This window comes from Nymphaea colorata, chromosome 2, assembly GCF_008831285.2.
Source record: "Nymphaea colorata isolate Beijing-Zhang1983 chromosome 2, ASM883128v2, whole genome shotgun sequence".
NCBI classification, from domain to species: domain Eukaryota; kingdom Viridiplantae; phylum Streptophyta; class Magnoliopsida; order Nymphaeales; family Nymphaeaceae; genus Nymphaea; species Nymphaea colorata.
The window spans coordinates 21,641,200-21,751,370 of NC_045139.1; the positions used below are offsets into that span (position 1 = coordinate 21,641,200).

General features: G+C 37.0%; 3 protein-coding genes and 1 long non-coding RNA gene across 10 annotated transcripts; 3 read left to right on the forward strand and 1 right to left on the reverse strand.

Moving 5' to 3' along the window:
* Positions 1 to 11,850: 11,850 nt before the first annotated feature.
* On the reverse strand, positions 11,851 to 28,492 carry LOC116247660 (monothiol glutaredoxin-S7, chloroplastic). 2 transcript variants are annotated; one of them, XM_031619898.2, is made up of 4 exons: positions 28,230 to 28,492; positions 27,949 to 28,140; positions 22,403 to 22,672; positions 11,851 to 12,195 (listed from the first exon to the last, which is right to left on the reverse strand). In XM_031619898.2, the coding sequence occupies exons 1-4, from the start codon at positions 28,249 to 28,251 to the stop codon at positions 12,140 to 12,142; spliced, it is 540 nt and encodes a 179-aa protein (XP_031475758.1). In that variant the 5' UTR covers positions 28,252 to 28,492; the 3' UTR covers positions 11,851 to 12,139. The 2 variants fall into 2 exon arrangements, with proteins under 2 accessions (XP_031475758.1, XP_031475759.1); XM_031619899.2 differs by having other exon boundaries at positions 27,696 to 28,437.
* A 733-nt stretch (positions 28,493 to 29,225) lies between these two features.
* Positions 29,226 to 43,661, forward strand: LOC116246865 (uncharacterized). 4 transcript variants are annotated; one of them, XR_004170758.2, is made up of 8 exons: positions 29,226 to 29,407; positions 29,536 to 29,653; positions 29,741 to 29,867; positions 29,969 to 30,013; positions 31,508 to 31,553; positions 31,649 to 31,730; positions 39,930 to 39,993; positions 43,438 to 43,661. It is a non-coding gene; the product is annotated as an uncharacterized LOC116246865 (long non-coding RNA). The 4 variants fall into 4 exon arrangements; XR_004170757.2 differs by lacking the exon at positions 39,930 to 39,993; XR_007572694.1 differs by lacking the exons at positions 39,930 to 39,993; positions 43,438 to 43,661 and adding an exon at positions 38,443 to 38,461.
* Positions 32,095 to 34,475, forward strand: LOC116246864 (putative pentatricopeptide repeat-containing protein At1g77010, mitochondrial). 2 transcript variants are annotated; one of them, XM_050076472.1, is made up of 3 exons: positions 32,095 to 33,740; positions 33,818 to 33,968; positions 34,098 to 34,475. In XM_050076472.1, the coding sequence occupies exons 1-3, from the start codon at positions 33,294 to 33,296 to the stop codon at positions 34,337 to 34,339; spliced, it is 840 nt and encodes a 279-aa protein (XP_049932429.1). In that variant the 5' UTR covers positions 32,095 to 33,293; the 3' UTR covers positions 34,340 to 34,475. The 2 variants fall into 2 exon arrangements, with proteins under 2 accessions (XP_049932429.1, XP_049932430.1); XM_050076473.1 differs by having other exon boundaries at positions 32,097 to 33,740; positions 34,068 to 34,475.
* A 1,223-nt stretch (positions 43,662 to 44,884) lies between the features above and the next one.
* Positions 44,885 to 72,380, forward strand: LOC116247707 (golgin candidate 4-like). Of its 2 annotated transcripts, XM_031619967.2 has the most exons (14): positions 44,885 to 45,392; positions 49,988 to 50,086; positions 54,506 to 54,634; positions 55,059 to 55,193; positions 55,564 to 55,711; positions 55,796 to 55,860; positions 56,113 to 56,280; positions 57,443 to 57,586; positions 57,936 to 58,232; positions 58,319 to 58,384; positions 64,881 to 65,083; positions 70,343 to 70,397; positions 70,474 to 70,653; positions 71,809 to 72,380. In XM_031619967.2, the coding sequence occupies exons 1-14, from the start codon at positions 45,192 to 45,194 to the stop codon at positions 71,956 to 71,958; spliced, it is 2,040 nt and encodes a 679-aa protein (XP_031475827.1). In that variant the 5' UTR covers positions 44,885 to 45,191; the 3' UTR covers positions 71,959 to 72,380. The 2 variants fall into 2 exon arrangements, with proteins under 2 accessions (XP_031475827.1, XP_031475828.1); XM_031619968.2 differs by lacking the exon at positions 54,506 to 54,634.
* The last annotated feature ends 37,791 nt before the right edge of the window (positions 72,381 to 110,171 follow it).

The following is a 110,171-nucleotide window of genomic DNA, read 5'->3' on the forward strand; positions in this document are numbered from 1 at the left end:
ACAAAATGATAAATCACATGGGAAAAATAAATTTCTTTTTCTATAAAAAGAAAAAGCATAAATATTTAAGGATCCAGAGACTTGATCCTACTGTTTCGCTGCCAAATACGCTTACTAACCTCGCATCAGGATATGACCTAGAAAGTAGTCATAATACAGTTCTTCCTGCAAAAAGTAAAACCCTTGTTAGTACAGGTTTAGCCATAGCTGTCCCAAACAGAACATATGGCCAAATTTCTTCCAGAAGCGGTATTGGGCTTAATTACTCGATCACAAAAGGTGCAGGAGTAATTGATGCAGATTACACAGGTGAAGTAAAAATTCTCTTCTTCAATCATTTTGATAAAGATTTCTTTATCAGGAAAATGGATAGAATGGCACAATTAATCCTACATAAAATCACTACTGCTAAAATTTTGGAAGTAGAAAAATTTAATGCCACTACTAGAAGACACACAAGAGGATTTGGTTCATCAGGTATCTAAAACATACAAAGTTTATTTGTATACTTTTAGAAAGTAAGAAAGGTTATACTCTTACTAAACCAATAAAATCCAAATTACAACTTGGATTAAAAACAGAGAAGTTGGAATGAGGCACCAAAACTTGGTAACCTCATCCCAGACCAAATAATGAAAAAAATTGATTAGTTGGATCTAAGTTTAACTCACAACTCCAAACATGTAGGAAATAATCGAAGTAACATTTCTTATAAGTGTTATTTTGAAACCACTTTTTATCATGAGTTCCATGGTAATGAACCTCATCTAAATACAATAGTCGACCTGATAATCTCCTTAGGCAAAATCCTAAAAGATAAAGAAAAATTAGATACAAGAATATTCTTCTCTTTCATTCCCCCCGTCAGAGCCATATCACAACCAATGAGGTCTGCTAGTTTCACACGTAATACCGATCAGATAGTTGACGAATATATCGGTAGTTGTCCGGTCGTACCCGAACAATAAGATTCCAGAGGGAAATGCACCTAAGATCAAATATTTCGAGCCGACTTCCGTGGAAAATTCAGACTTTCTTTTTGATGTTGCGATCACATAAAAACATAAACTTTGAGGCTCAATAGCTAAATACATAGTAATGGCATCATGAGCCAGGATCATAAAGAGCATACTGCGAGTAGGAAGTGGAATTGATACAATGGATTCAGAAGCATCAAACCTCTCTTTTTCGGAAGAATCGAAACACATCGAAATGGTACCAGCCGTACTTAATAATGGAAGGATTTGGCAGAAATATGTAGAATTGTCCCTCCTAAAAGGATTATTCCGGAATAAATGGGCAATAGTTAGGAGAGGTGTGCCAGCGGCGAGCAGAAGCATGGTTATTATTGATACTATAGTTGGTTTTTTGCAGAATAAGAACATACTATTAAAAGATTTGTCTGAGAATATGGATTATCAGAAATCTCAAATTAATGATTAAATAAAATCATTAAATAAAGGTCCTAGGTGTCAATATAAACAACAAGTGGAACAACAAACCCTTAATCTTTGGGAAAGATTAGAGTTTGTAGGAAACAATTTTAATCACAAGATTAATGAACTAAACATTAAACTTGAAAAAATAGAAAACATGATAACTAACTTAGAAAAATTAATTCTAAGCTAATGAAAGACGAAGCAATAATTAAACCCATTGCTATCAAAATCAAAACTGATGGCTTTAATGTTGTAGAAGGATTTTCTGCCTATTCTGGCCCAGAAGTATCTGATAAAGAATATCCAAAATTATTCAACTTCATCATTGGGATACTATGTCACGTTTTGAAACGACAAGAAGATCTTGAGACAAAATACAACAGGATCCTAGAAGAACTAGAAAAGCCTAGGTCTAGTCCAAAACTTGAGGATCTCATTAAAAAATTTGGTAAGATTAAGATAGACTCTAGTTCATCTAGAAAAACAGCAGTAAGCCGTAGATACTTAGTAATGAAAAGAAAACCTACAAATGAAAAATCTGTAGAAACTAAAACAATCCTTGATAAAGGAAAAGCCAAGATAAATGGAAATTTATCAACAAACAAATCTGGATAAAATTCTCTATCCTAAAGAATTAGGATTTAGGATTAAGTCAATTCTTCAAGTAATGGAACTTGAAAACCAATTTAAAATCTCTTGGACAGATCCAAGAGAACCAAAACATCTATACTAACGAAGAAGATAACATTAGAATAAGATATAAAGGCATGTTAGATATAGAAAATCTGGATACTATAGACGAAGAATCTATAGCAAAAAGCTTCTTGACAAATAAAAGTGTGAAGAATTTTATGGATTTAGTCATGGATGAAACAAGAGAATCCGAAGTAGTCCAAACTGGAACCTTAATAGGTTATCCTCCTAGAGAACCGTTTTCAAGTATAGGAGAATGTCTGGAAAAATTTAAACCTAAGGGAAAGAGATTCCCTCTAGAAATCACTGATCATAAGAAAGTTGTTGATCTAGGAAAGATTATAGACCTGACAGTCCATGACCCACAACTTTGGCCTCAGGTTATTGACCAATGGGGTGCAATCTTAATAAAAGATTACCTCAAAGCAAATGTAGGCTATAAGGATTCTAGAAAAATGATTGCCTCTTTGGAAACATATTTAGGTGAATCTGCTAGAGTGTTGGAAGCCTACAAACATAACCACCCTACAAAGTACGAAAAGGATTTATCTTTAGGAATTAACCCTTACAATTTCGTGTTTAGAATTCAAGTTATTCTGATAGGAGCTAGCCCTAATATGGGAACTATAGAACTTCAATATGATGCCCTTAACAGGTTATAGCAACTTACTCTAACAAGTTGGAGTCATATTAAGCAACTCCTGAAAGATTACTACTATTACACATCCATATCAAGGAATGCAAATGATAATAATATAGGAGATAAGCTCTTTAGAAAATTGCCTGGAACCTTGGGCAAGGACATAGTTGATAACTGGACCACTTATCTCCAAGATATAAAAGCACCTGCCTTTATGCAAAATATTGCATTCAGGATTGGATATATCTATAGATTTCTAGAGAAGAAATGTACAGAAATTAAAATCCAAAAACAGCTAAAAGGAGACAATCCCTTTTGCAAAAATATTTACACATCTCGGAATTATGGAAGTAATTCTGAGAAGAGAAAGCCTACTAGAAGAAAGGGCAAAAAGATAGTAAAGTCTAAACCCAGAATGCCAAATAAGAAATATTTTTTGAAGGAATCAAAAAGTAAAGCACCATATTTCAATAAGGACAAGCATGTTCGAAAATATAATAAGAAATGAAATTATAAAAATAAATTAAGTTGCATCATGTGCAAAAATAATGATCATTTAGGCAGTCACTATCCTAAATTAATGAATACATATTCCAGGGAAGCTGTATTAATAAATACCACCAATCAAGAGCTCGTTAACATAGATGATCATGGTAGTGACTCAGAGTCTATTTACTCAATTGTCTCTATAGAAGACTTTGGCTTTACTAAAGATCTAACTTAACATGAAGAGGATTACCCTTTAGTAAAAAGTTTTGTACAAGACGATTCTGACGTAACTCATGAGATCGACACATTAGATGAATTTGAGAAATTGGCAAGCTCCAAAGTACGTGAACATAATTGCAATTTTAGAGATGGCAATCTAAATAGACATTGTTTTGTTTGTTGCCAATACCCTAGTATTGAACACAAGTGGAAATGCATCATGCCGCTACTTTTTTGGATGGTATTGTATCCTGGTGCCACTTGTTTGATTCGAAGGATTTTTATCTTATCACTTTCAGACTCTGCTTTCATGGCTTTTTCTCAACCGCACACGTAGCATGTCTTCTTTTCATGCTTCATAAGATTACAATAAAATTTTGCAGTTTCCTGCGAACATGTATGGTCTCCTAAATCAGTTCTTTTTTGGAATGTCTGTAGATGGGCCAAAGAAGAGGGATCCTTTCTTTTAGCTGTACTGATTAAGGCACAACGGCTACTGGATGCATTATGCCACCAAATATCCATATAAGCTTTTCTTGCTTTGACTACAGCCTTGAGACCTATTGCTTTTCTATAATGGATTATTTCCATTATATTTTTATTGCAAGGGTAGGCCTTTTTCTCCTAGGTCGTATCAAAGGTAAACTCATAATTTTTTTCCCACAATTCCAATATGAATCAGATGTAGGATAGACTTTTCTCTTAGGGGGTAATTTTATTTTTTAATTATTTCAGGGCCTCTTGAGAAGAATTTTAAGGAAATAATAGTTTCATTAGAAACTGCTGGGTTATTGATAGCAAATTATTTTATCACCATCATGACTTCAAGAGGTAAAGATTTTATTTCTTCAAAAGAAGGGAATATATAAATATTGCTAATTGATCCAAAAGTGAACCATTTTGCAATAAATTCAGGGGAAGTACCTTGAAGACAAATAATTCTTGGATAGATTCCTGAAAAATCTGTTAGAAAATTTCCTTGTGGGTCTTCCACAGGGAGTTTATATAATTCAAAAAGATTTTGAAAATATAAATCCACTATTCCAAGATTTTTGGGAGTTTTTTCCATTAAAACAACTACGAGGATTTAAATTCTCACAGTTTGGGGTTCTAAAACTAGGTCAGCCCTTGTAAATACGGAGGACTGTCCTTTATCTTTCTCGATTTCCCGAACCAGATACAACTTTCTTCAGCCACTGGAATCTTAGGAGGACTGTCCTTTATCTTAATCTCATTTACCCATTTGGTCCTAATTTTTGCATAAAGACCTGATACCAGGTTATGCATTTGTGGAATGTATGGTCATGCATAATTCAAGATTCCTCAAAATTGTTGAAGCATTTTTTTATCTTCGATTTTGTTGGGGAAATCTTTTATGATTTTCTCAATTATATGTGGCTGGAGTTTTATATATCCATTACCAATTTCTGTTCCTAGGACTTTTATGTGAGTTTTCATAACTCCATTTTTTTCTTAGAAATGATAATTTCATTTTTCTCAAAAGCTTTGAATACCTTTTTGAGATAAATAATATGATCACTTTTAGTTTTTGAAAAAACTAAGGTATCATCAATATATACTATGGAGAAGTCTTTACAACTGTCCATAGCAAGGGTCTATCTTTCTTTGAAAAACATTGGGAGCATTTTGCAAGCCAAAGGGCATTGCAATCCATTCGTAATGTCCTTGGAGACATGAACGTTGTCCATTGTATTGAATTGTCTTCCATTCTAACTTACCAAAATTTGCTTTTGTAGTCAAATTTTGAGAATTATTTTTGATCCTGAATCTGCTGGATCAAAGAGTTTTTGTCTGGAATGTTATACCAATCATCTTGGGTATTATCATTCAATCACCTATAGTTAATAACTATTCTCAATTTTCCTCTCACCTATTCAGAATGTTTATTTACTATAAATGCTATTGATCTATGAGGGCTAGAACTCATCTTGATAACTTTTAAGTTAAGCAGGTCTTTTATATGGTTTGCCATATCCTTTTTCTCTTCTAAAGAAAGATTAATATTAGCTGTCTTTATCCTTAAGTTTGGATTGATCATGTCAAGTTACTTGATTTTTCTCTCAATACTTTTGAGCATTATCTCCCATAATTTCAAGCTTTAATGACTTGGATATTAAGTCATCTATTTCTTGGTTGCTTGAGTTGATTTCACCCTGCTCGAAACTGTTAAGAATCTTTTTTGTATCTACAACATAGTCAGTTGTTTCAAATTTTCAAGATTAATATCAACTAATCCTTCATATTTCAGGATTAGGTTATATTTTGTTTCATGTTCTAGAAAAGTAGAGATATATTCTCTATCTGTAATGGTTTGACACATCATGGCTTGCTTTTTGCATTGTCCTTCTATGGGACAGGTACACCCATTGTGTAGTGGAGAATTATTGGGGGAGTGTTCCACCACACTTCTCTCGCACTTTTGTTGGGTCATCAAACCAACTAGGAGGTTCATGGAACATTTGTAGCTGTGTTTTAGTTGGTAACATTCTATGATGAACGCCAATAAGAAAACTCAAACCTATGACAAAATGTATAGGTATACAATGAAGGTTGCCAATATAAATTTTTGGACAACTAAACTGATTAGTAAAAGTTCTATTTTCATTGACGAGTTGGAGTTTTGTCGTTTCTTTTGGAATATATGTTGTGTATTCCAAATTATGGCTGGACATATTGTTTGATACTATGGGTTTACCCAAAGGTTTGGTGTACTTCGGATCGAATAAAGATTCATTCAGGATTGTAATGGTACATCTTGTATCTATAAGTGCTTGGACATCAATAAAAGTTTCGTCAAGAACTAGCCTACATTTTATCATTAATTGGTAAAACTGCGGATCATTTGAGTTCTTTTGGTGAATAAAGCTTATAAAACTTTGTGGTTTTTCAACGTTTATTATATTATTGCCATATTCTATGATCAAAGGCTCTTTTCCCTTCTTTAAAGCCTTTTGAAGATGATCAATTTGTTCCTGACATTCAAGAATCTGTTTTTGAATTAGTGTTTTGAATTCTACAACATTATCCCTGAAATTTTCATGTCTTTTAATTCTTTTTTCAAGATGAGATTCTTCAAATTTGTGTTTAGGCTTGTTATCTTCTACAACAGGAAAGTCTAGGTTTGGTTTAAGTTCTTTTAAACATAATCTACAAATTTCATTGTAGCACAAGGTGCATTTCCACTTGTGTTCAATACTAGGGTATCGACATCAAGCGAAATAATGTCTGTTTAGATTGCCATCTCTAAAGTTCCAATTATGTTCACATACTTTGGATTTTTTATTCATCTGTGAAGCTTCCCAATTCTTCAAATTCATCTAATGTGTCGATCTAATGAGCTATGCCAGAATTGGCTTGTACAAAACTTTTTACTAAAGGGTAATCCTCTTCATCAGAAGATAGATTCTTAGTAAAGTCATAGTCTTCTATTGAGACAATTGAGTAAATAGACTCTGACTCACTTACATATTCATCTATGTTAATGAGCTCTTGATTAATGGTATTTATTAGTTCTGCTTCCCTGGAATATGAATTCATTAATTTAGGACCGTGGCTGCCTAAATGGTGATTATTTGTGCACACGATTTAACTTAATTTAGTTTTATAATTTCATTTTTTGTCATATTTTATGACACCTTTGTCTTTATTTAAATATGGTGCTTTACTTTTTTATTTCCTCAAAAAGTATTTCTTACTCTGTTTTTTGGGTTTAGACTTTACTATCTTTTTGCCTTTCTTCTAGTAGGCTTCCTCTTCACAGGATTACTTTCATAATTCTGGGATGTGTCAATATTTTTGCAAAAGGAATGGTCTCCTTCTAGCTGTTTTTGGATTTTAATTTCTATACATTTCTCCTCTAGAAATCTACAGATGCAATATTTTGCATAAAGTTAGGCGCTTTTACATCTTGGAGATAAACAGGCCAATTACCAACTATTTCCTTGCCCAAGGCTCCAGGCAATTTTCTAAAGAGCTTATCTCCTATATTATTTTCATATGGATTCTCTAATATGGATGTGTAATAGTAGTAATCTTTCAGGAATTGCCTAATATGACTCCAACTTGTTAGAGTAAGTTGCTCTAACCTGTTAAGGGCATCATATTGAAGTTCTATAGTTCCCATATTAGGGCTAGCTCCTGTCAGAATAACTTGAATTCTAAACACGAAATTATAAGAGTTAATTCCTAAGGATAAATGCTTTTCATACTCTGTAGGGTGGTTAGGTTTGTAGGCTTCCCAGATTGCTCTAGCAGATTCACCTAAATATGTTTCCAAATAGGCAATCATTTCTATAGAATTCGTATGACCTAGATTTTCTTTGAGGTATGGCCTAGATTTGCTTTGAGGTAATCTTTTATTAAGATTGCACCTCATTGGTCAATAACTGAGGCCAAAGTTGTGGGTCATGAGCCGCCAGGTTTAAAATTCTTTCTTGATCAATAACCTTCTTATCAAGTTGAATATATTTGGATATTCTTTATCAGATGCTCCTAGGCCAGAATAGGCAGAAAATCCTTCTGCAACATTAAAGCCATCAGTTTTGATTTTGATAGCAATGGGTTTAACTATTTCTTCGTCTTCCACTAGCTTAGACTCAATTTTTCTAAGTTAGTTATCATGTTTTCTATTTTTTCAAGTTTAATGTTTAGTTCATTAATCTTGTGATTAAAATTGTTTTCTACAAACTCTAATCATTCCCAAAGAATAAGGGTTTGTTGTTCTACTTGCTGTTTATATTGACACCTAGGAACTTTACTTAATGATTTTATTAAATCATTAATTTGGGCTTCATAATAATCCATATTTTCAGACAAATCTTTTAATAGTTTGTTCTTAATTGGCAAAAAACTGGCTATAGTATCAAATATTCTCGTATTTGATTTACCATTATCTTTTAGGTTTTTGCCTAAGGAGATTATCAGGTCAATTAAAATCCCTTAGGTTACCACTTAGACCAGACCATCTAATAGTCCATACAGATGGTTCACACCTTGGTTGGGGTGCAGTTTTGTTAGCTAAGCCTTCCAAATATGATTCAAAAGCTACCGATGAAATTTGCAGATATGCATTGGAAAAATGTATGGAGAAAGGTAACATATCCTCAATTGATATTGAGCTTCTAGCTATTTCTTATACCCTAAAAGCTTTTGAATTATTTATTCTCAGAAAACAATTTTTTATTCGGACTGACTATGAAGCCATTGTAAACTTTCATGTACAATTACACGAAACAGGAAAAAAGTCTTCAGCAAGACAACGGTTAAATTTCAGAGATATTGTATCAGCTTACTAAGCACAAATCACCTTTGAACACATCAAAGGAAATGACAACAACATCACTGATATTCTTTCACGTCTTCTATCAATATAAAATGGATAGCTTGGCAGAAGAACTATCAAAGGCAATAGACATGCTAACTGGAATCTACAAAGAGCAACAAAAATTGGTGATTCAGGTATTAGACCAACATTCAGAACTTACAAAAAGGCTGGATGAAGCTCTAGATCTCCTACAAACTGTGGAGACAAAATGGGCAACAATGTCTAAAAAGGTGTATATTATGTTATGTACATTATTATTTGTAATACATTGTATACATAATACTATATATATATATATATATATATATATATATATATATATATATATATATATATATATATATATATATATATATATATATATATGTTACATATATATAACACATATATGTTGTTACGTAGTTATACATATATATTTACATATACATATATTATGTATATGTACATATATGCTATAATAATATAAATGTTACATAACATAATATGTACGTAGAACTGTATATACATTATGTTATATGTTGTAAATATAATATGTTAATATCTTATATAACTATTACACTATTAGTATAATTTATGTATATGTGTATTATATGTATGTCATATATGTGTATGTATTATGTCATACATATTACTACATATATGTATATACACATAATACGTATATGTATTATATGTAACATATGTTATATTACACGTATATCACATGTATTGTGTACGTGTAATATTATTACGAATACATGTACATATATTACATATTAGATGTTAAATATGTACGTTACATATATAACCTATATGTTATATACGTACAATATGTTATGTAACATGTTGTATAATATATATTATGTATGTACATGTTATATATAATTTATATGATATATTATATTACATATATTATGAATATATACACAATATATGTAATATAATATATCATATATATTTTACAATATATGTATATACATATGTATTACATTATAACATATATATATATATATAGATATATATGTATAAGTATATATATTTAATATACAAATATTGTATATTGCAATATATGCATTATATTGTATATATGTATTGTGTAATATTATACTTATATATGTTATATACATATATAAAATATGATTATATTATATAATTAGTTCATATATATAGTATATGTATTTATCATTACATATTATAACAATATGAAATATATTATATATAATATGTTATATACGTTTACTTAATTACAAATATATACAATATATAGTACTATATCGTGCTACACGTATACTAGACAAATTATATACATATATATTCACAAACAACGTTTACGTATATGTATATTGTACTGTGCTTATTAAACATATGTACAATATAAGTTATATAATATACAATATATTATATTTATGTTTTATATATGTAATATATAACATACATATATTACACGTATAGTATGTGCATATAATGTTATATGTTGATATATACTATATATTGTACATATGTTACATAATGTAAATAGTGTATATATGCAATATATATACTATATATTACATAGTATACATATAAATAATATATATATATATTATATGTATATATAACATATATATACACGATATATATGCATATATACTATAACATAATATGTTACATGCATATAACTGTATACATATAGAATAATATATGTATATTGTACTATATGTGCAATATAATAATGTCATACATACGTTATATGTATATACATATATATGTGTATATATCTTATATGATAACATATATATACATATATAATATATGTGTAACGTACATACGACGTATACGTTACATATACTATTGTAACATATATATACATTGTATTATATAGTATATATAATACCGTAAAGTTGGACCCTCCCCCTCAAATCTGACTTTAAATCCATACTTTTTAACATGTAGCATGGATTTCAATCTCCCAAAACATACCTTCTTATGCAGCCTCCATCATAGATCCGAAGGAATCAAACCCAACCTTAGGGTTTACCAAGAATCCTAGTCTCCAACGGGTTTACATAAGTCATACCTTGCACAGAAAGTAAACCACTAGAATCTCTTTAACTATGTTTCTTTTGAAATTTGAACGACAACATCTTGAAATGAAATACACTGAAATGAGTTTTTAAAATTTTTTTAAAAAGTAATAACGTTAGTATGTATATTTCCATCATGCCTGGTCAATAGTAATGAACCATTTGAGAAAAACTTGTGACTCGTATATCAAATACATGAACCATTCTGGCCAAATATCGTAGCATCCAAAAGTTCGTAGTCTCTAGAAGTTTTATGTAATATTCAGAAGAAATCTTATTCACCATGCATCAGTATTTTGTTTCACTGCATTGAACGTTGCATTGATGAATGATATGAAACTCAACTAGTTACTTCATTTAAAAGTCTCCACCCTCCATCAAATCATTTTTAAAACTATTTCGGATCCTACAAATTAAACTACTGTGTAAGACAAGTCAAAATATCTCTCTCCACGTTCCCTCTTCATGAGCATTCGCCGTTATCCACTATGAAAGGTACTTGCCTCTTCGGTGATACCCTATGAAAAATTTGAAATATAATTTTGAACATAAATCATATAAATTATTTAATTAAGTTGACAAGCCAATAAATGCACTTTATATATTTTTTTAATTTGGGTACATAGTTACATGATTTGAATCCTATAAACTAATGGTGAAGTCAACACAACCCTCTCTGATTTGTCTGATTTTTACTTTGTTATTCAGACGCCATCTTTTACACAAGCAGCACGCCTTTTTCCATTTGATAGGACAAGACAGGAATGAATTTTCTCGTCTGTCAAGATGAAATGTGAAGCATTCATGCAATGAACTGTCACGCTAACGAATATACCGGCTTGAACCTTCCTAACCTCACGCAATTATTAGGGCCCACATGCTAACGGAAGAAGAAACCATCTGATGCAGATAACAGGACAACGAGCAGTAGAGGAGAGACTGACGGCATTTTCTTCTGTTCAATTGTTCAGTTGCGAGGAGAAGAGAAAAAAACACACTATTTGAGGTGTGTTGCTCATTTAAAATTTTTTCATAACTTTTGAATGTTCTGTCAAAAGTTAGCTTTGTGCGACCAGCACTCACATCTCAACTAGTGAAACATATGATTGCCATATGGGACATAATTATAAGTTGGAATAAGTCCAATTGTTTATTACACCACCGGGAATAGGAAGCCGGAAGCATGACTTAGGAGACGTTTCCCTAACCATGCTGCGGCAGACATCACAATCACAATACACGTAAAAACAGAAGCAAGTTTCACTGGCTGCCATCAGGAGCACATTACTTTTTCCAATAACTCCTGCAATTCCCCCGTCTTGTATGCCTCTGCAGAAATCAGTTAAAAAGTCAAATGCTTTCCTACTAGAAAAAAAAACCTATGAGGAGAAAATGGGAAATGACCTTACATTTTCATTCTATTAGATCCTATAAAAACTTTACATTTTCATTCTTTATAGATGAACAGATAGGAAACTTGGAATCTTTTAGAGCCTTGACACGGCTATAAGGAAAACCAATTAACTGTGACCACACAACTGTCTATAAATAATCATATTTCTTGAATGGACCAAACATATTGATATGAATTGCCATTATACCATACAATAGTTGAAGAGTGCAACATCTCTGAAATCTACGACTTCTGCATCAAAATGTAAATTTTTTTACCAAAAAATTTACTAGGTCCTAATCTCCCAGATTTTACTTGGCAAACTTTCAGCCATACCATAATAAGCTTTACAAGAGTGTCAAAATTTGTGCCCTTGTGTGCCCCCAAGCTGAATGGCATATTTTTTACAACAGAGGATGGAGAGAAACAAAATAAAAAGAAAGGGAGGGATTAATGATGGAAAATAAAAGGAATGGAAAGGAAAGAAACTATTACAAAAACATGTTTGTATCATATTCACAAAAAGGCATTTTTAAAAAAAAAAAAAATGTCTTCCCACTTTCCAAGCATGATAAATAAGTCAGCCGAAAAAAGGGCAAAAACACATGTTTCGAAAAGGACACCAAAACAAAAAAAATGACAATATGTTTTTTAATGTTTTTTTCATTTTAAATGTTTTTCTCACGTTTTCTTATTTTTATATTTTCTTATTTTTTTTATATTTTTCATGTCTTTTGACATTTTTTTACTACCATGTTTTACTTTTCGCATTTTGCTTTTAAGGCATTCTTTTAATTGTTTTAAAATTTGCCGAGACTTGCTCGAGAAAAACAACTTTGTTGTCTTATACCTGAGAAAAAGTTGTTGTTTAAAACATGTAACCAATATTTGTGACTATGGCTTGTATAGGAAGGAAAGGAATATAAAGAATTTAAGTTTGTTTATAACAATGCCCTTGACACCTCTAAACAATATTATGTAAATATTTGATCTCTCTCTCTCTCTTTCATATAACTTTTTTTAGCCTAAGTAAAAACTATTTTACTAAGGTAGAACCTAAAACAGAATATTTAAATATTAAAAAAACTAATTAGTAAAACTAATTATAGCCTTAAATGAAACTAAATAAAAAGAATGATATGCAAAATTCTAATTAACAAAACAAATTACATATCTAATCAATAGACAACAAAAACAAAGAAAACTAATGATCTTAACTGAAGAAAATGCAAATCCTATCTAATCGTTAGTACAACGAAGCATCTTGCTATATCATGTCCTACACTAATTACACAAATATGCTAAAACAGCTAACGTTCAAAGTTACAGCAAATAAAAGCAGCACGAAATATCTCGTGAAGAATTTTTTGCAAAAATGCTAAAATAAGTTAATTAACTTTAAAAACACTCAGGGGGCATTTGGATGCATCATAAACATGGTTTTCTATGAATAACCTGAAAGGGATCAGGTTTTTCACTCCTTTTTATAAAATCAGGTTTTGTCAAAATTGAGTTAACCTCAAACCATTTTCATGGCATCGGAACACTCCAAAAACCTGGCTTTAGAGGCAAAACCCAGTTTTGGGGTATCATCCACACACCCCCTAGAAAGAACCCGATAGGAGGGTCGACCACCATGCAGCAACAGGAGAGAAACAGATTTTGATCTTCTAAAAAACAGTTCTTTTCTGTTATACACTCATGAAAATCAATTTTTTGTAAAGTTTAATTGAAATCGCTTGTGAATCGCACCCCAAAAAAAGGATAAATAAAAATCAATGAGAGCATTGATGGCCGCCACCTTTGGTTCTCTTCCTCCCTCTTTTATTCTAATCACTTATTGTAATTGTTGATTAAGTGAATTAAGTTCTCTCTCTCCTAGGGTTGCGGTTTTGCCCCTAGGTTAAAGCTTCCCCATGGTTTTTCACCTCGTTCCGAGGTTTTCCACGTAAATCTTGTGTTTGTTTACCTTTCTCTTCTTCCGCTGCGTGTCCTTACATGGTATCAGAGCCAAAATCGTGTTGTTTGGCTTCTTCGTTCGTGTGTGATTTAGGGTTTTTTTTGGAACCCTAAGTCTGATCTTGCTGGAGTTCTTTGTCCCACCGCCGCCGACGTAGACCGCCGTCCCACCGCCGCCGACGTCGCCCTACGTCCCGCCGCCGATATAGCCCACGGTCCCACCGCCGCCCGCTGTTGCCTGGCGTGTGCCGCTGCCGTCCGCCGGTCTGTGCCTAGTAAAACTGATCCTGGATGGGCGACTTGGGTGTTGGAAGATAGTCAAGTTAAGGTTTGGATTATTAGTTCTGTTTCTGCTGATATTCAGCCTCTTATTTTGCGAAAGTTGACCTCATATGACATGTGGACTATGCTTGCGAGGATGTATGGTCGTAAAAAGAGAGTCCTGCGTACATACCAGATTAAACGCAACATCTATTCTCTTAAACAGGTGACTTGTCTGTGGCATCCTTCTATGCAGCCCTGAAGACTAAATGGGACGAACTGGATTATCATGTGAATGATGACTGGCATTGTGGTTCTGATCATGAACCGTACTGGCAGAAAGAATGGATGGAGCGCACTTTTATTTTTCTGGGAGGTCTGCGTGATGAGTTTGAATCCATTAGGAGTCAAATTCTCAACTGTGACGAGACCCCTGGAATTGAGGAGGTGTATGCCCGGGTGGAATCTAAGGAAAAACGCCGTCACGTGATGCATATTGACTACAGTCATGGTAGTTCACCCTCTGCTTTTGTTGGCCGTGCTCCAGGGACTGGGCAGCGTCCCATTCGGCGTTGCAGTCATTGTAACAAGTTGGGACACTCAGTTGATTTTTGTTGGGACCTTTATCCTGAGAAGAGGCTCACCCGTGGTCGTCCTCCCTCTGGTAGGCGGGGTCCTCCTATGGCTGATACTAGCTCTCCCAGTGTTGAAAAACCGAAGCTTTCCTCTGACCAAATCAAGGAAATTACAAGCTTACATCAGCCGGTTATCTACTACTAAGGAAGATGCCTCCACGTCTGAGGGAGCTTAGTTAGCCCAAGCTCTTGTTGCCACAAGTGATCAAGGTAATCCCTTACTTGGTGATTGGGTAGTTGACAGTGGAGCTACTCATCATATGACAGGGAACCCTAAGATGTTTCAAGAGTACAAATTGTCTTCAGGGCAGCAACGCGTATCTATGGCTGATGGGTCCTCGATCTCTTGACTGGAAAAGGAAGTTTGTCCTTATTAAATAAATATCTTCTGCATAATGCTCTTCACGTTCCCAATATTCCTGTGAATTTGTTATCTGTCAGTAGTATCACCAAAGAACTCAATTGTAATCTAATTTTCTCTACTGATCATTGTACCCTGCAGGACTTGGTGACGGGGAAGAAGATTGGGATTGGTTCGGTTATTAATGGCCTCTAAAGGCTGCCCGTATAGGTTGCCTCTGCTCTCATCTCAGCCACTAGCAGACAGTCGACGGGCGTGGAGGACAGGTCTAGCATTATGAGATGGCATGAGCGCCTTGAACATCTCCCATTCCAGTTGATTAAGAAGTTGTTTCCTAGGTTGTTTACTTCTGTTTCCATGGACTCCTTCACATGTGAAGTGTGTCAGTTTGCTAAGCATGTTAAGGCTTCGTACCCTATTTCTCTCAATAAAACCACTCGTCCTTTTGCTTTGGTTCACTCTGATGTTTGGGGTCCTTCGGGAGTACCCACTTGTCGTGGTTTCCATTACTTTATGACTCTGATTGATGACTACTCCTGTTGTACGTTCGTGTATTTGTTGAAAGAACGCAGTGAGGTTCCTGTCGTTGTCAAAAATTTTGTTGCCTTTGTCGAAAATCAATTTCAGACCTCTGTTCAGACACTCCGTACTGATAATGCCAGGGAGAATGTCTCCCAATCCCTGGATGACTTCCTGCGGGGCAAGGGTATTGTTCATGAGATGTCCTGTAGTTATACTCCTCCTCAAAATGGCGTGGCCGAACATAAAAATCGCCATTTATTAGATGTCACCCGAGCTATTATGTTCCACTGGCACGTTCCTAAGCGCTACTGGGGCGATGCTCTCCTCACTAGTGCCCACCTCATCAACCGTATGCCCACTCGTGTGTTGAATGGCCGTACTCCTTACTTTGTGCTCAGTCCCACTCATAACCCCTGACCTCTTACTCCTCGGGTGTTCGGGTGTGTTTGCTTTGTTCATAACCATAGTCCCACCATCAAGAAACTTGACCCTCGGTCTGTCAAAGCTGTCTTCTTGGGGTATTCCTCCACTCAGAAGGGATATAAATGTATTGATCCTACTACCTCCAAAATCTATGTCTCCCGGGATGTTACCTTTCATGAACATGAGGCGTATTTTCCTGTGAATCCTCTTCAGGGGGAGTGTATAGGGGACAGTGTGGAAGAGTATTCTCCAAATCAGCTTATTCAGTTTACTTCTTGGACTACAAACTTAGTCACAGTGTGGAAGATACAGTCAGAGATGATAAAGACAGTCATGTGGAAGGGGGCCCTGTGGATGATCAGCCCACATCCCGTGATCATTTGTTTGGGCAGGTTTACACTAGAAAGGAGAAAGATGTGGTTGAGACTGTTGATGTAACCAATCCCAATCTTGTGAGTTCCCCGAATGAACCAAGTCCAATGAATGAAGAGCTTCCCATAGCCCTGCGCAAGGGGACCAGGTCATGTACTTCTCACCCTATTCAGAGATTTGTCTCATATTCAAAACTCAGTAAAGAATACAAATGTTTTATTACCACTCTGTCTATGTCTGTGATTCCCAGGTGTGTGGAAGATGCTAGAGAGGATCCTAAATGGCTATAGGCTATGACAGAGGAGATGGATGCCTTGGCAAAGAACAACACTTGGGAAGTGGTCGATATTCCCAAGGGGACTCACTTAGTTGGTTCCAAGTGGGTGTTTAGTGTGAAGTATAAACCTGATGGCACTGTGGAACAGTATAAAGCGCGTCTGGTTGCAAAGGGGTTCAGCCAAAAATACAGAATTGACTATCTTGAAACCTTTGCTCCTGTTGCAAAACTGAAGACTGTGAGGGTCATTTTGACACTTGCAGTGCAAAATAAGTGGGGCATGGACCAGCTTGATGTCAAGAACGCCTTCTTGAACGGCCATCTAGAGGAGGAGGTCTATATGAGCATGCCTCCCGGATATGCTCAAAGTGGAAAATGTTGTCATCTCAAGAAGGCCCTGTACGGCCTGAAGCAGTCCCCTAGAGCATGGTTTGAAAGACTGAGGGAGGTAATGAAGACAAATGGGTGCAAACAAGGAAATGGTGATCATACCCTGTTCATTAAGCAGAGAAGTGGCCTGGTGAGCATTCTTCTTGTGTATGTTGATGATATGATTGTCACAGGTGATGATGAAGAAGAGAAAAGGAAGATGAAGGAGAGGTTAGCTGCTGAATTTGACCTTAAAGATCTGGGAAAATTAAGGTACTTTCTGAGAATAGAGATTGCACGATCAGAGACAGGGCTAGTTATGAGCCAAAGGAAGTACACTCTGGACCTCCTGAAAGAGACAGGTAAACTGGGATGCAGGCCCTTTCTAACTCCAATGGAGTCAGGTACAAAGATAAGTATCAAAACTGGTAACATCCTGGATGAGGAAGCAAAAGGACGGTATCAGAGGCTGGTTGGTAAGCTTATTTATCTTACTCTTACTCGCCTTGATATTACTTATGCTGTAAATGTGTTGAGTCAGTTTATGCATGCTCCTGATTGTCACTGGAAGAGTGCAGAAAGAGTGTTGGGGTACCTGAAGAATAACCCAGGTAAAGGGTTACTGTATACACGGCAGGACAAACTTAATATTGAAGGATACTCTGACGCCGATTGGGCTGGTTGCACGGATACCAGGTCTACCACAGGGTACTGCATCTTTCTAGGGGGAAACCTGGTGGTATGGAGGAGTAAAAGGCAGAAGGTCTGTTCTAGATCCAGTGTTGAGGCTGAATACAGGGCTGTTGCTGGGGGTTACAGAGATGTTATGGCTAAAGATTCTTCTAGCAGATATTGGAATTGAAATTGAAGAGAAGATGAAAATGTATTGTGACAATAAGTCTGCGATTAACCTGGCAAATAATCCCGTCCTGCATGACAGAACCAAACATGTGGAGATAGATCGCCACTTCATACGGGAACGCATAGATTCAAAGGAGTTGATCCTTCCTTATATGAAGTCTGAAGATCAAATTGCAGATGTTCTAAACAAAGCCTTATGTACATCTCAATTTGAAAAGAATGTTAGCAAGCTTGGCATGTTTGACATGTATGCCAAGCTTGAGGAGGAGTGTTAGAATACCGTGTAATAGGGAACCGGGTCCGGATATGGACCCGGTACCCATGGGCGTGGGAACCGAGGACGGGCTTGGTTCCCTAAGCAGGTCTCTCTTCCTCCCTCTTTTATTCTAATCACTTATTGTAATTGTTGATTAAGTGAATTAAGTTCTCTCTCTCCTAGGGTTGCGGTTTTGCCCCTAGGTTAGAGCTTCCTCGTGGTTTTTCACCTCGTTCCGAGGTTTTCCACGTAAATCTTGTGTTTGTTTACCTTTCTCTTCTTCCGCTGCGTGTTTTTACAATAAGCATATAATGTTTTTTTATTTATATCACTTGTTTATTTAAATGTTGCTTTCTTTTTTATTTTTTTGTGTTATTTTTCAAATATACACAGACATATCCTGCCGTATCCCCATACCCACATTTTCTAAAATTGCTGTATATAAACTCATATCTCTGTACCCGTACCCATGTTACTGAGATCAAAAGGAATACCATGCGACTGAGATCAAAAGGAATAAGAAAAAGCAAATATGCATAAAAACAAAAGCATAAGAAGACGAAGGGAAAAGCTAAGCCACACGGGTGCTTTAAAAGGCACCTGCAGCCACGTCGATGTGATGCGAATGTGGTGCGAACTGCAAACATGGGTGCAGGTCCAACACGGACCCAGGCCGCACGTGCTTCTTCCCTTTTTTTTTCTCTTCTTTCTATCTCTTTTTCCCCTTTTTTCTTTTTCCCATCTCTTTTTTCTTCCCTCATTTTTCCTCCTTTCTATGTCTCTCTTTCATATTCTCAACTTCTTTTCAGTCAGGCAGACAGTCACATGCATATATATATATATATATATCTATATATATATCCTGGCCTTTAAAATTGATTGAGGACAGCAAAAGGATGACCAGTCTGTCGTCCTTTAAAAAAAATGACTAGACAAACAATATTTTAAAAACAATCTTATTCAATTTAAAATTTTAAAAGTAAACAACCTTCAATTTCCGTGCAACTTTAAAGCACACCCAGCAGAAAAAATGACCTTTGAATAAAATAAATTTCCAGTAATATATATATATATATATATATATATAGCCACATCCCCCACCCAAAGTTTTTTGAGATGTGTCAAGCACCTGCATCCACACTTGCACTGGCACCAGCACCCTACACCCTTGTGACATAGGAGAAAAGATCTCTCAAATGGAAAATGAAGAAGGAAAATAGACGAGAGAAAAAAAACTAGGTTGTCCATTTTAGAAAACCACTTTCTAATTATCAACAGGGTAAAACACCCAAACTTCTCAAAACTCAAGTATGGATACAATTCTACATCTCACATCAAGAAATCCCTTCAGCAACGAGAGAACCAGTGCACCAAGGCACTATAAACCTGCTGTCCACACAGCAGCAAGCAGCACCTAAACAAGGCACTAGAGCCTAGTACAGAAGCACACGAGAGAGTAGGAAGAGAACTTTCATTAAAGAATAAACAAGGGTTGTAAAAACAGCCTCACTAAAAATAGGCTACAAGAGGGCTTTATACATGAAAAAGTAGGAAGCTGTTGGAGGACCAACAGCTAGAAATGTGGTCGTTGGGGGTCCAAGTCCAACATCTCCTACAAAATAATAAATATAAACAGAAAATAAAATACAGAAAAACAAAAAGAAATAAGGAATACAAATAAATCCTATGTACAGGTATATGTCAGTTTATAATTTATATACACATATATATGTAATATACAAATGAAGTATATACAAGTACTCACAAGTATATTCTAACACCCCCTCAAACATATGGTGCCATCACCAGAAGTTTGCAAAGAAGCAATCAAGAAGGGTCTTCCATTCTAGATTCCAGGCTAACCATATAATAACACAGAAGATCTTCCAAAATTAGGCTTGTAGACTGTAGTGCAGCTTTCATTACAAATATGCTTCAAAGAAATATTGTGTCAAATACCAGACTGACTTCAACATTTTACAGCAGATAAAGCTGAATCCAAAGAAACCAATTCAATCATTCACAAGAGCAACACAATAGGAACCTCAGACTCCAAACTGGTAGTGGCTGATTACAGACAAAATGCATTCTATATCTGTTTCATAAACAACACCTTCACAAAAATTAAATAGGCTGCATACTAGAGGAATCGAGAAAAAATCCTCAATTGCACACAACTAGATCTTGTTAAAGGCTTCAAAAATGTTTCACAACTATTAAAAATCTTAGACAAACTCTGATACAAACATTATGTGCAGAAGTCTAAAAGCTCCTTTCTTTACAATTGTGCTACTTCCAATGCAGTCTTAATGCCATGAAAACCAGATTTTGAAAGAGAATCATATGGCAAAGGTTCATAGCCTTTAGAGAAGCAGAAAGTGTCTTGATGAAGACAAATAAGACGGCTGAATATCAAAATAAAACCATTTTTAAACGATTAATTTTATACAAAGAAAGACAAAGGTTTTCGGAGAGGTCTACTTGACAAAAAATGGTACTCATCCAAATAAATTTGAGCATCCAGCATACCACTATATATGCTCATAGGCATATTTTAAACGTTTACATATTTATAATGAGACATCTGGTGTCAATATGTCTTTTTTGTGTCCTTGTGTTTTCCTTTATTTATAAATTATTTGTGCCCTAAGGGTGCTTTTGTGATAAGCCTTCTAGACATTGTGAATGTCCAACAGCTAGTTGGGCACTTCTAGTGGCTAGATGGCTGGCCTGTTGTGTATAAATAAGATAGGCTTCTCTTTTGTAGTTTCATGTACTTTATAATGCATTCAAGGATGTTATTATTATTTGAATGTGATTATATCCTTTCTCTGTGTGTGATTATGTGTTTCTGTGGGATACAGGTGATTTGTAACTTTGTGAGAAATATTTTGGAGGCCTTTTTTCATGATATATGTAAAGGACTTTCAATTTTACAATGTAATGGAATCAACTAAGAAGCAGAAAATAAATCTCCAAAAGTGTCCCCATTTTTGGGAAAAGAATACAGTTATCTACTCTTCAAGCATGCTTTCTAACCTTCATAGGAGCCTCTAGTACCTAGAGCCAAAGCTGTTTCATTTAGTAAAAGCATCAAGATTCCATATATCTTAGACAAACAACAAAAAGCAAGGTCTCATTCAATGGCACATCATAACTTGTTTGGTCAAACCCCTTGAATAAAGTGACAATAATCATTTCAAACAAAATATATGTGCGCCCACAATCACATGACCACGTGCAGCAGAGAGAAAGAAGAGAGAGATATTTAATGTTTAAAAATACGATAGATGTCGGAGAGCAATTAGACAATAGCCTTTAAACATGAGAATAGGGAAATGTAATGCACGAAGTTGGTCGGGCCATAAAAGGCTTTAATAGACCCATATAGTCAACCCCATGAAAGGTGTTACCGTGTTAGTGAACCCTGAAATAACAGAGAATTTAAGAGGTCCTTTCTGGGCTAACCCTTAAGAGAACAAGGGTGTGTGAATGTTGTTACTGCATGCTGTTGCAGGTCATCAAGAATCATAGTGCGCCGTGGAAGTGTCGGGCCCCCATAACCCACAAAAAGATTGAAACACGGTTCTGATACCAGTTAGCTACTGGCTACCTTCTGGATTACCTGCAACAGAATGCAATAACATCACCCACACACCTCGATTCTCCTCAGGTTTCTAGGAAAACAACTCTTAATTTTTTATTACTTCGGTGTTCACTAACACATCTTATATGGGAGTAACCATATGGGTCTACCAAAGCCCTTTGCGACCCGACCCACTTATTTACTATACTTACCTATTCTTATAGTTACAAAATTGCAGCTGGTTAAATGATCATCACTTACCTACTGTTATATCACAGCCACCAAAAAATTCTCCATCAATATAAAGCTGTGGAAATGTAGGCCAGTTGGAGTATTCCTTCAACCCCTGACGTAAATTCTCATTCTCCAGTATATTCAATGTTTCAAATCCCACGTTTAATGACTTCAATATCTGTACAACAGTGTGTGAAAATCCACATTGAGGAAATTCCTTGGTTCCCTTCATAAAAAGCACCACTTTGTGTGATGAAACCACTTTATCCAAAGTAGACTTCAGTTCAGGTGTCAATGCTGCCACAGTATGGTTAAACTAAGTAAGGAAACTAATTAAGTACAAACAGTCCACATATCCACAGTCTTAACATTGACAAACACAAAGTGTCATTATAGCTATCACACCTAGGCGTAGTCACAAATTTTTTCAACATTTTTCAACATTACGATACTATTTTTAGAATTTAAGGATTAGCTCTAATGAACTATGCATCTATGTTTTTATATGTACTGTCATATATCTTAAACTCCTCGTACTTTGATGTATGATTTGTATATATAAATATATGTATGTATGCATAAGTCTTTATGTATTTATTTTCTTTTTCTTTTTCTTGTATATTCTGTATATCTTTTAATATTTATTTATTTATCAAGAGAACTAGCTGTTGGCTGCTCCCAACGGCTAGAAATCTAGCCATTGGAGGTGCCCAACAGCTAGCTCCTTTTCTCCTTCCTTACTTTCTTCTATAAATAATGAACTTGGGTCTCTTGCTTTGTAGAGCTTTAGGCCTGGTTTTGTACCTTATTTGAGATTAATTAGAATTGTCACACCTCTGGTTTGAGGTTTCTCCTTGTGTGATTTCTTGAAGTGGCGGTGTCTTCTTCAAGAGTGTGACTCTTGAAGTGTTTCTAACTTTCCATTCTCAAGTTGAGGCCTGGTTGACATGGTATCAGAGCTTTGGTTTGGCTCTAATTTTACTGATTTTCAAGGCCTTGAGGAATCAGCTCTTGCTGCCTTCGTGGCTGTAACACATACCAACTGTTTGATGAAAGTGATGGTTGTTGTTTTGCATAAAGAAAAGTTATCTTCTGCTGAAATTGTTGCTCATTTTGTGGCTGGTTTCGTGGACTATTTTGGTGTCATCTCAAGCTCCTTTGTTGCTGATATCGTGGACTATTTTGCTGCTGCCTCAAGCTCTATTAATGCTGATTTTATAACTGATTTCATCTTGGTGCTGCTTCAACAGTAACTGCACTGGAATCTCCCACGATGTCCTCATAATGTCGGCCTCTAAGTCACACGGGTGCGGGTGCGATACGGGTGCAAATACGGGGACGGACACGGCAATTTTCACAATTCTCGGATACGCAAATACGGCAAATATAATATTATCAAAAATTATAAATTGAAAAAAAAAACATTAAATTAATAGTTCACTATTAAAGTCACAAACAAACAAAACATTGTTTATCACAAAACATTGTTTATCAATATCATCATTCTAGTCATTTATCAGACAAACAGAAAAAAAAAACCCCAAAGAGAAAGGGAGAAGAGCTCAACTTAACTTAAAATCTGTCTTTTTTAGTTCAGATTGGGTCTAATCCAGACCCGATCCAAAACGTATCCATGCCGTATCCGCACCCGTATCCCCGTATTGACACGGATACGTGGGCCAGATAGGCGTATCCGTGTGACTTAGGTCAGCTTGTGCCCCTCCTCCATGAGTATGTTTATGTACATTTCAGGACTTACAAACTGGGAAAATGATTGGTAGAGGTTATAAGCAAAGGGGCTCTACATCCTGTCTGATTATGCGGGTCAGCCTCCTCAACTTCTTCATTGTCCTCCACCTTCCAGTGGCATCTTAGACTAGGTCATCCATCCTTCTCCAAGCTTCGTCACCTACTTCCTCATCTATCAGTACTGGAGTTGTTCCAGTGTAAAGCCTGTCAACTTGGCACCATAGCAGTTATTCATCAAGTCTCAGTCCGTCCGGTTGTAGACTATTTGATCCTCTTTATGTTGATGTGTGGGGTCCTAGCAGAGTTGCTAGTAGGTCTAGAATTTTGTTATTTCTTTGTCATTGTTGATGATTATTCTCGAGTCACTTGAGTTTTCCTTTTGAAAGAAAGGCCTAAAGTCATATGTACTCTCAAGAACCTTATTATTGAAATAAAGACTTAGTTTGGTATTTTTGTTAAAAGCATTTGCACTGATAACGCTCTTAAGTTCAAGACATCTACGTTAATGAAATTTTACTTTGATAATGACATTTCCACTTAGTTTACTTTTCCCTATACCTTCCAACAAAATGGAGTAGCTAAGCGAAAATATCACTCTTTTAAATGTGGTACGTTCCTTAATGCTTCATACTCATTTACCTTCATGTTTGTTGGGAGATGTCATTCTCATTGCCTGTTACTTGACCAACCGTTTACCCTCACCTCTATCAACAACCAAGTTCTCATTAAACTTGTGTACCCACAGGCCACAAAGACATTTGTTTTCGATTGCTCCCAAAATATTTGGTTGCACATACATTGTTCACATCCTTGGGCCTACACGTGATAAATTGGCCGCTCAAGCAATTAAATGTATCTTTATTGGCTACTTTAGAAATCATAAAAGTTTTGACCCCTTGACTCAAAATGAGTATACCAGTGTGGATGTCACATTCTTTGAGTCTCATCCTTATTATAGTCCATCTCCCACCTCTACTGCGATGCCACGATCATCTGACCCACTACCTATCCCGCCCATTCCATTGAAGTCATTCTCACATGAGTCTCCTACTAGTGAGTCTCCTTTTGGTGTCTCCAAGTTTCTTGGTCCTCCACTGATCTACACACGTCGACAAAACCCCTTTCATGATCATTCCTCAATTTATTCTCAAGATGTAAATACATTTGAGGTGAGTACACCTAGTCCATCTGAGCCCACTATATATAGATATATACCTAGTCCATCCTAGCCCACAACCTGGTACAATACCAAAAAAAAAAAAAACAGAGAGGCATGCGACCAGTGCAGACAGCTTAGGAAGATGACGGTGGATGATGGTGGTAGACTTAGGGGCAGAGATCTTTCGGGTGCTGTTGGTCGACAATCAACGAAAAATTCAGCAAGCTGAACTGCAGTGAGTCGACGGGGGCAACGCCAGAGCTTCAAAGCAATAGTAGAGGAGAGGGACGCTAGCACCTGCAGCAGCGATAGCAGCGGCACCGAGAATTGTAGAGGAGAGGGTGACGTCAGACCTTCACGGCAGTAGCAGAGGAGAGCAACGTCGACAACAGTAAAGGAGGCGGCGCCGGGTGACAACAGGAAGGGGCGACGGGCGACAGGCAATGGCAAAAAGGGGCAATGTCAGGAAGAGGCAATAGGCGACGACAGGAATCTCGTTCAACAAGAGCTCATAAACCCATCTCTGATACTATGTTGAATAGAAATGCGACAAAGAACACAAAAATGTAACACAAAAATGTAACATGAAAAACCTCAACACGAGGAAAAAACCATGGCAGGAGGAGAGGATTCCTAGTGCTCACTAGCAGCCAGTTTCAGTCCCTCTCTTAATCTTTCATTCACACTCTTTAAATTAGGCTTTACACAAGTTGCTTAAATAGGACCCAACATGAACCGCCCCTTTAGAGCGGGTCGGATTGGGTACAAACCCGGACCCAGTCATACATAACACACCAACAGACCCCCATGTAATTGAAGTTACATGGGCTCACCAATGGTTTGCCTTTGTCTTCTGTTGAGTCACGTTTGACTGCTATATATCGAAAAATGCCACACCCTGACATGTGTGTGACATAGCATCTGATATAATTGATGAAATATATACAAGCCAATTAAAAACAACAAACTGAACAAATGCACAATGTAGCTGAGATGTTAAAAAGGATCAGAACATTCTAGTGCTTCCTCCTGTGACAAAAATAAAGTACAACTTACTGTAATGGTGCAGGGGCAGGCACAATCATGGATGGAAACACCACCAAAGAGCAGTTTCTAAGATCTCATTTATGTGCATGAGTGAATGTGTGTGTTTGAGAGATTAGGGACAAAAGCAGAATATGGAACAACTCTGAGCTTTCTGGTAATGTAGCTTAAATGGTTCACATGTTGACACCAAAGGTAACTTTTCTAATAGGTGGATGATGACTAAGGTTTGACGTTATAAAGTTACTTTGAATATGGCAATCCAGAAGTCATTCAATCAGCTTGACTGGATAACTCATTTTGGATCTCATGAGCTTGTTGTATTATCTCTAACTACAGTAAATGCATATATAAATAATAATAGTTGCTAGTTTGGTACTTGGTATTTACTGATCAATAAAATATAGCACAAGTAATGCATTAGTTGACTCCGAAAACAACATCATTTGCATTTCAAAACTAAAAATAAGTAGATATACAAGATATAGTAGTCAAAAACAAGTCAAGTGAAAAGCATCTATACTACTAAAATTTTCAAAACCAAGTTAGACGATCTATAATCACAAACATCTAATGCATGCCAAAATGGCTCAACAAGTTTTTTTTTTTTTTTTTCACTCTGTATAAAGTTGGACTAGGTCAAATTTCACGCAAACCAGTTTCAGACAAAGATAATCATGGTGTTGAGTGCACTTGGCACTGTTTTGACCATGTCCAATGTCCTGTCATACGAACACTGGTGCAGCACCATTATAGGAGTGCCACATGGGTAACACCATGACTGTTGAAATAATCCTTTCTTTTAGTGAAAATCAAGCCATCCTACTGCTAAGGAATCATCAGTGTCTACATTCTCCACACTTGTAAATGATACTAAATGAACCCAACACATATAAACCTAATCCTGAAACAGAAGATCACGGTGTAAGGTGGAATAAACAAAGATGATAACGCATGGAGTTGCAGGTGTTGTCGCATGACATTCTGAATATAAGAAGCTTAATTATCGAACTACTGCCTTATAATTCAAAGTGGCTCCACGTGACAGACAAAAATTTAGACATCCTCCCGTCCAGTGATGCAAGTCGCAGAAGTAGATTAATCATCGGTTCTTAATAGGTATTACTAAATTTCTGGCAGAACATAAATACATGTGAAATTCCGTTAAATTAGCACGTAGGACTAGCAGAAGTTTACTGGAACTAGATTGCATGAGAAACAGATGGTTCACGAAAGAAGCATATGAAAATTAGAGACGACGATAATAAAGGCACGCTGATGAAGGACACACCGTTTCTTATTGAAGGGCAAACGGATGCGACTACGGAGTACGGACTACGGTGGACGGGGATGGACGGAAATCAGTACCTGCGGAACATCGAAAAGAAGCACCTATCCCTTTCTCCCGAAGGGTCTTTGAGGAGAGCCTAAGCACCGCGTTATCAACTATTAGCGACCCATGTTGCCGGAACGAAGCAAAACTCCTGCTTCGAGCCGAGCAGGGGAGAGGGGGTCTCCATAAGGAAGAGAGCATCATAGCAGCTGCTGCCGAGGCCATTCTTTTCTCGTCTTCGACACGAACGACCCAAATATCAAAGTTTATATCGCAATAGGGGCTTACCTCCAGATGATGCTGCTGCTGCTGGGAGGGGAGGACTCCCCAGTGGTAGTAGAAAATCTGCGTTATCCTGAGGTTCTCCGTGAAGCACGGGAGAGCGACAAAGAGAGAGAAGATTAAACTCACATCCGCCTACATCTTGGTCGCCGGCCGTCACTCCTTTATTTGCTTTGTCGATATTTGTTTGCTCTTTCCCTATTTTAACCGTTTTGGCCGGTTAAAGGCAAACCAGGGAATTGATTTGAGCACACCGAATTAACAATTCAAAACTCATAATAAGTCACCTGAAAAGACTGTCTCTCTCATTCGCTATAATCTCAAAACGACAAGAAAGCAAACTAGGCAAGTGATGATGCATCATCCTTCACCAGTTAGCATCACCATCCCGGTCCACAGACTCTCCACCACCAAAAACGCTTTCCTGAATATAAAAAGCAAAAGCGAATGCAATAATAAGAGCTAATATGGTTCCCCCTGGCTTCTGGTCTTATATTATTTCAGTTCTCTCGGATATTCCCGGCTACCTTGAATATTTATATACAGTGCCCAGCTTTTCCATGCTAAAAAACACGCAGCACAAAGCCCTCATTCTTACAGGTCGTGGAATAGCGACATGCCGTGCAAAGTGGTGGACAGCCCCACGCATTGACCTCAATGCTCAATTGCTGATGCCAGACAAAAATGAAACTGGCATGCCCTAGCTCGGTTTTCCGCTGGTTGAAAAGTGCTTTTCAAGTATGTCTTTGACACTGAATTGAGATAGGTGGCCCGACAGGGGACATGGCTCCTTTGAAAATTTCAGAAAAATTATATGTAAAATTTAACAAATTTCATTTATCATACATGCAAATTATTGAAAAATTATCTTTTGGCTCTGAGGTCCACCCAACCTCCAAAACAAATTAGAGTATTAAAGATATAAGTGTATGGTTTTGGGAGTTTTATTCAGGAAGCAGTTGTTCCTAAATAAATATTTAAAACACACACACACACACTTTGAACTGATTTTTGCAAATGCTCTCATGGACCCAAACCCTTCATGTGTCTGGTGATTCTTAGCTAGAAGTCTGGGATAAAACCCAGTGATCTAACTCCAGCAATGCCTCTGAGCAGGGGCGAAGGTACGTGGAGCCCACGCTTCAGCTATTGTATTTTGTTCGGACCCAGGTTTAATCTCGTGGGCAGCTCCATGAGACCCGGGTCTACTGCCCCATGACCCACCACCGCACGGTCCGCACCACGTCTCGACTCTGTTCCTCTTCTATTTTTCGAAACAAGTGTGAGGCTTGAGTGTTGAAAAAAACATAAAACGGAAAGTTGAAGGCCTCGCCTCCTAGCCGGATCGCCAGCGCCGGCTTGGTCGGTCCTCTGCCCGCCGGGTGCCGTCCCGGAATCCGGTCACCTGTCACCGGCCGGCGGGCGACCACCTCCTCAGGTCTAAAAGCATCAGCAGCACCTACAGGTGAGCCTCTGCCCTCTTCTTTTCACCGTTTCACGATTTTTACTTCCCTCTTTCTCTTTGGCTTGATGGTCGTTGATCGTTTCCTGATGCCTCTGTCTCTCTGCTTTTTGCCTTTCTCCCTCCCTCAGCCTGAGGCCAGTGGCCAGTGGGTGACTTACAGGCTACAGGGGAGCTGCGTGATGCTGCTTTGGAGTGTGGAGGACCGACCAGAGGGGCCAGGGCCGTGAGGCGGTGCGGACTTCTGCTGTGAGTTTCTGAACTTTCTTTCTCACCCTCTCTCATTGTCAATTTGTTTTTCTTCTTTTGATTTAGGGATTTGCTCATCTGCTGTAGCATTTTGGGTTGTGCAAAACGTTGGGGGCATCGATAAATTTGTGGTTGCTCCTATGCTCTCGAGTCTGTCGAGACCGTGAGGGCTGTGAAGCAATGACCGAACCATCGGAAGTCCGGTGGTGAGCTGGTGCGCTTCTTTCTCACTTCTCCCTCTCCCATTGTCAATTTTTTTTCTTGTTTTGATTTAGGGATTTGCTGTGCAACATTGAGGGATTTGTAATTTTGTAGCTGCTGCTCCACCGGTGAGTGCAAGCAATTGTGCAACAGTGCAAGGTTCACTCCTCGGTTCCTATATTTTTTTTTCTAACATTGAAATATGCTTTCAGTGAATCCATGTCTTGGTTAATTTTCAATTTAATTTTTGAAAGAAAGGAGAAATTGATTGGAATGACTATGATCTAGTGGATTTTTCTGCTGTATCAGTGTCTCTCTTACTGAAATTTGGATATGACATAAAAAATGCGCAGTTAGTTGCATATGTGATTGTGGGTTGCTACCCTTTTTCAGTAAGTGATATGATCATTTGTATGTGGTAGGTTTTTCAAATTGGAGCTTAGGTCTATAAAATGATCATATGTGATTGTTTCATATTTATGTGAATAAGAACTCAGCCACAATCTGGAATGAGTTGATAATCAATCAAGCTCGCCTAATATGAACATAACCCTTAAGCCCCTACATTTTGAAACCCATAATTATTAAGGTGATCTGCAGGTATAGCATCTTGTACCTAAAACGTCTACTTTGAATTGAGTTGGCCAGCTGAAATATATAATAATTAGTCTTTTGAATTTAGGAAGCTATGTCTGCTTTCATTTACTTTTTGTAAAAGAGATGTAAATTCTGACTATTAATGTGTTAAAAGTGAAATTTGCAATGTTTTTTGTAACAGCTTTAGGTGTCTCTTTTGCTATATCCAAAATAAATCATCTGGAAAATTGGGTTGTTTCACTATCAAGTACTTGAAGCTAATTATCCATTGCAAAGCAAAAAGGAGGAAAGGATCACTATCAAATGTCAACCTTTAGGTGTTTCTTCAGCTAGCCTCTCGCCCATCTTGTCAACACCACCAAATGTCAATCTTGAATAATTGGATTCACTACCTACCATAACATCCGAATAATCAAATCAATATAATAAGTTGGAGCATTAGCATGCATTGAGTAATTAGAAAAATAAAGATACAACTGAGTGAATCATCTATAACACATACACATCCCTATATCTTCCCACAACCTCCTTTTAGACAAATAGAGATGCATATAACAAAGAAGATAGCTAAATTGAAAAACCAACAAAGCTTCGCTTAGCAAATGTACAAGCTTATTTCACAGAAAGCAAAAAACAAAAATATAACAGTAAAATAGATAAAGTTAGCCACACAACAATAGAAGCCAAAAACCAAAATCATAAATTCTAGGAGAAGCAGCTCTATGGATCCCATGGCTTCTCACTCTTGGCCTCACCTATGTAGCCTTTTTATTCATAATAATCGTTCAACTACTAGGGGACAATAAGTACAGTAACCAACAAGTGGGTTACTTGACCCACTACAACCAAGCTTGCATTGAAGTTTATACTTCACCTCATAAAAGATGTGCCCAACCCAACGTAACTATGAAAGGCCCAAGCTCAAGCAATGCTTGCACTTATAAAGGTGGTAAGTTTGAGGATTTGAAATTATGCATTAGGCAAAACCAATAGAAACATAAATTTCTAAGAATTTCTTTTGCAAAAGACCTTAAGGCTTTTTTCCTTTCACCTCAGGAAGGTCAGCCACATTAGGAAGCTTGCAAAGCTCCTCTGCATGAAGGTATTCCAAAATTTCCTTCCTATTTTGCTCATGTTAGGTGAACTTTCTTTTGTTCATCCAACTTATATATTTATTCTTGTCACCTTTGGATAAAGATGCCTTAGATTGTGGGTTGGATTTCTTGTCCATTTGTGGCCAGCTCTGCTTCTGACTTGTGAGTTCTTGACTGCAAAGATGGTATGTACTTGTGATATGTCCGGCTTTTTACTGCTTTGTCTAAATTCTGATGTGAGATAGCTGTTTCTGATGGTCGTCTCAACCATCTTTGCTTTCTTTCTTACATCATAAAAATTCTCATATTTGTAAATCAGGCCCAAATTCGAGAATGCAAATGCTTCAAGAGATACACTCTTGAAGATCCCAACAACTTCAATAAATAATACAAAGCCAAACCTCAAACTTGAGGAGAAGATACCAAATATATTAATCTCAAGAGAAGAATACACAAGGAAGGGAGGCAAAAAAGCCTTAAAATAACAAAGGTCCCAAGTGCCCTACTTATAGAGGAAGTATAGAAGAAAGGAGGAAGAAAAGAGGAAGAGGAAGTGGCTGTTGGGGCTCCCAACGGCTAGATTTCTAGCCGTTGGGAACTCCCAACAGCTACTTCCTTTTTTAATAAAAAAGGAAAAGAAAAAGGTTTAGAAAAAGGCATGAAAAATAAAGAAAAAATAAATACAAAAAGTCCTATGTATACACACATATATTTATATGTACAAATCATACATCAAACTGCTAGGAGTTTAAGATATATGATAGTAGATACAAAAACATGTATGTATACTTATATTATAGATTCTAATACCCCCCCCTCAAACTTACGGTGTAATCACCGAAAGTTTGCCAAGAAGAAACTGGAATATTGCAGAAGCCAGTGCTTTGGTGAAGAAATCTCCAAGTTGATATTCAGAAGGGACAAAAGGTAGATCAATTGTTCGGCTAAGATATTCCTCTCTCACATAGTGACAATCCATTTCAATATGTTTTGTCTTTTCATGAAAAGTATGATTGCTAGCAATGTAGATGACACTTTTGTTGTCGCAGCAGAGCTTGGTGGCTTCATTGAGGTCAATTTCAATGTCCTTCAATAAGCTTTTCAACCATACAATCTCAATGGTGGTGGTAGCCATAGCACAATACTCTGCTTCAGTTGAAGATAAAGAGACTTTATGTTGTTTTTTGCATCTCCATGAAATGAGAGTCACCTAGAAAAACACAAAAACCGGTGGTGGAATGCCTATTATTAGGATCTCCACCCCAATCAACATCAATATAAGCAATCATATTCAAGTTTGATGAGGAGGATAGAAAAAGTCCCTTAGGGGGCGTTTGATTGCCCGGATGAAAGTGAATTTTTCATAAAAAATGGTACGGCCCGACTAAAAATGCATCAAACGGGGTGAAATTCAGCCCGTTTAATGCAAAAAGGCAGCGGGTGGAATTCCACCCGCTCGACGCCCTTCCCGCCCCCCCCCCTGGTCGACACCCTTCCCCTCATTTCCTCCCTCCGCCCGCAGCTCCTCCTCGCTCGAACAGAAATCGCCTTCTCACCGTCGCACTAGAGGCCGCTCTCATCGTCGCCGCTCCGCCGTCGCTGCACTCACTGTCGCCCCTCTACCAGTGATCTGTCTCCCTTTCTCTCTTGCTCTCTGTTGCCCTCGTTTTCTCCCTAAATCAGTGCCCTAATCTGTTGATCCTGAATTGAGGAATGTTGGGACATCACGGTTTGTGGAGGGATTGTGAATGGACTTGCAGGAGTGCTCACGTTTGTTAAGGTCATGCACAAACGCACAATGCCTTTTGCGAGGAAGACAGCTCCATCTGTACTGCGTGAAGGTAGGCCTGGAGTCGATGTTGTTTATAGCTAATTGCCTCCTTCAGATGTACGTGAAGTGCGGCAAACTCGCCGACGCGCATCAGGTGTTTGTTGAAACAACTGAAAGAAACACTTTCTCCTGGAATAGCTTGATTGAAGGTTATGCTAACTCGGGCAAGGCAAGAACTTCCTTGGAGCTGTTCACGTCTATGCCGTGCAAAAACGAGTTTTCGTGGAATGTGGTCATTGCAGCTTATGCAAAGATGGGTGATCTTGAGGTTGCCCAACAACTCTTCGATGAGATGCCAGTGAAGAACACGTTCGCTTGGAATTCGATGGTTCACGGTTGCGTTTTATATGGCAGAATTGGAAAGGTGAGGAGATATTTTGATGCAATGCCATGCCGAGATGTGGCTTCGTGGAACAAGATGATGACTGGATATATCCACAGGGACAACCTTGGGAAGCACTGAGACTGTTTGACCAAATGAAGTTGCATCAGTTGGCGATCGATGGTTTCATCTTAGCTACGATGGCCTGTGCTTGTGCCGATGTGGAGAAGCTTGATGCAGGCAAACAACTACACGCTTACATTGTGAGGGGTGGGTGACAGTGTTTTGGGTAGTTCCATGATCAATATGTATAGTAAATGTGGAGACACCAATAGCGTGTTTCTTATTTTTGGTGCCATTATTGACCAGGATAGGTCTGCTTATCGGCTATAATAACAGGTCTTGCAAATTGTGGGAGGTTAGAAGATGCTTATCGAATTTTTGCCAGTCAAAGCAGAAGAAATGTGGGTTCTTGGAATTCAATTATTTCTGGATATGCAACCAATTGCCATTACCTTCAAGTTTTTGAAGATATGAAAGAGTTGGAGTCAGACCAAGCTCCATTACCTTCATTGCTGTGTTGTCGGCCTGCAGTCACCGAGGGCTGGTTGAGGAAGGGCGGCAACTCTTTCATGCTATGAAACATGATTATGGTATCTTACCAATGGTTGAACACTGTTCTTGTATGATTGTTTGGCTCATATCAGTTATATTTTCTAGTCAATGGAATGTATGTTCTTTGTTTAGCTCATCTCAATTGTTATTTTGTTTGGCTCATCTTAAGGGACATGGTGGATGGTTTGTTGTTTTCAGCCGTAGGGCGTAGGTGTAGACATTTTTTTCTTTTGGAAGGCCATCTTTCAAACAACTCATTGCAGGTCTGAAAAAAGTCCCCTAATTTTTCTACCATGTGTATCAAACATCCTTATGCATCAAACATGGTTAAATGTACCAGGTTAAATTCTTCATGTGCATCAAACATGACCTCAAATCGGAAGAAGGTTAAATTTCGTTTTTTTTTTTTCAGAAAAATTTACCGTGGTAAATTTACCACGTTAAATTCTTCCCGGTGCATCAAACGCACCCTTAGTGATAGTGTGTTTGACATATCGAACAATCCTCAATACAGCTCCCATGTGTACAGAAGTGGGTCTTTGTTGAAACTGACTTATAACATATACAACATGTGATATGTCAAGCCTTGTGATGGATAAATATGTGAGAGCTCCCACCAATTGACGAAAGGGGGTGGGATTTTCTAGAATTTCTCCATCATCAATCTTCATCTTTACTCCTAAAGCTTCAGGAGTGTCCACTACCTTGTCATCAGTGATTTCTGATCTGCTTATAATGTTATTGGCAAACTTCATTTGTGGGAGTAAGTATCCTCTTCTACTATAAGCAACTTCAATACCAAGGAAATATGTTAGATTACCCAAATCAGTCATTTCAAATTCATTCTTAAGGAAAGTCTTTACATGCATAATTCTATTGGCATCATTACCTGTAATAATCATATCATCTACATATAAAAGCAACACAATTGTACCTATAGTTGTGTTTTTAACAAACATAGCAGTGTTAGAAAAATATCAGTGTCAGAAAAACATGATTTAAAACCTTGTTTAAACATAACGTTGCTAAACATATCAAATCAAGCTTTTGGAGCTTGTTTCAAACCATACAATGCCTTTTTGAGATAAAGAACTTTGCCTTTAGGTACATCTAGCCCGGGGGTGAGTCCATGTATACCTCCTCATTTAAGTAACCATTCAAACAAGCATTTTTGACATCCAATTGATATATGGACCATTGTTTAATAGAGGCAACAGCAATAAGAGCTTTAACATAGTTCATACAACCGACATGGGCAAAAGTTTCTTCGTAATCAATTTCATATTTTTTGGTATATTCTTTGGCAACAAGTCTAGCTTTATACCTTTCAATAGATCCATCACTTCTAGTCTTGATTTTGTAAACTTACCTACATCCTATTGTCTTTTTCTCGATAGGAAGAGACACAATGTCCTAAGTTTTATTATCTTCAAGGGCTTTAATTTTATTGTTCATGGCTTCAACCCAAAGTGGGTTAGTTTTGGCTTCAACATAGGATGAAGGTTCATCAAGAGAGTGAATAGCTAATAAGCATGCTCTATGTTTTGGAGAAAAAGATTCGTATGAGACAAATTTTTGAGGTGGATGAACATCTCTTTGAGATCTCCTAAGAATAGGTTGAGACTCTTGGATGTTTTGTTGAAACCTTCTCTCATAAACTATTACATCCCCTGGTGGTCATCTATTAAAAGAAGTGTTATCAACCTCATTTAGAGCATTATCATACGAAGAGTGCAAAACATCATCATTATCATAATCATCATCATTTATCCATAAAAAGGAATATTCATATTCATCTTCATGCTTGGGTTTATTTTCATTAAAGTCATTTTCTTCTTCTAAAAAAATCACATTTCTAGAAACATAGACCTTATCTTTTTCAATATCATAGCATCTATATCCTTTTTGAGTTTCAGAATAGCCAATAAAGACACATTGAATAGCCCTAAATGAAAGTTTATCATTTTTGTCATTTAAAATGTAACATTTGCAACCAAAGACATTGAATCTTTTACAAATTGGCTCCAAATTAAAAAGTTTTTGAAAATGTGAAATATTTTCTAAAATTTTAGAGGGCATTCTATTAATCAAGTAAATGGATGTAAGAATTGCTTCAGCCTAAAAATTTTTTGGAACATTTTTTGATATAAGGAGAGCTTTTGTTGTTTCAAAAACATGTCTATGTTTTCTTTCGGTGATTTCGTTTTGTTGGGGAGTTTTGGGACAAGACTTTTGGTGTATAACTCCCTTTTCCTTTAGGAATTCTTCAAATTCATTGGAAATGAATTCTCCTTCAGAATCACTTCTAAAAATTCTAAGGTTTGCATGAATTGAGTTTTGAGGAGACCATGATGAATGCTTGTGATACTTGACTCTTATAAGCGCCGAGTCTTGAAGTAGCAAGAACACTTTCACTCTTTTCTTTGCAAAAATTGAGTCTATTCTCCTCCATTTGAAGCTCCGCTATGGCTTCGTTCATAGATGACACTTTATGTTTTGACTCCATCATATTCCGGTCTAAAACCAAGAATGAATTTATAAAATTTTTCCCTTTGGATTTGTTTTTCCCTCACTCCAATGTCTCTTGGATCATACTATTCGGGTTCAAATAGGGCAAGTTCGTTCCATAATTGCTCTATTTCTCCAACGTATTGCTTCATGGACTTATCCCTTTGTTGGAGACTTGCAATCTTCATTTAAAGATTGCACATGTAAGCCACATCCTTCATAGTGTGGGTTTTCTTGAGGAAATCCCAAGCATCATGAACAAAATTATGTTTTGCTATTTGGATCATAGTTGTAGTATAACACAAGTAATAATCCAAGTGATAATCGTGTGATGTCCTATCTTCCACTCTTCCCATTTTCTCTCGTATTCATGACCTTGTCTTTTTCTACTCCATCTAGTTCTTGGGCTTTACCATCTATGGTTTTGGTTAGGACTAATTGAGGTTCACTTTTAGATCCATCAACAAGTCCCCATAAGCCTTTACTTCGAATGAAATGTTTCATAGTTTTTGCCCAAGAAATATAGTTTGATGAAGTAAGTTTAAGGAGAGGAGTAGAAGAATTTCTTTCATCCATAATGTGTACCTTGTAGAGGGGACGTTGAGGTAGTGCTAGGATGAAAACAGCCACAAAAAAAAGAAGCTTTTGATGTGCCAAAAACTGCTTCAATCTTCACCTCAAGGTAGCTTGATCCCGTCTCAAATATCACCAAAAGAGGTCAACAAACAAACAACACCCTCTTGTGTTTGTGTTAAATCACAGGCGACAATACATCGAACACTTGGAGTGCTTCACAGCTCCAAAGAAAGAGTAATAGCTGGATCTTCAAGTCTTGAAAAAACAGCACGACAAGGAGCCAAAACCCCATGTAAATCAGGCCCAAATTCGAGAATGCAAATGCTTCAAGAGATACACTCTTGAAGATCCCAACAACTTCAATAGATAATACAAAGCCAAACCTCAAACTTGCGGAGAAGATACCAAATATATTAATCTCAAGAGAAAAATACACAAGAGAGGCCAAAAAAACTTAAAATAACAAAGGTCCCAAGTGCCCTATTTATAAAGGAAGCATAGAAGAAAGGAGGAAGAAAAGAGGAAGAGGAAGTGGCTGTTGGGGCTCCCAACGGCTAGATTTCTAGCCGTTGGGAACTCCCAACAGCTACTTCCTTTCTTAATAAAAAAGGAAAAGAAAAAGGTTTAGAAAAAGGCATGAAAAATAAAGACAAAATAAATACAAAAAGTTACAAAAAGTCCTATGTATACACACATATATTTATATATTCAAATCATACATCAAACTGCTAGGAGTTTAAGATATATGGTAGTAGATACAATAACATGTATGTATACTTACGTTATAAATTCTAACAATATTCACGTTGCACGAGATGGTGCCGGAGATGATGCTCTTCGAATTTATAGTTAGTGCATGGACTTCAGGTTTTGGGGTTCTAAGTTTGAAGCTTACTGTTCACCATTTATGGATATATTTTATTGCTGACACTTTGGGCTCTTAGCGATGGTTGATGAGTGTCAATGGTGGGCACTATAGAAAGTTTTGGCTTATATTTTTTGATGAATGCATTGACTACTTCATCAAAGTCTCTCGTCTATGTAGGGTCAATGGTTTCTAGGTACCATCCAGCATCACCCTTCCGACATTACGAGAAGCAAATCAATAGAGCCTTATTATTGTCATGGAGCTTTCCACATTCAACAAAAAAGATTGACGGATGAGTGTGGGTTCCTAAATTCCTTGAACTTGTTGGATTTTCTTGGGATTCCTTCGAGATCCTCATCTGTATTCGCCAGATAGTTTTCTCCATTTCCTCAATGCGAGATTGAATTGAATCTGTAACCTGCTCAGTGGAGATTTGAAATTTCTTGGCATGAGTTGAACCCTCTAAATTCTTGTGATTGGGCCCTACTGTCGCTTCTTGATTCATCGTGTGCTAGATCATCATCTGAATCACCAGCATGAGGGTGGGATCGACTTGAGGGTTCTCCATTTCTTCCTAGATTTCTGGTTCTCTCTCCTCTTCACCTTGTGATCTTCTACATGGGACCATGATGAATGCTTGTGATACTTGATGTTTGATGAACAATAGATGAGTCCCAAAAATAAGGAGGATCATGACGAGAGAGAAAACATCGATGAAAAACTAATGGATTGATTGGATTAATGTGGAAGGACTGACATACAAGTACCCAAAAATGAAATAGGAAGGTAGCCGGACTTCCTGAAGAGATTGTGTCTACCAGGATCAACCCAATAGGAGTTTTAGACTTCATGTGTGACATTTTGGCCTTGGTAGATTGAAGGGAAGTCCAAAGGACAACATAGAGACTGAAAATCATGGACAGTTTTGACATAAGAAAACAATGATTCTATTTGAACATTTGTCTAGTTTTTGATGAAAATCATGTGCATGGGATTAATGAAATGTGACGCATGAAGAAGAGATAAATATATAATCTGACAAGATATGCACAAAATGCTTCCAATAGCACCTCCTAAAGACATGGTTCTATCATGCAAATGTGTAAAGTCATTTTTGTCACTTAAGATTGGATATCTGATGATTTAAAATCATCAATTGCTCCATACCTCAGATATGCCCATTTACCTAGATAGGAACTCCAGAGTATGCATCATAAACTCCTCCAAATTAGATTCTAAGGGTTAAAGTTTTCATTGTCAATGATCACTCACCAATATACTAGGCTAATGCCTCGTATAGGTGATGGGAGGAAACAATTGGCTCCAATGCAATGGGGCCTAAGATAGGGGGTTAAAATCAAAGATAGAAACAAATATTATTTTCAAATAACTCCTAAATTGAGAGGAGTAATGTGTGATCATACATATGAATGAACATGGAAAATCTCTCTCAATTCTAAGTCCTAATGTATATTAGAAATATACACATATACATCAAATTATAAGGCACCTTAGAGGGTCTATAGATGGGATTAAATTTGGACATTTGTCTAGTTAGACAGTTAGGTCCCATCATGATTGCCACTTTTGTTTACATATAAAATTTTCTAATTTTAGATATAGACCATATATTACATGTACTTACTTTTGTTTCCTTGTACCAGAATTTGAGAAATGGGACTTGACCTGCTGGTACGAGGTTTGACCGTTTCTAGTGCCTTTACCAAGGTGAAAACTAGACTAAAATGTTTCATTTCCTAAGTAAATGTTATCCAAAACCTAAAAAAGCAAACATACCTTAATTTTGAAATTGTGCATGTTTTAGAATCTAAATAGATCCCATAAGTAAACCGATGAACAATAAGAATTAATTTGATGTCTGTTCATGTCAAGATCATCATAAATCAATGAAAATCGATATCATAAATATGATATAATGCAGGCCAAACTAAGTCACATAGACCCAAAGTTTGGTCTCTACTGGGGTTAGTTAAGGGACGTGGGAAATATATCTGAATCCAAAGATTGTAATCTTGATTTGAGAGACTTTACATTATTTTTGTTCTACATTGAAAATAGATGTCTAAAATATTGTATCATGCTGCAGAAAATCATGTTCCTAAGTTTCAGGTCAAAGATCTAGCAAATGTGATATTGTATTGATGTAATTTGATTTTCTAAAATCCAAATTATAAGGGAATAGGTCCAAATTCCATAATTACATGGTTCATTTTCAATCTATAGTCCCATTTTCAAGATTTATAACCCAAAGATTGTAAATTTAAAATCCAAAATCCAATACCTGAGGTCTGAGTCCAAAATCTAATGATTTGAGATCCAAAATCTGGTATCCATGATCTGAACCCATAATTAATTCAAGACTCGTTATGTGAAATCTGATCCAAAATCTAAGATTTATAATCCAAAATCTAAGATCGGGGATTTATAATATGTTATCCATAATTTGTGTTTATAATATGTGATTCAAGTTCTATAATCTGAGATCTGAAATCTGAAATTCAAAACTTGAGATTCAAGATCCAAAATCTAAATTTTGATATCGAAAATCTGTAAACTAAGCTCCATGTTTGAGATATGAAATCCAACGTTGTAATTCTTGAGAGCTAAATCTGAACTCATTGTTTAAGATCAAATCAAGACTGATCAAATTTCAAGATCTAAATGACTATGGCTAGGTTGGGCCAAGGGACTAGGTTCGGTCTTACCTAAACTGGCTTGAACCTACCTAGGGTCAATTTTAATAAGAGCAAATCTGTCTAGCTCTAATTAAACCACACAATTTATGATACAAAATTCTTTCATCTTATGTGGATGTTAAGGAAGTTCACCACATCTAGGCTATGGAGATGAGTTCATAGATCGTGGGCTCTAAGATCGATCTGGGCTAGCTCTTAGAGAAATGACTTAGGTTTGGGTTTCATGCCTACATGACGTAGGGTTTTTGAAATTATGTAAAAAGTTGATTTTGTAAACATTTTAAAAAACTATGATTTTGAAATGGTTCTTGCATAAAGACTAAGACTACATCAGGTTTTCATATTTTTGGTATGCTACTTTGCTGATCCAGTTTAATTCTAGACAATGGGTGCATGGAGGTGCAAGATGATTCAGTGCACATTAAAACATATATGCAATGCATGATTAAAGAAAACATAAGAGAAAACTATATTGTATATGCATGATTTAAGTAAGAACTACATAAGCAAATGCATGAAATAAAAAAAAAAAAAGGACAAAGAAGATAAGGGCATACCTGACCCCTTTGCCTCCCATAAAGACATTAAAATAAATATAAAAATTTAGAAAATAAACATGGTAAACTACAACATTCTTAAAGAAACTAAGAGAAATGTAAGATCTAAGCCAGAAAACTACACTAAATATGCTAAAAGCAAAAAAGAAAATTAAAACATGCATAAAAAAAGTACTAAATTGCAAATAAAAAAAGAAAGAAGAGGAAAAAAAAATTATTTGACCTTGGAGATTTGGCTGAACCTGCTCCCATGACCTCTATACCAAACGTTGGGTCTAGGTTGAGTGCTAATGTAGCTCGAACCAAGACTCTATAAATTTAACTTGTTTGTGCTTCAACCTTTTGGTGACTACCCAACTGGAATTATTCTAGAATTTTAAGTTCCTCAATGTAACTCTTAATGTGTTTAAGTGAGAAAAAAGGGGGGTGAACCTCCATTTATAAGTGCTTGGGAGAGGTGATTTTTCTCCGCAGTTCAGTATAGGACTAAACTTCTCTCCTCTTTCAAAAGCACAAACCATAGGTTAAAATGGCATTTTCCTCTGGATTTTGCTCGCTACGATCTTGTCGAAACTCCGAATTCGATTATGTGAAAAGCCACGCATGCACAGAGAAGTGTTGATTGATTCTTGATAAGGTATTCTGATTGAACTTGATGTGGATAACAAACAATGCAAGAATATGAAAATGAGAAAACGCACATTAAAACTATAGTTTAAAACATTTGAAACAGAAAAATGTTTGTTCTGACCACATACATAAACCAATTTCGATTCTGTCCATGACAGAGTGCTCAACAAAGAATTCTGCTTAAATGTTGTGAATTGACATTAAGCATGGAGTCAGCAAATCACGATACATTTTTGAGATATAATGCACATTAAGCTCATATGTGGATCCTGGATCTGGGTTTGATGTTGAGTCCTAGATCTTTGTTCATATCCAAGGAAAATTCTAGAAGATGGATTTGGATATGTTATTAAAATTTGGATTATGATTTCATATCCAAGATCTGAAATGGAAATAATAGATCTAGATCTATGAAGATAAATATTTGATCAAAGACTTGGATATGAGATCCATACATGAAAATAAGACTTGGTTATACGATCTGGATCAAAAATATGAAAGGGAGATCTTAAAATAGCACAGACCTGTCTCTGGCTTGAGCTAGGCTAAGGGGATTCAACCTGCAACTGGAGCTGAGCTAGGTTCAGTTTTGAAAAATTGGGTTCAGACCTAGGTTGTGTGTAGGTTCATTTGGCTCATCCTATGCATCATTTTTGGAAAATCTAGTTTTAATGAGATGGGGTAGGCTGAGCATGGGCTCAAGCCTAACTGTTGTATAGTTCAAGCTAACTTAGGTTTGTGTGGCTCCTAAGTTAATTTTTATGAAAAATACGTGTATATGAGCAAATGACCAAAATACCTTTGTGTGATTTTGGTTTCAAACTAGTTCAAATATGGAGGCTGGTTTGAACGAAGGTCCTACAAACCAAAGAAAATAAAAAACCAAGTATTTTCAGAGTCCCAAATGAGTTTTTTAGATTTCACTAAACCAGCTTGTGGCCATAATCCTAAATAGGTTATGGTTAAAATCTTGCTGAAAATTTCCTTGTGGCTTGCTCTAAAAATCAAAAACACATTTCTACCAAGCCATATGCGACACATTTTTAAAGGGAAATCAAGGAAGACCATAAAATATAATTAATATTGTTTTAACGCAAATAGTGTTTGTGACGACGATGGGGCCATTACTATTACTAAAATTGCTTCTACCATATAAACATGTGTTAGGTTATTAAATGGAAGCTTATATTAAACTAGTAGCTTTACTTATTTGACTAAATTTTGATGAGTTATTTATTAAATCTTAATAATAAATTTTGTTGTTGCAGACCAGCGACTTGGAAGGGGTTGGGAAGGATACTTTCATAAGAGCGAGACAGGGTGTTTGGGTCTAGGGTTTCTGACGGGGCCTCTGGAAGAGGGTGTTTTGACTCACATGTCACATGCTGGGGGTGGCAAATATGGAGGTGGTGATGGGCAAACATTGTAGCAAGTTTCAGCTGGACGAATGAATTCAAACTAATTGCATCGAATAATCTTATATTACATGTCAGATTCAGATATTTTAACGCTGGATCGGATATTATTTCTTAGATTCAGATATCTAAACTCCGGATTAGATACCCATTGGGATTCATATATCAAAGTCTAGATACAACTATTCGATCAGGCATTTTCTTGAATTCGAATTTGTATCCAAATCCAATTTGATATTAGTTCTTAAAACTTAATCCGATTAGGTTTCTTGATTGGATCTAAAGTTTCTTCCTGTCCCATTTATTCAAAACAGTTCAATTGAATAGTCAATATCCAATGTATTGACATCCCTAAATAATTTGAATTAAATTCGCCATCGATTCGATGTCCACTTACATTTGAAACTCTTAACATTTCATATTTTAATATTTCAAAAACCTTTAGAGATGAACCAAAAATTTCAAAGAAGCCATCAATAACTAGGCTAGGCATCGTGCCGGCGGCCCGATGTTTGAAACCGGAGCTTGGGTTCGGCCTTGTTAAAATAAAAAATATTTTTTTAAAATGTAAGTAACTTTTTTTAATATAAAATATATTTTAATAATAAAATATATATCATTATTAAATTAAAATAATATAAAAAATTTGAAATGAATCAAGCACCGTTGGCTTGACTTGGGTAGTTTTTTTTCCGGGCCTCAGCCCAAGCCCAACCTGGCTCGGTATGCAGGGCCGATGCCCAAACTTATCGACAACACACGAATGATTTTTAAGTGAGTCATTAACAATGTGCATGGAGTTTCGTGGTGTCATGCAAAGTAATATATATATATATATATATATATATATATAAAGCAAAACAAATAATGTGAAGTAGAGTTTTAAAGATATATCGGCCGAGTCAGGCCCCCAACACCCTGCTCAAGCCAGCCTAGCCGAGTGATTTTTTTTTTTTTTTATTGAACCGACCAAAACGTTGAATTTTGTTTTATCAAACGGACGAGAACGTTAAATGATCAGCTTAAACCCGACCCATCACAAACCGATACCCAACCACCCATCACAAACCGATACCCAACCACCCATCACGTAGCCTGTGAATTGCCCACTTTTATCTCAAAATGAAAAGGAAGAAAGGGTTCGAATGAGATTTTATATTGGACTGTGAAAATGATTTGCAAGAATTTTCAGAGAGGTGCGAAATCCTTTTAAACGAAACGACCCATGTTTTTCTTTAATTTTAAATAACTGTTCATTTCAACAGTTCGGATGTCAATCCATTTATACTTGCAAACGCCGATTTTTTTTCCCAGGAAACAACTATACCTCTGGTGAGAATCGTGCAACGCCTGGTGAACGTCTTTTCCCATTCTCTCTCCTCCACCTAAGTTTCCCCGGTCCTCTCTCTCTCTCTCTCTCTCTCTCTCTGGTCTGTTTCTTCTTCTTGTTCCCTCTCCCCAAATCTAGGGTTTCTTTGCCTGATTTGGCCTTGGTTCTTCGGAATTCGGCTGGGTTCTTCTGATCCTTTGAAAAATACGGGCGCGTTTGGACGAGATATGCAATTTTGCGGACAAGTGCGTGAGCACTCGTGAGAACGAGGGCGTAGATGCGGAATTCTATCGCTAGTTTGAAAGAGAACCTCTCCCGCATTGCCTTAGATGTCCACGGCGATACCGATGATGACGAATTCGCTGGATCTTTAGTAGGTCAGGATGGCCCGGAGTCAGATCGCCGAGTTTCTCAGCGTCTCGCGCAATCTAAGCACTCTACCATTTCGAACGGGAATGCTTGGAGTCATCAAGCACAGGTTAGTAGCCATCATCGTATTCGAATGTTGGGGAAGGTCGATTGGGTTTTGTTTGTTTGTTTGTTGTTTGTTAGACAGAATGATGCTGTTATTAACCTTAATCTGTACACTGTACGTCATTTGGATTCGTTGGTCTACATTCTTTGTGTGCGACTTGTATCGCCTATAAATTATGTTCCCAAAGTGGGATGGACAACGGAAAATAGGCTGTCGGTGGGGAAGAAATAGTGGCCGATGACACCTTTACACCTACGGCGGTTCAGGAATTCTGAGGTGCCTATAACGGGGAAGTTCAGCAGCTTTTAGCATGTTGTAATTGATGGCATCGAGAGTCTCCTTTGTTACTTTTGAGGTTACTATCCGTCAACCTCAATAAGGATAGCACAAGCCAGGCACCAAAAAGGCTGTCTCATGCGGTTCATCGGCAATTGAAAGAAATGCATGAAAGCTCGCGGAACAAGCAGGGGTTCATTTTGTACATGAAACGTGGCTTCTTCTGATGCTGCATCTTTGTCGCAGGCGAGAGTTTTTAGGATTTAAGTAGCAATACCTGGTACCTGACATGAGGAGCTACCCGATAGCTTTTTAATCTCTTAACTGAAAGATATTTTGGTTTGTCATTAATTCTTGGAGGATGAAAAATAAAGAATTATATATGATTTTTTTGTGGGATTGGCAAGACCAGCAACTTGAGCCTACTGAAAACAATGGTCTTTACATTGAGTGCCCTTACAGATTTCTATTGGCTTTGCAAAGGCAGATGCACAAGATACTCTGTCCTACACCTCCCAACACATTTAAGTCTGCCTGCTTGTTTGCTTTTATTTGTTGTAAATCTACTTATCTTTTGATGTTTGTGTATTATTTTCTCACTTATTTTATTTTTTCCCATTTTTAGTTTTTTTAATTAAAAAAATACTGGTTTTTTCCCGTATTTTTCAAGCCCGCCGTATTATACTTGAGAAAGACTTTGCCGTTTAAAACTCCAAGACGTTATTTGTGACTATGGTATTAATTAGTTTAATTTCTTGCAATTTGTTGTGCTGTAGCCAGTATCAGATTATCCAATTTCATAACAAATAAATAAGACTTATTGATTAGTGAGTTCTATAATTTTGACAGGTTGTGAACCATAAGTTATCTTTGAATGGGATCTGCTTTAAGACCCTATGTCATGAATAGTAAATCACATTTTATGAAAGGTATTAGAGAGAAATCTTGCTAAAAGTGTGGAAAACACTGGTTGCTTAAAGTAAGGAAAAGATTGTTATATTGGAAAACGATAAACAGATAAATATCCATCTACGTCTATACAAATGTTTCTATCTGCTCATGATAGAGGCATATACATAGATGTGAGTGGTATTCTCAAAATATTGTAATATTAAAGCTGTAAATTGGTAAGAAATTTTGAAAATTTATAAAATTTACATATGTGGTGATAATTTTGGGAAAATCTTGGGAGTGCTTTTGCATCTGTATATAGCATTTAGATATGTTTTATATTTTAGGCATTTGACAACTACCTGGCATCTAGCATCGCTAACTTATATATATATATATATATATATATATGTGTGTGTGTGTGTGTGTGTATAGGTGCAGAGATGCATGTAACATAAAAAAGGGCCACAAAATAGGAATCTACATAAAATGATAAAAACCAAAAAGACTTTGCCGTTTAAAACTCCAAGACGTTATTTGTGACTATGGTATTAATTAGTTTAATTTCTTGCAATTTGTTGTGCTGTAGCCAGTATCAGATTATCCAATTTCATAACAAATAAATAAGACTTATTGATTAGTGAGTTCTATAATTTTGACAGGTTGTGAACCATAAGTTATCTTTGAATGGGATCTGCTTTAAGACCCTATGTCATGAATAGTAAATCACATTTTATGAAAGGTATTAGAGAGAAATCTTGCTAAAAGTGTGGAAAACACTGGTTGCTTAAAGTAAGGAAAAGATTGTTATATTGGAAAACGATAAACAGATAAATATCCATCTACGTCTATAGGCATATACATAGATGTGAGTGGTATTCTCAAAATATTGTAATATTAAAGCTGTAAATTGGTAAGAAATTTTGAAAATTTATAAAATTTACATATGTGGTGATAATTTTGGGAAAATCTTGGGAGTGCTTTTGCATCTGTATATAGCATTTAGATATGTTTTATATTTTAGGCATTTGACAACTACCTGGCATCTAGCATCGCTAACTTATATATATATATATATATATATATATATATATATATATATATATGTGTGTGTGTGTGTGTGTGTGTGTGTGTGTGTGTGTATAGGTGCAGAGATGCATGTAACATAAAAAAGGGCCACAAAATAGGAATCTACATAAAATGATAAAAACCAAAAAGACTTTGCCGTTTAAAACTCCAAGACGTTATTTGTGACTATGGTATTAATTAGTTTAATTTCTTGCAATTTGTTGTGCTGTAGCCAGTATCAGATTATCCAATTTCATAACAAATAAATAAGACTTATTGATTAGTGAGTTCTATAATTTTGACAGGTTGTGAACCATAAGTTATCTTTGAATGGGATCTGCTTTAAGACCCTATGTCATGAATAGTAAATCACATTTTATGAAAGGTATTAGAGAGAAATCTTGCTAAAAGTGTGGAAAACACTGGTTGCTTAAAGTAAGGAAAAGATTGTTATATTGGAAAACGATAAACAGATAAATATCCATCTACGTCTATACAAATGTTTCTATCTGCTCATGATAGAGGCATATACATAGATGTGAGTGGTATTCTCAAAATATTGTAATATTAAAGCTGTAAATTGGTAAGAAATTTTGAAAATTTATAAAATTTACATATGTGGTGATAATTTTGGGAAAATCTTGGGAGTGCTTTTGCATCTGTATATAGCATTTAGATATGTTTTACATTTTAGGCATTTGACAACTACCTGGCATCTAGCATCGCTAACTTATATATATATATATATATATATATATATATATATATATATATATATATGTGTGTGTGTGTGTGTGTGTGTGTGTATAGGTGCAGAGATGCATGTAACATAAAAAAGGGCCACAAAATAGGAATCTACATAAAATGATAAAAACCAAAAAAAGATGAGGGAGAAAAAAGAATCAGCAAATACATGCCTGATTGGCTGAAGAAAAAAAAGGAACTAGAAAAACAAATCCACATTATATATATATATATATATATATATATATATATATATATATGTATATATATATCGGTGCAAACATGCATGTAACATAAAAAAGGGTCAGAAAATAGGAATATGCATAAAATGATAAAAACCAAAAAAAGATGAGAAAGAGAAAAAAGAATCAGAAAATACATGCCTGATTGGCTGAAAAAAAAAGATAAGAAGTAGAAAAACAAATCTTGAGCTTGTATTGTATGAGTTTTTCTTCACCCAGACGAGTCTTATCGTGCGATAGGGGTCCGTATGATACTTATAAAGGGGTTGACTAATTGATAAGTTATAGTTTTTAGCCCTTTTGAAGTTGGAATGAAAGCTGCAGACGGTCTGGTTTGGATCTTCCAAACCGAGAGCTCGAGCCCGGTGTGAGAATGAGCTAGGTTGTTACTCCATGAAGCAGAAAATACAGGGCTTCAAGCCTTCTTTTCACTTTAAAAAGAGTTTGTTTTTTGTCGGAAAATGGGGTGCTTCAATGCCTTTAAGATGAAAGTAGAGGCTTTGACCCTTCTTTTTCCCTGAAAAGAGGGTTTTTTTTGTATTGAGAAATGGAATGTTTGAACGCCCATTTTTTTCCACCTGGAATGAAGGTTTCAAAATTTAAAGTCCTTTTGGCTGGAAAAGTGGCTTTAACTGGCCAAAAGAGTGAAGGAGGGAGAAAGAGCGACGGAGAAACCAATACACCAATATAAACCCTCAGCCGTGTGGCCAAGGGTTAGAGAGAGAGAGGGAGAGGACAAGCCCTCAGCACAATGGCAATCGAGGGTAGAGAGAGAGAGAGAGAGAAACTCGATGGTTCTATCAAACGGGGGTTTTTGTGATCCTAGATATGAGATCCCCAGATCTAATTCAGATCTAAAACATCAAACCCAGCCTTTGGGAATCTTATATCATTTTTCATTTTCATATATTCTTCAACTTTTCCTTCCAACAAATGGCCTTCCCAATAATTAAGTAGTCAAAAAATTGCTTACTTTGTTGCCCTTTGTCCATTTTAATTGTTGGATTCACTAGGTTTACATTTCAATACCTTGAGGCCTATGTGTTACAAATGTGATAATGCTTCACGTTTGCATTAATACTTCTCAAAATATTACTTGTGGCACTCGTCTTATAAGATATTTCACAAGCTGATTGTTTATCTATTGGCGGGTTTAGCATAATATATTTAGTCGCATGGAAAAAAATAATGAGGCATTGTAGAGCACTTCCTAAACTTTTGGTTTGTTTCTTTTTCATGGATTTCTTATTCTTTTTTTGGTCTCTTTCTGTTGTTCATTTTTAATCGGGTCATTTAATGGTTAGAAATTAATTTTGCACACTTAGCATTACTTTTAGATGATGAGTTGATGACACATTTCTCTTATGGTATTCCTAGCTTGATGATTACAAAGCAGAAGTGGAAAGGCTTAAGGCATCTGAGGCTGAAATCAGAAGACTATCTATCAACTATGCAGCCATTTTAAAGGAAAAAGAGGTTCAATGCTGAATTTGATCATTTTGTGTAATCATAGCATTATTTAGTTTTCATCCTCATTAGTCAGGCAGTTGTCATTTGTGATGGTGGAACTGGTGAGGATGAAAATTTTCATTTATGCAGTTGATTAACCCACAGAAGAGCAGAATCTTATTTATACTGGTATGGACTATAGAGATGAGTTTTTTTGGACTTTATGTGTATGTGTACTTACGTGCGTGTGTGTCTGTGCATGCATATGTATACTGAAAAATATAATTTTCTTTCCCCTTCAGTGGTCGAATAAACCTTCATTGGTTCTGGACCCACAACTCAGTTCAGACAGCGAGTGTTCATTATTAAGTTGTATGTATGTAAATTTGTTGGAACCCTAGCGGAGGTTCTCTCTCTGCATAGTGGGTATTCAAAATAGTGTCAATGTTATTCATTATTTTCCCAGCTCATCCATCTTTTTCCAGGTTTTCCAAATTCATTGTAGTTTTTCCTTGGGCAAAAGGGTTCCCTTGAAGTTTATTCACCATGAAGTGATCAATTGTAAGCTGAAAACTGTCAAATTTGGTCAACATGACATTACCTTGATTAGAAAATGGTTTTGAACATAAATAGAAAAGGATGACTCTGAAAGAAAAAGCATACAGAATGTTTCACCAACCTGTCAGCGCAGATGTAATTTCCATGTTGACAAACTTAATAATCATAAAAAACATGCAATTATTGCTTTATGCCCACACAAACCACGTTAAAATGGAATTGCTGAAAGGATTACTGATGTATTATTGAGCGGGACATGAATATGATGCATACTAGCAATTTCTCCATCTTCGTTTGACAGAAGCCTTCCATACTGCTATATATGGGATAAACTAGTTGCCCATGGCAATTCTTGATTATCAATCTCCATAGTTTATACTCTTTGGCAGTTGGCATCAACCCTGATGACTATAAACTACATGTTTTTGAAAGTGTTTCTTTTGTGCTCATTGATACATCTCATAGACATAAATTTAGGAAGAGGCCTTAACTTGCAGCTTTATGGATGCTATGATCCCATGTGCAAGATCATCAAGACATCAAGTAGTTTCATTTTCGATGAACTGAACTTTGATCCTCACCTTGATGTGTGATGTGTATAGTGGCTGAAGTCTAACTACCCAGGGATGGGTGCCGAGCTATGTGCTAGCCTTGATGGGGACTACCTTGCAAGTTGCATGCACAACCAAGAACATATTTCCAATGTTGAGGAGCCTAGGTACATAAAAGGGACTTTAGAACCTTCGGCATTGGGAAGATTAAAAAATATCACTTATGCTCGTCAAGGACGAGAGCCCTTCATTTCAACAATTCCTATTCATGAAGCTATTCCACCATCCACCTTGGCCAGTGCATCTAATGTCAGATGATCCACATGTTCCCATCATCCTATTGAACCATGGGTGAGTTATAACAACTTTTCTGTGGACTTTTAGTTGTTCTTGGTTGCTGTGGAGAAAGTGGATGAACCCATTACATGCTCCTAAGCTGTCATTTTCAAAGAACGAGTTGAATGAATGATAAAAATCAGAGCTGTCTATGAATGTGGCACTTGTAAAGGGATGTAAATGGGTGTACAAAATATTGTAAGCCAGGTGGGAGCGTGCGAGTTACAATGCTCGGTTTGTTGTGATGAATTCACTCAGCAAGCAGGCAGAATTATGATGAGATATTTAGCCTAGTTTTTACAATGGAGACAGTTCATGCTATTCTAGCCCTGAGTAATGCAGACACAGCTGAAAGACTGCAGTACTTGTGTCGACATGCGACACGGGTATGGCGGCATGACAATCATGATTTTTGCAGTTTTTTCATGTTGATTTGCAGATTTTTTGTGGAATCTTATATAATCTTTGTGGAATTTTGGAATTTTGCATTTTTATGTGATGCTTTATATTTCTTGTGGAAATTTGCATGTTTTTAAAGGCATTTACACACATATATAAATACCTGTATGTACACCTTGTCGTATCCCCCTGTCCACAATTTGTAAAATTGATGTGTCTGTACCAGTATCCCCATACCCGTATGCACGAGCATCTGTGTGGCTTAGTTTTGGCACTTGCCATTGAGCATGGATGCTCAACCAAATTCAATGCTAAGAATTCTTTCTTGCCTGGTGTTTTAAAGATGAAAGTCTACATCAACCTACTGGGTAGATGGAAGGAGATTCCAAACACTATGCTCGCAAGTTGAAGAGGGCAATCTATGTGCTAAAATAGGCATATCATTCTTGGCTTGAAAGTTTCTCTAATGAAATCCAAAGATATTGGTTCCATCAATTTCGCTTAGATCACTCCTTATTGTTGACATATGTCAATGGCATTATTGTTATAGGCAATCCAGGTGACCATATAATGGGGGTCAAGCCGTTGCTGAGCAAGATATTTAAAATGAAAGATCTTGGAGATTTGTATTATTTCCTTGGAGTTGAAGTAGATGGGAAAGGAGGTGAAATGGCTTTTACTCTAGAAGAATACCACATCAATATTTTGAGCATGGCAAGCATGAAAACTGAAAGCCTATGTCCACACCGAGTGTTCATGACAAATAAGTATTTCATAGTGGAAATGTGTGATGACCCCACTGAATATCTCAATCTTATTAGGTTGGAATATTTAACCTTTACACTTTTGGATAGTGTTTATTCAGTCAATCAAGTTTCTCAGTACGTGCATGAGCCACAGACTAAATCATATGAAGGCAGTTAAGGGGCAAATTTTGAGATATATAAAAGGGACACTTGTAGATGGGCTTGTTACAAGCGAACAATACCAAGGGGAGGTACACATGAGCTTATTGTGTACAATGAAGCTGATTTGGCAGGGACACATATGAGTGGTGGTGCATCTCAGAATATTGGGTTCGTGGTCAAAAGTTAGTATCATGGAGTAGTAAGAAGCAAAAGTTCATGGTCAAAAGTTAGTATCATGGAGTAGTAAGAAGCAAAAGGCTGTGTATAGATACGTTAGTATATTATGCTCTCTTTTGTCATGCAATGATCGAAGTGTGATAAAAATTTAACCATATTCATCACAGTTGATGACAACACATTGAGATCAACCAACATTGTGTGAGACAATAGGTCGAAGGGTAGGAAATTGATCCTGAGTTTGTTAAAATTGAGAAACGAGTTGCTGAGTTATTCATGAAAGGCTTGACCAAGGACCGATTTTCGATGCTCAAAGACAAGTTGTTCATGGTTCAAAATCATGTTCAACTTTGGAGATGAAAAGACATGTTCTTTTAAGATTTAATTTAGGGTTCTGTTTGAATAAATCAGAATTAGGGTTTTATATTCAAGGGGAAGAAAAGAAGAGGTCTGGTTTGGAGAAGTCAGACTCAAGAGGACGACGATTTGCATCAGGAGATGTACAGAAAGATTGACGCAGAATGAATTTAGAATATGATGATTAACATGGAAGACATGAATTTAAGAATGACTGGGCTGATAGACCTGGAATAAACTTGAATAAGTAATAGAATGATGCAAAGGGAATAAGTAATAGATTGATGCAGAGGCAAAGAAGGAAATTTCCTGACCTGAATGATTGGGTGATCTCTTTGGAGATTCTGTAGGGATGACAATCTTACGTCCTCATCTAATTAGTGCTCTGATATCATGTTAGAATCTGGAAATCTGGAGTTAGATTGTACAAGGAAGAGAGCCTATGTTGGAGAACAGGGTGGCCGCAATCTATCGCAGTCCAATGACATGGACATGACCTAATCTTCATCATTATATATTCTGATTAATACAAAAAAAGGGGACAATTTTAGATGATAGATATTATAACATACAACAACAAAAAAAAACAAGACATGGATCTGGATCCATCTTTAACCACAACTTCTTTTCACATGGGTATTAACTCGAAACAAGCAGAAAATTGTGATGCCATGAACAGTATAACATTCCACCTGTGACTGAAAATCGTACATAATAAATGATTATTCCATGAACAATAACATCCACTAGTTTGTTTGTTTGTTTATGTGGCAGCTATCTGTGACTGAACATGGTACATAATAAATGATTATTCCATGAACAGTAACATCCACCATTTGTTTGTTTGCATGCATATTCAAATTTTATAGATGGGGAACTTTAAAATCTTCTTAGATGCTTTCATATACTTCTGTCTTGAGACATAGTGTTTAACCTCCTCAATGTTTGACATGTGATTTAGTCATAAGGTTTTTTACTCTTTCATACTTACTGCTTGCATGATATGCAATATGACATTAATAAGTTGTTTAGTGTTATTTTTTCAGATCATATAGATGTTTCTGCCCTTTGTATGCTTTTATGCCAGATTTTTGCTTGCATGATATGAATTATGCTAGTCAGTGTGGGCACTTACCTAAGCATGTTTCTGTGTTTAATAGGATGAACTCTCTCACCTGCATGAAGAAAACACTTCACTAAAGGAAAGTTTAAAGTCGGCTAGCTTTACTAGATATGCACCAAAAAGTGAAAGCCTAAGAAGACAAACTGGTAGTGTTTGTCTGCCCAAGGTAACTGTTGAGGCTTGATATCATCATTCAGCTTTTGTCTGTTTTGTAATTATGCAAGAAACAAATGACTTTCAGGTCATATTACATGCTTAGATGGTGTCTACACCATGGCCACATGATATGACACCAACATGGACATTGCGCATCCTTTCACAGTTCATGGGAACTGGCAGTTGTATATTGACTAACTGTGTAAAAAGCTCTGTTAGTTTACCATTTTCTTTATTACCTTGGTTTACAATTTTGTTCTTTTATTTTTTGTCATTTTTGTAACTGCATTTTACTGCTGTTAATGTTTTCATTTGGTAAGTTTGTTCATTCCTTAGTCCTTACAATTTGGACTGTGTATCACTTACATAGTTCTATATGTAAACTCTTCTTTTGCCTTTGTCCATTGTTCATAGCAACTGACTGTTTTGTGTAGGAAGATGGTGAACAGTCTCCTTCAAGACAACCAACGCAGGTATCCCAAACAATCTCCTCTTCCAGGAACCATTCCTATGGGGGACCTAGTAATGGCAGTCTGCAGGCAATGAAGCATGATGAATTTCAATTGAAGGTAGAACAAGGCCATGACGAGCTATTACTTTATTCCTTTAATTCTAGCATGATAAATTTCAATTGAAGGTAGAACAAGGCCATGATGAGCTATTGCTTTATTCCTGACGAGCTATTGCTTTATTCCTTTAATTCTACTTTTTGTTATTGACCATCATATGCTAGGAGTTCATGGCTTGTTGATGTTGATTTTAAGGTTTATATTGTTGGTGCTTTCTTCTGGGGTGATCTTAGTATGCAATTTTTGTTTTCCATGACATTCGGTTGATGTTCTCTAGTATAAATTTGAAAGGAGTAGCATAATGGTTCTTTTTCTTTTGTCCAATATTGGGCTTGAAATCTATCTGAGTTGCATCCTTGAATGCCTCTAGGAATTTGCACGTTCATTAGAAGAGAGCAATAGCGCTCTGGAAGCTTTGCGTGCTGATCATGAGGTATTGCTGACAGAAATGAAGCAACTGAGAGAGCAGCTAGAGAAAGAAAGAGTAGATTCAACTAGCACAAAGCTGCAGCTGGAAGGTACATCCTATCCTATGCATGGATAGTGATTTGCACATCTTTTGGTTTTTTCTTTTATTTAGCTTAATGTTGTGTTTTCTCCAGGGGAACAGAATTCAAACAAATCTTTTCAGAAGGAACTTCATGCTGTGAAGGTTGAAAGAGATAGGGTAAATGCTAGTTAATGTTACCACCAAGTTTTTGACGTTTTGACTGCTACATGTTAAGGGTTTCATTTTAAATTCCTGTAAGGGACTCTAAAATGCTCTCTGTACACCTGCACATGCACGTATATATAAACACTGTGCTTCTAAACTATCCAACTTTGTTTGTTTGTAAAGTCTGATCTTCGTTTTCTCCGCTTTTTGTCACAATTTGGGGCTTCATAAGGCATGATGATGTTACCAGATATTTGGTTATAGTCTTATGCAGAGATGAAAGAACTTCATGACTGCTTGGATAAGAAAACGTTGGAGGTAGAAAGATTGCAGTTGGAGTTAAATAGGAGAGATGCGGAAGAAACAGTACAGGCTTCTGAAAGCATGCCAAAGTCTATATCTGCACTGGAGAAAGAGATTACTGATCTAAAGGTTAGTTCTCTATAGACAGCCATTTACAGTTCAGACAGGCTTGACATCTTTAGTGGTTCCTACCACAGAAAGTTATTTTTCTAAGGAAAGGTTGATAATTTTACATGGTATGTCCACACTTTGTATGTTTATGTTCGTGGCTAATGCTTTACATTTGTAACTTTAAAACTGGTCTCCATTGCCCTTCAGACATTTTTCATTAATTCAGTGTGAACTAATGACTGCGTATAGTTCTAGGGTATGCTTGGATGTTCTTAACTCTTAAGGTGGAACCTGACCATGGTTGACAAGTCTACTTTAATCACTTGCTAAATGTTACATGAAAATATTGCAGCTTAAGATTTCTCATATGAAAACATGGTAAGCAAGGGCCGAGCCAAGATGCAAGGGGGAACTTGGGTGCCCCAGATTTTCAAAAAAGTCAAAATTACAATATCAATATTTTGTAGAATGCGTTTTGGTCCTTGCTGAATTTTTGAACATCCATTATGGCCCCCGAATTGTAGACAAATCGAATGTAAACCACCTTCTCCCCCAACAAAAAAAAAAGAAAAAAAAAAGGTTCAGGCCACTGATGGTCACCATTTTGCAAGTTGCTGTCAGACCTTTTCCCTTTAACTTCTAGGGTATGTCTCAGTGTCAATATTGCAGCACTCATGAATGTATAAGTAGTTTATAATTTATAGTATGAACGTGTTGCAACATAATGTATCTTGTGTAACACAATAGTAAGCATTTGGATGTTTGGATGCCTAGTTTAATTACATGCTGTATGAAGATTTTGCAGCTTAATATTTCTTATATGACAATTAGTAAGGTTTACAATGCGCTGCAACAAGCTCAGATCTGTGTTGACCTATTCAAATTGGAGGAAGTCATAATCCAACTGTAAGGCAAGTCTAAATATATTCCTTCATGCAGCAACCACCTCAATATTTAGAGATTGGTGACTGGCGAAAGCTACTAAGGCACAAGTCTTCTAATCTAAGATAATTTTTGTGTGCATACTAGGTTGGCAGAAAGTTACCAACATGTTGGCTGTCAATTTTAGGCTCTGGTTATGACCGTTAACTGTCAATCGTTTTTATTCTTTTTTTTTTTTGTTTCTGTTGATATTTGATTGAATTTCGTAAATAATTAGTTTGAATTTAATGTATTTTAGATCAAATTATCAAAATTCTCGCGTGAGAAGGAAAAGGCAGAAGCTACAACACTTCATTTGGAACAAAAGCTCAAGGATGCATGCCATGAAAGAGATAAAGCAGTGCAAGAGGTTGCACGCTTGAAGAAACATTTGCTGGATAAGGTAGCCGTTCCTGCACATTTTTAACATCAAGTTTATCTTTCATTGACCCCTTATCCATTAGTTTATATTTAACAGAGACACTTTCCTTTTTACTGCCATATCATTTTCTTTAATATTATCACTCAGTTTTAACTCAAGCTGTATTGTTCTATTTTTATGGATATGAATGTTCGCATGTATATGTTTTGTGTGTGTTTGGAAGCATTGGCCTCTGCTGGTCCTCTAGGGTGACTGGTCTTGTTCTTTGTTTTGTTTTTGTTGCTAGTAGATTGAGCTCTAACATTACATGTTTTGGTGAAAACTTTGTGCTGAACTTGAGGATGCTTTCTTCTGTTGTCGCATTGTATAGCATTTTGAAGAATCGGAGAAGATGGATGCAGACGGCAATCTCATTGAAGAACTACAAGCGAATTGTGAACTTCAAAGAACTAGAATAGTGCAGCTAGAAAGTTCCCTCAGACAGGCAATTTCGAGTCAGGAAGAGATAAAGAAGATTAATGGCAGTGAACTTCACAGGTCTAACGAAATTATCAAGGAACTTAGGCAGAAGTTGGCCAGCTGTATGAGCACAATTGATTCAAAGAACGTGGAACTCTTGAATCTTCAGACAGCTCTTGGTCAATACTATGCTGAGAGTGAGGCAAAGGTATTCTTTCCTAGAATCTTGTTTTCTTTCTTTGGAGAAAGATTACAAACTTTTCCTTTTGATCTTTGCGTGGATCTCCATGGCAGGAAAGACTTCTTGGTGACTTGGCTGTGGCTAGGGAAGATTTATCTCATATGTCTCAGTCATTAGCGGTATGCTTATTATTATTTTCTAGATACTTATATCTTTTTCTTAATTTGGGTACCATATTTTCTGATGTTGAAGGTATTGTCTATTTAATTCTATAATCCTCTGGGTTCATTCTCTATTTAATGTTATTTTTTTTCAACATTCTGGCTATCAGCCTTGTGTCACAGAGAAATCTGTGGATGATTATTAGTTAATTATTCCCTAAAATTTGTAAATCTGGTTACATATGGTTTTGTTAAGTTTTCTTTTAGAACCACATGGTCAATCCAATTGTATGATCAGGGTAAGGGTGCACATAAAAGTTTGGACTTTGTCTGGATTGTGCTCTAAGAACAGATTGACTTTCTGCATGGGAATTTCCTATGTTCCAAAACTTGCCGCCTTTAATTGTGCTTTTCTTTGGATTGATTTCCTGAAAGGGTGTTGGGCTTTACTAGGAGTTAAGGCAACTGTCTTCATATGCTAACATGGTCAGCAGAATGATGTTGCTCGGCAAACTTATAAATGTGTGTGCTTCAAATTTTCAATACGGGGCCGTTTGATGACAGGGAAATGTGGAATTGGAAAAATATTTCTGGAAATAAGTTTCCTAGAATTATGGAATGGGAGAAATCTTTCCGATTCTCATTTTGATGTGTGTGTGATGACTGAGAAATAAATTTCCAGAAATTTATTTCTTAGTTTGATAAAAAAGAAATATATTTTCAGGTTTAGTGGCATGTAAGAACTGATAATCGAGTAAATAGCTCTTAGGCGCTCGTCAATAGCTCTCAGGCGCTCCTCTGCTTCAGGCATCGCATAGGGATGAAGATGCTCCCATAATTGTTAAAATTCAGCGCCTGCTCAGATTCTGCTGAAACTTTGACAGCAGCTTGAAGTCCGGTTGAGGAAGAGACACCCAACTTCTCAGGTTCAAATTCGCCCCAGGAACCAATCGCGTGAAGATCTCCTGAAGTCTCCTCCGACTGTCGCCTGCGAGTTTCCAATTTCGCAGCAGCGCCGCTTCCTGCGTCCAATCCAACCAAATCCACCAACAATCCACAAGCAACTCAACGCCAATCAAACAATAACCAAAGGAAGAACAGACTGTAGAATCGCCTCAAAATTGGGGAAGAGACTCCAGAAGATCAGGCGATCCTTCTGGAATGAAAAGCCCCCTCAGATAGCCGGCCGATCGCCAGAAATTGCGCCTGTATCAGAGTTCTGTCTGGCGATATCCCTGAACCGAGAATAAGAGGATTTCTCCAATCGATTGGCTCTCAATTTGTCCTCCATCTTCTCATCTTCTCAAATTCGCGCTGTTCTTCTTAGACATGGCTGCGCCAAACCCTCGAGCGTGGCTCCTCCGATCTTCCCTTCTCCCCTCGATGCCTCGTGCTCTGTCATTATTTCCGATTCCAGCCTCAACAGTCAGAAATGGACATATTTTAAAATTTTGAAATTTTTTTCCTGGGCTACAGACCTACAGTACTTTTTGAGCCCATCAAACGGGCCCTACATGTAGTCCAACATCCCATCTTCATTGTCCCAGAAGAAATCTAGGTTACTAATTCACTGTCACAAAAAACACGTCTTATTGGAAAAAGACAAATATTATACGCCAAAACATAGTCAGCTGTATAATACCTGTACAAAACGCATCTTTTTTAAAAAAATATCAGAAAATAAAAAACATGAAAAAAACACGTATTATACGCGTTTTTTTGCTTTTTGCTGAGATTATCTCGTTTTATTCCCGAGATATACAACTTTTCCTTATTATACCTGAGAAATTTCTTTCCATATAATACCCGTACACGTTTTTCATGACAATGGTTACTATTATCAATTGTCTTAGCAAAGTTATGTCATATGCTGTAAAATATTTATAGGCATATGATATTGCCACAGACCAATTTTAGACTCTGTCTACAGAACACGCACACACACCAGCAAAGCCCAGCTTATGCTCAGAGGTCAGTACTTTTTCATTACGGTTAACCCTCGATTAGGCAGTATATATCTATACCTCACGGGTAGGTTATTCCAAGGGTCCATTTACCGAGCCACTGATCCACCCGACTCCTGTAATGACAGAAACAAATATTAAAACAGCACAGTAAACACGACAATACTAACTAAGACCCAAGTGATTCAAACGTGGTCCACATGGACCCTAACATCATTCCCCCTAGGAGAAGCACCTTGTCCTCAAGGTGTGAATCCAGGGAACCTGCTCTTAATGTTTTCTGCTGATTCCCAGGTTGCTCGTTCCTCCTCACTATGATCTGACCATTCAATGAGCCATTGTATTTCCTTCCGGTTCTCCTTCGTCATGGTTCTGGACCCTAGGCGTCTGTAGGGAAACATGCCTGATGTATCATTAAGGGCTGGTGCGGATGCTGCCTCACTCTGTGCTATCTCCGGTGGGCAATGTTTCAACTTCGAAACATGGAAAACAAGATGTATTGCACTTCCTTCTAGTAACTGCAGCTCATAGGTCAGGGATCCTATCCTCTGCACGATTTTGTAGGGTGCAACATATTGGGATGAAGGCTTAGTGTGTACCCTTTGGGAACTGAATCCCACTCCTCCGCTGGGCCTGCGCAGGTAGACCCATGATCCAACGTGATGCTGTTGATCTTGGTGTCTTCGGTTGCATTGAATTACCATCGATTTCTGGCCTGTGATAAGTGTTCCTTCAGATCATGCAGAACCACGGCTGCGAAGGTGTATATCAACAGCAGACTCTTAGGTTGATCCTGGTTGATATCATCTGATATTTGGTGGAGGTCTCCCATGTGCAACTTCAAAGGGAATGACACCTATGGAAGAATGCCAGCAGGAGTTGTAGGCTAGTTCAGCCCAAGACAAGTAATCAGCCCACACCTTTGGTCGCTGTCCCGCAAAGCAATGCAGGTAAGTCTCCAAGCAGCGATTCACAACTTCAGTTTGGCCGTCGGCTTCTGGATGGTAGGAGGTGCTCATTTGCAGTTTTGTGCCTTGCATTTGGAAGTATTCCTTCCAAAATGCACTGAAAAATAGAGGATCCCTGTTGCTTGGTGATCGACCTAGGCATGCCGTGGAGTCTCCCCATGCGATCTTGGAATGTTTTGGCAACCGATTTCGTTGTGAAGTGGTGGGCTAAGGCAATAAAATGGGTGTACTTCGTAAGCCTGTCCACAACCACCAATATGACAGAATTTCCATGTGAGGAAGGCAGCCCTTCGATGAAATCCATCAAAATATCCTTCCAAATCTGCTCGGGAATAGGGAGGGGTTGCAGGTACATTGATGGTTTCATGGTTTCGTATTTGTTGTGCTGACATGTATCACAGTTTTTGACAATGTCTTGGATAGCCTGCTTCATGCCTGGCCAGAAGAAAGTGTCAAGCATTCTGCGGTAAGTTCCTTCTACCCCATCTTGGCCTATTGCCTTTGTGCCGTGATAATATGCCATGAGTATCTGGGGTAACTTTGTCTCTGGCAGGATGTATATGCGTTCCTGAAAATACAAATAAGGTGATAACCGTAGGTTTTCATGGAGTTGGAGGCTAGCTGTTCCCTGATTTTCAGTACTGAAGGCTCGTGCTGGAGATGTTGTCCGATCTGGTCCCAGAGTTCTACTTGCACAATGCACACTGGACAGGTTCATGAGGAGGTGCTGTTGCTGCTGATCAGACATGGGGCACGACAGTCCATCAGCAGTTGAATTATCCTTTCCCTTGTGATACTGTATCTCAATGTCGAACCCTAGGAGCTTCCCCATCCACTTGTGGAGTGCTGTTGTCAGACATTGCTGCTGCAATCAGAATCGTAAACTGTTATGATCTGTGAGGACTGTGAAGCGTTCGGCCTATTAAGTAATGCTTCCATTTTGTGACCGCCAACACCACTGCTTAGTTTGCACTCGTAGGCTGATAAAAATGAACATAACCCCCATCGCCTTACTGAAAAAGGCTACAGGTTGCTGTCCTTGGCTCAGGACTGTGCCTTGCCTAGATCAGAGGCATCAGATTCCACCACAAAAGGGCCTGGAAATCAGGCATTCTTAGCACAGGTGCTGTCGTTACTGACTTTTTCAGCGCTCTGAAGGTGTCTTCCGCCTGTTGACTCTATGAGAACTACCCTTTCGTGAGGGCAGTAAAGGGGGCAGCCAGGAGCCCATAACCTTGTACAAATTTGCGATAATATCCCACCAGCCCTAAGAAAGCCCGTAAGCCTCTCACGCTAGTGGGTGGGCTTTTCCAGTGTCTTACCACTGGTATCTTTTCTTCCTCCATCTTTACCTGCCCATAGCTGATGATGTCCTAAATACGTTATTCCTCTGGTGCCAAAAGAGCACTTGGACAGCTTGGCCTTCAACTGGTTCTGCTGCAGCAGGGACATCACTGTGCAAAGGTGTTCCAGGTGCTCCTCTTCGTTTGTGATGTAAATGAGGATATCATCAAAAAACACTAACACATACCCGCGTAACAGTGGGTGGAATATATCACTCATGACCGATTGGAACATTGCAGGCACGTTGGTTAGGCCAAACGGCATGACCTTAAATTCATAGTGTCCGTTGTGGGTGTGAAAAGCTGTTTTTGGCACATCTTGGTGACGCTGGTCTGATGATAACTAGAGCATAAATCTAGCTTTAAAAAGTAGATTGCCCCATGTAGTTTGTCTTGGAGGTCCTCAATGATAGGAATAGGGAATCTGTCCTTCACTGTGACTGCGTTTTGTGCACAGTAGTCCACGCAAAATGCCAGTTCCCATCCCTTTTATGGACTAGCAGAGCTGGGGCTGCAAAGGGGCTGTGGCTCGGCTGGATGGTCTCTTGTTCTGGTATGCCTTGATTCACCACCATCCATTGATACCATCGAATGGCAGAGCCCTCAAAATGGACTACATCGTGGTTCACTCTGAGGTCGCCGATTATCCCTTGCCCTTGGCAGTCAAAATATTGTTCTGCCTTGAATATCCAGCTTAAGGGATTGTCGCCAGAGAATTTGGGAGATTCCATCTCCATCGGTCGCCAGAGAGAACTTCCAGCAGAATTCACCTGGTCTGTTGAACTGCGACCTCACTGTTCGTCGGTCTTTGTTCGCTCTGGGCTGGGGAAACGATGGTGGGTTTGCTGCAGTACTTCACATCCCAGGTTTGCCAACGCTTCTTAGTTGGTGAGGATCGTATTGATCTTGCCATCCATGTCACCCAGACATTGCTCTATCGTCTGGGATGTTCTGTCGGGAGACTCCATGATAGCCATGGTGTCTCAGGTGACTTTGTCTGCCACCATCCTCAGCCCTAATAACTTGGTAGACCCTATCTACAGAACACACACACACACACCACAGCAAAGCCCAGCTTATGCTCAGAGATCAGTACTTTTTCATTAGGGTTAATCCCTTGATGAGGCAGTATATATCTATACCTCACGGGTAGGTTATTACGAGGGTCCATTTACAGACCTGCTGATCTGCCCGACTCCTGTAAGGACAGAAACAAAGCACAAAACGGCACAGTAAACACAACAAGATTAACTAAGACCCAATTGACTGAAATGTGGTCCACATGGACCCTAATAAATTTTTTTTGCCCAAGTTTTTTTTGGTCTTGCATTATGAAGAATGTTTAGATTTCCTTATTTTGGTGACAGTGTTGTTCTTAAATATTTATTTGTATCATAGTCATAGAAAACGCGTTTTTTCGAAAAAATGCAAAAAAAAAAAACGTGATAAATTAATTATCCGTTGAAAACTAAAAAAAACGCGTTTTCTTGAAAAAAACGTTAAAAACAAAAAACACATGTTTTTCGCGTTTTTTTCAGTTTTTCATTTTTTTCAGTTTTTTTAATGTCACACAGTTTTTTTTCGTTTTGTATTTTTTATTTGTTGCAAATCTACTTATCTTTTGATGTTTATGTTATTAGTTTCTCACTTATTTTATTTTTCTTCCATTTTTAGTTTTTTAAAATTTTAAAAAATCCGTATTTTTCCTTTTTTTTTTCCTTTTTTTTCAAGCTCGCCGTATTATACCCAAGAAAAACCTTGCCGTTTAAAACTGAGACGTTATTTGTGACTATACTTTGTATGGTTAGTATCTTGCTATTTCTCTGGTGTCTTGTAACCTTTCCCTGTAAGTAGCATATGAGTGTGAAGTGCATGTTGCGTAACTTTCACTTGTATGTGGTAATTGCTTTCAGGCATGTGACGGTACCTGAATGGTATCTATTGTCTAATGTGCAACATATAAAATTGTATGATATTGTGGTTCGACCTATTACTATATTTTGGATCTCTTGTTGGTTGGATCTTGTTTTATTTTTGGTTTCATTGTTGGTCAAGACTATTTGGTAGAATTTTGTTGCTGATTTTGTCTTTGGGTACTTGTCAGTAGGAATCCATTATTTCAACTAGGCCTTATAAAAAATTCCGGCAAGTTAATCTAGCTGAGCTGATTGCTGGCACAAATATTTGCTCAGTTGACTCTCTTGATATATGTATTTTCATTTTTCCTTTTTCGTCACAGGAAGCCAATCATGCGTTGGAGATTTCAAAGAAAGAAAAGGTTGATCTTCTGCTGAAACTTTCCCAGGCTGAAAGGATGCTAATGGAGGGTAAAAACATGTTCAAAGCACTAGAGGAAGATAATTTGAAACTCAGACGTGCTCTGGAACAGAGCATGACAAGAATTAATCGGATGTCTGTGGATTCAGATTACTATGTTGACAGGTTAGTTTCTCAACCTCAAGTCTGTAGTTTGTAAAAAGCTTGTGGGTAGTAACAATACATGCACAAGATATGAACAAATCATAATGCATCATTGTATAATGTTAACACTTAACAGCTAATGTCAACAAAAAATGTGTACCTAAACCAATGGAAAGCACGAAGCATGGCCTATGCTATTGCATTTTGATGCATTTCAACTCTATCCTTGTCACATATTTATGTTCTTTTTATTCTTCTTCATTTGGTTTTGTAAACAACAAATTTGATAATTCTAGTGTGTTTATGATTTATCCTAAGGTCAACGAAAAAGGGTTGCTGTAGCCAGTTCACAGCTTACATATTTTTGCAAAAAAGAACAGTTAGAACACTCTTGTGCCCAAAGTTCACTTACGTATCTTTGCAAAAGGCAGCATTTGGTGGCCTTGCCTAATGTGAGAATGTCCTAGTTTGAGGAAGAGAGAGAGAGAGAAAGAGAGATCCTCCTATTACATTTTCTGCCCTTGAATATCATAGTTATTCATGATCTTATTCCAAAAGGTCATATTTTTCCTCGAGTAGAGCATAAAGGTAAAGTAGCTATATAAGCATTTTGCCGTCAGGTATAGAACTCACACAATTTTGAATTTATTAGTTATCGACTGGATACTGGGTCAGATCTGAAATGAATAATAAAATGAGGTCTTATTTTTCTCGGATGTTTTGCAATTACTCTAGATTTAACCATGGTGGGGTCTATCTTCAAAACTTTGAAATATCCCAACAGTATCTTTTTGGAGCTAGCCAATGATGTCAACAAGATATCATGGTATGCTCAACATACCTCAAAAAATAAAGCTTTTAATCTTTTGTGGTAAAAAATAGTGGTCTTGCCGTTACCTTCTTAGGGAGAAAATAAGAATATAGTAACTAATATAAATACTTACTAAGTGAAAAAAATATAGTCAGTATTGTGCCTTGATAAATAGCCTTGTGTTTAAAATTGTTGTGTGTTAGATATTTGTCATTTAATCGCCAAAGAAGTCAACTATTTTCTTGCATAGATTGGTTAATGAACGTAATTTTGGTGAAAAAAGCATGGGCTCAAGAGTAGAACTGATACTATTTTCAACCGTATTAGAGTTAATAGCTATTGGCTATGGTTAAACAAGACTAGCTACTAAGAACACGAGTTTGAATAGTCAAAGACAAAAGGAAGTATCATTTAAAATTTTTGGGTTCTGATTTTGAGTAATACGGTTCAAAGGACGGATTTTGAACTTTGGAACATGACATAATAGTGGCACAATTTGTATCAAGAAATTGCATTAGTCCACATTATCTTGGGTCAGGCCCTATCCTAGTTCCAGGAAAAATTATACCAGCTAGGGTTTTTTGTTCCATTTAAATTCATTGATGCAGTAGTCATGTTCTATTTAGTAGAAGACGTCTTATGCTAGTGTTTACACTTATATAGTTGTATGTGCTTTTTTAGGAGGTGAAAAGTCAAAAACTTAGGCTGCATGAATGCTTGATATCGAAGAATGCACATTTCTTTAAAGTTTTAAACTAATCTAATCTAAATTATATTTTGTTAGTAAATGAGTACTGAAAATCACTCACTACAGTTTTAGATTGAACCATAGCCACAAATATCATTCTCGGATTTTTATCTGCAAGGTTTTTCTTCTGTATTTATCGGCAAAGTTTTTTTTTTGGGGGGGAAAACTCGGAAAAATCTTGGAGTTCTCTAAAAAAATAAAAAAATCAAAATGTTAGGTAAATTTACAAGAAATGAAAAACTAATAAGTATTGTATTGCATTTAGGAGGTTATGTTAAATACCTAAAGCAAGAGGAAATAAAACAATGAAACAAAAGTTGAAAAGAAAACAGAAAATGAAATAAAAATAACTGAAAAATTGACGAAAAATCGCGTTAAAGTTGAGATAAATTCATTTTTAACGACTTTTCAATATATCACGATATTTTTGTGTTTTTATCATTTTCCTTATTTATTTCATTAATATTGTGATATTTTCAAAAATATTGCGATATTTGTGGCTATGGTCATTGAACAAAATTATCATCAACTGTGCTTCTTCAGTGGACTTAAAATGGTGCTTAATTACAAAGAACTTACACACACACACACACATAGAGAATGAGAGAGAAAGGAATATAGCGATCAAGAGTATTGTTGGTTCTAGCCACTTGATATTGTTTATGGTGAACCCAGCAGTGCATATATTATACACTCAAAAGGTCCAAAATGACAAGTCTAAAGAAGAACAATGATTTTATATGTTGATTGCATGCTTTTAACTAATTTAACTGAAATCAATGTCATAGAAAATGCGTTTATTAAAAAGAACATAAAAAACCGTTAAAAAACAGGTCAGCCATAAAAAAAGGAAAAAAAAACATTATTTTGAAAAAAAGCCAAAAATGAAAAAAGCTAAAAGAACACGTTTTTTTTCAATTTTTTTGACTTTTTTTTTGCATGTTTTCTTACATTTCTTTAGTTATCAAAATTTTATTTTAACATTTTTCACATGTTATTTTTAGTATCTTTCTTAGAATTTGTTGAAATTTCCTTGAGAAAAACAACTTTGCTATATCATATCCAAGAAAAATCCTACCGTTTGATACTCAAAAATGATATGTGTGGCAATGATTTAAATCCATCAAATAAACTATTTTTATAAATTCAATCTACGTCACTGCTACAAATATCACGATATTTTCAAAAATGTTATGGTATTAATGAAAAAATGAAAACAATGTGAAAAAACATGAGAACTTGCACATATCATAAAAAAATATTGATCACGATTTTTTCTTTCATTTTAATCACACTGATAGTGAGGGCAGTATTAGCATTTTCTATTAAACCCTAGGTCTGTCTTCACCTCATCACATTCAACCGACGGCAATATATATATATATATATATATATATATATATATATATATATATATATATATATATATATAAAAGAGAGAGAGAGAGAGAGAGAGAGAGAGAGTGCTGCACATGGGTTAAGGGAGAGTGGGAGATAGGGTTTTTGGAATGAGAAGGTTTAAATATAAAGAGTCAACCTTTCCACCCTTTAAAAGCCTTATAAAATTTCTTTAACTGTACTTAGATGACAAAAATAGATTCAAATTTTTAAGAAGCTCACCCATATAGAAACAACTTTTATTTCTTTAAACTTTTCTTAAAGAGGCAAAGTGAGTAGAAAAGTTTCTTATTGTTTAACCTTAGATTAGATTAGTTACTGTCATTTTTATCATTAGTGCAAAAGTGTAAAACATTATCTTTATCATCTAGTCTAGTTATTGTTATGTTTTCTTATTATTTTTTCTTTAATTTTATTTTAGGATTTTATTTTAATTTTTTTCAACTGCCAACATTTTCCTGAAATTTTTGCTGAAAAATACCTGGCAATAATCTCACCATTAAAAACCCGAGTACAATATTTGTGGCTATAATCACATATTGATTTTTTACAATTTTTCTCTCTCAATCCTACAATTTAGGATATTCCAAGATATATATATATATATATATATATGTATAATGTACATATATAAGCCTGAGTTGACCGAAAACAGGTGGGCCGGTGGCTAGGAAGGCCATATATATATTGTGTATGTGCATACAGGTTCTCCAAAAACATTGAAAATTTCTCCTAGAGTGGCTCCATCAACTGAAACACTTAGAGGAGCTTCCATGTCAATTGGTTCCATTCCTCTCGTTTTAATTATTGCTATACTTGACAAGAAATTTGCTGAATTGTAGTGTGTAAATCCTTATCTATAAATTGTTTAAAATAGTTGACAACCTGACACAGAAGCTATATACAGTAGTTGATCAATGATATGCCCCAAATTGCATGATGACGTAGATACATTGATTGGTATATCATCAACCAATATTTATTGAATGTGAAAGAGAGTTAGTGTACCATTTCCTATTTTACCATTTTGAATTCCATTTTCGAAGTTGAAGGACCTATTCATTAGAATTAGATCATTAATACATTAAATAGATTTTTTATGCACCCTTATGTGATATATTGGATTGGGATATGGTATCAGATCAATCCATATTTATTGAATACCTCTACTAGTTACTAGAAATATCGCTATTTTGGGTTGTCAATCTCCTATAATTTATGGTAATTTTGTCTTACCTTTTTGCAATCTAGATAACTGATGTTATAAAGAATCAACACTTAGATTCTCATTATAATGCATAAACAAGGTTTTGAAAATCGATGGCCCAGAAATTTTCACAATATCCTAGCTGCAAAAATCATTTAATCTTGGAGGCATCTTTTAGGTCTGTAAATTACTGAAAATTGAGAAAGCATTTTTATTTTTTATTTTTCTCTACTTAATGAGATATATTATTAAGTTGAACTTGACATAACAACCTTCGAGTACATGGACTCATGTAGGACTGGTTAATGCACATGTTGGCCGATGCTCTAATTTAATTGGTCTTGTAAAGAAGTTTTAGGCCTGGAAATCTAAATCATAACCACAAATATTTCCAACACTTCAATGACATCCCAATGTTGTCGCCATTTTGAAGCTATCAGGTAATATCAGCAAAATATCCAGAATAACACCAAAACTGAAAATGCAGCCTTATATCACAAGATTGTCCTGAGATATTACTACGAATTTTCTTTTGCTAAAGTCTATTATTTCATGTTTTTAAGCACGTAATTTTAAATTCCTTACTTTTTCAACAAGTTTTTATTACTTGTTTCTTTATCTTCTGCAAGAAAGATATTAGACAATTTATTATCTCATAATTTTTCTTTTATATTTTATTTTTGAGTTCTAAAACTCCTAATATTTTCTGGAGAAAGTCCAAATCTTGAACAGAATCCCTGAAGAAAGCCTTGCCAAGAAATTGTGAAGAAAGATGTTGGTGACTATCTAAATGAAGTGCTAGTTGGGTCCTAGGCAAGATTTACAGGCCCAGTTGGATAAAAAATGTTTAAAAAATAATTTTAAGATAAACAGTGTAGCACTAACTTGAAAACAATCGGAATACTCGAATGCTTTTAAAACTTTGGAAAATAAAAAGGAAAAAGGCTCCAATGTTCGCAGTTAGGCATCAGATTAGAGACATCTTTGCCCTCATCGCTGGGAATCCTGCAATTGGCATCTCCAGCTTTAGTTTACAGTTACGCCATTATTTTGTCCCATTTTTAAATTTTTTTTTGGCCGGCCAGAGAAGTATGTTATGATGTATTTTCTTGGCAGGCGAATTGTGATCAAATTGCTGGTGACGTATTTGGAAAGAAATCATAGCAAAGAGGTGACTATTCTTTCCTGGATGCTTTTTTTGTATAATTTGTTTATTCAAAACCAGCTGACAAGTTAGCGATATCTAGGTTTTGGATCTTATGGTTCGGATGCTGGGATTCTCTGATGAGGATAAGAAGAGAATAGGCTTTCTGCTTGCTGGTGGAAAAGGTGTTGCTCGAGGTGTATGGGGTCTACCTGGGCGCCTTGTTGGAGGTATTTTAGGTGGGAATTCTGCAGCACCAGCACATGTCTCATCAGATAATCAGGTCAACTTTTATGTCACGCCATTTTAATGCTAATTAGTTTATTTGTGCTTCTCTTTATCCAATAACTGTACATGTCATGGTATGAATTAGAAGACAATCCTTCTCAAATTCAATTTGGAGTTTATTGGAATTACGAAATTGGATTTACCTGCAGAAGGTTCATTTGAACTTAGAGAAGTGACAGACCTGAACCTGCTTGTTAAGTTATTTGTCTGGAAGATCTTCCCTCAAACTTACGAATTGCTTAACAATTGAACTATGAATATCAAAATTGAAATATCTTAAAATTGGTTGAAAGAATTTCACCTAGAGTCCTGTAGAGGAGGTATTTATAATTGTCTCTCTACTGATTGCATTACAGAATTTTAAGTATGCAGGACTATATCTTATACCCTCTTTCACTGAAAGTTCTGAAATACGTTTTTGGGAATCAATTTTTTTTGTTCATGTTTGGCAGTTGGTTCTCTTATTGCGCTGCACATATGAAAATGTTGGGGCTGGATCTTCTTGTGGCATGATAAATCCAACCCTGTTTCTGTATAGGCCCTGAGATAGTCCCACCTTTCTGTGATTCTAAGCTTGTCTTCTATTTTGTGACTCGTACCTAGAATCTCTGGTGATGGCATATTTATTTGGGTGCATTTTAACAATAAATGAAAGAATAAACTAGTACATCCTGTTGTTGGATGATATTTTCAGACAATTGCTTCACTACTACTGACCCATGTATTAGAAGAGAAATGGGGTAGTTCCAGTTTAAGATTTTGCTATTTCTGGCTGTATGATGCCACTCTTACCTATTTAGCTCTCGTAGTCGCACCTCCCCATATCCTATTCTTATGTTAGTTCATGGGATATTTGGAGATTGCAAAAGTAAGGCTGCAGTTCTGATTGCAATAAATGTTAACTGTTCCTGTGAGTTGCCAGGTGCCTGGCTAGTTGCAGCTGTATGCTCATCGTCACCATTACTTGAGTCATCTTATTTCGTGTACTGAGTTGATATTGACTCTTGAGTGTATATGATGGATTGAAGTGATATTGTATTTTGATAATAATGAGTAATTGCATAATTTGATTACGTTGTACCTTTTCCCTTAAGTACTGACCTAAGTGAATCAATAGAGGAATCTTTACACCATATCAGCTGTTCTCCAGTCATTTGCAGATCTCTGGGTTGACTTCCTTCTTAAAGAAACTCAAGAACGGGGGGGAAGGGCCACAGAAGAAGCTGGTACAGGTTCAGAAGGCTCTCGACAAAGTTTCGGAGTTCAGACCGCTAAATACAACAGCCTGAGACCCCTGTGACTGCATGTTCATCTAGAGAACTTCATCTGTCTCAGCATTTTGTCGCAGAATTCTCAACCATGCCTTGGACATTGTCGAGAACTTGAGTGTCTGAAAGTTCATACCAGTTTTCAAGTGTTTCTCCTAAACATCAGAGAAACAATTTTCTGTGTATAAGGTAGAGGTTCTTTGTATCATTCAGCACAGATGAAGCCAATTTTTCAAAGGCTATTCTTGTATCTTTCTTTCGTCTTCCCAAACGTGCATCACGGTCATTTAAATGTGTTTCTATCTGTATTATTCTTTGTTGTCTTCTCTGTTGCCCTGCTGCAGTTAATGTACTCAAGGAGGTGTAAATTCTAGAACGCATTTATTCTTTTACTGGGCTAAAGGATCGGAGTGCGTATTGCTCTATAAGATCGTCGAAGTTTGAGTTTGCTTAAGTTGTACTGCCTCATTTTTTGAGATCTACCTGTTGTGCTAGGGTCTCAGCTATTTGTGGGAGTCATAGTTGGCAAACCTTGCCATCTTTTAGTGACCAAATATGTAAACATTTTTATCCAATGATCCACCGGCTAGATACTCCCCATTTGGACTAACTGCAACCAAGTATACAGGATCTCTGTCATTTGCAATTGAAATACCCAGTTAACCATCACATAACAACCACAGATTTGCACATCACATCGCATTCTAAAAACCAAAAGGAAGAAGGCTTTGAGAGTACTTACGTGCATTTAAGCTGTACAAAAGGCTACCTCTCTCTACATCCCACAGGTTGATGGTAGAGTCAAAGCAGTAGAACCATCAAGAATTTATTATCATGTTTTTGTCTTTAAACAGCCTTCTCAAATGACAAGGTGGCACCAATATACAACTTGTCCAGAACCTCGTGATAAATAGAGTTACATCCATACCTTTTGTCTACTCAGAAGGCTAAAAAAGGAGCAAGTACAAAAGCTACAAAGAACAGTCGTTATGGTCCTTGACATGCTCTTGGGTCTCAATAGTTTGTCCTTCCAGCCAAGAGGATCTGAATAGCAATCTACAATCCTGTAACCTGAGTTAACAAACAAGATAAATGAGTCTACAAGCATAAAATTTCATTCATTATGATACTACAGGGACGAATCATTAAATCTAGTAGAAGAATGGAAACATGGAGCTTCCTGCTCCTTAACTTGACTAATAAAGTAAGTTCATAAGATCAATCTACTAATCTCAAGCAAGAACAAGTGGTCAAGAGAATATCTATATGTCAATAGGTAAACTTGCAGCAGCACTTCACATGTATCACAGGTTCAAAGGTTCGGAGGACCTCCTGATTACTATGCTATTAGTTATGTAAATTAGGCTTGAACTTATATATAAATACCTCAAGAATCACACTTTTGGAAATATCAGTCACTTCAAGAAATAACACAAAGAGAAACCTCAAACTAGAGGTGAAAACTTGTATTTAATCTCAAATAATACATAAAAACAGGACTCAAATCTCACACTAAGCAAGGGACCCAAGTCCCTTAGGGCCCGTTTGATGGGCTAGAATATTTTTCCAATTCCAGATTTCAAATCCATCAAACAGCCCCGTATTTATAAAAAAAAGAAAGGAAGGAGAAAAAGAAATAGCTGTTGGGCAGCTCCAACGGCTAGAAATCGTTGTTGTCACATCAAACCTATAAGTGAATTGTGATGAGTAAACTTAATCTGAACTAAATAAAATTTAGAAACAAAAAAATGGCAATATAAGTGAATTGTGATGAGTAAACTTAATCTGAACTAAATAAAATTTAGAAACCACAAAACGGCAATAAGTTTGTCATATCCACTAACAAGAAGTCATATTGCAACCTAGAGTTAAGTTTGAAACTAATATTTGGCCTAGTTTACACACACACTCAATTATCTCTAGATTCAAATCCTTTTCAAGTTGGCCTTCCTAGTGGAATTGCACTTATACGTGTTTCAAACAGTACTTCAGTATGCCTATTAATACATTAAGAAGCAATACCCAAATAGCACGAATGTGCAATAACAGATTTTATCCCACCAACTACTTTTCTACCTTGACGTAGAGAACTAATTTTATAATGGAGATCTTTTTTCTAAGTTTATTTTAGAACACAAATGAACCTGAGTTTACCAACCTCACCAACTGGTTGCCACGAATGGATGTGACATCTTGTCATTTTGCTTTGTTATGCAGTATGCTTCCATGCTTGGCTGCAGTTTTCTTTCACTTTGAATTTTTGATTCTTTGCTTACGGCCATTAGACAGTTGACTGGAACTAAAAATATGAACATGGAAGTCAAATGTAACCACAAGTTTACAAACAAAAAACAACTACCTCTGAAATCTATAATAATAAAATTGACATAAAAATCTTTCAAAACTCAAACGTTTTGATGGTCCATCCTGCACCTTCCCATTTTTTATAACTTCAACTTTACTACTGGTCAAATTTGACACCGTAATGCCACTTGGGACCACTAAAAAGAATTGCATACCCATGCACATGCTGCAATGTAAGTTTGACAAAACCAACAGATCAGATTGGTCCCAAAAATAAAGATCTTGGGAAATTAGTACAAAGTATTTCCACAAAATTTCCATAAAGTTAACATTAAAATTTTCATGAAGAATTTTTTTTTCCTGGCAATTGAAAGGATCAGCAACTCCATATATCAGAAAACAAAGGTCTCTTGAAAACAGTAAGTCAAGACAAAAAGTTTTTCCTCATAGTATCATCAAAGACCAAAAGCAGAATTAAGACCACATGCTCACATCAAATACAACAACCAAAACAAGGTAAAAACAGGACCATATTAACTGCGAAACTTAATGCAAGCAGTATCCAAATCAAATAAGAGCTATTAAGAAAATGTACAAAGCCTAATCATAAACATATGACTGCAATCAGCCTTAACAATGACTAAACACTAAGTACTAAAAAAAAAAAAAAGCAATCCACTTTTGCCTCTTCTAGCAGTGTGGGTACAGTCCAATAGAAGAGAAAAATGCGAGATCTAGATATCCTTTGGAACCGTAGAAGATCAATAGGAGAAAAGGCAAGGCCTCCTCCCATCGTCATCCACAGAAGCAAGAACCAGCAATCAAAAGGATGTAGTTTGGTTTTTTGGGCTGCCCATCGTGGCCAAAAATGGTTATCCTAAAACCATGGTTTTAGACGAAAAATGACCCACCCCAACAACAACACCAACACCCCCCCCCCCCCCCCCCCCACCACAATCCTGCACCTTCCTTTTTTTTTTTTTTTAATTTTAGCTTTTCCACTAGTCAAATTTCACACCGTAATGCCACTTCAGACCACTAAAAAATTGCATATCCCATGCACTTTCTGCAATGTAAGTTTGACAAAATCAACAGATCAAATTGGTCCCAAAAATAAAAATTTTGAATTAGTACAAAGTATTTCTACAAAATTTCCATAAAATTAGCATTAAAACTTTCATGCAGGATTCTTTTTCCTAACAATTGAAAGGATTGACAACTCCATATAGCAGAAAACATAGATCTCTTGTAAACAGTGACTCAAGACAAAAACTTTTTCCTTATAGTATCATCAAAGACCAAAAGCAAAATTCATGCCACATTCTTGCATCAAATACAACAACAAAAACAAGGTTAAAGCAAGATCATATTAACTGCGAAACTTAATGCAAGCAGTATCCATATCAAATAAGAGCTATTAAGTAGAATGTACAAAGCCTAATCATGAACACAGGACTGCAAGAAGGCATGACTGTGACACCCCAACCCTTTTACACTCAATTTTTTATCGTTAAAAATGTAAAACGTCGATGTGTGACGATACAACAATTAAAAAGGAGCTTTGCACATCAAAATGACAATGAGGCAAACATTTCATTATGTAGCAAATTTAATTCATACAAATCACTTCATATTTTTCAATGCTACACGTGACAAAAAATACCACAACACTACAACATTGATGTCTAACAAAAAAAAAGACATCAATGAGACCAAAACGTGACGCGCCAACATGACAATAGACTCAAAATCTCCATAGTAGAATGTGAGCGGAGCCATCTGATCAACCTGCTACCTTAGGTTCGTCAAAACCTGAAAAAAAAAAACAATGGAAGGCTTAGCCTTCACAATATGGCAACAAACCAAATGAGACACCATGGCTCAAATACAGGATATAACATATATAGAAACAGAAACATTACGCTGTCATGATAAGCATATGCAATCATAAGACTTGTCATGGGTGCCCCTCACATATTCCACTATCCACACATCATATTCAATTTAAGCACATTCACTTCATTCACATTTGTTTCATTTATATTCATTTTATTTACATATGATTCAGTGAATTGACAACTATTGTGGGTGCAAATGCAGGTGTGTGCATACCACGGGTGAACTACAGTCGGGAGACAACTTCGTGGTGGCCTGAAATGATACAGACTCATTCATATTGCAGTGGTAGAACAATAATCAATGGATGTGTGAATTCCAGGGAGAGTTGGTCAGCCTTCCCTAAGATACTCAGGTTGGTAAGGCGGGAGTACAATAATATCTTGGAGTCTTGCACCACCTTTGCTCCGAGCAGGAGAGACTAATGGTGGGGGCAGGATATATTCCGAACATATTACCATAACCCACTGGCCTCTTATCAATTATTCTTTCTTAATTTATCATTATGAGGACATATTCACAATAAGGCTGGGTAGCACACAAGGTTGGTTCACTTCACAAGTGCACAAATGCCTCAAAATGTTTTCAAACAAGGGTTACCCATAAAGTATGATAGCTAGCTGTCATACTTTATGGGTACTTCTACCCTTCAAATTTATTCAATTGTAGAACTGCCCAACGACAATGCAAATGAAAAGTTCATAGCATTCTCATCAATTAAACATAACAATTATATCATACAAAAACATAGCCGAACCACAGAGAGTAGTCTCGATCCGTAATTGGCTTGTAGTCGTCTTATGCGAATATCATGTTAGAATGCTTACTAATGCATAATCAGGGTCGAGGAGATACTCGACTTGATACCCTGCCTAATCTATCATAAACAATTATAATTTCTATCACGCACATGTCATCACGTAATCATTTAAAAGGGATCAATCACATACATACATTCAAGTGAAAATAAACACATTATATATCATATCATTTAACAAAACACAATCATAGGATCCAACAATCTTGAAAAGCACACACTCTACATTTGGCCCAGACAGGGATTTACCTAGAATGCCATTGTACCTATCGTGCGTCACCACAAACACCCAAAATCGCCTCAAGCTTCGAATTCTTATCGCTCAAGGTCTACTCGACGTGCTCGGTGCACCTGCAAAAATTCAAAACATAAAGTTTTTCATTTATTTTGCTCTAAAATCTATTTAGGTGAAAAATAGAACTAGTGGGGAGAGAGAGACATAGGGTGAGATCTATGATCCGTCACCGGTTTGGTTTTGCGCGAATAGAGAAAGTTGAAGAAAATAGAGAGAAGAAAAATACAAAATATCAAAAAAGTAAACATTGAACCCACCTGCAAATGTTTTGGGTTAGAAGAGAGACCAGCCAAGAGGAGAGAGAAGAGCCGAGAGGAGAGAGAAGTGAAAGGAGGAAATGAAAAAAGAAAAAGCTTGAATCCTAAGGTTAGAATGAAAATTTTCATTCCACCCCACCCTTTTACATATACTTTTAAAATAGTCAGACATCCTTTAATAAACATTTCCTATATGCCTAAATAATTTTAAGAAAATTTCAAAACACCATTCATTTCCACGATTCTAGGAAATAAGTTTCTGTAAACTTCATTCTATTTCTACATTTCCAAGGCATCAAACTGGCCTAAGGAATTAAAATTCTAGATCCAGGTGCAATGGTCATATTTTCAATCCCTAATTTCATTAAACTGGAATGGATTTCAAACGGACTAGAAACCCATAATTAAAGTTATGGATCCATATGTAGTGATTAGATTTTCAATCTCTAGTTGAATTAAATTAGAGTGAATTTCAAATATCTGAATTTTGTTTCCAAACCTATAAGAAATCTCTAGGCAAGCAAATCTGCCCATAAGGTGAAGGCTGTATCCTCAATTGGGTCCTGACGGCCTCCTATCAGATATTACTTGCCCTAGTCCGATCCGGTAATATAAACTTTGTGGGATCGGATGTTATTTATTAAAGCATATACCTAAGTTTGGATATTTGTTTGAATCTCATATAATATATATTACATATAATGTTTACAATTTTTTGTCATATATATATATATATATATATATATATATATATATATATATATATATATATATATTAATATATTATAAATAAATTAATAATTTTAATAAATACCGTCGCCGCACCGCAATTTTTGAGATGTGCCGTACTCGCACCCGCACCTCGCACCTTGGTGACATAGCTAAAAATGGAGAATTCAATGCAACAAGTTAAAGGAGCCCATTTCTGAAACACAGACTTTGTCACTCATCAGGAAAAATCTCACCCATCTCTTGAAAAGTCTCATACACAATAGTCCAATCAAGACCTTTGCCGAATTGATTAAACAAGTAGATTTAATAGAGGAAGGAATTGAAGAAGACGGTTTTGATGGAATCATTGCTCCTAAGTACAAAGAAAACGGTAAGAAGGATGGGAGTACACAGTTTCCCACATACTTCATAGCTAATGCCGACATTCGAAAGGACAATGGCAATAGTTATAAGTATGACAAAGAAGCCAACCACAAAAAGAACACACAATTGTCCAAGAAAAATGAAGAAGGGAAGAACAAACACCAGGCATGAGTTATGATAGGAAGTTCACTCCTCGCAGTCAATCTCACGAGAAGATCCTAGAGTATCTACTTGCCAAAGCAACTATTGTTTTGCCAAAAATGTCAGAGCCTCTGAAAATGATGAGAGATAATAAAAAAAAACTATACAAGTTTCATCATGCCCCTAGTCATGACACTGAGGATTGTTTTGTCCTCATAAACATTATCTAAGATTTCATCAATAAGGACCTCAAGGTTAATGATGATAGCATCCTTGAGGTATTAATGAATCCATTTCCTGATCACGGGAAGACAAGAATAGCCACGATCACCATAGACACTCCACTCTCATATCATCCGTAGGAGCACAATTGACCTTGTGATGGAAGCAATTCACATAAAATCATGATGACAAATCAAGGTAAGAAACCTCTAGATTTTATTACTATGATGAACAACAAGACAGAAAGTTCATGAAAAAAACCTACCATAATTCCAAAAACTTTTATCTTGTGAGGCGGTGATGATGAATCATCAAATGACTCATCGAACGATGATGCATGCCACTTGGATGATGTCTTTCCCTTGGAAGCACGAATGATTGAAGAAGACTGGATTCAAGCCTCTAAGGACCAGTCAATTACCTTTTCAAAAAAGGACATCTGGAAATGGGGATATTATTATGACCATGCTCTTTACATTGTCGTCCAAGTTAATAAGATGATTGTGCCACATGTATTGATTGATGGAGGAAGTTGTTTAAATACTTTTCCTGATCTGATGGCCAAAGTTTTGGGATTTTATGAAGACAAGTATCGCCCTGATGATACTAAGATCTACGGATATGATGGCTAAAGCATGAATAGCAAAGATACCCTCAACATGGACGTGATCATTGAACGTACCAGTCATTGTATTACATTCCATGTGGTGGATATACCTCCATCATATAACTTGCTTTTGAGATGACCTTGGATCCACGAAGTACAAGGAATCTTATCTACTCTTCTTCAATACCTCAAATGGAATTTTAGAATTTTGGTCCAAACATTGATTTATTGGTTGATAATACTACAAGTTATGCCATGTTCTTTCTTATGGATAGATATTCGGGATATAACCAAATAAAATTAGCAGTCAAGGATCAGCCAAAGACCATTTTTACCACCCCTTTGAGAACTTTCTATTACACAGTGATGTCATTTGGGTTAAATGAATGCTGGAGCAACTTATCAAAGAGCTATGACTGCTATCTTTCATGACCAGATACACAAACTTATGGATGCATATATCGATGACATATTAATTAAGTCTAAGGCAAGAGAAGATCACATTGAAACTTTCGCATAGGTGTTTGAGAGACTCTTACAGTACAAGCTTCGTTTGAATCCTCAAATATGCATGTTTGGGGTTGAATCAAGTAAATTTTTGGGTTTCATGGTTAGTAAGAAAGGGATCAAGATAGATCTTACCAAAGCTAAGCAATCATCGATATGCCACTACCGACCAATATCAAGGAACTGCGAAGTTTGCAAGGGCGAATCCAATCCATCAGATGATTCATTTCTAGTATAGCAATGAGGCAATGAGATGTGAACCATTCAACCAACTGCTGAGAAAAGGCGTCAAGAGAAAAGGCGTCAAGTTTGAATGAGGTTTTGAGTGCCAACAGTCATTTGAAAAGATCAAAAAATACCTCCTAAATCCATCAATTCTAAAACCCTCAGTGTTGGGAAGACCATTGCTGCTTTACATTACAGTGAATGAGTCAGCATGTGGTGACTTTTGGCACAATATGAGAAAGGAAGTCACATCGAGTATGCAATTTATTACATTAGCAAGACTTTTGACTAGTATGAAAAGAAGTACTCTCCATGGTTTGGCCCCTTACCTGAGTGGGTTGCTTTGTATTGCAGGTTTACCCCTTGCCTGCATGGGTTGCCTTACATTGTAGGTTTACCCCCTTACCTGCATGGGTTGCTCTCAAGTTTTGATCGATAATAAAATAAAAAAATGTCCCAGTGTAATAATTATGTTTTACGATTGGGAATAATCCAAAATAAATAGTAGATTGAATGTGAAAAACACAAATATTTGTCAATGATTGGAAAGTGAATGCAAGAGAACTAGGTGTATAGTTTCTTGAGGTGAAGAGCATTAACAAGATCATCAAGTTCTACCCCATCAACATTCAATTGGTATGAATTACGGGGTAAGGCCACCCTTTGGTGATAGGTTTCAATGTGCTCCACCACCTTTAGCCTCTTTTTATCTAGCAAATCAAGCTGCATTAGACTCTTCTGCTGATATTGATTTAGAGGTAGCTCTATGAGAGAAGCAAACTTCAAAGCGGGTTTTAGTACATGTAATGGTAGAACCACTTCCGTTCCATAGACTAGCTCCGCTGGAGTAGCATTTGTTGGAGTTCTCATAGTGGTGCGTATGTCCATAGAGCATTACACATCTTTTTGAGTCAATTTCTTCAAGTTTCTATTGTTCGCTCCAAGATGCAGATTAGGATCTTATTGGTGGCCTCTGCTTGCCCATTACCTTGGAAGTAAATGATGCATGATACAGTATTTACTGCATAACTGCCTCATCTTTTCATTTTTGAAATGAGTCTCATTATCAGATACTGTATCATGAGAGACTCCAAATTTGCAAAGAAGTTTTTTGTGAATGAAAGACACTACGTGATGTCTTTCTATTGTTCCGAGTGTGACGACTTCTATCCACTTGGTAAAATAGTTCGTAGCAGCAAGAAAATACTTATGGCCATTAGAAGCTTCCGAGGATATTGGTCTGACTACGTCGAATGCCCACATTAAAAACAACCAAGGAGATGTTACAAAATGCAAGTGAAAGGTTGGTGCATGGATATTGGAGCATGCAGTTGACATTCTTTACATTTTTTGATGAATTAGTAAGAATCTTTTTGCATAGTAGGCTATAAGTGAGGGTTTGGTAACCAACATGGTCCCCGCAGTCTCCTCGATGTGACACTTTGATGACTTCTTTTGCCTCACCTTCATCAAGATACCGAGACTATTCAATACTAAATCCATGACTTAGCTTAGTCTCTTGCATGAGCCCAAGTTCCTCTCTGGCCTACATAAAAATTGAAGTCGGATATTTTAAGTCATTTCTTGATTTTTGATCTTATGAAGACACATACATATATACATGTTACATATGTATATGTGCACATGATGATGTTTTTTATCATTTCCTCTCTATGTTTCCACATTTTATTTTTCAAATTTTTATATACACATGAATGCTTTTATATATCTGTTCTATTTTATCTCTCTAGAATCTTTTTTTTTTCTTTAAGTTAAATGTCTTCTTCTACAAATTTCTTATATATATTTCTCTATTTCTTTTCCTCTAAAATTTCTCTTTCTCTTCAAATCAATATCCTTTTTTTATAAACTTTCATATATGTGTATGTGTGATAGTATGTACACGTATATGTGCATTTCTCTCTCTCTCTCTCTCTCTCTCTCTCTCTCTCTCTCTCTTTCTTTTAAGAACTTCTTTTTTCTCTCTATTTAATTTAATACTTCATTTTCAAACGCTTTCACATACATACGTGTATATATATGTATATATATGTACGTATATACATATAAAATACATATAAAGATACGTATCTCCCCCTCTTTTAAAATCTTTCATTTAGTGATCTTTAAATCGTATTCTCTCCTTCTTTATGGGAGTATTTCGTCTTTCTATTCTTTTAGATATTTTTCTCCAAAGATCAAAGGATTTAACTTACTATTTGTCAACTTCATCAAGACAAAAAATCAAGTAATGACCCAATATTAGAATCATACTTGATGGTCTACAACTTCATTCCATTTTCAAAAACTTTTCTCTTTTCATAACAATATTTATGACAATCTTATAAATAAAAATGAGAAACTTAGATGTATGTGATGGTAGGAATGCTCCTAAATGAATATTATGGTAGGAATGAATTATTTCCCTTTAATCTGGTAGGATCAATGCATTCATGCATTCACACTCACTTAACATCATTTATGATCACAAGCACCTCTCCAAAAGAACCTAATCCAGATGAGATGGAGCTCTAACTATGTAGTAATGGAATTAGAGCAAAACCTCAAAGCTACTTAAAATCTTAAGAGAACACTAAATTCACTTCAAAAAGAATTTCTCAAGCTTTCCAAATAATATTTGTAAAGATTTCTCAACTCAAGATTTTCTCAAATCAAAACATTTTATACTCAAGTGATTTTTCAAAAAGTTTTTTAAAAATTTGAAACATCAAATCTTCAACTTTTTCTTAAATACAACACCACATTTAGAATGAAAAAGATGTTTAAGACAAAATGAAATGCATGAAGAATATGGATAGCCCTTGGATTTATTATCCCCAGTAAAGGCACCATGAACGGTCGATCCTCATAACCGACGGGCGAATCCCTTTCTCTTATTCCAAAATAAAACCTTATTTTTTGAAGCATTCCAAAAACCAAATATTTTTAGAGATTCGAACATTGGGTCTTTTGGGCTGCCCATCATGCCCAAAAATTGTTGTCTTAGAACCAGATAAGGTTCTTCGCGGCTGCCCATCATGCCCAACACACAAAAAGTGAAGAAGAACCTCTTCTGCCATGAAACCCAAAAATGGGTTTTCACCCCCCCCACCCACACCCCACCACAACAACCCCCCACCCCCCCCCTCCCCATCCTCCCCGGTGAGGTCATGGGTTCAAATCATATCTCTGCAACATATTTTTTCTTTGCATTTGTAAAAATTTATATCTATTTATCTTTAAGTCTGATTCTTTAACCTTAATGAAGTCAAAACCTGCATGAAAACCTGGTTTCGTGCTCAGCAAACGTCCCCAAAATGACATTGAGGAAGGGAAACATCATTTTGGGGATGAAACGACGTTTTGAGCATCTTCCCAAACATGCCCTCGGGGGTGTTTGGATGATAGCCCTCAAAACCTGGTGAAGAGCCTAGTTTCTATACCAGGTTTTAAAACACGGTTTTTTTATTTGGATGACAATAGAAAAAGTAGGATTTTACTTTTTAAACGTGGTTTTTGTTTGGATGACAAAAACCATGTTTTTGATGCAATCCCTAAAGTCAAGTTCAGTTTACTGTTGGAAACAATTAAATGACATTACACAAATAGACATGCTCAAACTGATTCAAATTATTCACCAAAATCAATGAGTGCGTAATTAATCAGTGAAACTGTTAAATACTTCTAGGAGTCGGGTAGAGGCTTTCTGAAATATTAGAAAGTTGAAATGAGTCCACTTAATTGTTGTCTTATGTTTAGTGGACTAAATTTATAAATTTGGTAACGCATCCTAATCTCTCTTAATACGAGATTAGGATTACATGAATGGAATCAAAAAGTTTCCTCTCTCTCTCTCTCTCTATCTCTCTCTCTCTCTCTCTCTCTCTCTCTCTCTCTCTCTCTATCTCTCTCTCTCTCTCTCGCCCCTTTCTTCCTCCAATATTAAACATGGTATCAAAGCAACGGACCTAGGGTTGTGTGATCTAGAGTTTCACACCGAGGGTGCCCTCCTTCTCTCATTTCTCTTCTCTTTCTCCAAACTAGGGTTTCACACCTAGGGTTCTTGTTGTTTACAAAACAAGCAAGTTGATTGGTTGGTGGAAAGGGGCTAATCATGTTTAGCATGTAGAAACATGATTAGTACCCTTGTGTTGCTGTTGCAATCTTTAAGTTGTTGAAAGATGTTGCTGTCGTTAAGTTGCTGAAAGTTGTTGCAGTTGTTAAGCTGCTGCTGTTGAACCAGTTTGGGCCAGATCACGTCTCTGAAATGGTGGATCAGATCAGACCTTGCTGCAACATCAAATATAACTTAGGGGCTACCATGGAAGATGTTTAGGGAAGAGAACGTCTGATCTGCTAGGGCAGTATGATCTGTTTAGTCATGTGGTGCCTAGTGGATTCCCACAGGCAAAGGTATGTCATGTTGGTAGGTTTCAGTTTTTCCCTGCATTGTTGAAGTGAGACAGGTTTGAAATCGTATGGAGTAGGCAGGTTTTTGTTTTTTCTCTGCATCGTTGAAGCGAGACAGTTTTTTCTCTGCTGTCAAACCTGTGCTTGTTTGTTGCCTATTATCTACATCTGAAAGTGCTGCCTGCTATCTATGTCGGAAAATAGTTTGCTATTTTTGTGTTTGTGTTCAACTTGTTGCACATCATTTGGTTGTGGTCTTCGTGTTATATTACAATTATTGTTTCCTATGGCTGACGGTAGTTGGTCAGAAGGGTCTAATGAATACAAGATGGCTGATAACTCCTTCTCCTATGGAACCATAATCAAACTTGATGGTTCAAATTATGAAATCTAGTCTAGGGTTTTTATGATGTCTGTGGCTGGTCATTAGAAGAAATATATTCTTAAAGAAGATGAACCTTTTGAGAAAAAGGGAAAATATGCTACATGGGATGAAGACAATAACATTCTTATGTCATGGATCATGAACAATGTAGAATCTCGTATAGCTCCAACAATTGCATACTACAACAGAGCTAGAGATATGTGGTCTTTCTTGAAGAAGACATATCCGCATGCCACTAATGTTATTAAAATTTTACAACTAAAAGAAGAGCTTTGTAACATATCGTAAGGAGATCAAGATCTGACACAATATTTTGCTACATTGACTACTCCATATGAACAGTTAAAACCACTTTGTCCACCTTGCAAGCACTCTTATGCATCACATTTTGAAACCGGTATGGTAGTAAAGTTTCTTTCTGGGTTATCTTTAGTGTATTGTGTGGCGAAATCTCAAATTCTCACAGGCAGTGACCTTCTAGACTCAGTTGATACTTATAATAGGTTGAGTCGTCTTGCAGTCACTCTTACTCAGTCTACTCATGACACACCAATCTCTGCACTTGTGATGTTAGGAGGATGTGGCCCTAGTTCTTTTGTTGGAACTAAGAGACATGGTGCAGGACGCAGTAGATTTCAGTGTTCCTATTGCGGTAAACTAGGGCATTTAGATGACCGTTGTTGGGACAAGCATGCCCATCTCCATTCTGTAGGACATGGTGGAGGAAGAACGAATGCAGGAAAAGGGTCTTCTTCATCTACTGCAAATTTCTCGTACGCTACAGCTTCTATGGTTGAGTCTCCTACCTGTTCTTCTATACCTCCATCATATTCTCTTAACTTATGCAAGGAAAAATATGATTTGGTTCTAGCTTAAAGGTCTACCCCTGCCTCGACCAGCACAGCTGCAATAGACTCAACTTTCTCTGTTGGTGCTGCTACCAGTGACCCAAGTATGATATGGATGATTGACTCAGGAGCATTCTAGGCATTGTTCTAATCAGCTACAAATGTTTTTATCATTTACTAGGTTCACTATACCACAAGTTAGGTTAGCTGATGGAAAGTTGTCCCATATTATGGCCAGTGGTGATATCTATCTCACACCTTTTGGCACCATTACACATGTGTTATATGCTCCTTGATTTCCTGTTAACTTGTTATCTGTTAATCAGTTGGATAGAGATTTACAGTGTAGAGTCATTTTTTATCCTGGTTCATGTTCTTTTCAGGACTTACAAACTGGGAAGATGATTGGTGGTGGCCATGAATGGGAGGGGCTCTATTTCCTTTCTGACTCTATAGATGTTGCTACATTCTCTTTCACGTTGAAGCCTTCTCCTTTGCAGTGGCATCTCTGACTGGGTAATCCTTCTGTGTCCAAGCTTCGTCACATTTTTCTAGATATTCCTGCATCAGAGTTTTTCTTATGTGATGCATGCCAGTTAGTCAAGCATACACGTAGTAGTTTCCCTTCAAGTCAAAGTCCTTTTGATCTTTTGCATGTTGATGTTTGGGGTCCAAGTTGTGTTTTCTTTCATTCATATTTTTGGTATTACCTTGTTTTGGTTGATGATTTTTCTAAAGTCAGTTGGGTATTTTTGTTACAAGACAGGTTTGAAGTCATCTATATTCTTCAAAAATTTGTCAATGAAATAAAAACTCAGTTTGGTGTTATTGTCAAAAATATTCACACTGATAATGCACTTGAATTTAAATCTTCAATTTTATTTCAATTTTATGCTAATCATAGGATTCGACCATAATATACATGTCCCTACACATCCCAACAAATTGTGCTGCTGAACGCAAACATCAACAACTTCTAAATGTGGTCCGCACCCTCATGTTGCATACTCATATGTCTGACTACTTTTGGGGTGATGCTATTCTTACTGCATGCTATCTCTTCAACAGATTGCCCTCGTCTGTCATCCAAAAACACATTCTCATTCAAATACTATATCCAAATCGACCATTATTTCATATACCTCCCAAAGTTTTTTGGTGTACTTGCTTTGTACACATCTTGGGCCCAAACAAAAACAAACTTGCTGCTTGTTGCCCAAGCTATCAAATCTGTGTTTATTGGATATTCTACCAATCAAAGAGGCTATCAATGTTTTGATCCCCAAAACAAGAATGAGATTGTCAGTGTGGATGTTACATTCTTTGATTCTTGTCCTTATTTTTCCACTCCAAATACTGTTGTGACTGAGCTACGCATGCCTATTCCTCTTCTGATTCCCCCAGTACCACTTGAGTCGATCCCTTCCTCTCAACCACTGTCATGTGACTATTTTTTTAATCCTCCAATAGTCTACACTCGGCGTCAAGGTCCCTCTCCAAACAGCCCACCAAAGTATTCTCATGAGGTAAGTTCCAATGATAAGACTGACTTAGGAAGAAATGATGACTATTTTGCAGACGATCTATCTATTGTCAATCACAAGGGACAACAACAATGCACAAGGCATCTGATCTCTAACTCAATTTCTGTGGACCATTTGAGCACAAGTTTGGTACAGTTTGATCGAGCTATGGCTAGTCACACTATTCCCAACCTCTCACCACCAAGCCCTGTTAAATTCACGATGGAAGCAAGCCATGTAGGAGGAAATGGATGCTCTTCTTTCTAGGGAGACTTGGGACCTACTGGACCCACCGATGAATTGTGATGTTGTTGGCTCCAAATGGGTATTGACCATCAAATATCACTCTGATGGTTCTATAAAGTGCTTCAAAGCTCGTCTTGTTGCTAAAGGCTATACACAGATTTATGGGGTGGACTTCTTTGAGACGTTTTTGTTGGTGGCATGGTTAGGTACTATTCACCTAATTATATCTCTTGCAATTCAGGAGGATTGACCTCTTTTTCAGCTTGATGTGAAAAGCATTTCTATAAGGTGATCTTTTTGAAACAATCTATATGCGACAACCACCTAGTTTCAATGACAGGGAGAGTGTTCCAATGTATGTAAACTCAAAAAGGTTATCCATGGGCTTAAACAAAGTCTCTGTGCATGGTTTCATAAGCTAAGTGAGGTTGTCTCTCGATGTGGATTTCAAAGATCCCAGCTTGATCACTCGTTGTTTATCAAGCGAGGGAGTTATGGTATAGTGATATTGATTGTCTATGTTGATGATATAGTCCTCACTAGAGAAAGTATTCAAGAGATAGCTCAGACAAAGGAGTTTCTACAGAAACACTTTTTCACAAAAGATCTTGGTCAGCTTCGTTATTTCTTTGGTATTGAAGTGACTCGTAGTGATAAAGGAATGGTGATGTCTCAGAGGAAATATGTTCTTGATCTTCTGCAGGAAACAAGGTTATTGGAAGCCAAACCTACTACACTTCCTATAAATCCTCGAATTCATATTCATGATGATGACTCAGAGGCTTTTGACTCTCGTTCTTACAGATCTTTGATAGGAAAACTTTTATACTTGACCATCACTCGACCTTACATTAGCTTTGTCATGAACAAGTTAAGTCAATTCATGAAAAAACCTGAAAAAAATCATTGGGAGGTTGCTCTAATGGTGGTAAAATAATTGAAATCAGCCCAAGGAAAGGGGTTATGGTTGAAAAAGGGAGAATGTGGACATAGAAGCATATAGTGACGTTCATTATGTAGAGTCCGTAGATGACATGAGATCTACTACAGGTTTTTACGTCGTTGTCAGTGGAATTCTTATTTCTTAGAGAAGTAAGAAACATAATGTGGTTGCTAGATCTAGTGTTGAGTCTAAATATAGGGCTATGGCCCAAACTATGGCGGAAATGTCTTAGGTAAAATCAGAGCTTTTAGAATTAGGGATTTTAGTGAAACTCTCAATGAAGATGTATTGTGATAATAGAGCATCAACCTACATTACAAATAACCATGTTTTCCATGAGAGGACGAAACACATTGAAGTGGATTGTTATTACATTTGTTGGTACAAGAAGGAGTCATTAGCACTATTCATGTCTCTTCTGAAGATCAAGCTGCTGATATGTTTACTAAGGCTCTCCCCATCAGCGATTTCTTGAGAGGATGTAACAAGCTGAGCATGATTGATATCTAGGGTTGCACAATAAGTCGAGCCAACTCGGACTCGACTCGAACTCGCTCGGAAAAACTCGACTCGAGCTCGACTCGTTTATAAACGAGTCAAGTTCAAGTTTAAACTTATACTCAAAACATTAAACGAGTTGAGTTCGAGTTGTAAGAACTCGACTCGTTTATGCTCGGCTCGGCTCGATTATTGAAAATCGTTTCACTTCATTATATGAACCGGTTCATCGAGCCACCAATTCACCGATTTAGGTTAAACAATTTTTGTTCTTTACGTTTTCATTTTTAACATTGTCATTTCTTCATTTTTAACATTGTCAGTTCGACTTCCCCCCGTTCTCTCTCTCTCTCTCTCTCTCTCTCTCTCTCTCTCTCTAAGGGTTTCAAAGAAACCCTCAACAGCCCTCGTTGATGATCTCTCTGAAGCCCTCAACGAGGCTTCCAAAGAAACCCTCTTGAATGAGAACCAAACCCTCTTGAATGAGGGTTTCAGAGAACCCTCGTTGAGGGTCTCTCAACGCTGAGGGATTCAGACAAAAGCCCTCATTGACAGAAACCTTTCTACTGCCCACGGTCGCACCGACTCACCGCCGCACACGCCATGACCACTATCCGGTAGAGTCCGGCCATTACAGGTTAGTCTCTCTTCTCGCCTTTCCCTGAAACCCTAACGTTTTTTTGAAGTTCTGCCATACAAGTTTAGGGCTTTTTTTGCAGGTGGATGTCGAGATGGAGGTCGCCAGCAGACAGATGAAGAGGAGGACGTTCAAGCTCGATGCCCTCCTTGACATGCCCATTGAGGACTCTTCCATGCCCTTGCTCGAAGACAGTGTGTATCTCTCGGCTCTCGCACTCTGTTTTCCGTCCTCCTCTCTCTATCTCTCTTTTTTATATGGTTTTTGATCTTTTTGTCAAACGTGTAGGTTCCAGAGAGGTCTGAAGAGGAAGCCGATGGCATTGATCAAGAAAATTCACAAAACAGTAATGAATCCCTTCCTTAAATTTCGTTTTGTTTGAGAAACATCTTCCTGGTTGAGTTTGAATTGGTGCTTGGGCACTGTGGATTTTGTTTGCCTGCATTTTGCCCTTCTACTTGTACCATGTCGTAAATGAGTTAAACGAGTTGACATAAACAAACTTAAAGAAACAAGACATGCTCGAGTTAATCGAGTTAAGGGAGTCGAGTTCGAGCTCGAGCTTGTGTCAGGGAGCTCGACTCGAGTTCGAGTCGAGTTCGAGCTCGAGCTAGGCAAGCTCGAGCTCAACTCGGCTCGTGTGCAGCCCTATTGATATCTATGCTCCAGCTTGAGGGAGAGTATTAAATACTTCTAGGAGTCAAGCAGATGCTTTCTGAAATATTAGAAAGTTGAAATGGGTCCACTTAATTGTTATCTTATGTTTAGTGTGCTAAATTTGTAAATTTGGTAACACAGCTTAATCTCTTTTAATATGAGATTAGGGTTTGTGAATGGAATAAAAAAGTTTCCTCTCTTTTTCTCTCTCTCTCTCTCACCCCTTTCTTCCTCCAATATTCAACAGAAACAATTAAAGTGACCATGTTTTTTATTTGGTTGTGTCTTTTTAACCAAGATAACAACACCTACTAAGGTGTTTGCAATGTGCTGCAATTACTCACCATTGTCTAACACAACTTTTTTCATGTCCTACTTTACGTGTAAGTCATTTAGATATTCATCTAGAGGCTGCCATGAAGGCGTAGTCATATCTAAAAGTTGGTTTATAATTATTATGTGATGTAAGCATAGATGGAATTTATCATAAACCCTTGACCTAACTTTCCAAGCCATCCAAAGTGCCTGTGAAGCTTGGTGGGACCCATAGCCAAAAAATTGCCAGAGGAGTGTGAATGCACATATCTTGTGAAAGGACAAGGTAAACAGAAAAATCAAAGTCAGGTTTGCCAGACCCTTTTGGATTCACAATATCTTTCTGCTTTCATGGAAAGTGAAGTTAGTTCAACTCACATAAAGTTCTCTGGAACGGAGATAGGAAATGGGTATATCTTACAACCACATAGATAATTAAAGAATTCCCTGAGAAAATAGAAGATAAAAGATACTCCAACAATCTTTAGGTATCTTAAACTATACACACCCATATATTCCCTAGTTACATCAGTTATGTTAGTAGCAGGCTTGTGTTCAAAACTTAGAAGAAGGGTGTTTTCTTCTTCAATCAAGAAGACATAGAACAAGTTAAGAAAATCAAATAGTTGGTTAGCCAACTCAAACCATTATGACCACTTTGCTTAGACTATGTGGTAATCCAAACAGATGGCTTACACTTTGGTTGGGGAGTCATTTTATTGGCTAAACCCTCAAACTATGATTCAAAAGCCGTAGAAGAAATATGCCAATATGCCTCGGGAAAATTCATGTTAAAAGGGAATATTTCGTCCATAGATACAAAATTATTAGCAATATCATATTCTTTAAAATCCTTTGAATTATTCATTCTCAAAAAACAATTTCTATTAGAACTGACTGTCAGCCTATTGTAAAATTTTAAGCTCAATTCCATGAAATAGGAAAAAAATCTTATGCAAGGAGATGGTTCAATTTTAGGGATATTTTCTTGGCATATTCTGCTTAAGGCCATTAATATGCTCGTTGGTTTCTGTAGAGAATGACAAAAACTTGTTGTAGAATGCCTGGATAAGTATTCAGAGCACACCAGTCGACTCGATTAAGCAATGGACCTCCTACACGCAGTAGAGGAAAAAAGGGCAACATTGGCCAAAACAGGGGCAGTTACGACCTAGAAAACCCAACTTTCGCGACAAAATCAGAAGTCAGTACAAGAGGCTGGAACCTCTGAAAGTCAGCTTAATGTGAAGACAATTTTTGACACCCCAACAAAAATATACCTTTCAAAGATTTTGGCTAAAATAAACCAAACACCTGAACCAGTCGACAAATATATTGAAACCTTAGGTGAGTTATTTAAACTCTTGATGGAAGGTCCAATCGAAGAATTGTTAACTGATTTCTCTAGCATTTATCCAGAGTTATATGTCTTCAAGGAAGCCATCCAGAATTTAGACATACATGGTTTCAATTTGGCTCAATACCCATTTTTCACCATCTTTTGAAGAAATCAGCTTATTACCACCAGAACCGGAACAAGAGGTAAAAGAATTTACTACCGGCAACCTTGGTTTTACTGCTGACTCAATTGTTTTTCTTAAAATTTTCTCTACAGCACCAGAGCTGATAAAGCTTCCAGATGAATCCTAGAAAGAAAAAAACAAGCATTCATTTAATCTAAATTGGCCTAGTAGGCAAAGATTTCTAGCTAACATTTGATGTCAAATAGAAACCAAAGTTGTATCCTCATATAGAGGACACAATGAAAAATTTTTCATCATAGTTGAGCTTTAGGCATGAAGGTCTTGGTCAACACTACAAGAACCCAAACAGAAAGAGGAATCTGGTGGCACCAGTCCTCTAGTAGCAGGTGTGCAATGATTATTACACATACAAAGAGAAAGACGCCACAACCTTAGTGCAACTCCAATGGTTTGTCGATCCTATAGACCGTGGAGACCTCTTAAATTCAGAAGAAACAAACAAAACCTATTGTCAATTAATCAGACACCTGACAGGAACTTGATGCATGTGCAATAGAAAATTGATGATAGGTGAAATCAAAGATGGCCCAAAACCTTCACCGTCAAAAGGATGATTACGACAAGAGGATGCCGACAACTCACCCTTTCACGTGCCAATTTTCATGGTCAATATAAACAGGAATCTGATTCCTTTTTGGACAACATGTCAATGTAGCATTGACGTGTCTAGAAGAATGTAGCCCAAAAAGAAAAGTGGTCATTGTCAGTGGATCACAAGACCCTATTTCAATGCACTTTGTTTGGTTGTATTTGGCACACTTGTCAAAAGAAAACAATAATTGAATAAAATCTTATCCCCTCACTCTCTACCGCAAAAGCGAAAAAGCTGTGTATAAGTAAAAGTAATTATTGATAATGACAAATAATGTGGTCTCGAATAAGGATAAGGAGTTGCTTGGCTTCAAAAATTCATTGTTTGTTTCCAATAATGCAAAAGATATTAGAAGATAGATATCAACCATAAAGATGCCAGCAGCCTCAAGAGATCTCATTAAGGATACATAAATAGAGGTACTTGGCTGATGGGGAGGGGCCTCAAATCAGGAATATAGAGTTGTCATCCATGGTTTTTTGCTCTGTTCTCTCCCTTTCCTAATTGTGTGAAGGGAAACTCTCACCTGTGTGAATTTGTTCTTGGGATGGAAAACGCCTCTTTAGTTAGCAGTACCTCTCTTCATAAGAGAGGATGTACAACTTTTAAAGTTCAAATAATGGAGTTGATCAGTACTTCTCTATAAATTTTCTTATTATATTTCCTCTCCTTGTTTCTGTTACTCTGCATATGCATGTCGGCCTTTTGCTACTTGCTATGTGCAATATTGTACCTCATTTTCATTCTATATCTCTTAAAAGAAACCAAAGTTCTAAGGGTAAAGTATTTACTTAGGCTAGAGTTGCTGTTGGGGAAAATTACCCATAAATGCAGTCAATAGGTAACACCTCAAGAATCTAGGTTTAGGCAAAGGGATTATACAGTAGAACCAACATTAAAACAGAATAAGGATGAAAAAAAAGAGAACACCCATGGAGAAGCACACATTAGAAATTGGTACCAGAGCCAGATTTATAAATATGTATATATAGGAAAAGAGAAATCTGCCAACCACCAGATGTTCCCGAATGACTAAATATTTAAAAGCATGGTTAAATGCAATGTAAGCCATTGCTAAAATCACCATACACCATCCTTATACCATAAATTGTTGCTAATGCTTCCATTGCATGGTGTTTTTAGTCTGGTTTTTAAATGTTTTGTATATATATATATAGTCACAGACACATACCCCGATGAACACCAAGAAAGGATCAAAAGCTTTCCAACATGAGTGGTGAAGTAAAAGAATCTCCATGATTTAGAAGGATTAAGATAGAATGTCCAAGAACATGCTCAAAACTTTGTTGATAATTAATCCTATAAAGATGTAATAGTTAAAAGCAGTGTTGTATATATCGTACAATATGGGGCCATATCGTACGATACATACTGTTGCTTTTTAAATTAACAATATGATACACCACTATCACAAACAGGTGGTGTGTTACATAGCCTGTATCGGACGATACAAGGTGATACACCCATATCGCACGATACATGTCTATTATGAAAAATATGGGGTTAAAACCACCCTTTTTCAAACTAATTTTTAAAACTTGCCTCCCTCTTCATTTCTGAACATATCTAATAGTTGAAGGAGGGGAAGATTGTGGCAATTTTCAAAAGGAATAATCAGTTTCACCATGAAATCGTTAATTTGATGGCAGATTTATGCATGGATGATTGAATCATGTTTAGATAAAAAGGGTTTATATATTTTACGAAAGATAAAAATGAGAATGAGATGATAAATATTATGAATGGAACTGTTTTCATTTGTTATTTGCACTAACATTAAACAATTTTATCTTGTGGTGTGATGTATAGTGTATGCAAAACCTGGTTTTTGATGTGTCATGGATATTATGACTTACTTCTGTGTTATTATGTAGATCATCTTGTAAATTATGTTTCTTGATGTCTTAGATCACATTGTGTTACCATATGATATTATGACCACTTATTAACGTTTGTGAAGTAACTTCATACCTATAATAAGCCTGCCATTATGTACAACATGTTTTTTCATTAAGAAAGCATAGTTTTTATTTTTCTTGATTTATCTGGTTTTTTTCATTTTTCTATTTTTTCTTTTTTTGAATTAACAATAAATTTACGATACACATATGGTATTACGAAATTTTACGATACAGCATATCTATTGGCTGGATTGATACCACTTATGATATGCTTTTTACAACATTGGTTAAAACTTAAAAGGCTGTCAACAATAAAGAGAATATGAAAAGCAAACTAAGAAATTAAAAAAATTACCACAAAATGAGTATGTACTAATATTTTGTCTTGCTTTATCAGTTTTGATGTTGTGTGATGTCTTTGTCATTTTCCATTATTGATGGAAGAATAAGATCATGATTCCCTCCTATTAATGTCCTCTCTTTTGGCTTTGCCTCCGTGTTTGGAGATGGATCCAGAATAGACCCTTGTCCCATTGCTGAATGTGTCCTAAAAGGAGGCTGAGAATAGAATTGCTTTTGGGAGGATAAGGTTCATGGTGTAAACAAAATGTGGATGGCAATTACACTTATCCAATTTGAATTTCTACTTATTAAATATGATTTTTTTGGTTACTGGTAATTGTGGATGCATAAACGTCTTTAAGATTTGAGATTATGCTTGATGAAGTGAAACAAAATGCTCTGTAGCTGGTTTTGTTAACAGCTTATTTTTCTCATTATTCATACCCTCAAACTTGTCTAATTAGTATAGTTTGGCTGCTTTTTGTGCATTCTAAGTACGATAAACTGAAAGTTTTCTATTTGTTCTGCTTCCTGATGTTTGGATCTTGCTGGTGCAAGCAGTAAGGGTGGCACTGTGACTTCACATTTACCAGTCAAGCCATGTCCAATCAGTTAAGAGAGACGGGGGAAGACCATCTTTGCTTTCAAATAAATCACCTCAAGCATCATTATCCAAAGATGATGCGGGAGATAAGGCAACTCTTGGCAGATCAGACACAAATGAGAGCAAAGCAAGTGTGCCTGGTCAGCAGCTCGGAATGCTACCAAAAACTGCTCGTAGTTCAGAAGCCAGGCAAGCTGAGGGAGCCCTTCCTGAAGGATTCTTTGATAACAAAGATGCTGATCTACGCGCTCATGGTATTGAACCTGCTAAAGTTGATATCAAGTAAGTCTATTGTTAAGTAATGTTTCTTATATTGCCTCTAACCAAAGGACCTTATGGTGTACAAACTTTCTCTCTACTTGAATCAATGCGAATGTTATTTCTTGGGAATTGGAGAGGTGGAAACATGCTGATCCTATGCTAGGATAGCTGAACATGTGCATTTAACTACTAAACTTTTGGCGCCGTGTCTCTTAGGCATGATCCTAATTGTATCTTAAACAATTTAAGTGTCTGTCAATCCTCAATTTTGGTGCATGTTTGATGGTGGGATAAGTCATCCAGGTGCCCTCTGCAAAAAGAGGTCAGACCTTACAAGTCATACTTTTTCTCTGCTTTTTTCATGTAAAAACAGGAGAAGAAGGTGAAACTCTGTAGTGAGTGTATACAAGAGGGACTTTCTTCAACTGTTCTGAAGGTTGTCTGACCTGTCAAACATGCCCTTTATAGGGCCTATGATCTCTGGTGAAATTTATGGAAGGTAAGTTTCACCTGGATGGGCTTTATCTCTATTTTGACTGGTGTAGAATAGTTCCCCCATTTTACCATGGAGGGAAAATTTTCAGCCATTGCGTCGATGATCAAACCCATTAAACATGCCTTTGGGGGTGTCTATGGTCACTGGGGAAACTCATGGAAGGTAAGGTTGACCTGGATGACTTTATCTCTATTTTGATGGTGTAGATAGTCCCCTCATTTTAAGGTGAATTGGGATGAAAAGAGACATGTTTTTGTTTTTCAGCATTAAAATTTAACCTATGTTTGATCGAAGGGATATACAATCCTCAATAGTGGAATTAATTATGTCTAGATTCTAGACAAAACTACTTCTTACATGCCCTCAGAGGTTTATTGGGTAAACAAGTCCAAGTGATATGGTTTCACCTAATTTAATAGGGTTCTGGTACCCCCACCAACTCCTGCAATGCTCAGCAGTATAAAAATTAGTGAAGATTAACATTGTTTGACAAGATGCCCTTGCAGTATTGCACGGAATATTCTGGCAATTGCCTATTAATTTGTTATGACTGCTTGATAATAAATTCAATTTAGTACACAGTATCATTTTTTAATTCTCTTATATGCAGAAACATTGGCTCTGTCCTTGCTGTTCTTTAGAAACCATTGCATTTGGTCATATACGGGAGAGAAAAATCTCGTCTAGCAAAGTTGCTCTCTCTCACGTTTTGTTCTCCCTTCTGGAGAAATGAGCAGCGCAAGGGTATGTAGCTATTGTCAATGGGAGAGATTGGTGGGGACATTCTGGGATATGGTCAGATATAGTCCTCATATAGAGCTTAGTTTTATTTTCTTGTTTTTCTGCAATTTGAACGAGTCATTCTACAATGCAGGGAGGAATACAAAGAATTCCAGAAGGTGATTCAGGAGGAAGTACAGGAATTTGATGATCGTTTGGAGGAAGAAGAGGTAACCACAAATTTATTAACACACGTGCAAGCACGTCTATGGTTAAAATATAGAGGTTGAGGTGCTAACAAGAGTTGATTATGGCAATTTGATGCACTGTTGTAAAAAGCGTATCGTAAGCTATATCGGTCTGGCTTTAAGATATGTTATATCGTAAAATATCGTAATGTATTGTAACTATATCGTATTTAAAAAAAAAATAATGAAAAAAATAGAAAAAATTCTGAAAAAATCAGTAAAAATTAACGTATCGTAACTGTATCGTTATGTATCGTAACTGTATTGTACGATAAGGTGTTTACATCATAACTGTTCGATACATGTGGTGTATCGTATCACATTTTTAAAACACGATGATACGTATCGTACGATACGGCCCCATATCAAACGATACGTACAACACTGGTTTGATGCAGCAGAATGGAGAGAAGCAACAGACTATCTTGAGCAGAAGCAATCTACAAATACAAAATAATTTGACATGATTCCCCTCCTCCTCCCCACTCCCCTCCTCCCCCCACTAACCGCCCAATCTCTCTCTATTTATCTAAAGAGTCTTTCTTTTTCCTGGATTTACTGCTTATCGACACGACTTACATGGAAAGAGTGGAGATGTTGAAGAAGAATTTGGAGGAACGTCGAGCTGCCAAGTTCAGCAGTCAGCGTAAGCATCCTGCATTTATGGCTGGAGAGGTGAAGAATCTTCAAGTGAGGGAGAAGATGAAGAAGAAACTCTTGATTGGGGAGCAAAGCATCTATAGCAATTATCGGGTCGTTTGATTTTGTCTTGTCCTGTAGCATCTTGTGCCTCTGTTCTTGAATTAGAGGGCATTTCTTAGTATTTTTTCCTTTCAAGTTTCCCTTTCGTTCTTCAAGAACCTCCAGAACGCTTTCTTAGAGGCTGATGTCTCAAAATTTTTTCATGTACTAGATAAGACGCCATGTGTATTAAACTGATGCAGTCCATCCATCCTACAATCTAAATTCAATGTATTGGTTACAAATGCAAATTTTGAGATAAAATACCCATTGTTGGGTTAGAGCCAGACTTACATATAAGGGTGATTTCAAATCCATATGGGCATGTGCTTTGCCTGGATCTGTATCTAGGTCCAGATTAGATAGTGCTGTTCTCAACCCATCTTAATTTTAGAGTAATTTTCAGAAACATGCCCAAGGATTGGGCAGCTGGAATTTTATTAAAAAAGATTGTTTAAAATAAGTTTTTCACGAACTCTACAGATTTCTATCTTCGAGAATGAACATGCTTCAGTTGCTACAGCTTGCACCCAGTCGCAAAATGATGTTTTGTGTGAAAAATCTAGGGATGCCAGGTTTTTCAAAACCTGGTTTCAACCAGGTTTTGGGCAAAATTGGGTTTCTCAAAAACCAAGTTATGAGGTTTCTCAGGCAAAATGTCAATTTGCCTCTCAAAACCCCATTTCAGGTGTCATCCAAACATGGTCTTAAGCTTTTCTCTGATTGCCTTTGTAACATTTGCTCAAGTTTTTTCATGTCATTAAATCTTCATATGGCTTGGTGGTTCAGGTGTATATATACAGAAGCTGGCAGAAACCAGATCGCTAGAAGCCAGACTCATTAGAGCTGTTCGATTGAACCAGATCAAGTGGCCCTGGTTTAATGGGGTAATTTTGTCTTACCTAATTCCCCTATTGGTCCTTACTGCTGCAGCATTTGTTTTTTCTTCCCTCTCATCTCTACCTCTCATCTCTCTCTTGCCCTAAAATGGGCAGAAAAGGCAAATGCTAATAGAGCAAAATAAATCTTCAATAGACAATATTTTCCGAGTGAAGAGAGCATAATATACAAGGTAATCTATGCGGTAAGAAGTTACATGTGTTACAAAAGATCCTAAAATTAACGAAAAAATTTAAATTATGAATGCTTTTCCATATTTCAAAGATATCCTTTCTGTCATGATAAACAATTGCCATCTTTTAGTTGGAAAGGATTCTTTTCCAGCTTTGTGTGTCCTTAACTTTCACATTTTCCTCAATAACCTCCCTCAATCTCAACAGAGGTTCCTACACATTGGGCTTGTATCAAAAATTCTTTAACATGGTGGACCCCAATGCTTTAGTCATCTCATAAGCTAGCTGCTTCATGGGCCTCATGAATTTGACTTGAATATCACCTCTATTAACATGATCTCATATAAAGTGAAAATCCACTTCAATGTGCTTTGTTCCAGTATGTAAAACAAAGTTACCAGCTAGATACAAGGCGCCTATGTTATCCCACCATAGAATGGACACTGTCATGGGGGAACATCTAACTCCTTTAATAGAGATTTTAACCATAATACTTCAGCTACCACTCATGCCAAGGATTTATGTTTTGTTTCCATGCTTCAACAAGCAACCATATGTTGCTTCCTAGAGGCCCATGACATCATATTATTGCCTAAGAAGGCCACAAACTCTCCGGTAGGCTTTCTATCTTATGGGCTGTCGGCCCAATCCGCATCAACAAAGTTACTTAATTGCAGCAAAGGAGACTTGATCAAAAGAAAAAAATAGTGACTTGTCCCTCTCAAATACCTTAGAATTCTTTTAACTATAGTCTTATGAGCGATGATAGGAGTATGCATAAATCGTCAAGTGCGCCTCACAGTGAATGCTATGTCTAGATGAGTTAGTCTGGCGTATTGCAATGCCCCCACCACATTGTGATATAATGTAGGAATGTCAAAAGGAGAATAATCTGTGGCCTTATTTGACACCATAGGAAACAAAATTGCCTTAGCATGGAGCATATTTGCCTTGTGAGGAATTCCTTTGATATAATTTTCTTGGCATAGATAGAGATCCTCGGGCATTCACTTGACTTCAATGCTGAGAAAGAATGATGAAGGTCCAATACCTTTGATGGAAAATGTCTTCCTAGTTGCCGAATGAGTTGAGAAATAAGTCCAAGAGACTATCCTTTGATGATTATATCGTCGACATAAACAAGGACGTATATCTTTGCAGCTCCTTTAGAGTAAGCAAATAGATAGGCAACGCTTTGAGAAACCCAGAATACAAGACCATGGAGATGACAACTTAATCGATGGTACCATGTGGGAAGCACTTGCTTCAGCCCATAAAGTGCCTTGTTAAGTTACAAACATAGTGCAGATGATTTTGATCTACAAATAAATCGAATTGAGACATGTACATGTCTTCACCATGCAAACTCACCTTCCAAGGCCAAAGAACCAGACTAGAGGGGCATCATCTTTTGTTTCCCTCTTTTTGACACTTTTCAAAAATTATGAAATACTTTTTGTAATTAAATCAATTTGTAGGAATCCACAACCTATTCCTAAAATGCTTCACAAGCCTTGGGCTTGGATGTCTCCTATGAGAGAACTTTTCAACTTTTTAACAATTTTGTATTCAAATCTATTCCATTATCCATAGTTTGAGAAGTTTTAGATATGTCAAATTCTAGATCCTATCCAGATTTATTCTAATGCATGAAAACACCATACCTCCCCCAATTTTAACTCTGATATTAATGAAAATTCAGATGGAGCTCCTGAACACCCATGACTATATAAGTTGTTGTTAGCGTCTGCTAACACTCACACACACTAATTGAAGCCAGCTTCCCCAAATGATGATTTCATTAACATTAGGGACAAGTATATAGTGTCTCATCAACCTAATGGATCAGGTTATTAAGCCTAACTGCTCCACCCTATCCACCGCAGATCTGTTTACCAACTGAAACATAAAACATTGAAAGTAAAACAGTAAGACAAAGTAAGACATTAAAAGGCCCTTAATCCCAACCCGATGGCATCAGGTCTGAGCCTAACAATTATTCCCCCCCTTCTTCAGTAACACCTTGACCTCAAGGTGTGAAGTCAGGGAACCTCCTTGTGACCTCTTCAGCAGGCTCCTATGTTGCATGGAGATCATCATAATTGGACCATTCTATCAGCCATTCCTCTACTATAGTTCCTTCTTTGGCAACCTTTCGACTTCCTAACTGTTGGTAAGGATGGATGCACTCATTTCCTTCGAGCACAGGTGCAGTCTGAGCCTATTCTGCAGCGATGGAAGTTCGGAGGGCTTCAACTTCGACACATGAAATACTGAGTGAATAATACTTCCCTCTGGCAACTGCTGCTCATATGCAAGAGGTCCCACTCTACGTATCACTCGGTAAGGGCCCACAAAGCGTGGGGCTTAGTATAACCCTTCGGCAGGCAGGACCCTGTGTGTGGAGGCCTACACAGGTAGACCCAACCTCCTATTGCATGTTGTTGATCCTTGTGCCTGTGGTAGTACTGCTGCAGCACCATCCTGTTTCAAGCAGCTGCTAGGTGTTGCTTCAGGTCCCTCAACATTGCATCACCAGCAGCGGAGCTAAATGTCAACAATCATTTTGTGCAGATCCTGGCTGATATCACCATATATAAGAGGGAGGTCTTCCATAGACGGCCTCAAATGGAGAGAGTCTAGTGGCTGAATGCCAATGTGTGTTGTGCCCATAAACTATTTCGGTTTGGCCATCAGTTTGTGGATGGTATGTTGTACTCAATGTTATCAAAGGCGTAGCGTATCGCGTATCGGTCAGGCCGACCTATACACTGTATCGTAACGTATCGCAAACGTATCGTAACGAATTGTAAAATTAATTTTTTAATTTTTAAAAAATATTAAAAATCATAAAAAATTGAAAAAAAATCATAAAAATTCCCAAAAAACAAATCTGAAAAACAAATAAAAATCAGAAAAAATCAAGAAAAATGTATTTAAAGGAACATTCATGTATATGAAGTATGAACAACACATTCCAAAATAAGAAATCAAACATTCAAAATAACATAATAAGCAGCCGAAGAGAATTCGATTACATCGCAATTCGCAAGTCCAAAAGTCAAAACATATAGTTATCATGATTCAACAATAATCCTCATCAATCGTCATCCATATCATCATCTTCATTTTCTTCATTAAATGCTTCTATCCCCTCTGTTGGAAATGGACTGTCACCAACATTCCATTGTTTTTCAGCCTCTCTTTCTTCAATAATCTCTGCTGCTTTTTCAAGGTTCAAAAAATCAAGATAGTCCTCATCAAGTATTGTAGATTGTTCTTCTTCAACCCAAGAATCTAATATATCAAAATGGTCAATGTTGATATGATCATATTGAGTGTGATGCTTCCTCATTGATGTTGTTTCTAGTTGCCTAACAAGAGAACAAATTAACAAATTGTTAGAAATTAATATATATATTAGAATTTGCTATTTTGCATAACAAATGTTTACCTTTATTTCAATTTCATATCATAACGAACGTAACAAGGTCATTCAACCTTTTATGTTTCAGCCTGTTCCTCATTCAACCTTTTATGTTTCAGCCTGTTCCTCTTCTTACTGTGGATGTGTTGAAATACACTCCAATTTCTTTTACATCCAGTTGCACTACCTGTTTGGTTGAGGATTCCAATTGCAAGCTTCTTTAATTCTGGGCAATCAACCACAAACCTGTCCCACCACAAATCTACTAACAGATGGAAAGTAAAACCGAAATAGAATAAATGTATGAAAATGTATAAGGTATAAAGAACAAATGAAATAACAACCAAAAAATATAGTCTCTTTTTCTAATACCTGGATGCATAGATGATCTGCATCTCATTGCTATGTCTCTCCCCAAACTACCAGAACTAGTATCATATTTGTTGATTGACACATGGATATCTTGATGTTCTTTATAATCACTTACTAATACCTCAATACAATCCAATATGCCATACTCGACCTCTCTGTCCTTCTTAAAAGTAGAAAGAAATCTAATAGCATGATTTAGGTAGTAGGCTGCTGCATGAAGTGGGCAATGAAGTTGTCCAAACCACCTTTTATTTATAATCTTCCATATAGGCATGTACAATTTCTTTTTTCCCTTCATATTATCTCTAATGGCCTCCTTTGCTTTGTCCATAGCCTCATATAAATATCCAATAGAAGGTCTATCTTCACTATCAACTAATCTGAGGACTTTCACTAGAGGTACACAAATCTTCAATAAGTTCACACATGATTCCCAAAAGTCAACACTGAATATAGTATCCACAACTGTCGTAGCCCTTCTTTTATAGGCATGTGGATATGCAGTCCAATCATCACTTGAAAACATCTACCTGAGAGGATTTCTTTGCTTGACTATACCATGCACAGTCAAAACATTTGTAGCAAACCGTGTTTGTGCAGGTCGAATCAATTCAGTCCCATTTGTGAATTTCCTCATCATATTCAAGACATAAACATGATTATAAAGAAACTTCGTGATTTCTTGACATCTTTGAACCGTCAACTTCATATCATTTCTTTCACCAAGATCCTAAAGCATTAGATTTACATAGTGAGCAGCACATGGGCTCCAATAAAATGTCCTATATCGTGTTGCTAACATTTCACCTGCAGCTTTATAATTTGCTGCATTATCAATGATAATTGCACGATATTTTGAGGCCCAACTTCTTGTATAATTTTATCAAAAACCTCAAACAAAACATCAGCAGTCTTAGGAGTATAAGACAAATCAACAGACTTTAAGAACATTGTACCAAATGAGCAATATACAAGGAAGTTTACCAATGTTCTGTTCTTGATGTTTGTTTACCCATCGGCCATTACACTGCATCATGTCTGCTCAATTTCAGTTCATCACAATATGCTTTGACATCTCTAACTACATTATTGAGAATTTCACCTCACAATTTATGGAAAGAGGACATTTTATACCCTCGGCCTATAGTAGCAATCGCATTTGTTATGGCCTGAAAATGAAAAGAGTTTGCTGCATTGAAGGGAATAGATGCCTCATAGAACCACCTTCCTATGGTTTCATCTGCTACTTCAACAATATCCTTTGAACACATGGCTGTATGAATCTATGGCTGAGCACTAGCAGCAGTATAATTGGGAAAAAAATTCTTGATTGAACCAGACATATTACTCGACTTCATAGTAGGTACTCTACCACCACCAGTATGACCCCCACTCCTGCCACATCCTCATAAAACTGTACTTGCACCTCTTCTTTTTCTGGTTGCAGTTGAAGAAAAATCACATGTATGCATGATGTCTTTCCCTTTAATTGTTCCCAAACTGACACCAACATCTTCTTCTTCGAGCTCAACATCTTCACATTCGCTCAACATCTGCATCTTGCATTTCCTTTTTAATCCTACTTGCTTTCATGGCATTAATAAGCTCCAAACATTGGTGCCTTACATAGGGTGGCAATGGGTTCTCTTGGGAGCCAATGCATTGAGCCACATTGCTGTGTGTACCAGCTATATGGTGTTTAAAGCAAGAGATCCCTCCTGATATGATTTGCTTACAAAAATTACACTTAACATTTAACCTATCTTTGGGATTCACCCTTGTACACCACTTCCATGCAGGATCTGACATTATATCTTCACAAAACAAGTAAAAACATACAAATAAATGTAGAAAATAAGAGAAACGAACGATTCAATGACGAAATGAGTTATTTTTTACCTTCTTGGTGTTAGAAACCAAAAACCTTCTTTCTTCAAGCTTCCCACCATCCCCAGACTCCCCACAACGAGAAAGAAAGCTTTTTCACCGGCAAAACTTGATGCAAATAGAGAAAATCTCTCCCTCTCACATCTCTTGCAGTGTTTAGAAATAAGAAAATAGAAAGAGTGTGTAGGTTTTAAAATAACACACAAAAAAGGGGCCATCGGACCCCTTTTTCATTTTACTCCCGTATCGTGCAATATGGGGGTGTATCGCACGTACGATACGCGTACGATACGCATGCATATCGAGTATCGAATGTGTATCATATAGGTTTCTTCGACCGATACGCGTGCGTATCGTACAATACGAATAACATTGGTTGTACTTAACTGCAATTTGGTTCCCTGCAATTTAAAATATTCATTCCACAGTGTGCTCAAGAAGAGCGGATCACGGTCACTGGTAATAGTTCGTGGCATGCCATGTAACTTTCCCACACAGCCATGAAAGCTTTTGGCCACTGACTTAGCTGAATAGGGGTGTGACAGCGGCATAAAGTGGGCATATTTGGAGAGGCGATCTACAACGACCATGGCACTGACTTTCCTCGCAAGGGAAGAAGGCCCTTGACGAAGTCCATCTAAAGATCCTCCCAAATGAGCTCTAGGATGGGCAGGGGCTGAAGCAATCCAGCTGGTTTTAGGGAGTCATTCTTATTTCACTGAGAGATGTCACAGTTCCTCATGTATTCTCGTAGGGCCTTCTTCTGCCAGGCCAGAAAAACATGAGATGTATTCGCCGATACGTTTCTTCTGCTCCCTCATGGCTAAACCAGTTCGCATTATAGAAATGATTCGTAAGTACTCTAGGTAAGTCTAATTCAGAAGGAATGAAGATCCTGCCATTGTAGTAGAGGTATGGCTCCTGCCAAGTGTACCCATAACTCCTCTGAGTGCTGGACTGCAGTTGGGCCTTGATGCCTTGGACAGAATCAGCCTGTTGGTGAGCCACCTGAATCTGATCCCACATCGCTGCTTGAACCTGAGACAAAATCATTAGAGCAGCTTGGTTTAGATGCTCTACAGCACGCGATAATCCGTTTGCTGCATAGTTTTCTTTTCCTTTCCAGAACGTCCCTTCAAAGTAGAATTCCATTAATTTAAGTATCCATTTTTGAAGGACTGGTGAAAGAATCTGCTGCTATAGGCAGAATTTAAGACTACTGTGGTCAGTCAACATAACAAATCTTCTTCCCGTGAGATAATACCTCCATTTCATGACTGCGAACCCAATTCCAAGACCAAATGAGCTTCCTTAAACTTTTATTGAAGCTTCATCAAACTTGCTGGTATCAAAGGAGATTGCCATAACCATTGACAACAAAAACTAAAAAAGGACTCCTCCTACACCCATCTGACTTGAGTTTGGAGCTAAAGCCTATGAAACATCAAAATCAAGAAAACCCCCAAATTTTGATTACTTTCACCTAAGTGATAACACACGATACTAACTCTGCTAATGATGGAAAAGTTTGGGCCCACTGACAAGCCGTTTTCTGCAAGATAAAGACACAAAGCATGAAGTAGAGTCCAGAAAAACGTACCTCACACAGAAAAAGTGTTGTATTCCACTTGGGAGAGGCGTCGCTTTGGGGCTGATAGATCGTAGGGCCACGGTTGTGGCTTTCTGATGGTGGTTTTGGTAGAAAATATGCTTAACGAACAGGGGAAAGCAGCTTCGACGCACATATGGAAAGTTGGTCCTGAGAAATGGAAGGAACGCTGATCCATCTTCTTGCAGGAAAATTTTTGGTGCCAAAATAACTGACTGCTGGATTTTTGGCAAGTTTTTCAACAATCGTGGACACGGAGCGTTCCACAATGACCGTGAAATCCGTTGGCAATAGAGGCAACGACAACCTTCGTAGACGGTGGCACATCCATCGGCCTTCAGTGCTCTCCGCCAACCACAGACCCCATCGAGTCTTTCTCATGCCAGCTCTCGACGGTGGTCCTCCCGTCAGGGGACGGGTGTTTTGTTGTAGTGTCTATCGCCCTTCCAATGCACAGAGGTGATGGCCAAAGGCAAGTGGAAAGTACGGTATCAAAGAAATGAGCTGCTTCACAAATCACAATGTCTTCAACTTCTTTATTGTAGTAGTTGGGAAGGACTTGCTAATTAGAGGGCAAGAGACAGATGACACCCCCAAAGGGACTTAAAAAACGAGCAGAAGATCTCAACCATCGCTTTTGCCAATCCAAATTCATCTACTTGCCACTCTTCTCTAAATTGGGGAGGTGATTGTATAGCTCTATGGGACTGATGGAGCTAACTTCTTTGAAGACATCTGCCTCTAAAAAGATTATAAGTGCCTCTTGAAAACTATAAAATCAAAATCCTCAAGATGGTGGTCGAAATTAAGAGACTGCAACTTCACATGCAGCAGTGAATAGCCACCAATGAACATCTTGAAACCCATTGTCTTCTCAGCTCGGTAGATCCCTAAAATGGGATTCAAGATAATGAAAAAAGGTGTTATTAAAGTCGTGCTTCAGGAGGAGCAACGGACGGTCTTCGAACTAGTGGTGTGGGATCGGTTTCTTTGGCAGCAAAGCAAAGGCTGTTGCTGTTTCTGGACATAGGCAATAGGGACCGAAGCTTCTCACAAACCTGCTTCCCGATTTATAACACTGATTGTCCTTTCCGATTTGTTTGGAATTTTTGAGTATTTTAATTGGAGCAACCAAAATAAGAATGTCCACTCAAAAATGAAATTGACAGTAAGAGGGCTTGAAAGACTTTTTCCTACTTTTACAAAGTGCACTAAAAAATATTCTTTTAGGGCCCGTTTGATTGCAGGGAGAAATACTGTTGAGAGGGTGAAATTCGTAAGGGCGGGTGAAGTTTAACGTGCTGAAGATGTTCCCTCTCAAACGTCGTGAAATTTCACCCGGTAAAAACGTAGGAACGAGTGAAATTTAACTTGCCAATTCTGGAGAGCCGTTAGGGCTCTCTCGTTCTATCATTTCTTCCCCTCTTTTCCCTCTTCGTCGACGGCCTTCTTCCCATTTCCTCTCTCACTGCCTCGCCTCTATTGCTCTCTCGTTCCTCTCATCTCTCGCTGCCTTTCCTCTCTCACTCTCTCGTTCCTCTCCTCTCTCGTTGTTCTTTCTTCTCTCGTTGTGTCCATCCTCTCTTCTCTTGCTGTTATCTTGCTCTCTCGTTCCTCCCCTCTTTTACCAATGTCGCCCGCTTGCAGCAGCAGGTGAGTCCATGATATTTAACACCTTGTCGCTCTCTCACATGCTTGTAGGTGAAAACTCATCTCTCTTAACTATTTTGTATTGGCAGGCCTTCTTCTGCAGCAGGAGATTTGGCTTAATCCCTCTTCGCTGATCCTTCAGTCAAGTATGCGTCTCACAACTAGCAAATTAGCTTTGCTCCTCCGTCCTCTCTTCTTCCCTTTCTCGTCTGCAATAGGAAACTTGTTTTTCCCTTGTCTGGCTTGCAATTACTCTGCTTTTAGAGTATATTGTACCTGTTAGTTTCTGTCCTCTATCACATGGATGGACAATAGATTTGCTAAACAACATGGATGAATTTTTTTTTACGTGTTAGTTCTCTGTTATGCTAATTTGCTGCATATGTTCTGTTAAACAACATGGTTCCATGCATTAAGACCACCAAGCTAAACCCATTAACAAACAAAAAACATAAGTTTAGTAACCAAAACAAAATGTTGTAGAACGATGAGGATCTTGTTTCATGGTAGCTTTAACAGTGACGCTTATTAGATAACAATTTAGTTAAACAATCTGATGCTTCTTGCTGTCCAAATTGAAGTAGAATATACACACAGTTGATGTCCCTGTATTTTTCATGTAGTGCACCTCATTGTGAAATAGTTTTTCTTTTTCTCTAATATTTTCCAGACTTGCCTCATTCCTTCTTCTGATATAAGAAAATGTTTGCACATGGTTCTCAAATTTTTTTGTTTTTGTTCCAGTCACGGGCAAAACCTCTTTCAGATCTGCATCAAATGCAAACTGTTCATGTAAGTGGTAATCTGTAGACTACTTGCAATACCTTTTGTTCTTTGATAAGCAAATTGACATTAAAGTAGTTGAGAATGGAATTGTTATGACATAAGCTGTGCCATTATCATCGGATTACTTACATCTTCTTACATCATGTGAAGGATTGTCTATAGCTCTATTTTAGTATTGTTGCATGGCTGTTTTGTTTATTATATGATTCTTTTCATGGTTTTATGAAATTAAAGTTCCATTAGACTGAAATATAACATGGACTGCAAAAGTTTTACCAAATATTGGTGATGCTGCATCTGTTTACTTTGTTATAGTTGATTTTTACATTCTTAGAGAACACAAAATTCTGACAATTATTAGTATATCGTTGTAATTCATGAAAAATATGTTAATCCTATGAAATAAACTGACAAGTAGGTGTCACACATTTACCAGGAGAGTAGGTGGAGGCATAAAAAGTTATAAACCATCAAGCCAGGACAGGTGAAAGTTGACTGTGAACTTTAGATGCTCATGAGCGGATTATTAAGTATATGAGCATATACTCCTTGAATTTACAAGATAATTAGCATATACATATGGTAAAATGCTTTATGGATCACATTTAGCTGTTACTTTTGCAATTACTGTTACTTCTACGCTGTCCCTGAATAATGTAGAATGTATTTATGGGATCTGGAACGCAGCATTTGTTGTTATTGTGGGCAACACTTGTGGTTTGTTGTTTCTAAAGATAAGTCTTGCATGGATTGCATATTAGAATAGAGAAATATCTAGAGAGGTCTAAAGTTTACCTTTTAATTAGATATTTTACATTTGTAGGGCAAGAAAAAGTTCAAATTGTTCTTGCTACATGTGTATTGCACAACTTCATAATTGAACACAATCTAAATACCGAGTAATTTATTGATGAAGATGCACATTCGAATGACAGTTATAACATCTCAAATGTTTACATATTATCAATTGAATACACACTTTTGTTAAGGTTTTATAACTTTGATACAGGTTTAATTGTGTTATGGTTCTAACTTTTATTTCGTCAACTATATTGCACTCTTGGATGTCGTGGTTTTGTGTTACTTTTTTTTTACCTAAAATTTTTTTGGTACTGCATGCTTAATGCGTAGGTGTAAACATCA

What these genes read in the sequence shown, in the direction of transcription:
- LOC116246864 (XM_050076472.1), top strand. Translation starts at nt 33,294, where the DNA reads ATGGACTTGCAGGAGTGCTCACGTTTGTTAAGGTCATGCACAAACGCA. An exon ending in TATATGGCAGAATTGGAAAG is followed by an intron (nt 33,741 to 33,817) that starts GTGAGGAGATAT and finishes ATATATCCACAG; the next exon opens with GGACAACCTTGGGAAGCACT. An exon ending in ACACGCTTACATTGTGAGGG is followed by an intron (nt 33,969 to 34,097) that starts GTGGGTGACAGT and finishes CTATAATAACAG; the next exon opens with GTCTTGCAAATTGTGGGAGG.
- LOC116247660 (XM_031619898.2), bottom strand. Translation starts at nt 28,251, where the DNA reads ATGAGAGAGACAGTCTTTTCAG. An exon ending in AGCAGCAGCATCATCTGGAG is followed by an intron (nt 22,673 to 27,948) that starts GTAAGCCCCTAT and finishes ATACTGTGGCAG; the next exon opens with CATTGACACCTGAACTGAAG. An exon ending in TGGCTGTGATATAACAGTAG is followed by an intron (nt 12,196 to 22,402) that starts GTAAGTGATGAT and finishes TGATTTCTGCAG; the next exon opens with AGGCATACAAGACGGGGGAA.
- LOC116247707 (XM_031619967.2), top strand. Translation starts at nt 45,192, where the DNA reads ATGCGGAATTCTATCGCTAGTTTGAAAGAGAACCTCTCCCGCATTGCC. An exon ending in TCAGATTACTATGTTGACAG is followed by an intron (nt 65,084 to 70,342) that starts GTTAGTTTCTCA and finishes TTTTCTTGGCAG; the next exon opens with GCGAATTGTGATCAAATTGC. An exon ending in ATGTCTCATCAGATAATCAG is followed by an intron (nt 70,654 to 71,808) that starts GTCAACTTTTAT and finishes GCTGTTCTCCAG; the next exon opens with TCATTTGCAGATCTCTGGGT.